The following is a 144179-nucleotide window of genomic DNA, read 5'->3' as shown; positions in this document are numbered from 1 at the left end:
ATGTAAAAAAAAATTATTTTTTTTAAAAAAGTAATGATAGAAGACAATAGAACAGTAGGACAGGGATGGTAGGCACAATGGTGCGCCTATACTTGTTTTACAATATTTAGTAGAAAACAATACAGACAAATTTAATTCAGCTTTTATCAATCTTAAATCTGCATTCAGCTCAATTTCTAGAGTTAGACCAGTAGAACAAACTCAGTAAATTGACAAGAGATAAATGGCTACTACTATTGTTGTATAAATTGCATGAAAACTTCTGAGTAAAAATTTGATTTACTTCACAAGGCCACCTCATGAAAACAATTCACTCAGCAAAGCAGCTCCATTCTGGTTCCATTATCAGTCAATCTTTATATAAATTCCCAGGCAACCTGTCCGAACATTTTTTTCCGGCCAAAGCACATAAACATATCCCAATGCTACCCTATGCGAACCATACAATCCTTCTGTCCCACAATCTAATTGGCTTATAATATGCACTAATATCATGTACCACTCTTTGTGCAGATGATGAATTAACACTAAATTATGAAATGACAAAAATATTAGCATTTTCTAAGATCTTGAATCCAAATTTGGCAACCAGAGCACACACAAACACATACATACACTCATTTTCAAGTATGCTTATAACCCCCCCCCCCTTTGTCCCTCTTTGGTAGGTTTAAACAACAAAGGATTGAAATTACCCTTTATGCTTAATTATATAAGGGTAAGCAGAAATTTAAATACATTTGAATAGTGAGCCACGACTCCTAATTTATCTGTGACCTCTGATCACATTACTCTTTCTAGATTACATTAAAGACTGCATTCTGGGAGAGAAACACCATATTTTATCATCAAAGGGCAGAATGAGCATATTATGTCAGGCCCAGAGTCTATGGAGAAGGGCGGCATACAAATTTAATAAGTGAGTGAGTGAGTGAGTGAGTGAGTGAGTGAGTGAGTGAGTGAGTGAGTGAATGAATAAATAAATAAATAAATAAATAAATAAATAAATAAATAAATAAATAAATAATGTGAAGTCCAAGGTGGGCCTGACACAGTTTGGGAGTGAGAGAGAGAGATATCCTACCACACATTCCTTTCTGCAGATGCCATAGTAACAAACACAGGAAGGAATCAGGAATCCTGCATAGGATTGGCCCTCGTGACTGCACTTGTAGGTGTGGGGATGTGAGATGAGGTTTTGACCCGGATGTAATCTAAGGCAGTGCTTCCCAACCTTGGGAACTTGAAGATATTTGGACTTCAACTCCTAGAATTCTCCAGCCAGCGAATGCTCGCTGGGGAATTCTGGGAGTTGAAGTCCAAATATCTTCAAGTTCCCAAGGTTGGGAAGCACTGATCTAAGAGACTCAGAGTTGGAATGCTTCCAGTCGAATCCAGACATGGCTGTTAATAAATCTTACCCAGCGAGAAGCACAGGTCTGGAATTGATTTATTGCTCAAACTATTTGGTTCTCTAACATTTCAATTTGATAGTCTGACCACAACACACAATCCTGTTTGGTAAAATTAACAAGGCAAATTAGCAGCAGATAGTTCAAGTCAGAAGAAAATAAGAAACAAGTGTGAATACATTTTAAAAATAAATACACCTTCTGTGGTATATTCCTGATTTTATAGGTGTTTTCTTTGTTAAAATTTTACAGGGAAAGTTGCACATATGCAGAGAGATATATGCTCTAGTCAAGCTAAACATATCTGAAATATGTTATAAGTGGTGTTTTATTATCTGCTGTTTTATTAGATAAATTATGAATGGCTCTGCACTTGCTACTGACACTTCCTATCAACCAGGGGAAACATCTTAATAGTCTACAGCCCATAAATATTGTGCCATTCAAATCCACAATGACAAAAAGTTTACTGCTAAATAACTTGCTTCTAAATTATAGCACCCCAGCTAATCAAATCAATTCAAAAAAATATGTCATTTATATCTATATATAATGGTAAGAAAACACACACATTCAGACTAATGTAAAATTGAGCTTATTTATACTTTTGATAACTTACTTTGCATGAATTGGCATTCAAGGATTGAGCTGGAAAATAAATGTACAAAGAAATGAACACATTGATAGATTGATGATTAGATATTTTTTACACAGTGCTCCTGCAACGAAGTATTTATGTTAATTCTGGAGAATTATTGAGTTGTTCATTTGTTTTATTTTACATTTCACCAGAGAAAGTGATTGGAGGCTACTTTATGATGATTGCTAATTGCAGAATGCAGACTATCTTAGAAATGCCCAAATAAAAATGATTTATATTTGGATCACTTAAATGTAAGGATCCTAACTAACAAACATAGACATCATGAATAATTAGTCCATGAAAAATATACTTTGTATATGTGCAATGAACATACGTTTTGCATGTACAAAAACCCACCTGTAATTTTGTACCTGTGCAAATTATATACCACACCACCACTACTACCACAAGCACAAAAATCTTCCAAAAAGAGCCAACAACAAAAGCCATATGAAATTCTTTACTGTGGAAAATGAATATATGGACAATGAAACATCTCATCTTGATTCAAATCATATTTAATCTCTTCTTTTGTCTACTTTCTCATGGTTTTGCTCTGTTCAGTTTTCATAGATTTTGGTGCTGATGGACAGAGTAATTTCTTTCCAATATTTTTTTCTTTTGGATTAGAAGAATTCAGATTGAAATGTTTCTTTCAGCCGCAGGCACTTTACCAAAAGTGAACCATAGAAATGAAAATGATTACAGCATAAACACAAAGTTATATTCCATCTGGCACATAGACCTGAACACTGACTTGGATGTCTTTGGGCCAGTCATTCTCTTTCAGCTTTCAAAGTCAAGGCGACAAGCCAATCAGTCAATTCCTGTCACAACCAATGAAGCTAACCAGAAAAAAAAGCGAGGGGAAAACAATAGGAAGAAAATAAAGTATAGATTATAAGAAAATAAAGATCACCAGAGAATCTCTTGTGTGAATCAAATCAGCATTTTAAGTAAGTATCCTGAAAATAGATTTTCTCACTGTCCAAGTCAGATGCACAAACTGTTGGGGGACCAGATTGGCTGGATGGGCATGGCTAGGTCATGTGACTAGGTGGGTGTGAATACATTCCAGTTTTACATACAGCACTGAAACAACATGGAAAGCATCAGTCACTGGTTAGAGGTCTTTGCTTGATTGGCATAGAGTGTGACACCAGGGAGTGCCTGGATCCAGCCTCGTGTCACCACCCTACTGGTTGAAACCACCAGGAGGGACATGGGTCTAATAAACAGGTGGAGGAGCTCACAGCTTCAATGGCTTTGTCCACTTCATCAGGTGTCACCAGTTCAAACTCTTCCCACACGACCGGACTAAGACAGGTTCCTGTCAGCTCAGTCACTACTTCCCAGTCAGAGTCCAAGTCTGTTCAGAAACGTGTGACCGCAAAAAAACCTCAGCTGTGTCCTGTAAGGGTTCTTCTACTCCTTCCTTGTTAAGGAGGGAGGGAGTCATCCTAAACAGGACATCTGGGCAGGATTCCATAGATGCAATCAAGGTGGCAACATGTGGACATTTTGCCACCTTGATCATGACTTGATAAGTCTTAGTAAAAGATCTTAACAGTGTTCGGTCAAATCTAGATTCAATGGCCCTCCAAGGCTCTTCTAGATGTCTCTTCTGGTGTTTCATCCCCTTGAGACTGGCTGGGTGGGCATCACTAGATCATGTGACTAGGTGGGCATGGACAACTTAACAGTCCATTAAACAATGTACACAAATTAAACTTTAATTTATTTTGCTCCTAGAGGTGTTTTATTTGTTTTTGTTTGCATGTTGCTCTTTTGGTTGACTTTTCTTTTTACTAGATCATTTTTTCAGTTGTTTAGAAGTCTAGCGGTCCACTTCAGAAAAATCAGTTTTGAAGCAATTCTTCTTGGCCCCAAGGAGCTTGAGCCTCTATCTCTTTCTGTCTCTGATTCTCTCCCTCTCTCTCTCCCTCTCTACATACATACATACATACATACATACATACATACATACATACATACATACATCAGAATTCTGCCGGCCACAAGGGCAAAAATGGCTCATTTTTTGGCCAAAAACAGGCCATTTTCACCTGTTACTTTGCTTCCTAGGGAATCTGTCCATGCCATTTTTCACCTCCATCACCTCCAGGACATCTCTGCGGGCCAAAATTGTTGGCCTTACCTTTCAGTTCCAGTCCTGCACTTGGCCAAAGGGTCAGCAGGGTTATGTGGACAGGGCAGCCTCATGGTCCTGCACAGGCTGGACGAATGGTTTTGGCAGGCCATGTTCTATAGCAATGGTGCAATGAATATAACGTTGGAGCTGATTAGGATTGCTGGGTAGAGAAAGACTATTCAGAAGCAATTATTTCTAGTACCCTGGTGACTTTTGAGCTAAGAATATTCAAAGAACTGTTTTCTATGCTGTCTATCTGAAAACCTTCCGTATTTGTCAGTAATTTTAATTGAGCCTTCAATCTTGCAGAATTTAGTGGTTCCAGTTATCTCATCATAAGGAAATATGTTCCTGATAAAAGACTGATAGAAATGTCATCCAAAATGAGAGCATATCTTATCTCTCTGAGGAAAATGCCAGAAGTCATGTGTGGCCAGTTTGCTAGCTGAGCTAGAAATGATTTGGGATAAAGCCATATCTATCACAGTGGCCAAGATTTACAAAACCATCTCTGGAACACAACATAGCAAAATCATCCAGCATTAAGAATCTGAATGAACTGATTGCCCCCTACCCCCAAAAAACCCCCTCTACCTCCACACCCCAATAGTAATACAAAAGCACAAGCAGAGACACTTCACAAATAGAATACCCTATGAGACTAGACTTTCAATCCTGGGCCTAGAAAGTTTAGAACTAAGACACCTTAAACAAGATCTAAGTATTGCCCACAAGATCATATGCTGCAACTTCCTGCCTGTCAGCGACTACTTCAGCTTCAACCACAACAACACAAGAGCACACAACAGATTTAAACTTAATATTAACTGCTCCAAACTTGACTGGAAAAAATATGACTTCAGTAACCGAGTTGTCGAAGAGTGGAACTCATTACCGGACTCCATAGTGTCATCCCCAAACCCCCAACACTTTACCCTTAGATTATCTACGGTTGACCTATCCAGATTCCTAAGAGATCAGTAAGGGACGAGTACAAGTGCACTAGAGTGCCTTCCGTCCCCTGTCCTATTGCTCTCCTATATCTCCTATACCTTTCTTCTATTCCTATATCTCTTCTTCTATTCTTTCATTGATATATTCTATTACTATACCTTCTTTTCTATTATTTCTTAGATATATTTTACTATGAGTATCTCCTCTATAACCTTCATCATGTATTTTACTATGTGTGTGTGTGTGTATATATATATATATATATGTTAAATGTTTATAGCTGGAATTTTAAAATTAAGGGAGACCAGGATAGATCTATTTCGGCCTTATTAGGTGTGTATATATATATATATATACACACCCACTAAAACCCTCATTGTTTATTGGACAAAATAAATTAATAAAATAATAAAATAAAAAATTCGAACTTGTACCTGGCCAGTTGAAAAACAATGCTATATATTATAAGGATGACATACCTGTTCCAGAGTCAGAACTGATACAAGACAAAAAACCACGTTTTCTTGCCAATCAGGTCTCAATGATACACGTTACATCTATCCTCCCCTGCACAAAGAAATCATAGACAAAGCTAATTTTATAATATCAAACCTAATGTTCGGAAGCACCAGCCTTAGTCCAGTGTGTCCGGGGATCTGAGTGAATTAAATTAGACACTGGATATACAGTACCATATTTGATATCAGAGTGGCAGTCTTTCTTGTTTTAGAGAACGAATAATCAACTTGCTGTACATTTTGTTTTGCTTTCTACTATAATTATTCTTCCCTCATCTCAAACCACACTTTAATTACCCAATCTCTGCCCTCTGATCACACTACCAAGATGCTATCTTGTTTTATAATATTCTTACATTGTGTTTTAAATTTTATTTTATTATCTGTATTTGTCTTTGACCATAATGAATTCAAATTGAACTGGTCAGAAAGCAATAAATCCACCGTTCCCCTTCAGTGAAGGACACTCTTTTTTCCACTTCTATGAAGTTTCATCACATATATACATAGTAATGTTGTGTCTGTCCCCTCTCCCCACCATACCTCTCTCTGGTTCCTCTGTTTAATTTTCTATTTCCACTACAATAAATAAAGACACTCTTTATTGGACCATTTCAATATACAGTGATCCCTCGATTATCGCGAGGGTTCCGTTCCAAGACCCCTCGCGATAATCGATTTTTCGCGATGTAGGGTTGCGGAAGTAAAAACACCATCTGTGCATGCGTGCCCTTTTTTCATGGCCGCGCATGCGCAGATGGTGGAGTTTGCGTGGGCGGCGGGGAAGACCCAGGGAAGGTTCCTTCGGCCGCCCAGCAGCTGATCTGCTCGGCAGCGCAGCAGCAGCGAGCAGACGAAGATCGGGGTTTCCCCTTTGCGTGGGCGGCGGGGAAACCCCGATCTTCATCTGCTCGCTGCTGCTGCAGCCGCCCAGCAGCTGATCTGCTCGGCAGCGCAGCAGCAGCGAGCAGACGAAGATCGGGGTTTCCCCGCCGCCCACGCAAAGGGGAAACCCCGATTCGGCTCCTTGCTGCTGCCGCGCTGCCGAGCAGATCAGCTGCTGGGTGGCCGAAGGAACCTTCCCTGGGTCTTCCTCGCTGATGCCCCCACTCGCCCGCCCGCCCGCCGCCCGCCGCCCGCCAGCAAGACGGGGAGAGATAGAGAAAGAGAGAGAAGGAAAGAAAGAGATGAGAGAGGGAGGAAGAGAGTGTGAGAGAGGAAGAAGCAAGATAGAGAAAGAGAGAGAGAAAGAAAGATGAGAAAGGAAGGAAGAGAGTGACGTCATCGGGTGGGAAAAATCGCGATATAGCGTTTCGCGAAGAACGAGATCGCGAAAATCGAGGGATCACTGTAATCAGTTTCGTTAGGCTGTTTGGTATGTACACAGGGGTGGGCTACCGCCCGGATGGGGGGGCGGGGAATACAGTGGGGTAGCGAAAATGGAGCTCCACCCCAAAGCACCCAATTTGTACTGAAAGATGTGGAAAAAAAATGCAGGGCATCCTGCATAAGCCACGCCCACAGTGTAGTAGTAAAAAATTTGGTAGCCCTTCACTGCCTGTACATCTAATTACTTCTTGGTTTTTGCACTCTTTCTTTGTTTTTCTTTTATCTTCCATTCTTTCCTCTCTCCATTCTTCTTCTTTATTCTGTTTTCCTTGTTTTTATCTTTGCCTCCCCTTTCCACCTGATATATCTGAATTAGACCCCAGGTTTTTGAACCATTTTATTTCCTTAACTTTGCCTGTTCTACTCTTCGTTGTGCGGCTTGACATATTTCTGGAAATAATCATCACCCCCACTTTTATCATCACGCACCCTTTTTCCAGAACAACATTTACAGCTTCCCGAGTTCAAAATTCCCAACTTATCCAGCTCCTTAAACTGTAATGCCTGAAATAATAACTGTAGCCTTTCCATCAAAATGAGATCTCGGGAATTGTTTTCTTGCTTATCCTTTCCATGATCTGTTTGTTTGTTTGTTTGTTTGTTTGTTTGTTTGTTTGTTTCATTCATTCATTCATTCATTCGTTTATTTATTTATTTATTGGATTTGTATGCCGCCCCTCTCCGGAGACAATTTAGTCTTTAACTACTTTAACTACAATTATAATTCCAATTTCTTTCACTTTCGAGATGATAAAAACTCATTACTCTGTTTTCCATTGTCTTTCTGATACCATCATTTGACAAAAGGTTGCCACATCTGTCTTATTCAATTAAAAGCAACTAATACCAATAATTATTATCAGTTGGCCTACATCTCTTACACATTCAGAATTATGATGTCCCTCTTAGCCTAATATTTCATGTTAATGTTAGAATTTAAAATATTATACAACTTTTCCCAGTTGCAAAAATTATATTTTGTGAATAGCTAGTACTATATAACTTTATATGGACATACAGTACAATTAAACCATTATGGGGTATGATATTTTCAAACAGAATCAATAAAACACATTAAATCATTATAAGTTGGCAACAGACCCACAGTGGAAACAGCCACTGTACATGTAAATGAAACAATATTTACATTAACTCCTATAACAGTATATAATACATTTTAATTAATCAGACTTTTGTTTATCCAGTGGTGGAATTCAATTTTTTTTTACTACTGGTTCTATGCACATGGCTTGGGGGTGGTGGTGTGGCTTGATGAGTGTAGCAGGGAAAGGATATTGCAAAATCTCCATTCCTACCCCACTCTGGGGTCAGCCAGAGGTGATATTTGTCACTTCTCTAAACTACTCAAAATTTCTGTTACTGGTTCTCCAGAACCTGTTAGAACTGCTGAATAGCACCCCTGGGTTTATCTAGGTCAGTGAAGGCTACATATTTTGGCTACAGTTCTCAACAGTTTAGAAAAGGCTTTATAGAACAATATGCAGGTAAATTAAACATGAATCCATGCATAAAACATAGGATCTACTAATGTTTCAGTCCATATTTGATATACTTACAAAAATCTCTAATTATAATTAAAACACGAACGCATGTTCAAAAAGTTTTGTCAATGTAGGCTTAGTGACAGTTTATGCGCTATTGTCCTTTACATAAGACAATATATCTTAAGACATTATCCCTGAATAGGACATATTAACATAGGAAGAGAGGGAGGGAGGGAGGGAGGGAGGAAGGAAGGGAGGCCACAATCTTTCTAGGTTAAACTTTTTTTAAAATGTTATTCTTAGCCTGTTGATTTGAGCACTGGACTTGGCAATTTGGTTGCTGGTAGCTGAAGCCAACAGCCTAACTACCAACCTGAGCTACTAATAGTCAAACATATTGCAGGGTTACTCTTAGCTTATCTGGTTGATAATGCTCAATTTTTGTCATCATAACCCCCTTTTTTCTAACATAGCATATAACAAGCCACATCTGTTTGGAGAAAAAATCTTTAGTAAAAACAGATAGATTCAAAGAATTCTGACATGCAACAATATACTTTAATAATCCAGTTTATTGCTACTTGAATAGACACAATCCCTTCATCTATCATTGCTCAGTCCCCATTTATTTCCATGGCACCTGCTTCTGGTTTCAATCAAGACTTATTCTAATCAACAGAGACTACTTGGCAACAGTCATGAAGTACTTAAAAAAAAATAACAGTCAAAAACAAATCTGAGTCCTTTCAGACTCCCTGACTAACCAGAAGGAAAAAGTAGCATTAAATGCCTGGCCGCATTTACTAATGCCAGACATATAAAAAAGGAATGCACTTTGGTGTATACCAAATGCCTTGGGACTCTCAATATGAAATTAAATAGTTTGAGATAATGTTTCCCTTTATACAAATAAAGCTGACTCTATCTAGTACTGTTCTAATAGCCATCACAAAGTTGTTCATCAAAAAAAAATATTTTATGATTTTAGCTAAGAAATATGTAATGTTGTCTTTAACCCCTGAATAAAAAATGAAAATTCTTGAAACAGTTAAAGCTGTTCCTTACTAAGTAGTATTATCATCTTATGATATACATTAAGGTCTTAAAAATAGGAAGCAAAATCCACCAGAACCCTTTCTAGTTTCTGTCAAATTTATATGCTGGGGAGCTAACCAGCAAAACTCCCCAAAGTAGTATGTCTTCTAAACAAGCATTAAACTATAATGTGTAAAGGAACGCGATCGCATGGGGGACAAAGGAAATGATACAAAAACACATTGAAAGCCTCCTTTAAGTCCCTTGATATCTACACCACCTCCTGGGAAACCCTGGCACAAGATCGATCAACATGGCAAACGCTGATCCACCAACACTGTCAGACATCTAAGGATAGAAGAACAATCATAGCAGAAGAGAAGCAAGCAATCTGCAAAGCCAAAGCTGCAAATGCTGAGATAATGGTGCCTGTATAGGCCTTACCAGCCACCTGCAGATACATTGCAGACAGCCTACAACCTGTTAGATGTCAAGGTCTTCTTTGAACATGATGGACGAACATCATCAAATTATAATGGTGTTTCCAAGAGAGGTTCCCGGTGAATTATGTTCACAGAGGAAACTTCAGGTCGTGCAGAATGCAGCTGCGAGAGCAATCATAGGCTTTCCCAAATATGCCCATGTTATACCAACACTCCACAGTCTGCATTGGTTGCCGATCAGTTTCCGGTCACAATTCAAAGTGTTGGTTATTACCTATAAAGCCCTTCATGGCACCGGACCAGACTATCTCAGGGACCGCCTTCTGCTGCACGAATCCCAGTGACCAGTTAGGTCCCACAGAGTAGGTCTTCTCCGGGTCCCGTCAACTAAACAATGTCACTTGGCGGGACCCAGGGGAAGAGCCTTCTCTGTGGCGGCCCTGGCCCTCTGGAACCAACTCCCCCCAGAGATTAGAATTGCTCACACCCTCCTTGCCTTTTGTAAGCTTCTTAAAACCCACCTCTGCCGCCAGGCATGAGGGAACTGAGATACTCTTTCCCCCTAGGCCTTTACAATTTTATGCGTGGTATGTCTGTATGTCTGTATGTTTGGTTTTACAATAAGGGTTTTTAACTGTTTTAATATTGGATTGTCATATGCTGTTTTACTACTGTTGCTAGTCGCCCCGAGTCTATGGAGAGGGGCGGCATACAAATCCAATCCAATCAAATCCAATCAAATCAATATTAAAAGAAATAGAGTTTTTTAAAAATAGATTACAATAAATTACCTTCCGAGGTGGGTAAAATGAGGACCCAGATTGTGGGGGCAATATGCTGGCTCTGTTAAAAATGCTATTGCTAACATGTTGTAAGCCGCCCTGAGTCTAAAGAGAAGGGCAGCATAAGAAACGAATAAATTAATAAATAAATCATACTACATAGTACAGTACTCAGAGGGATAAAGAGACAAAGTTACATGTTCCATCGCATGGCATTATTTATTACAAAAAGAATGTTGTTAATTTCAAGGGCACAACTTCAAGGTTGTTTTACACATCTAATGTCCCTGATTATTCCAACACATTAATTATGTAATCTACAAATCTGCAATTCTCAGAAAATTCATTTTTATTGTTAGAACGGATAAAAAGATCTCTGCTACTTGTAATCAAAAGTGAGAGCCCCGCTAATCCTGATGCTGGTAGGAAAAGTTAGAATTCTGTTTTTCTTGCGTTCCTTCCCCAAAATTAAGGTGTGTCTTATATTCCGGTGCATCTTATACTCCAAAAAAATTCAGGTATGTGATGAATATTCTACCATCACCATCAACCTTGGCTGATGACTGATATGAATATATCTTCTGACCTATACACAGTTCAGCTCAGCTTGTTAACCCCTGGTTTATTATATGTGTCAAATTGTACTCCTATTATTCTAAATATTAAGAGTGGCTAGTTGCTATTTTTGGACCTTCCCTTATGTATTTTTCACCTGCTAGCATGAACATAAGTTCTACTAGAAGCTGCATCAAAAGAAGGAAGAGGAGGTTTGGCTGGTGCGGTTTTCATTCATATGCAAAATTAAACAATCACTATATATGAAATTTAAAATAGAGGATGGGAGTAGTGAAAAATTTACCACATTAGTCTGGTATTCATAAGCAAGTAGATTAATTTCAATAAGTAAATTTCCCTAAAGGGTATATTTTACTTCCCAATACTGACACAAAGTTAGGCTGTCTGGAATAATTTCAGTATTTACAAAGGATTAATAACTCTCAGTTAAAAATATTAAAAAATATATTCATCCAAATCTTTGTCAACATTTATTACTGCAGTTGCGTTGGGGATAGAAAAGAATTGTCTCTCTAAATAAGAGAAAGAGTGAAAAATCATATGCTTTCCATCCCATTCTCACTCAAAACTTGCAGAACAGAGAGCTTTGTGGGGCTGTATCCAGGGGTGGGCAGCAGCGGACATGAAGATGTGTGCGCAGCTCCAGTTGATGGATGGCTGTCACTTCCTGGATTACTGGTCGTGGCTTGGCTCTCCTTTTTCCCCCTGCTGCTGCGTCTGTGCTCCTTGCTTTTTTCCTCTTTCCTCCTTCTTGACCTCGGACGAGCTTCCCTCTCTGCTGCCCGGCTCCCCTCCAGCCTCACGTGGCCACCTCTTCCCTGAGGTGCAAGAAGAAGGTGAGGGTGGAAGTGAGGCTGGCAGCATTTGTGCTTCTGGCAGCATCTGTTTGCTGGAGGGGAGCCGGGCAGGAGAGAGGGAAGCTCATCCGAGGTCAGGAAGGAGGAAAGAGGAAAAAAGCAAGGAGCACAGATGCAGCAGCAGCAGCACCAGAAAAAAGGAAAGCCAAGCCACGACCATGAATCCAGGAAGTGACAGCCTGAGGTGGGAGGGTGACCCAGGAAGGAGAGCACAGAAAACGCAAAGCAAATGATGATTGTTCAAGCCACTCCCACCTGGTCACAAGGCCGGCAAGCCACTTCTACCCAATCACATGACCATTAAGCCACACACACAAAATAATCCACACACACAATGTGGCCATAAAATTTTTGGCTGCCCATTACTGGCTGTATCTGCATTTTGCCTTTACTAAATGGAAATGCACCAATTGCCTAGGAAAACAATGTTTTCCAATATTAAGTATGAAAGTGACCTTATACAGGGCAGCATCATTTCATTTTTAATTTGTTCCTGACTAAATTTGCACACTTCCATTTGACTATAAGAATTGTGTAGTACAGCAACTGTTTGTGCTATTAAAAGTGCTACAGACTAATGAATTAATGGCCAGCTACTGGCTCTAGGCCACTGTTGAATCCTTTTTTATCCTGCCAGACCAAGAAATGGATGGATCATAGCAAACACATGACCTAAGTGCCAGAGCCCACTGTAACATCAGTGTCAAAAAGGCAGTAAAAGTTGTCAATCCAGTCTTGCATAACTTATTCTCTGGCAATGTTACACTACTAACCAGAGCACAAAAAACATTCGCTAGATCAATTCTTGAATACAGATCACCTGTCTGGAACCTGCACTGCATATTGGACATTAATACAATCAAGAGAGTCCAGAAATGTTTCATCAGAAGAGTCCTCCATCCCTCTATATCAGTTCAGCTGATTTTCGGCCTTCTTTTTGTCCATTTTCATAAAACCATTTGCCACAATGTCTTATCTGTCAGTGACTATTTCAGCTTCAACCGCAACAATACACATGTACACAATAGATACAAAACTTAATGTAAACCATTCCAAACTCAATTGCAGAAAATACAATTTCATCAGCAGAGTGATCAATGCTTGGAATGCACTGGAATGCACTACTGTGATTTCTTCCCCAAGCCCCCAAAACTTTAACCATATCCCATTTCTAAGAGGTCTATAAGCGGCGTAAATTAAGTGCACCATTGGGACTACCATCCCTGTCTTTCTGTCCTATTGTCCTTATTTATTTGTACTTACTTTGCTTAGGTTTATGTTTATGTTTATACCCAAAAGTGCTATTCTGTACATGTTTGACAAACAATTAAATAAAAATAAATAAATAAAATAAATTATTGCAATTATTTTCAAATTCACCAATACATAATACTTGATAGATAGATATTCCTTTTTGAGCATTTTCTCAAAGCAATATTGATCATTCTGAGAGAATTGTCTATAAAATGGTCTATATGTTGAATGACAAAGTGGCTAATGCCTTATGCCAAACATGTTCATTTAGACAAGGTCTGCCTCATTATTTTCATTTGTAATCTGGATGTGTTGAAAATTTGTTTTTGGGAACTAAGTAGCATCTTATCTCTATTCTATGACTGACCTCCAACTCAGCATCTGCCCTCAACAGATGACAATGAGCACAGCAGGTCACATATTCCATGTTAATCACCATCATATAACTGTCTTTTTAGAAAACAGTTGTGCCTTATGGTGTGATATTAGAATAAGTCCATGCATATAATGATTTCTGAAGTGGGTTCCATCCACCCACCCGGGATGCTTCTGCGCAGGTGCATAAAAATTGCGCTTGTGAGAGGTGCATTGTAACATTGTTAGATTCTAAAGATGATAATTTGAATACCACTGAAACATGAAATCAGAACAGCAATAATTTAGAAATCCATATAGCTTTCCTATTTTGTTGTAACCAGGGCTAAAAATAATAATAGAATAGAATAGAATAGGATAGGATAGGATAGGATAAGAGAGGAGAGGAGAGAAGAGAAGAGAAGAAAAGAGATTTTTGTATTGGCCAAGTGCAACTGGACACACATTGTCTTGGTGCATATGCTCTCACTGTACATAAAAGAAAAGTTTGTTAAGACTCATAAGGTGCAACACTTAATGATAGTCCCAGTACCATATTAGTAATGTGTGAAAGTTTTACTTGATTAACTCTGCTACTGATTTTTAGGATAAGTGTTTAATAAAAAAGCATATAAGTCCATAAAAAGAGCATCCTGGACAATGCAGATTGTCTCGCCTCTTCTCAAAGCAACAATTAATTTTCCATGCATATTGGGTTAAAAAAGGCCTTTCCGGTTATTCATCCTTGCTTTTTAAAATTGTACATTTTGCTTACATCCTTACAATTTATATTAATATTGATTGTTTCCTGATTGCTTATTTGTACCCTATGACAATAATTACCATATTTTTCAGAGTATAAAATGTACCTTAGTTTTTGGGGAGTAAAATGGGGGAGGGATCTGCTTATCAGATATTCATTTGGCTAGCGTCCTTAGGGCACCTGGTTAGGGCAGGAAATAAATATTTGGAGCAAGTAGAGCAATAAAAAAACCCCTGCAAACACTTAGGGCTTAGAAAACATTCTTCCCAGAGAGTAACAATGAAAGAGCTTGCAAACGGGTAAGAGCTGGGAACATCATTAGCACCTGGGTAGGGCTGGAAAGAAACTTATTTGGAGCAAGTTAGAGCAATGAAAAAAAAAACCTGCAAAGACTTAGAGCTTGGAAAACATTCTTTGCAGAGAGTAACAATGAAACAACCTGCAATGTAAGAGCTGGGAAGATTATTAGCACCTAGTTTAATACTTGTACCAAAGGAAGAAGGAAAATGAATTCAATCTATATAGTCTGGAGGACAGAAGGAAAAGGGGGGACATGATCAAAACATTTAAATATGTTAAAGGGCTAAATAAGGTTCAGGAGGGAAGTGTCTTTAATAGGAAAGTGAACACAAGAACAAGGGGACACAATCTGAAGTTAGTTGGAGGAAAGATCAAAAGCAATGTGAGAAAATATTATTTCACTGAAAGAGTAGTAGATCCTTGGAACAAACTTCCAGCAGACGTGGTTGGTAAATCCACAGTAACTGAATTTAAACATGCCTGGGATAAACATATATCCATTGTAAGATAAAATACAGGAAATAGTATAGGGGCAGACTAAATGAACCATGAGGTCTTTTTCTGCCGTCAGTCTTCTATGTTTCTAGTTAGGGTGGGGGGAAAAGCTTTAAAAAAACACCCTACATTCAGAGTATAAGAAGCACCCACATCTTGGGGAAAATTGACTATTTGCTTTTCTAGCGATAGGGATCATGTTCTTTGAAAGGATAGAGCAAGATGCCAAAGATTGAGAATTAACAGGATTAAATTATCTTTAAAAAGATTAAAACAAGACTAACAAATCTGAGTGAGAATTTCAGAAAATTATATATAAAATTCAACATTAAATATTATTTAGGATTATTATAATCAGGCTAATATTGACTTGAACCCTGTAATATCTGATTTTTATGACTTTGTTTAATACTGATTTTCAGCTCTCAAAATATTAGATACTACTAATACTAAGGAGTCTGTGGGATACTTTAAAAATGAATGAATTAGATGAAATAGAGTTATCTGTTTAACACATCTGTACGGTTTTAATTTGGCTATATTCATTTGCAAAGAAGCATAATTTTTTTTATTTTGGTACAAGTATTAAATTTAATAAGATCTGGAAGTGGTTTCCAATCAAATGAAATGTCCTTTTTTAAGCCTGTAGTTTATAAAACCTGTATCTGAGAATTTTATATTCCCCATTTTACTTTGGTGTCAATTAAAATCTAGGTTTAATATGTAGCATTGATGAAAATAAATTAGTGTCATTGTCTTTAAGATAGCAATTTGTGTTTTCAATTTGGTGTGAAAAGTTGAAAAAAAGAAAAGAAAGTTAGAACTGCAAATTATAATGCGAAACTCCTAATGTGTAAAATAAATAAATAAGAGTATTAAGTGACTTTAATAGTTGTCTGAAAGAAGCTCATTAACACATTTGTATTCTAGCATTGCCTGAACTGTAACTTCATTTACGGAAGACTTATGATAATATGAACAAATCTCTTGTGCATCTGAAAGCTCAAGACTCGGCAAATAATTTGACCTGAGGAAAGTTTGTATGACAATGAAGGGAATATAGAATACACACTAGCATAAGTGGAAGGTTTAACAGAACAATTTTATAACTAGATATAGGAGGTTTCTGAAATTATGGTACTCATATACATACCCAAGACTGCACATAATGGCTGTCTGTTGCTTTGAAACAACCCATCAGGCAGATTTTCAGTTCACAATGTGAACCTCCTGAAGTACTTGGAAAAATGAATGGTATTTTTGCTCCTACTGAAATTCTCATATAAAATATAAAATATGATACAATATTAGGGCCAGACAGAGGTGGTATTTACCGGTTCTCCAAACTACTCAAAATTTCCACTACCTATTCTCCAGAACTGTTCAGAACTAGTGACATTCTCATGGGTAGTCAATGTTAGTAATATTTCAGCTTTCTGCTCTAGGAACTTAACACAAGTTGAGTTCTGATGCATTTTTAAAATATTGAAATATGTACACTAATATGACCCTAAATAAAAACTTTATTAGCATATTTCATACTAAGGACTTTAATGAGTTCCTGAAAGAACCAAAACAAAATGTTTGCTAACCTTGGGAAAATAATTTCAAATGTAAAAGAACTATATTTTCTTTATGTTAATTATTTGCCGACTGTAATTCTTTGTGAAGGCTCAAAAGAAGTTTCAAAGCAACTATGGTTGCGAATATAAAACTTATCAGCAACTTCTTAATCCAAGCAAACCATTTCTCAGATTAGAGTGGTAAACATTAAGTATGGAAAGGTATAAGAATAACCTGCAAAGAGATACTGTTCTAAACCAGGGGTCACCAATCTTTTGGATGTCAGGGATCACTAAATTCATAATTTTAAATCCCATGGACAACTAATATGATCTGCTTAATGACTGGTTGGTTGGGCGTGACCAACTCAATATCACTCATGTGGAGGGGCGCCTTGCTGGCCTCTACTCATCCCTCCCTCCCAGCCACTCCTTGCCTGTCTGTCTGGAATCCTTAGGGCTCCAACAGGAAGAAGTTGTTGGAGTTAAGCCAGAACCATGATAAAGAGTTGGCAAAACAATTGGCTCAGTTCAAATTGAATCTGACCGAGAAGAAGGCTCAGCAGAAACACTTCGCTGAAGACTACGAGCATAGGTTTTCCAAGCAAAGGAAGAACCTGTAATGATAATAATTATTATAATAATAATTTATTAGATTTGTATGCCTCCCCTCTCCGAGGACTCGGAGCAGCTCACAACAATAAAACATCATATACAAATCCAATGTTAAAACAGTCTTTAAACTGTTTAAAGTTTAAACTATGGGAGCGCAACGCCAGGTACATTTATTTATTTATTTATTATTTATTTATTAGATCTGTATGCTGCCCCTCTCCGAAGACTCAGGGCGGCTCACAACAATAAAAACAATATTATAGCAAAACAAATCTAATATTAAAAGAAGCATATAAAACCCTATCATATATTTAAAAACCAAACAGCACATTCATACCAAACATGAAACAAAATATAAAGAAGCCTGGGGGAAAGGTGTCTCAACTTCCCCATGCCTGGTGGTATAAGTGAGTCTTGAGCAATTTACGAAAGACAAGGAAGGTGGGGGCAGTTCTAATCTCCGGGGGAAGTTGATTTCAGCGGGCCCGGACCACCACAGAAAAGGCTCTTCCCCTGGGGCCCGCCAAACGACATTGTTTAGTCGACGGGACCCGGAGAAGGCCAACTCTGTGGGACCTTATCAGCCGCTGGGATTCATGTGGTAGTAGGCAGTTCTGGAGGCACTCTGGTCCAATGCCATGTAGGGCTTTAAAGGTCATAACCAACACTTTGAATTGTGACCGGAAACTGATCGGCAGCCAATGCAGACCACGGAGTGTTGTAGAAACGTGGCGAATCTGGGAAGCCCCACGATGGCTCTCGCGGCTGCATTCATGCACCTGGACACTCAGCAGGCTGAAATAGGTCAACCAGTTCCAGGCCATGATGCATTACAACTGAAACAACCCTCCCCTGGCTCTTTACCCTCCTGGCTCTTCACCACTAGTGGCACTTCTCTCCAACCTTTACCCAAAGCCCCACATCAGGAGTCTGCAGTGGATGCCCCCATTCTGACCTGCATAAAAAGACCCTGGGGAAGCAGACTCTCTGCAACAAATCAAATGTTCATTGTATGTACCTACATTGCATGTAATTTGAGGATACCTGATTAAGTGCAATATTAAAAAATACAAATATTATTTTCTACGGACCACAAAATTTTTTTCATGGACCACCAGTTGGTGACCACTGCTTTATAATAAAGGTAAATTGAAGAATATGCTAACTACCCATAAGAATTTTACTGAGACATATTTTCTTTTTAAAAGAAAACTAGAAAGCAATTTTGTTAGCACAAAAGGAAAAGAGGAAAATTGAAACAAAATGCAGAAAACAATTTAGCACAGCACAGCACTTGTTTCTGAATTGGTGTTCATAGAATTTTGCTATGAAGAATAATGAGCTGTTAAGAAAAGTAGTTCAGCTTATTTATACAGTTTGGGGTTTTTGCACATGTCATTTGTAAGCTACTATTTTCATCTTTGTTTTTTAGTTTTCCAATTACTTCTCTAACGGTGGCTACTCCATACAAATGTAACAGTGAATCCTGCAGTATAATTTGGTGCTCTGGATTGTATTTTCTAGTGAGTCTCATTTGACAGCCTGAATGACAATATAGAGGAGGACTACTCTGTGCTGATATTTTTTTTGTCTCTTACGATTAAAGCTGACAGATTCAATAGACTGTCAAGTGGCTTTTAGCAATGCTTAAAATTTACAGTGGATCGGTGATAATTTGCACAGATGTCTGTGAGATCTATAGTCAGAGAGGTATCATCAATAAAACACAACATTATTTGGTTAGCTGGGGCAAGTATTTGCTTTTCCAAGACAGTGATGAATAGCTATGGTTCTCCAGAAGATTCAGCATGTGTAAGATTTAAGGTTCAGGCATTGATTTGGACATTATAACCAAAGCTCCTATGTGTACAAATATTTGGATCTATAATCATGTTTATGGTTTTCTCTGCCTTTCTCATATTTTCTAACTTATTCATGCCAGATTGATGGTTATTTCATACTTTTCTGTTCTGTAACATTTCTCTTAGATAAATTGAAATATACCAAAGTAGAAATAACAGATAACGGAACAGATATTGAAGGTGAAATTGGAATAAGATAAATCAATGATATACCATAATCTATATGAAATATTAATTTTGTGATTGAAATATTGCTTTCCAATTATTTTACATCATCTTTCTTAAAAAGATAATATATATTTCAATTGGAAAATTAAAATGCTGTCTTGCTAGCTGTGTCTGTAATCAAATATAATATAAAATGTATACTTAGTTCTATTTTATTCTTACTGGAATGAATTTTCTTATGAATTAAATCAATAGGTACATTTAAAAAAACTAAATACTTTTTGCAAATAGATTTATGAAAGATTTAGTAAGATTGTTGTAACAATGCAACACAAGAATATGTTGCTTTATTTTTGAACATATGTGTAACTTCCCTAACAAAAAGTATGAAAGCAGAAAGGAGACTGTTATGTAATATAATATGCTCAGGCACACATGCTGACTTAGTATTTTGAATGTATTTCTAATTTTAACCTTAAATCTGGAAAATAAAAAGAAAAGATAAGGTTACTGATTTAAATTTCTGTACTTCAGGATATTCCCACAGATAGAAATGCTGTTGAATTTTCCAATACTTATTCACATGAATATCAAGATTTAATTAGGAGATGTTCTACAGATCAGAACAAGAAATATGCAAAATAAGGCATTCATCTTTTTTTATTTAATATGTGAAAATCTCAAGTACACCAAGGAATATGTCAATTACAATACTTTGAAAATATTGACTGAAGTTCATGGCAATGATTAAAAATTCATACAAGATTTTAGCAGTCCAGTGGGAAATACACACAACTTTTTAAAAGTATATTCAGATAAATAAAAAGAAAAGAAAATGACAGTAAGACTGTGAATGTGTGTGTGTGTGTGTGTGTGTGTGCAATCTCCAGTGAGAAATATAGTTACTGTAGTTTATGAACTTCCAATGGTATATTCAAAACATCTTATTATATCACTTCTCTTTACAACTGGAGAAAAAAAATTCTAGTGTTTCACAATACCCAAGCAAAGATAACAGTTGATCAAACTTCATGAGTTTTGACCTATGAAAAAGAAAAATTATTGGAAAAGCATTAACCAGTCTTACAAATGTTTACATTCACTTGATTTAGTTCACTAAACACTATAGATGTTTAGATTGTCCTGCTTAGGTTCACAAAATGTAGCCTAACTTACTGATTTAAAAGATGTTCTAAACAAATTTAATGAAACAGATTGCTACATGCAATTAGTGAATTTTATGCACACAGAACATGTATACACTTGAAATTAAATAGAAATTATACCATTTTGCTATTTCAGAATGCATAATTTGAAAGTTCTGACTGTCCTGAACATAATAATTAGCTGCTACTTCATAGATGGTCTAGCTGCCCTTGTTTAACATTTTTTAGCCTAACCAGTTAAATATCAGGGATCAGTGTTGTGCTTTTTGCTATTGGTTCAGAGAAGTTTCAAGTTTCAAGTTTTATTAGATTTATATGCTGCCCCTCTCTGAAAACTTGGGGCGGCTAACAGCAATCATAGACAGTATACAATAATAATCCAATACTAAAAGCAAATTAAAACCCCTTAATATACAAAACCAAACACACATACAAACATACCATGCATACCATTGTAACAGCCTAGGGGGAGAAGAAATCTTAATTCCCCCATGCCTGGCGGCAGAGGTGGGTTTTAAGTAGCTTACGAAAGGCAAGGAGGGTGGGGGCAATTCTAATCTCTGGGGGGAGTTGGTTCCAGAGGGTCGGGGCCGCCAAAGAGAAGGCTCTTCCCCTGGGTCCCGCCAAGCGACATTGTTTAGTTGACGGGACCCGGAGAAGACCCACTCTGTGGGACCTAACTGGTCGCTGGGATTCGTGCAGCAGAAGGCAGTCCCTGAAGCTTCGAGTACTCCTATCTAATAATACAACATTGCCAAAAAGGCACTAAGAGTAATCAATGTAATCTTGTATAGCTTCTTCTCTGGCAATATTACACTGCTAATCAGAGCATTCAAAACATTTGCTAGATCAATTTTCAAATGCAGCTCACCTGTCTGAAACCTGCACTACACATTGGACATTAATACAATTGAGAGAGTCCTCCACTACTATGCTTGCAACAGAATACCTTATTCCACCAGACATGAAATCTTTGACTTAGACAATTTACAACTACATTGCCTTCAATCTTATCTAATTGTAGTTCATAAAATTATCTGCCACATTCCTACCTGTCAATTATTACTTCAGCATCAACCACAACAATACACATGCACACAATAGATACAAACTTAATATAAACCACTTCAAATTTGATTGCAGAAAATACGACTTCCACAACAGAGTGATCAATGCCTGGAATGCACTACCTTGTGGTTTTTTCCCCAAATCCCCAAAACTTTAATCTTAGACTGTCTACTGTTGACCTCACCCAGTGAAGGGCTACCAAATTTTTTACTACCACACTGTGGGCTTGGCTTACGCAGGATGCTCTGCATTTTCTTTCAAAATCTTTCAGTGCAAATTGGGTGCTCTGGGGTGGAGCTCCATTTTCGTTACCCCACTGCATTTCCCTTCATCTGGGCAGTAGCCCCCCTGACCTCACCCCATTTCTAGGAGGTCTGTGAGCAGTGTGCATAAATGCACCATTGGGACTGCCATCCCTGTCTTTCTGTCCTATTGTTCTTATTTATTTGTACTTACTTTGCTTAGGTTTATGTTTATGTTTTATACCTATATGTGCTATTTTGTACATGTCTGACAAACAAACAAATAAATATAAATAAATAAATTATTGCAATTATTGTCAAATTAACCAATACATAATTCTTCTAAGATTGATATTCCTTTTTGAGTATTTTCTCAAAGCAATTTTGAACATTTTAAAGAATTGTCTATAAAATGGTTTATATGTTGAATGACAAAATGGCTAATGCCTTATGCCAAACATGTTCATTTAGACAAGATCTGTTTTATTATTTTCATTTACAATCTGGATGTGTTGAAGATTTGCTATTGGGAACTAAGTAGCATCTTATCTCTATTCTATGCCTGACTTCCAACTTCAGCATCTGCCCCAACAGATTACAGTTAGCACAGTGTGTATTTACACCAGAGCATCAGGCCACACATTCCATGTTAATCACCATCATATAACTGTCTTTATAAAAAAAAACAGTTGTGACTTTGTGGTTTCTTCCCCAAACCCCCCAAACCCTTGGACTGTCTCCTCTCGACTTCACCATATTCCTAAGAGGTCTGTAAGGGGCATGCATAAATGCACCATTGTGCCTACTGTCCCTGTCTTACTGTCCTATTGTCCTCATTTATCTGTACTTACTTTATTTATGTTTATGTTTATACCAATAGCTGTTATCTTGTACATGTTTGTCAAATAAAAAATAAAATAAAATACAAAATGTAAACCAACATATGCAGAATATTTTTGGCTATAAAAGGGCCGTAGGTTTTTAAAAAATATATTTATTTTCAATAATTTATATCCTTATTGTTGTTGGATTAGAAGAGAATTGATAGATGAGACTTTTGAAAGATAACATTGTTCCTTTTTAATGCTCTTAAGGGAAAGGCATCTAGTTGTGCAAAATATATTTCCTTTGTTGTGTCAGTATAGAAATTTGGAATGAAGATTGCAGTTTCTTTTAATGTAGATTGTAAATAAACACTCATGTATTTGTATGAAGGACCTGCCCAATCCATACTTTATTAATTTCCCATGTACATGAATAATTAGAATGATGCCTTGTGGAATACCATCACCTTGATTTCTGAATATTTAATTACCCACATTTTAGTCGGGCAGAATAATGCCAGTGCTCATTAGATTTCATTTCAACTCCAATTGTTTGGAGCTTATAGTTTAGGGTAGGAGAAAACTACTGAAAATGCAACCAAGAAAACAAACTGATCATTTGTATTATTGAACAAATTAACTCAGTTTTCTCACTTGACAGACAAACGACCAGGCTTATATTATACCATTTTGGACAGGAAATGTTCAGCATGAAGACCTAGTTTCTGGAAAAGTTTATAATGCTGCAAAAGATTAAAGTAAAAAGAAGAAAATGATCAGCAGCAAAGGTGGATTCAGTTAAACGGGATAATTGCACCACTGCAAGACAAAGGACAAGGTTAGGGATAGATCGTGTTGGAGAAATTCTATGTCAGGGGTCTCCAAACTGGTCACTTTAAGACTTATTTATTTATTTATTCATTTGTCCAATATACAAATACATAGGAAGAAAAATAGACATGTAATAATATAAAAGAGGGTGAAAGTGAACTTAGAGGAGAGGATATATGAAAGGAAGAGAATATATAAGATAGGTGAAGGAAAGGAAAGATAATTGGACAGGAACTCCAGTGCACTTATTTACGCCCCTTACTGGCCTCTTAGGAACCTGGAGAGGTCAATCGTGGAGAGTCTAAGGGAGAAATGTTGGGGGTTAGGGGTTGACACAATTGAGTCCGGTAATGAGTTCCACGCTTCGATAACTCGATTGTTGAAATCATATTTTTTACAGTCAAGTTTGGCGCGGTTCGTATTAAGTTTGAATCTGTTGCGTGCTCTTGTGTTATTGCGGTTGAAGCTGAAGTAGTCATTGACTGGTAGGACGTTGCAGCATATGATCTTGTGGGTAATACTCAAATCGTGTTTTAGGCGCTGTAGTTCTAGGCTTTCAAGGCCCAGGATTGTTAGTCTATTTTCATAGGATATTCTGTTTTGAGTGGAGGAGTGAAGGGCTCTTCTGGTGAAATATCTTTGGACATTTTCAAGTTTTAAAGTGACCAAGTTTGGAGTCCCCTGATCTATGTAAACACCAGTAATGGAAAACTACTGGCTGGCACAGGATCAATTAAAAATAAATCTAAGTAGGTGATATTTAGGTTTAATAATGACCCATAGAAAGATCTTTTTACTACATAAAAATCAAATATGGAAAAAAAGATACTGGCAATTAATAGAGTTTCTAATCTTTGTCAATATCTTTCCTAGAGAAATCAGCTTGATATTTATAATGCAACATAGATATTCATGATAACAATTTGGTTTGAAACCTTGTAACCAAACTTTAGATCATGGAAATAAAAATGGAAATCATTAGGTGAAAATGCATCAACCATTAAGGCTAAACTATGATTATGAACCTTTGAGTTAAATTGCAAAATTTCATATCATATTCTGTAATCTAATCTATATATTGTTCTGTCTGGGTCACTCCAGAAGCCAATACCAACCCAAAAAGAGAAGCCAGACACACTGGTAAAAGGCAAAGGCAGTTTTATAAAATTCAAGAAAAACACAGGTAACAGAAACTGATCTTACAAACAGGAAAATGCTGTATCTTCAGATATATCCACGAAGGCAAAAGTCCATGCAGCAATACAGAATTCTTGCTGCCAAGCCGAGGCTGTAGATAGCAGACCTACACCTCCCACGGGTCTTCCAAAGCTGCTGGGCCACAAGCCAGGAACAGAGACGCCGAGAAACAAGACAGGATAACGCAACTCCAAACTGATAACACTCCACATGGCTTCAAGGGCTTGCCTGCCTTTTAAACCCTGCTAAGGAGGACCACACCCAAACCCAGCTGTTCCTAATTCAGTGCTGATAATACTTCTTTAATTGCTCCTTTCTTTGATCTGACCATCTCTGTCGCATGTCAATGATGGCTTGAGCTTCATCACCTAATGACTCCAAACTACTGGCTGGGGAGAGCCCCCCCCCCCGGGCTCTCATGCTGTTCTCCTTCATCCCATTCCTGATTTTCCTCTCCCCTGTCCGACTGTTCAGGCCCCTCCTCTTCGCTGTCATCCTCCTCTGGGCATGGAGCCAGCAGAGACACAGCCGGTCCCTGAGCAGCCTCAGGCTGAACCACAACATATATGTTCTAAATTATCTTCCCTAGGAAACTATTTTCCAAATTTCCTTAATTTAGTCTTCAGGCTGCTGCATCTGATTAAACTGATTAAAATCTCTGAAGATAAAATTTTCCTGTTTTCATTATTTCTGTATTTCTCTTTTACATAGTGAATATTTCCCACTTTTGTTTTTATTGTTTTGTCCATCTGCTTCCAATTTTTCCATGTCTACTTCTGATCATAAATATTTAGGGAGGATCATATTATGTTTTACTGAATGCAATTCAGTAAAATTTAATAGAATATGTAACTTAGTAATTATCATTATCTAAGGTCCAATCAATGGTTGATAAATTTCAAAGCTGCAAAAGATATTGAATTTTTTCTTAAATTACAGACTCTGCTGCAAACTACTTATGTAAAAGCATGCTATTAATTCTGAGTTGTCCAATGAATCTGTCACTTGTTTCAGAACAAATGGAAGAAAACATTTCCTAAAAACTCATGGAATAAATAATTGCAACATATATTTACTGATGTTAGCTTCAATAGATCTTTTTATTCTGTTACCATTATAGCAAAAACAGATAATGAAATGCACTTTTTCTGACTGCAGGACACATGGAATGAACAATATGACTACACTGTCAGCATTGTGTTTTTAACTGGTATATTTATAAAAATATTTGATAGTGTTTACATAGAAATATAATACAGATTTCTATGAAAGCATTTTGAGAAGATGTTCTCAATTGAGTCCACCATACATGGATAGTTGTAGTGAATTATCTCAGTTAGCATTTATCTTTCCCAATTCAAATACTGAACTTATTATGATGTATAATACCCTATGTAGGGGTGGGGGCAGGCTTGCTTAAAGGCCATGGTTTTATGCTTAAATTTATCTTTTATTTTTATTTTTCATTCATGTCTGCTAAAACAAGCCTGAGTATCACACAGACACCAGGAAGGTTAGTGTCTGATTAAAATACCTTGATGCAAAGTATAGCTAAAAATCAATGAAAGGAATTGCTGGAATTGTCTTGGAGATACAGTGTTCCCTCGATTTTTGCGGGTTCGAACTTCATGAAACGGCTATACCACGGTTTTTCAAAAATATTAATTAAAAAATACTTTGTGGTTTTCCCCCCTATACCACGGTTTTTCCTGCCCGATGACATCATATGTCATCGCCAAACTTTCATCCGCCTTTAATATATATATTTTTAAATAAACTTTAATAAATAAACATGGTGAGTAATAATCTAAATGGTTGCTAAGGGAATGGGAAATTGCAATTTAGGGGTTTAAAGTGTTAAGGGAAGGCTTGTGACACTGTTCATAGCAAAAAATAGTGTATTTACTTCCGCATCTCTACTTCGCGGAAATTCGATTTTCGCGGGCGGTCTCGGAAAGCATCCCCCGCGAAAATCGAGGGAACACTGTACAATGTTAATTATTAGGAATGGAGTTTGGTGGATGTGGAATTTGCATTTGAAGCAGCAAGGGAAAGCATTCTGATTGGTGGGAATATTTTGGGGGAGAATGTTGTCAAATATGATCTCAGAACGAAAATTCCTAAGAGTTCATGAGCCAGGAATGGAAAAGGCTGAAATTAATTCTAAAAAGCTCTGTTAAAATTGCCTTGTGGAGTTAAAATTGAATATACTTAATTTTTTAAGCCAAGGCCACTATCTATCCTAAATGGAAAGAAATTATATACTTAAAAGAACTATGAAATAAAGCATAGTATGCGGAGAGGGGCAGCATACAAATCCAATAAATAATAATAATAATAATAATAATAATAATAATAATAATAATAATAATAATAGTAATTTAGAAGAGACAGATGTGTGCATCTGTCTGGGAAATTTCTGCCTTTTTTCTAACTATCCATGATCTTTCAAATGACCAGAGAAAATTAATTACTAGTGGACAGATAGAACTTATAGTGGAAATTTTGATGGTTTAAACAAAAATAATGTTTGAGCTACCTGCATTACATGCATGTATCTGGAGAATTTATGCTGAAAATATACTAAGTATCTGTACCTATATGCATATTGGTATTTGTACATTATCTGTATGTGTATACATAAGTTGTAAATCAACCTTTACATTTTACTTTACATAGGTTGCAGGTGACAAAAATTGGTCTTTTATTATTTTCATTAAAAGTGGAAAAAATATCCTTAGAATTTAGTGAAAGAAAATGGTTAAGCACTGTAGCACAGTCTGCCAAGTTTGGTATGAATTAACAAAATTAACAACAATCACAATAAAGTTGAGTAATGGTTCTAACATTACTAAGTTGTCAATAGATGGTGGTACTAAGACCCAAGAAGCTCTGATGTGGTCTTGAGCATCAGATATTTCACTTCCATTAGTGGAAAACGTTTCTCTGTTGGGAAAGTAAGATGGTGGCAAGTTTATCGGTGCGTTAAAGTCGCCACCCAGGTGGTCCCCGCTGAGATAATTGCCACCATCTTACTTTCCTAACAGAGAAACACTCCCCACACACACCGCGCGCGCCCATCCTCCTTCCAACATCAAAGGGGAGGGGGCGGTGGCAGGCAGAGGGGAATCCCTCAGCCCCACTCCCCTAGCCTCCCCATGATGGGATTCCGGGGGCAGGGCTTTGACATCACGGAGACATCACTTCCTGGCCAGCCGAGGCGACCAAACGCCGAACGCAACCCCAAAATTTGCCCTAAGTTTTAAAAAATTTCAGGTTCGGGTTCGGCATGCCGAACATTGCAAAGTCCACACGGACCCAAATTGTGTGAGTTCGGTTTGCCCAACACCACTCTTAAAACATCATTTCAAGAGGAGCCCAGATCCATATTTTGACAAAAAACAAAAAAAAGCATGCCTAAGAGAAACCAATTGTGTTAATTACATGCATTTCCTTGAACCTAATGTCATTATTTATTTATACTATTATTCTTGAAATAAACCTGTTAGTATATGAAACAACGACTCTTCAACATAACAACGTAACAACACTAGCAACACTTCATAGACTACTCAAGGCAATTACATATTTGCATATCACCTTCTTACTTTATCTAACATGTAGTCCAGAATTGTCACCATCAACTTTCACTATTTTCCAAACTGTAAGAACTATCTTCATAAGGATTAATCAGTTCAAATTAAGAGGCAGAAAGAACTGTCAGGACCTCATTTCAATGTGTAAAATTGTGAAATTCTTTCATGATGGTTTTAAGAAGCTTATCTATCATTTTCAAAAGTGTAAACAAATTGTGGCAATTATAAAGTGAAATAAATAATAAAACAACTAAGTTCATTTTAAGCATTATTTTCCTGTTCCATTTATTAAAATATTACTATTTAGGCTAGACACATGGAAGTGGAAGCAGAAGTGGGTAGCTCCCACAAATAGGGTGAGGTTGACTGTAGACAGTCTAAGTTTTTGTGTGCAGTTTCGCTTTGCTAGGAAGCACTGTATTTATTTATTTATTTATTTTATTTATTGATTTTGTCCAATACACAATGAGGGTTTTAGTGGGTATACACATAGTAAAATACATGATGAAGGTTATAGAGGATATACTCATAGTAAAATATATCTAAGAAAGAATAGAAGAGAAGATATAGGAATATAAGAAAGGTATAGGATATATAGGAGAGCAATAGGACAGGAGACGGAAGGCACTCTAGTGCACTTGTACTCGCCCCTTACTGACCTCTTAGGAATCTGGATAGGTCAACAGTGGATAATCTAAGTGTAAAGCGTTGGGGGTTTGGGGATGACACTAGGGAGTCCAGTAATGACAACTCGGTTACTGAAGTCATATTTTTTACAGTCAAGTTTGGAGCGGTTAATATTAAGTTTAAATCTGTTGTGTGCTCTTGTGTTGTTGTCGTTGAAGCTGAAGTAGTCGCCGACAGGCAGGACGTTGCAGCATATGATCTTGTGGGCAATACTTAGATCTTGTTTAAGGCGTCTTAGTTCTAGGCTTTCTAGGCCCAGGATTGAAAGTCTAGTCTCGTAGGGTATTCTTTTTCGAGTGGAGGAGTGAAGGGCTCTTCTGGTGAAGTATCTTTGGACATTTTCAAGGGTGTTAATGTCTGAGATGCGATATGGGTTCCAAACGGATGAGCTGTATTCGAGGATAGGTCTGGCGAAAGTTTTGTAAACTCTGGTAAGTAGTGTGAGATTGCCAGAGCTGAATCTATGTAGGATTAGGTTTACAACTCTTGAAGCCTTCTTGGCTATGTTGTTGCAGTGGGCTTTGGCACTTAAATCTCTCCTTCCCCCTCCCCCTCCTCATCTACTTTTTCTGGTGCCAAGGGAGATACAAAGGTCTGGTTCTTGCTCTTCTGACAGTCTCAGCCATTATTAATTGATGGTGTTGCAATATATCTGTAATGTTTTCTCTTCCTCTGCGTCTGATTCACGTTCTTTAATCATCTCCTTTATTTATGCATGCCTTGCAAGCAGAGGTAAGCTACTGCCCGTATGGGGGGGAATGCAGTAGGGTAGCGAAAATGGAGCTCCACCCCAGATCACCAAATTTGTACTGAAAGATGTTGAAAGAAAATGCAGGGCATCCTGCATAAGCCACACCCACAGTGTGGTAGTAAAAGTTTTGGTACCCTTCACTGCTTCTCAAGCATGGAATGCCAAGATGCCTTCTCCAAGAGAGAAAACCACTTTATTTGCTATTTTTTATTTGTTCACAATTGGTTGTATGTCAGTGATGGCGAACCTATGGCACAGGTGCCACCGGTGGCACACGGAACCATATCTGCTGGCACGTGAGCTGTTGCCCCAGCTCAGTTCCAATATGCATGTGTGTGCCAGCCAGCTGATTTTTGGCTCGCACAGAGGCTCTGAGAGGGCATTTTTGGCTTCCAGAGAGCCTCCGGGGAGATGGGGAGGTGCGCTTTTACCCTTCCCTGTGTCCAGGGAAGCCTTTCAAGCCTGGGGAGGATCACAAGCCTACTGGGCCCACCAGAAATTGGGAAAGAGGCAATTTTTGGCCTCCGGAGGGCCTCCAGGGGACAGGGGAAGCTGTTTTTGCCCTTCCCAGGCATTGAATTATAGGTATGGGCACTCGCGCATGCACAATAGCATGCACGCATGCTATTTTGGCATCCAAAGAAAAAAAGGTTCGCCATCACTGTATGAGACCTTATGGTCTCATTTCTGATTGACTTGCCAGCATTTTCTTCCTCATACATAGATGTTTTTCATTATTTTCCAATTTATTTAAATAACAGAAAGTATCTTTGCCACTTTTAACAATTTGCTACATCGTATTAATATCTTGGGAAGAAAGAATGATTGGAAACTTTATCATTCTATTCTTCATATGAACATTTTACTTTATGGAACTGTTAAATAATGTAAATGATATCAGAGCATTAAATTGGATTTTAGATGTGCTAATTTCCTTTAGGCAAACTCAAAACAATGATTATTGCAGCCTGCATTTACATAGCCAGATGTCAGATTCTAAGTCAATAATACAAAATGCAAATCTAAAATATTTAAAATACAATGTATTTAATTTCTGAAAGTCTAAATAAGTTTATTCAAGCTGTAATGACAGGCTGTTTCTTGTCTTCTCTTTTCTTTTTAATTCTCAGAAATTGGTGTGCTAGGGCTATCGCCATGTGAATTCAGACAAAATGAAATTAAAGTCAGCAATGAAACATTTATGAAGAGAGCAAATTAAAAATCCTCTACTAATAACTCTGGAGTGATTATTCCTATTTTAGTCATTTTCATTGTCAAAAAGTCATACTTATTTACCCAAGTAGGCTTTTAAAAATGCAGAGCACAACAAACTTTTCTTTATCTTCTGAGATTAAAAGAAAATTAATTTATGCTGACTAGCCAGTTATAATAATAGGTATAGTTTGCCCTGATAAATAATTTAAAGAATACTTAAAATATGTTTATTTTGGTTTTTGCTTTTAAAGGTAGGAGTAGCCGATTCTATTTTGGCTTGCACATTTACTTCAACACATCTTTTGATTAATTTTACTTAAGGGAATCATAACTCTATTACCTTGGTTATGATTCTAATTCTCTGAGTTGCAACATATTACTTTGAAATGGGATTTTCTTTGTAAGATTTTTATGTAGTATTATTTTTTCTGTATCGAATGTGTTGTGGTTAGCTCTGGCCCTGCTCCTGCCCCAAGGACTGTGGATGTGGGGGAGACCTCCACATGCTGCAGGCCTGTTTTGCCCCCGGTGGAATCTGATGATGAAGGCTCCTCTGACCAAGAAGACATGAGTGACAGGGAGGAGGAGAGTGTGGCAGATAGTTCAGAAGGAGATCAATTATCTAGCTCCTCCTTGGATTCAGAACAAGAATTAATGATACAGCCACACATGCGGAGAGCGATGCATAGGCAACAACAACTGAGAGATTACTATCAAAGAAAATGAGGCCACCTGTGGTTGGGTGGGGCTGTGGTAATTAGTGAGGCTGCTATAAATAGCAGCCTGTGGGTTTGGCCATTGTGGAGGATTATCAGATCCTTGTGTTCGTGACTGCTTTACTGACTTTGACCTTTTGTGTGCTGATTTTTCCCCGCTTTGAAACTAAACCAGAGCAACTTTCCCCGCTTTGAAACTAAACCTGCCCCGGTTTAAGAGGCAGTGGTGCATCCCCTCCTCAAGAAGCTTTCCCTGGATCTGGCTATTCTGGTATATTTCAAGGAACGTCACAGCTCCTTTTTTGCCTCTAGGCCCAACCCAGGGCCTCTTCAAGGCAGTTAATTTTTATTTATAGCTGACCACTATATTCTGTATGTGTCTAAAAAAACATTTGACACACACACACACACACACACACACACACACACACACACACATATATATATATATATATATAATTTGTTTTCGTAGATTTTCAGAAACATATATATGTGTTATTTTGTTTTTGTTTTTTTGCTGAATTTGAAAATTAAGGGACACTGGGATAGATCTATTTCGGCATTATTTTGGCCTCATCAGCTAGCCATACCCTCACTGGGCTTGAACCTGCAACCTTTGCCTTGTAAGGCAGAGAATTAACCTCTAGACTACAGTATCCAATCCCTTCAGCTCTGCACCTAATTTATATATATATACAGAGAGAGAGAGAAGAAAGGAAGGGGAGGGGGAAAGGATAGAAGAGGAGATAACACACTGCTTCAGTGCTAGGTAGAAAATAAATGTTTTTCAACTTCCCAGTCTAGGATTGAGATAAAAGGACTGAGACAAAGTCATGTCCCTCAACTCTGCACCTAAAATCTTTGGCTAGTCCAATCTGTTCCTGTCTCATTCTCCACTATATTAGTCTATTTGTCTGTTGTTTACCCATCCACCAAAAACATACATACACAAGCACTTTCTGTTTATTTAGTCATTATTTTATAAAAAGGAAGGAAGGAAGGAAGGAAGGAAGGAAGGAAGGAAGGAAAGGCACTAGATTTAAAAAAAGAAAAAGTAGAATTATTTGTATTACAATTTCTAAACATGTACTTATGATAGAATAACTTCAAAACAAATTTCATAGCAATTAGAAGGGCTTTATCTTTGAAATTGGTTCTGCTTGTCTTTATCCAAGAAAATTTGCACAAATAACATTTTTTTCAGAAAAAATCTCAGGTCTTTTGTCAAAAGTAGAAGCATTAAAAACTTCCTTTTAAAAATGAACTAATGAGAAAAATATTTGCTACCATATAGTAATAACTTCTGCAGAATATATCTGAAGATCTTAGACACTTCTTTGAAATCTTTTTTTCTTTTGAATTCTAAAAGCCTTTTTTTTATAGAGTTCCAAAAATTGATTGAAAATTATATATTATTTTACTCAAAAGTGAATCACAACCTTGGAAAGGATGCATTTCATAGTATTGTAGGGAAAAAATTCTATGGATTGATCATCTAATAAACTCATATATATCTCCAGCAAATGTATTAAATTCAGACTGAATCAAACATAGAGGAAATCCATTCCTTATATGTCATCATTTATTAGAAACACCTCACAGCATTTTACATCCAGCTTCTAAACAAAGTAAAAAATGAAGCCAAATTTTATTATCATTCATTTTCATAATAAATGGAAGCGTGAGGCTTACAATGGAAGCCTGTTTTCCCCTTCAACTTTTGGTAATTAATAGCTTTTTGATATCATCTAGAAGTCTTCTGTTTCTTCTCTTGAAATTTGGTGCTGTGGATTTTGAGATCTTGTTCAAGGAATTATCAAAAGATTACTGGGGCAATAACCTGACTCTGTAATCTCTATAAACCACCTGGAGATTGCTGTAAACCACTATGAAATGTATAAGTGCCATTGCTAATGCTATTATAATATAAATGTGCATATAGAATCCTATAATTATAGGACTGAAAGGACTATGAAGTTCATTTTTTTGTAGTCCAACATCCTGTTCAGAGCAGAAATCCTCAGATCAACCCTGTTCTGCCGGCGTGTCTCAACCACCCGTAATTACAGGGTAATTAGTCCAGAAAGACACACACCACATGATAAAAGGAAAACCCAAAAGTTTTTATAAACAGAAAAACAGAAACAGCTCCCTTTTTAAATGTCAAAGGGATTTTCTGGTACACACAAGGCACAGGTTAAATGCAGTCCAATTGCTCACCTAATAACTGGGAAATTGAGTCCAATTCTAAAGTCCAGAGAGTCCACACATACAATCCTGAACAGCAAAAACCACGATCTTGATGAAACAATGAATCAGATAAACTGCCATGAGGCTAAAACACCAGGCTATACTTTTATCTGTAGCACTAATTACAGCAGCCCCACCCAACCACAGGTGGCCTCATTTTCTCTTGTAATAATCCTTCAGTTGTTGTCTCCCATGCATCACTCTACGCATGTGTGGATGTGTCATTAATTCTTGTTCAGAATCCAGGGATGATACAGATGATTGATCTCCTCCTGGGCTGTCAGACAAACTCCCCTCTTCCCTGTCACTCACGCTTCCTTGGTCAGAGGAGACTTCATCGGCAGATTCTACTGGGAGCAAAACAGGATTGTGTCATATGGATGTTTCCCCCACATCCACCTCCACATTCCTTGGGGCAGGAGCTGGCCCAGAGCTAACCACAACAAACCCAAACAAATAATTGTCTAAACTAAACTAGTCCCCTAAAAAGTCACCTGCTGTAATTGTAAAGCACTATTTTATTAGACACCAAAAACAATCTCTGTTCTTTGCAACAATATGACAATATAAGGAAATGTCATTATTCATACTTTTATGAGCAAGGCAGAAAATAAATCTTCAGTTTCTCTGGTAATAATAATTGAACTGTATTAGAACTGCTGGGAAGAAATTTCAATTCCTACATTAATATTTATTACATCATATAAAAGTTATCATGATTATGGTGGACTTGTGGTAAAGCTAAAACATACTGGAAGATGATAGAGAAAATAATAAAAGCAATAGTAAAGCAGGACATTGAAAACACCCCAGAATTCTATCTATTAGGAATTACCAATCAGGCTTATAAGAAAGAAATTTTATATCTAATTATACACATATTAACTGCAGCTAGAATTATATATGTGCAAAATTGGAAGGGGGAGGGAATCCCCACAGAAGAAGAAGTTATAGTAAAATTATTAGATTGCGCGGAAATGGATATGATGACAAGATGTTTAAATGATCAAGAAGACACTAAGTTTTATGAAGCATGGAACAATGTTTATAAATGGATAGATAAGAAAAAATAAGACATATAATCTATTTTTAGCTAACTTGTTATACTTGTTTTTACTTGGGTAATAATAATACTAATATTAGTTTAAATTTATTGTTTAATGATTAAGGTAGAATTAGTTTATATATAAGAATTAGTTTATATATAAGTAATCTAGTAAGAATTTTGGTTTTATATATATATTAGTAACAACGTGAAAAACCTTAACTTAAATTTAGTAAAATTTTTAACATTCAATATATATCTAATTATGTATTCTTTTTCTGTATTTGAACGTATACTTTCAAGATAAGCGGGGAAAATGTATCCCCATTTTGTGTTCAATGTTTGTTTGTGTGTCTGTCTATTTTAAAGAAAATTAATTAAAAAAATTTTTAAAAAAAAGTTATCATGATTAGCTCAAGTTTCCAACTCATGTTATTGTAAAAAATGAACAATAATTTGGATATATGCATATATAGCCATGATGGCAAACCTATGGCATGCATGCCTGAAGTGGCATGCAGAACATATCGCCTGGCGTGCATTGCATCGGCTGATCATCTTCAGGGTTTCTGGAGTGTATGCGCAAATGACGATCAGCTGGCCTTTATGCATGCAACCATGCCATAAACCAGAAGACTAGCTCTTCTGTTTTCTGGTGTGAGCCTGCATGTTGGTCAGCTGATTGGTGCATGCATAGCAGTAACTGAAAGACTTGCAGGCTAGAAGTTCATTTTCTGGCATGTATGTGTCCCATGGGTAGCTCCACTTCCTGGCCCAGATGAGCGTGGGCATGCATGTGAAATGTGTGTGTGCACGTGAAGTGCTCCCTTTTCAGCACCTAGCATCAAAAAAGTTCAGCATCACTTATAAATAATATTAAATAATTCTAAATATTAAAGACTATATAAGCAAATTGCAAGTTTTGTCTCAGTTTTTATTGGAAAAATACAGTGGTACCTCTACTTACGAAGTTAATCTGTTCAGTGACCAGGTTCTTAATAGAAAAGTTTATAAGAAGAAGCAATTTTCCCCACAGGAATCAATGTAAAAGCAAATAATGTGTGTTATTGGGGAAACCACAGGGAGGGTGGAAGCCCTGTTTCCTTGCAGGAGATTCCTAGAGAGGCCCCACGGAGTCTTCTCCCTGCCTTTTCTGGCCCTGTTTCCTCCCAGGAAATTCCTAGAAAGGCCTCACAGAGGTTTCTCCCTGCCTTTTCTGGCCCTGTTTCCTCACAGGAGATTCCTAGAGAGGCCCCACGGAGTCTTCTCCCTGCCTTTTCTGGCCCTGTTTCCTCCCAGGAAATTCCTAGAAAGGCCTCACAGAGGTTTCTCCTCACCTTTTCTGACCCTGTTTCCTCGCAGGAGATTCTTAGAGAGGCCCCATGGAGGCTTCTCCCTGCCTTTTCCGGTTACAGTTTTGGAGGCTCGGGTTTTTAAGTGGAAAATGGTTCTTGAGAAGAGGCAAAAAAATCTTGAACACCCGGTTCTTATCTAGAAAAGTGCGTAAGTATAGGCGTTTGTAGGTAGAGGTACCACTGTAGTTGTTAATAGATATTAGTTGCTAACACGTCTGTCAGAGATGCAACACATAACCAATGAGATTCCTATAGGAGGTCTTAGCCTCTTTGTTTGAAGTTTTTCAAACTGTACATTTTTAAAAGGTGGAGGGGGGCAGAGAGACAATTCTCCCAGGAAATAACCTACATCTCTCAAACTGTGACCAATAATTTGGCTGTTGGAATGAATGTTTCAACTCATTGTGAAAATGACAATCTCAGCTCCAGCAGTATAAATTGTTTATCAGCTATCTTGTTCATTTTTGACATACATGAAGAGGACGAAGAAGATGTGGAGGAAAATTCTTTCCAATTTTTATATTGTTTTATGGACAAAATTGCAGTTCTTTTATAAATATATTCCATTGTGTCCTGAGGCTATTTTTATTTGTACTGTTTACAGGTAGTAGTCATGAGACCACTAATAGAAACTGCACAATTTTATCCTGGATGAACAATGGATTGATATATTTGTATAATGAAAACAAAGGTCCCTGAAGGCACTAATGAATTGTGTGTGATATAAATAATAAATCATATATAGAGGTCTTTCAAATAGGGCTGAAATGGAGCTTTCCTTAGCTTTCTTTCATCCCAAAGCTGTTTCTCCTACTTCGTTGCAGTCATATTCATTTTCTAATGAAATGTTTATGTATTTCAATTTAGGTTATAAGATATAAGTTATAAGATTATTAAAATACAAACATGATAATATCTGAAGTGGGATTATTCTGATGCAGCTTATATTGGTGCCTTACCAAATCTTAATGATCTGTGCATAATTTTACTTATACATGCAAAAATATGAAAGACTCACAAAGCACTCATTCTAGGCCATTTGGTAGAACACTGCTACCTCAAAATGATTCAGAACACAAGAACAATTCCAGAACAAAGCAGCCTTATAGTTTCCATAAACTAATTGATAGAATTAATGTTAAATTATATTATTAGATAAAATAACTACAAGTATGATTCCAAATATTGGATAATTACATTTGAAAATTCAATGAAAGGAGAAACCAGAAGTGTTGTGGCAATACAGTCTGGAAATAGCTGGTTTTGATGAGCCCAGTGAAATTCCAGTTTGACAAGCCACTGTCGGGGGGGTCTTTGGACCAGATCTGTCCTGTAGGAATAGAGTAGAAGAGAGGCATCTCAGAAGAGGGGTACGCAAATCCCTCAGAGGTCAGAGATAAAGCTCTTTCAAATAGCAGTGGAGGTGGTGGCCATGACAGCCATCATGAACTGGGGCAACCAGAATAGGAATTGTGCAGGAGCAGTGAATTGAGTGGAGTATCAACATAGTGTGAGTGACTGGTCTATATATATTAAAGAAAAAAATTGTTTAAGAAACTTGAAAGTTATCCCATCAAAGAATTAGCAGCTGATTTGGTGGGGGGAAGAAGCAGTTTAAACACAAGTCCAAAAGGGAGACTGAGACTGTTAAAGTAGTTTGAGAAGAAACCCTAAAGAAAGCAGTTGTCTAAGAAGACTGGAAGTAATATTAAATTTGGAGTATTGAAAAAAGAACAAATAAAAGTGCAAAATAAGGTTTAAATTTTATATTTAAAGGTTTTTGTTTTTTTTTTGTTATTCTGTGGACTGGAGCTGCAGAGTGAGATATCTAGTGGCAGAAAAAAATTTGAATAACTTGGGAGCTGCAAGATCACTTTTGTTTAAATATATAGCATCCTTGGATTAAAAGTTATAGGAAGATTGTTTGCTTTTGAGAGGTTTAATCCAGGCAGCTGGATTTACAGATAGATTTACAGTACCTTAAACTGAAGTTAGAACACTATGGAAATAATATGTCCCAGGAAGTAATTAAAATGAGCAAGAAACTGAAAGAATAGGAATCAGGGAATCAACTAGGGAAAAGCAGAAAGATAAAGGGATGAGGTGTGTGTGTGTGTATGTGTGTGTTTTCCCAGCCCAAATGATTTGGGGCAACACTTATTCTCAGCAGAGCCAGGGTGGACAGATAGGCACAAAAATTAGTTTATTTATTTAGCTATGCTGGCTGGGGTTTCTGGGAGTTGAAGTCCACAAATCTTAAAGTTGCCATGGTTGGAGACCCTTGTTCTAGAGGTTTCTCGGTGGTAGTTTGTGCTGAAAGTAGCCCCAAGATGAAGTGAAGTGTTAAACAAAATCAGGTTGCTTTTAAGAATGTATTTTGTACAACTGTCTACATGCACCCATCTATTTTCTTCCCTCTCTTGTTTGCTGTTCAGCCTGAGGTGCCCCATTTCTAGCTCTTCAAACTTTGGAATGGGGAGGGGTACAAGAGAAAAGTAAAAGTCCTACTAGCCAGGGGTTAGTTGCATTTTTTTACTACCATTCTGTGGGCATGGCTTATTTTGTGGGTGTGACTTCATGGGCATGTGACTGGGTGGGAGTATTTTGGCAGTAATGTTACTGGGTGGGAGTGGCTTTGTGGCCATATGACTGGGTGGGGGTTGCTGAGTGGTCATGTGATGGGAGGCCATGTGACTGGGTGGGTATAGCCAACTTGACGTCATTCACGTCAAGGGTTAGGGTTAGGGTGCTTGGCTACTCTTCGCCTCAAAGGGATACAATTTCCCTACCTATTTACTATTACTGACAATCCAAAATATATTATTTAATCCTATGTATATATGCCATATGTGTACATACATTTTACACACAGGAACACAAAAATATACATTATCTACAAAATAAACTGTATGTTTATGTACACATACACATACAGAGAGAGAGAGGGAGAACTCTTCTAAAATTATACACATTCAAACTCACTTACTGCGATAGGAAAAACATACCAGAGTCCACTTTTTCTAATATCAAAATATTTATACTGTTTTGTGACATTTTAATAATCATACTGAAGATACTAATTTTAAGACTTCGTTACAAAGTAGCTAAAATGTGTCCAACTATTCAGCCTCTCTCTGTTCAGTTATCTTTCCAATGGACTATAGATTCCCTGATTTTTATTTAACTTCCAATGAAATATATCTTTATTGAACTTCACAGTTTTTCAAATTATGAAGCAAGATCAACCTGCAAGTCTGCAGCATACCTTATAAAGAATATTTGGGGGGGTGAGGGTTAATACTGTTGGTTCACCATATTTTTCAGGATCAGCTATAAATATTTATTTATTTAATTATATTTCTATGCCGCCCAATCCCTAGGGATTCAGGACAGCTCACAACAAATGTAAACATGGATCAATATATAAAAAACATTTTGATTTAAAATAATTGCAGCCATTCATACATTCTGACCTCACTAGTAACACCCCCACCCCAACCAAGGTCAATGGCCCCAGGCCTGTCTGAAAAGCCTGCTCTTTCTGGCTTTCCAGAAGGCCAATAAGGTGGGGGTTGGGATCTCAGGCAGTAGCTGCTTTATTAAAATAAAATTTAATTTTAAAAATAATTAGAAATAATTATTAGAAATCAGAAATAACTTCTGCTTTATCCATTCTCCAAGACAAATAATAGGCAAGAACAAAAAACTTAAAAGATAGCAGAGGCATATGCATACAGGGCATTGTATGAAATATGAACATTGTACATTTTTTTTCTTCCTTTTACAATAAAGAAGGAATAATGCAGTAAATATGAATTGATGAGGGTTCTTCTTAATTATAGGACCATATTTACCAAAATAAGCTCAGAAGTCAGTTAAAGTACAGTGATACCTCGTCTTACAAACGCCTCGTCATACAAACTTTTCATGATACAAACCCGGGGTTTAAGATTTTTTTGCCTCTTCTTACAAACTATTTTCACCTTACAAAACTACCGCCGCCGCTGGGATGCCCTGCCTCTAGACTTCTGTTGCCAGCAAAGCACCCATTTTTGTGCTGCTGGGATTTCCCTGAGGCTCCCCTCCATGGGAAACCCCACCTCTGGACTTCTATGTTTTTGTGATGCTGCAGGGGAATCCCAGCAGTGCAAAAACAGGTGCTTCGCTGGCAATGGAAGTCTGGAGGTGGGGTTTCCCAGTGAGGGGAGCCTCAGTGAAATCGCAGCATCACAAAAACACAGAGGTCTGGAAGTGGGGTTTCGAGGACTTTGGTGTTTTTGCAATGCTGCGATTTCACTGATGCTCCCTTCGCTAGGAAACCCCACCTCCGGACCTCCGTTGCCAGCGAAGCGCTCATTTTTGCGATGCTGGGATTCCCTTGCTGGGATTCCCCCGCAGCATCGCAAATACACAGAAATCTGGAGGTGGGGTTTCCCATGGAGGGGAGCCTCAGGGGAATCCCAGCAGCACAAAAACGGGCGCTTCGGCTGGCAAAAGGGGTGAATTTTGGGCTTGCACGCATTAATCGCTTTTCCATTGATTCCTATGGGAAACATTGTTTCGTCTTACAAACTTTTCACCTTAAGAACCTTGTCCCGGAACCAATTAAGTTTGTAAGATGAGGTATCGCTGTATATCTTTCTGAGAATTACATAGAAAACAAGAAGCACAAAGGAAAAGATAACTTTGGGCAAGTTGGACAAGATTTCAGTATACTATTATTCACATACATAGACTCACTTTCTGAAAATGCTTATCTTCATGGCAACTTTAATATTACCCTGCTCCACTACACTGGAAATGGCGCATTACAATCCATATCAGTATGAAGAATATCTGTATTAGCTAAGCTTTCAGCCCAAGTTACGTGCTTCTACTCTGTGGCATTTCGTTTCATTACTAAACACATGGGATGCTTGTAAATGCAACCACTTTACCACTTTTTTCTAGCTTAAACTCTTTAACTTTGAAAGGTTGTTCATTTATTTATGAACCTTTTGCAGCAATTTTATGTTAAAAAGCACTCTAGGTGTTCAAAATAAGGGGAAAAAACCATTATAACCAAGATATTTGACTTGAATTGTATTCTATTTAAATCATATGAGTTAAATTAGAAGTTTAAATTAGAAGTTTGTTCAAAAATAAACAAATTGAGGGAAAGTCATAGAAAAAGCCACATCTCTGTGTAACAGAAATCTAAAAGAGATGAAACCAGAAAGCCTGAAGCACTAAGGAATTCCTCAATAGGACTGAGTAACACTTCAAAAGGCTCTTTGATGAAATTCATATAAAGGGCTCTTTTGAAGTTTCTTCTGAAAGTGAAGTGAAGTGAAGTTGCCAGCCAAGCCATCAGGGTGACACAAAATGTACCAACAAAGAAAATCAAGTCAGTTCTAAACCTCAATAAGCAAAGTGCATTGCATCAATATAAAAATCACATCTCTTGTTCACTTTTGCTTACAACATGGGAATGCCACAAAAAGGTTCACTTTTGTCTGGAGAGCTTCCCCCCCCCCAACAGTGAGAGTAGGAAATCAGAATGAAACTTCTATGTATTTATAATTTATGCAAATATCTATAGGAACAGTTGGACTCTTAATCCCAAAGATTAGGATTTTAAAGGTTATAACTGTCGTGTTGACTTTATCTAAGAATCAAACGTCATGATATACCTGTTACAAATGGTTTTGAAAACATGTTTTTTTAAATTGAAACTACCAAATCAGATAGTTTGAGTGCTTTTGTTTAACGTTTGTTAGTCATAGCTAGAGGTTTACAGTATTCATTGGGCAAAGATATTTTGGATCCAGTATGGGTACCCTTATGGTACTTGCTGACAGATCCTCTCATGTCTTTCCTTGGGTTTATAGTACAGTGTTCCCTCGATTTTCGCGGGTTCAAACTTCGTGAATAGCCTATACCACGGTTTTTCAAAAAACATTAATTAAAAAATACTTCACGGTTTTTTTCCTATACCATGGTTTTTCCCACCCGATGACGTCATATGTCATCGCCAAACTAATAATTTTTGCAAATAAATAACAAAAAAAATAATTATTGTTAATAATAATAATAATAATAATAAATAAATAAATAAATTAATTAATTAATAATTTATTGGATTTGTATGCTGGCCCCCTCTGTAGACTTGGGGCGGCTAACAACAATAATAAATACAACATGTACAATCCAATAATAAAAAAACAACTAAAAACCCCTATTATAAAACCAAACATACACACAAACATACCATGCATAACTTGTAATGGCCTAGGGGGAAGAGCTATCTCAACTCCCCCATGCCTGGCAGTATAAATGAGTCTTGAGTAGTTTACGAAAGACAGGGAGGGTGGGGGCAGTTCTAATCTTCAGGGGGATTACTATATCAGGATTACTAAGTGTCTTATTCAATGGTGAGTACCAGTAATAATGGTGAGTAAATGGTTGTTAAGGGAATGGGAAATGGTAATTTAGAGGTTTAAAGTGTTAAGGGAAGGCTTGTGATTCTGTCCATAGCCAAAAATGGTGTATTTACTTCCTCATCTCTACTTCGTGGAAATTTGACTTTCGCGGGCGGTCTCACAATGCATCCCCTGCAGAAATCAAGAGAACACTGTATTAGGTCTCAGGAAAATTAGTCTCAATTCAGGAAGCAATACAACTGTAGTAACATGTATAAGAACATGTAATCAATTAGAATAGAATAGAATAGAATTTTATTGGCCAAGTGTGATTGGACACACAAGGAATTTGTCTTGGTGCATATGCTCTCAATGTACATAAAATAAAATATACATTTGTCAAGAATCATATGGTACAACACTTAATGATTGTCATGGGGGTCAAATAAGCAACGAAGAAGCAATATTAATAAAAATCTTAGGATATAAGCAACAAGTTACAGTCATACAGTCAACATGGGAGGAAATGGGTGATAGGAATGATGAAAAAAACTAGTAGAATAGAAGTGCAGATTTAGTAGAATGTCTGACAGTGTTGAGGGAATTATTTGTTTAGTAGAGTGATGGCGTTCGGGAAAAAACTGTTCTTGTGTCTAGTTGTCTTGGTGTGCAGTGCTCTGTAGCGACGTTTTGAGGGTAGGAGTTGAAACAATTTGTGTCCCGGATGTGAGGGGTCAGTAAATATTTTACCCGCCCTCTTTTTGACTCGTGCAGTATACAGGTCCTCAATGGGAGGCAGATTGGCAGCAATTGTTTTTTCTGCAATTTTGATTATCCTCTGAAGTCTGTGTCGGTCCTGTTGGGTTGCAGCACCAAACCAGACAGTTATAGAGGTGCAGATGACAGACTCAATGTATTAATGCTTTACTGCAAAAGCACATTTTTCTGAGCCTGCCCAGTGCTAACATGTGAGTCGAGGAAATGACGTGGCTCCTTGAAAGACTTGCCAACAAGTACAGAAAAATGTTTGTGCCAGACTCAGAGCAACTTTGCTCTCTTTGGATGCAAATGCTGTATAACTTTATTGCAATTTTTATAGGCAATGTTTTGCAAACAAAAATAATAATTTTCACAGTGATAGGACAACACGAGCATAACCACACTATCTGGGTCAAAAAGTCTCAATAATTATTATTGCATGAAAACTCATCAAATAAAATTATACTAGCTCAAACTTTCAAATCACCACAGTAAAATGTGTAAAATAGAATACGACTGTTGAACCTTGACCCTTAAACAGGACTGGATTGAATTATAAAATATTGATACTATAATCAGCTCAGCAAAAATATAGGGATTTTTTTTTACTACTGAGCTGTAGTGCTTTTATGCCTCTTTAAATAAGATGAATGTCACAACCAGAACATTTGTTGTCTCTGGCGTTGATTCCTATTGTGCCACGGTTGCTTCTATACTCAGTTACTCCCAGTAACCTGAATATTTTCCAAGGTAATAGAGGCCAAAGATTTTATACACCTAGAGAGTCTTGTCTCAGATGTTAATGGGGAAAAATACTACTGAAAAGCGGACAAGATTGGTTTAAGCCTAATGAATTGGCATCAAATGAAGAGAAAATTAGGGCACATGGAAGGAAAAAGCAAATGCAGCTGCAAGAGCAATCATGGGCTTTTCCAAATATGCCTATGTTACACCAACACTCCGCAGTCTGCACTGGTTGCCGATCACTTTCCGGTCACAATTCAAAGTGTTGGTTATTACCTATAAAGACCTTCATGACACCAGACCAGGATACCTGCGAGACCGCCTTCTGCCACACAAATCCCAGCAACCGGTCAGGTCCCACAAAGTTGGCCTTCTCCGGGTCCCATCGATTAAACAATGCCGTCTGGCGGGTCCCAGGGGAAGAGCCTTCTCTGTGGCGGCTCCGACCCTCTGGAATCAGCTCCCTCCAGAGATTAGAACTGCCCCTAACCTCCTTGCCTTTCGTAAACTCCTCAAAACCCACCTCTGTCATCAAGCGTGGGGGAACTGAGACATCTCCCCCTGCCTATGTAGTTTTAGTGCATGGTATGACTGTATGTATGTTTTTTATATTGGGGTCCCTTGTTTTTAGATTTTTTAAATGTACAATTGCTATTTTAGATTTTAAATTATTAGATTTGTCAATACATATTGTTCTTCATCACTGTTGTGAGCCGCCCCGAGTCTGCGGACAGGGGCGGCATACAAATCTAATAAATAATAATAATAATAATAATAATAATAATAATAATAATAATAATAATAATTGTCAAACATGTCAGCTATGATTATATTGTAGTCTTGTGAAAGTGGAAACATGTTTATTTATATGTGTGTAACAAATATGTTGTATTTCTTGCATAAAAGTAGTTGTTTGATTATAAAAACAAGGATGTAATTTGGAACTTTCAGCCTAGTCTATATATAAAGCAAACATAATAACAAACAACTGGGGGGAGGCTTTTCTGAGCAAAATAAATGAATAAACATTAATTTTTCATTTCATTTTTCATTTGTTTATGATCAAGCATGTTCACATTAGTATAGTAATGCAATAGGTACTCAGTACCTACTTACAGTAGCTAAAATCAACATTTTTTTAGTCCGGGTCAACAAAGATCTTGGAAAAGTACAAGAGTTTAGCAATTGTGCCCAGCAAAAACTAAACAACAACAAAAAAAACATTCATAGAAAGAACCCCTCAAATGAGACAAAGTCATGTAATGTCAAGTTTCAGATATGTCAAGTTTATCATTTAAAAAACATGTCTCTAGGTACAAAACAGTTACATAATGATAATTATCTTTTAAAATCTGTTTACTGTACACTCTTATATTTTTTATATTTTATTTTATACTGCATAATTCCCTATGCGGAGATGGGTAAGCTTAAAATGTGAAAAATAAAAATTAATTAATTAATGAGAGAGAGACAGAGAGAGAGAGAGAGAGAGACAGAGAGAGAAACATAAGCCCTTATTGTTATTTTATCCTTATCTACCTATACTTAGTTGCCTGAGCCAGATTAAAAGTATTTATATATATATATATATATATATATATATATATATATATATATATATATATATATATATATATATATATATATATATATATATATATATCTGCATATAAAAAAGAAAACAACCATCACATACTTCAAGAATCTTATGAGTATCAACATTCTGAGACTATACATAAAGTAAGAATAATTTTACAACTTTGATTTTATCCAACGACTAAATGTTTTGGATGGTTGTACATTAACAAATATATTGTGATTAAATAAACCAATCACATTCTTTCAAAGCTCTTTATGAAAGAAAAAAAATACCAGAATGTTGTAAGGATGGAAGGGAAGAATGAAAAAGATGGATGCTGCTTTTGAGTGATGGTTCTAATTTCTAACTGCACAAAAGTTTTGTCATCCTTATAAAATAAATCATCAGAGACTTTGCTCCCGTTTTCACAATGTTTTGAGGCTATAAATCTCTGGCAGTAGCATTCAGGATCATCTTTTGCACTGAATTCTCAAGCACATATGTGCAGATCCAGCATGTGTTCAATTTCATGTTCCCAGTAATGTACTTTCTCTGCATGCTTGAGTTAGCAGGAAATTATTTCTATGAAACTATGTACTTTTGCTATGCCTTGGCATTGGGTCCAGTGTTCATGCATTCACAAATGATAACGGGTATATATTTTCAGAATACTGAATTCCTGTACCCTTCCTACTATTTCATACTTTTCCTAAATTGGAAAATAACCTGGATTGGAAAATATTATCCCTGGAAGCTGTGATCTTTTTCTTTCCTTTTTCATTTTCTTTCTTTCTTTCTTTTTTCCCTCTGTACTTTATTGGAAAAACTGCTATCTCTCTGGAAGCACTTTGCAGTAAGTCTGATATTTCATGTTGTACTAGACACTAGGCATTCTTTATACAGATAGAGGTTCTAAATTATACAAAGTTCTAGCTATATGAACATCAACTTCCAATATTGTTTATAATTTTTTTAAGTACCATGATTTCAGTCTCTGGAAGATGAAAAACACCACAATGAAAGTCAGTCCTAACTCTAGATTATTCACACGTCTTCTGTATAATTCACTTGTTTGCTATCTGATTAAATAAACGGAAATGCAATGTAAGATATATCTCTATCACTATCATCTCTAGGTCTATGTCTATCTTTATTTCTATTATCATCTCTGCCTGCCTGCCTGCTTATATATATCTCTCTCTCTGTCTCTCTGTCTCTCTCTCTCTTTCTGTCTCTGTCTCTCTATCTGTCTATCTGTCTATCTGTCTATCTCTCTATCTCTCTATCTATCTATCTATCTATCTATCTATCTATCATCTATCTATCTATCTATCTATCTATCTATCTATCTATCTATCTATCTGTCTGTCTGTCTGTCTATTTAATCTATCTATTTATCAGATGAACAGTGTCTCTCTGTGTGTATTTGCCTACTTTCTGCTAAAATGTGCAAGTGAACTTGATTGACATACCACTACTTTGAAATGCCGATGGCAACCATGGTTGAAAGGACCCTTTGTACAGGAGTGAGATGCAGCAGGTTCTGACAGGTTCTGAAGTGGAAATTTTGAGTTGTCCAGATTTTGAGCGTTTTGGAGAACAAGCAAATACCATCTCTGACTTGCTCCAGTATTTAGTGGGAATGGAGATTTTGCAGGATCCTTATCCTGGAGCGGGGTGAGAATGGAAATTTTGCAATTGCCTTCATCTGCCATGCCCACCAAGCCATGCCCACCAAGCCACACCACACCCACCAAGCCATGCCCATAAAACGGGTAGTAAAAAAATGGATTTCACTATTGCTTTTCTACCTACTGAAGGATCAAAAGGCCCTATTCACGACCAATCACACCCTAGTCACTTCATATCTGGTTATTGCAACATAATGTATTTATGTAAGTCTTCTAGAAGACTACAGTGATACCTTGTCTTACGAACTTAATTGGTTCCAGGAAAAGGTTCGTAAGGTGAAAAGTTTGTAAGACAAAAAAATGTTTCCCATAGGAATCAATGTAAAAACAAATAATGAGTGCAAATCCTTCAGGAAAATCCCAAACTTTAGAAGGGAGGTGAACAGAGGGCAGGGAGGAGCAGCGAAAGGGGGCAGGTGGAAGAAGCAATGCTAGGCTAAAGGGTGAGTGGGAAGGAAGAAAGGCAAGGGGGTGCCCCTCCCTTTTCTTTCTTCAAAAGACACCCTTTCAGTGCCTCTGCAAGCACTCAGTTCTCCTAGCTTTGTTAATGCAAACTGTTTCCATCTCCAAGCCGCCCCCCCTTTTCTTTCTTCAAAAAAGAAAAAAAAAGAAACCCCTTCATCCCAGCAGCAGTGGCTTGCATTCGTAAGATGAAAATAGTTCAGAAGAAGAGGCAAAAAAATCTTAAACACCTGGTTCATATCTCGAAAGGTTCATTAGAAGAGGTGTTCATAAGATGAGGTACCACTGTACTTTAAAATGAGAGTGGATCTAAAATGCAGCATTGAAAATAATTACAGTGGTACCTTAAGATACGAACTTAATTGGTGCCGGGGGGAGGTTCGTAAGACGAAAGGTTCGTAAGACGAAACATTGTTTCCCATAGGAAACAATGTAAAGTCAATTAATCCGTGCAACCAAAAAACCCCCCGCAAAAAACCGGCTTTCCGCGACTGCTGGGAAGCGGCGCGGCTGTTTTAAAAGGTGACAGCCGGCCTGGGGGGCTTCCCAGCACAGGGTTCAGGGGTGCTGGGAAGCCCCCCAGGCCGGCTGTCATCTTTTAAAAGAGCCGCGCCGCTTCCCAGCTGTCTCCTGAAGTCGAACGCGGAAGTTCGGCTTTGGTGTTTGGCGTTCGGAGACAGCTGGGAACCCAGAGGTCTCCCGAACGCCGAAACCGGAAGGGGCAAGGTGGGGGGGGAGAACGGGAGGCTCAGCATTCCGTCAGTCGCAGCGCTGGCTGTCAACTTTTCTTTTTAGCACTGGGGAGGCAAGTCAGCTCCTGCCCAGTTTTAAAAAGAAAAGTTGACAGCCAGCGCTGCGGCTGACGGAATGCTGAGCTTCCCGTTCTCTCTCCGCCCCCTCGCCCCTTCGCCCCCCTGTGTTCCTAGGAGAAGTGCTGGTGAGGAGCAGAAGGTCTGTCTTGCCTCAATCCCCAGCACTTCTCCTAGGAACACAGGGAGGCGAAGGGGCGAGGGGGGGGAGAGAAAATGGGAGGCTCAGCATTCCGTCAGTCGCAGCGCTGGCTGTCAACTTTTCTTTTTAGCACTGGGGAGGCAAGTCAGCTCCTGCCCAGTTTTAAAAAGAAAAGTTGACAGCCAGCGCTGCGGCTGACGGAATGCTGAGCTTCCCGTTCTCTCTCCGCCCCCTCGCCCCTTCGCCCCCCTGTGCTCCTAGGAGAAGTGCTGGTGAGGAGCAGAAGGTCTGTCTTGCCTCAATCCCCAGCACTTCTCCTAGGAACACAGGGAGGCGAAGGGGCGAGGGGGGGGGAGAGAGAACGGGAGGCTCAGGAAGGGAGCTCGGGAAGGAGCCCATGGTCAGTCGGCTGCGGGCGGGAGGAAGGCGATTGTTCCGCTGCCGCCAGCATGGCCTGGCTGGCAGCGGAAGATGTAACGGAGCCCACGGGGGATTCGCCTTCCTCCCACCCGCAGCCGACTGATCGTGGGCTCCTTCGCAACCTCGGAGAGCTTCCAGGGCATGAAAGCTCACGAAAACCAGGAAGCTCTCCGAGGTTGCAAAGGAGCCCACGATCAGTCGGCTGCGGGCGGGAGGAAAGCGAATGTCACGGGGCTGGGCTCGGGAAGGGGCAGCGAAGTCGGTGCCGAGGCACCCTAAGCCCACCGGTGACCGCCAAAGGGTTGGCGAAGGGAGGGTGCTGCGGCGACCCGACCAAGCCTATGGACGCGCCTCCCGCCGCTCTGCCCAATCGCAAAGCCAAAGGAGGCACGGGAGGCGGTGAATGTCATGTCCTCTGGCCAGTCACGGGGGCTGGGCTGGGCGTTTTCCTGGAAGGAATCCCATCCACCACCGAGTTTTTCGTAATCTGTTTAAATTTCCTTCACTCCCCCAACATTCCCCGCCTTGCCTCGCTTGACTGGCCAGAGGACATGACATTCACCGCCTCCCGTGCCTCCTTTGGCTTTGCGATTGGGCAGAGCGGCGGGAGGCGCGTCCAATCGCAAAGCCAAAGGAGGCACGGGAGGCGGTGAATGTCATGTCCTCTGGCCAGTCAAGCGAGGCAAGGCGGGGAATGTTGGGGGAGTGAAGAAAATTTAAACAGATTACGAAAAGCTCGGTGGTGGATGGCATTCCTTCCAGGAAAATACCCAGCCGAGCCCCCGTGGAGGCGTTTTTCTAAAAGGAGTGCAATCACCACCACCGAGCTTTTCGTAATCTGTTTAAATTTCCTTCACTCCCCCAACATTCCCCGCCTTGCCTCGCTTGACTGGCCAGAGGACATGACATTCACCGCCTCCCGTGCCTCCTTCGGCTTTGCGATTGGGCAGAGCGGTGGGAGGCGCGTCCAATCGCAAAGCCAAAGGAGGCACGGGAGGCGGTGAATGTCATGTCCTCTGGCCAGTCAAGCGAGGCAAGGCGGGGAATGTTGGGGGAGTGAAGAAAATTTAAACAGATTACGAAAAGCTCGGTGGTGGATGGCATTCCTTCCAGGAAAATACCCAGCCCAGCCCCCGTGGAGGCGTTTTTCTAAAAGGAGTGCAATCACCACCACCGAGCTTTTCGTAATCTGTTTAAATTTCCTTCACTCCCCCAACATTCCCCGCCTTGCCTCGCTTGACTGGCCAGAGGACATGACATTCACCGCCTCCCATGCCTCCTTTGGCTTTGCGATTGGGCAGAGCGGCGGGAGGCACGTCCAATCGCAAAGCCAAAGGAGGCACGGGAGGCGGTGAATGTCATGTCCTCTGGCCAGTCAAGCGAGGCAAGGCGGGGAATGTGGGGGGAGTGAAGGAAATTTAAACAGATTACGAGAAGCTCGGTGGTGGATGGCATTCCTTCCAGGAAAACGCCTCCGGGGGGGGGGGGCTGGGCATTTTCCTTGGCGATCTTCCCTTGGCTTCCCTGGCCGCCTGGTGCTGCGATCTTCCGATGTTCCCTTGGCTTCCCTGGCCGCTTCCCTGGCCACTTCCCTGGCCACTTCCCTGGCCGCCTGGCGCTGCGATCTTCTGATCGCAGCACCAGGCGGCCAGGGAAGCCAGGGAAGATCAGAAGATCGCCAAGGGAAGATTGGAAGATCGCAGCGCCAGGCGGCCAGGGAAGCCAAGGCGGCCAGGGAAGCCAAGTCGGGAGCAGCGGCAACGCTGCTCCGGTTGCCTGGTCCTCTCCTGCCTCCCACGCTGTTGTTCCCCGCTGCGTCAGGCGCCGCAAGCCCCGAGTCAGACGCACCCTCGCTGCCGCGCCCAGCCGCTGCCCGCCCCGTCCTAGCCAGAGCCATAGCCTGAGCCGGCCCGCTCGGTCGCGCCTCCTTGCCCGCAGCCCGCCCACCCGCCCAGGATGCAGACCTTCTGCCTCTCCCGTGCCCGCCGCCGGCCTGATCCTGCGCCTGCTGCTTTCCTCCCCAGCCAAAAATACAAAGGCGGTCTGCCGCCGCCCGCGGAGCAATGGGAAACTGAAGCTGCTGGCGGTTTCAGACTCCCTTTGCTCCACGCTGCTCCGCCCTGCCTGTCATGCGATGGCAGACCGTCTTTGTGTTTTTCGCTGAGGGGGGGAGCAGGAGGACCTTCCTGACTCCCTCCCCCAGCGTCGGACCTCCTGCCCTCCCTCCCAGCCAAAAACCCAAAGCGGCCTCCTGAACGTTTTCCGTCTTACGTACCTGCCGCTGCCGCCGAGAAGCCCCGTAGCCCGGCTGTCACATTTTAAAACAGCCGGGTGGCTTCCCAGCAGCCTCTCCAAGCCGAACGCCAAACCCGAACTTCCGGGTTTGGCTCCGGGAGGCAACTGGGAAGCCCCCTGGCTGTTTTAAAAGGTGACAGCCGGGCTGCGGGGCTTCCCAGCAGCCTCCGGAATGCCAAACCCGGAAGTTCGGGTTTGCCGTTCGTAACACGAAAAAAGTTCGTAAGAAGAGGCAAAATTTTTCTGAACCCCGGGTTCGTATCTCGGGTTGTTCGTAAGACGAGGGGTTCGTATCTTGAGGTACCACTGTATATGCATACCTCACTACACCCATGTAAAATCACCACCAAATGAGCTGAATTAATGGAGTTGGTCATCATTTCTAAACACCTTCATGGCACAGAGTTTTGCTATTTATTAGACTGTGTATTTGCAATTACTTCTGCCATTGAAAAATATATTTTAGGGTTGGTATGCACTAGGACCCATCATTCAAGCATTTCCATTCTGAGTTATTCTGTTCCATTTTCTATATTTATTAACCATTCTAAATCTTATGTTAAACAGTGAAGTATATAAAATGAGTAAGTAAATGACTAAGTAAACAAGTAAACATAGAATTGGGTAAGAGGAACCAAAAAATAAATGATAGACACAAGACAAACTATATTGATAAATGTGAACTTCCTGAATGGCAGAGACAATTTCTGTATTAAAAAATACATACACCGTATAAGATCTATGCTTATTTGCTGTTTTCATTAATAAGCTTGAAGGAATAACCAGCAGGCTAATAGTATTTGCATGTCATAATGATTTATGAAGCTAGATAAATCATCTGAGAAGATCCACAGAGATTAGAAAGCAAGACACAAAATCAGAGCATGGGGTTATAGCTGTAAAACTGCAGATAACATGATGGCAAATAGGCTTTGTCTTGACCTTCTACACAGGGATAATTTTGCCTACTATGCACAGCTTGGTGTCCTGATTTATAGCAGCAAGCGCAGTAATGCAGAAAACTGACTAGAAATGTTTGGAATATAAGGTTAAATAGCTTCTTGCTACTGTATATAACTTATAATGTTTTAACCATTCTATGTCTTTTTTAACTCTTTAAATTACTGGTGTGTTCCTTACTCTCTTTCTTAATTTAAAACACTTCAATAACTTACTTTCTTAAACCAATACATGGTAACTTTAAATCTTTATTGTATAAACTCAATAATTATTTCCATTTTATTATTATTATTATTATTATTATTATTATTATTATTATTATTATTATTAATTAGATTTGTATGCTGCCCCTCTCCATAGACTCGGGGTGGCTCACAGCAATAGTAAAAACAATGTACAATAACAAATCTAATATTTAAAAATATCTTTAAAAACCCATTATCTAAAAAAGACATACACACAAACATACCATACATAAACTATATAGGCCAGGGGGAGATGTCTCAATTCTCCCATGTCTGATGGCAGAGGTGGGTTTTAACGAGTTTATGAAAGGCAAGGAGGGTGGGAGCAATCCTAATCTCCGGGGGGAGCTGGTTCCAGAGGGTTGGGGCCGCCACAGAGAAGGCTCTTCCCCTGGGTACCACCAAACGACATTGTTTAGTTGACGGGACCCAGAGAAGGCCAACTCTGTGGAATCTAACTGGTTGCTGAGATTCATGCGGCAGAAGGCGGTCCCAGAGATATTCGGGTCCAATGCCATGAAGGGCTTTATAGGTCATAACCATTACTTTGAATTGTGACTGGAAACTGATCAGCAACCAATGCAGACTGCGGAGTGTTGGTGTAACATGGGCATACCAAGGGAAGCCCATGATTGCTCTTGCAGCTGCATTCTGCACAATCTGAAGTTTCCGAACACTCTTCAAAGATAGCCCCATGTAGAGAGCATTACAGTAGTCGAACCTCGAGGTGATGAGGGCAAGAGTTACTGTGAGCAGTGACTTCTGGTCCAGGTAGGGCCACAACTGGTGCACCCGGGGAACCTGGGCAAACGCCCCCCTCGCCACAGCTGAAAGATGGTTCTCTAATGTAAACTTGGGAGGACGCCCAAGTTGCGGGCCCTCTCTAAGGGGGTCAATAATTCCCCCCCCCCCCAGGGTAATGGATGGACAGATGGTATTGTCCTTGGGAGGCAAAACCCAGAGCCACTCCGTCTTATCATTTAGTTCATTTGCTATTTAGGAAAGAAAGAAATTTTTAAAAATGTAAATAAATTATTATTAACAGCAACATAAAAATACCACGGCATAACCTGCAGTCAACCTTAGACAAGCAGACGTTAACACCTTAAGCAATGAATCAAGGGAAAAAAATCAATACCCTAATCAAGAAACTATCGAGGAGGAAAACAGAGAGAACAGGCCAAGATACTATATGTAAACAGGGAAAAAACCAGGAACGGATTTCGCTTACCTGCTGCTACAGGTGCATGGCGCACACAGTATGAGGATTCTCATGTGCACACGTATGCTATGCATGTGCGTATGCATGCATGCCAGCATGATTTTTCTTCTATGCATGCACGGAAGCAAAAAACTGCCAAAATCTTGTGCACACAAGCATTCATTCATGACATTTTGCTTCTGCTCATGCATAGGAAGCAAAAAATACCAAAAAAATAAAGAAAAAAAGATGGCAATGCCCAAAGGACTGGCACCAGAGCAATCGCATGCAAATTGAGCAATCTGGTGGATGCTACCAGTGCACAGTTGCCTACTGCACCAGTAGCAACCCACCACTGGAGCAAACTCAATAGTCAATTGCACTGATGATGTTACTTAGTTGGGAAATTAAATATCTGCAAGGAAACGAAAAAGCTCAAAGAGCACCAGAGGACTCTGTAGGTAAACAAACAAGAACTTCTCATGTTGGATAGATTTTTCGCTATATAATTCTTTCAAAATTGTGGCATATTTGAATTAAAGACTCATCGATCAAAATCAAACTAAATAACTAAAATCTAGGAACTCAAGCCAAAGGTCTATTTATGTATACAAATGACTAAAATGACAAATCCAATTTAGTGGGATAGAATATAACAATTATAGTTTATACAACTTTATAGTTCAAAATTTATATCTGTACATATTTTGGATTTGTTTACCTTTGTTTAATTGTTTTTATTTTCTTTGACTTTTCAGTTTCTATATTTGTATTTTCTTTTTAAAAAATGAAAAATTAATAAATAATATATTTTTAAAAAAAATATGGCATATTTAAAAACATTCAAGAATTTCATTCTTTGATTTAATAGAATTTATACACCCTCACAACTCTGTTCAACTGTACAACTCTGTACAATCTTATATTAAAACCAAAGTTTTGATAGGAGATTGCTGAAGAACACATCTTGGTACCTAGTTATGCAATAATTATATAATAATGTATTTTAAATATAACAAAGCTTAAAACAATTTTTATTTATTGGATTTGTATGCTGTCCATCTTGAGTAGAAATAATATTCTTGTCTACCACTTTATGATTTCATACTCAGTTTATAAGGATATTTATGTAACAACAATGTACATATAGCTGTACTGGTAAACCCAAAACTGCTTTTTCAAGATGCAACTGGACTTTCTCGTTTTTCTTTCTTTCTTTCTTTCTTTCTTTCTTTCTTTCTCTGCCGCCCCTCTCCGAAGACTTGGGGCGGCTAACAGCAATCATAAAACAGTGTACAATAATAATCCAATACTAAAAACGAATTAAAAACCCCTTAATATAAAAAGCCAAACATACATACAAACATACCATGCATAAAATTGTAAAGGCCTAGGGGGGAAAGGAATCTTAATTCCCCCATGCCTGGCGGCAGAGGTGGGTTTTAAGTAGCTTACGAAAGGCAAGGAGGGTGGGGGCAATTCTAATCTCTGGGGGGAGTTGGTTCCAGAGGGCCGGGGCCGCCACAGAAAAGGCTCTTCCCCAGGGTCCCGCCAAGCGGCATTGTTTAGTTGACGGGATGTTTCATTTCTTATCCATGGTGGGGAGTGGATTTATATTCCTTACAGATAGCTGGTCATTCACATCTTTTTAGATGGACATTGAGACCACTTGGAGGTTTATCTGTGTTCTCAGTGTTACCTGAGTGGTACAAATGGTGTGGAGTCTTCTTGGAACTTCTGAAAGGTTTGTGTTGTGGGAAGAAGATAGTTGATGTTGTATCCCTGCCTGATGAGAAGTGAAGTATCTTCAAAGGGAAAAAAGAAAGTCCAATTGCCTCTTGAAAAAATATCTTGACTTGGTGGACTGAAAATCTCCATAGACACTGTACTGATAAACTGTAAACATTACTTGTTATATCACAACCATTTTTGGTTTTGATAGGTTTGAGGTGATAGTGTTGGATAAATTACCTGTATTGAATAACACAAAGAAACTGGAAAAAATCTTGAGTTTTGCAGAATCTTAAAGACTAACCAATTTATTAACATTTAACATCTAATATATCTTGATTTTCCTCACCTGAAGTAGCTGACACAAGGAAACAAATTTTAGCAATGTGTTTGATAATTATTATTACTTCATTTATAGGCCCTCAAATCACTTTAAAACCAAAAATGTTTTCAGCAGTATCTGTAATAATGTGTTTCCTCATTTTCTACAATTCAGCTCTTTTAAACTTCAGCCCTTCATAACACAGACACTCAGTTAAATGAGTAAATGGTCATTAAAATAAAACATTTATATCAAGCAATTAGAGAAAGTAATATTGCCCTCAGCGAAGGCACTATTTACTGTTATAGGAAAGAGTTGACATGTCAGCCAGTATAATTTTAACGGTAATAAAGCATTATTTCTGTAGTACTTTCATCTACTAATTATTATACAGTTATGCAAATTCTTCTTGATTTAAAATTTCTCAGCAATTTTACACTTTTGGATTAAATGAGATTAGTAGATTATTACATAGGGAAATGTATGCAGTGGTGGCAAGGGACCTATGAAATTTAATGAAATATTATTTGTTACAGTGGAAGTTTTGTTATATTATCAATGTATACATTTTTAGAAACTACTAAAAAAGTTTGTGTGTTATGAATGAGATAAGATTGGTGTTATTCAGGAAACACTGATATTTAAAAGAACAGCGGACAATATGTAGGAAGATATTAATTCTGATCTGAGTATGGCTGAATCAAAAGTTAAAAAACCAGAAAGTGTTGTTATAGCCTGTAATCTGAGATCAGTTAATCACAGCTAACTGACTTCTATCTGGCATGTAGGTAAAAGAATCAGAAAAAGTCTATGAAAGATTTTGCTTGTTGACATAAAAAATAAAACCCTAAGCCTTTTCCCACAGCTGCACTAATGTGCTACGTTTTAGACATGAAATAAAATGTGCAGTGGTATCTCTACCTAAGAATGCCTCTACTTACAAACTTTTCTAGATAAAAACCAGGCGTTCAAATTTTTTTTGCCTCTTCTCAAGAATTGGAATCTGGATGGGTGGGCATTGGATTTGGTATTGTGTACTGTACTGTTTTTTATTATTGTTGTGAGCCGCCCCGAGTTTGCGGAGAGGGGCGGCATATAAATCCAATAAACCTAAACCTAAACCTAACCATTTTCTAGTTACAAACCCAAGCCTCCAAAACTGTAACCGGATAAGACAGCGAGAAGCCTAAATGGGGCCTCTCTAGGAATCTCCTGGGAGGAAACAGGGCCGGAAAAGTTGGGGAGAAGCTTCCATAGAGCCTCTCTAGGAATCTCCTGGGAGGAAACAGGGCCTCCATCCTCCCTGTGGTTTCCCCAATCGCACACATTATTTGCTTTTATATTGATTCCTATGGGAAAAATTGCTTTTTCTTACAAACCTTTCTATTTAAGAACCTGGTCACGGAACAAATTAAGTTTGTAAGCAGAGGTACCACTGTACTTCTCTTTTTTGTTTGTTTTGTTTATTCCAAATGGAAAAAATGCCATTCATTCTTGATTGAATCTCAGCAACTGTCTGGACAAGTCACTCCAGTTTCTTGGCAAAGTCGCCCCACCCCCCACCCCCGGGAAAGAATTTGCCATTGTCTTTTCCTAGGGCTGAGAAAAGTTGCCTTGTCTAAGGTACACAGTCTGGCTAAAGTGACACTAGAACTCTTAGCCTTCTGTTTTTACTTGATGCCTTAGCTACACAAAACTGGTTGTTAACATGGCCTGGTAACTGATCTCTATTTTGATTCAGCAACACCTGCAAGCAGAAAAAGCAACCATCAATCATTTTCCTTAATATTTGATGTAGTTGTAGTTACATCATCAAAACATGATTAAATGTAATTGATTGTATGAAGATACTTTGTTGGCCTTCTCCAGGTCCCGTCGACTAAACAATGTCAGCTGGCAGGACCCAGGGGAATAGCCTTCTCTGTGGCAGCCCCGACCCTCTGGAGATTAGGATTGCCCCCACCCTCCTTACCTTTCGTAAACTTCTTAAGACCCAGCTCTGCCGTCAGGCATGGAGGAATTGAGACATCTTCCCCAGGCCTATATAATTTGTGTATGGTATGTTGTATGTATGTTTTTTAATTATGTGTTTTTTAGTTTTTTAAATATTAGATTTGTATTTTACATTGTGTTCTACTATTGCTGTGAGCTGCCCCGAGTCTACGGAGAGGGGCGGCATACAAATTTAATAAGTAAGTAAGTAAGTAAGTAAGTAAGTAAGTAAGTACATAAGTAAATAAATAAATAAACAAATGAACGAACGAATGAACGAACGAATGAATGAATAAATAAATAAATAAATACTTGAGATAGTACATTTAGCTATATATTCCAAGCTGCCCAAACGACCAGTTGGCGATCCAGAGGTTATTTTTGAAAATAAGTCTAGTAGTCTTTTGAAAGTCATGTCCCACAAAGGCCAGATTCATCCCATGTGTCTAAGACAAATTATATGGGTTATTTTGGAAACATTTAGCTATATATTCCAAGCTGCCCAAATGACCAGTTGGCGATCCAGAGGTTATTTTTGAAAATAAGTCTAGTAGTCTTTTGAAAGTCATGTCCCACAAAGGCCAGATTCATTCTGTGTCTAAGACAAATTATATGGGTTATTTTGGAAACATTCTGAAAGATCATTTGATTAAAGATTCCCAGCAAACAGATTTCAGACACAGAAGGCGATCTGCATGAACCAAAACAATTGGGAGATATCTTCTTTCCTCATCAACAAGTCTGATCACACTCTGTCTACCAGACAGACTATCAGTCTGTTGTTGTTGTCGATGATGATGATGATGATGATATCGTTTATTTGCAATTTTTACAGCAATTTATCCTCCATTGCTAATATGGACACTATGAAATGGTGCAGGTAGGTTCTCACTACTATAATCCATTTTATTTTATTACATCCTGTAGGCTGCCAGTGTCTCCCCACTTTCCACATTCTTTTACCAAGATTTGTGTGGCCAAATACAACTGATTAACAAAGGGAATAAAGATTTATATATAATCATTATACTAACTATTAGGATTTGAGATAAATATTCTGATGACCACACATTTGCCATTAATTCAGACAATTAAAACCAATATTTACAGAATTTGTAATGCTCTCAGATGCCTTACCTCGTGTATGACCCGATTGTTGAGGAGGGATGTACTTGAAACACATTTTTGGAATACAGAATGTATAGTTCTACAATCAGAACACACATACTCACTCATACTTCAAGTCTGAGTAACACAAAAAGAAGGGGGCGGGTAAGCCTTACATACTCAAATTACAGAAAGACCTAGACAGACTAACACACAGGGCCCACACCAACAAAATGATGTTTAACATCGACAAGAGCAAAGTCCTTCACCTAGGCAGAAAAAAACCTGGACACACATACAACCTGGGAGAAACCCCTCTTAGCAGTAGCAACTGCGAAAGAGACCTCGGAGTCTTGGTGGACAATCAACTAAACATGAGCCAACAATGTGCAGTACTATAGGGTTCCTGCTTGGGCAGGGGGTTGAACTTGATGGCCATCATGGTCCCTTTCAACTCTAACAATAAATAAACAAACAAACAGACAGGCAGACAGACAGACAAACAAACAAACAAACAAACAAACAAATAAATAAATACCTCAAACTCCTAAACTGTCTCAATTTCCCATATCAAGGATCCCTACATGTTCATTTCCAAAGTGCAGTAAGAATCATGGAGCCCAAGCATCAGAATGGGTTCAGTATCACTACTTGAGGCAATCCAGGAGCAATGACATCAACCTGAGGTAATATATAGTGGCTTATCTCTACAAAAGAATATACATGCATGTCAAACAACCAATCAGCAGCTTCAGCAAGGAAAAAATACAGGGAGACAGAGAGGAAGACCCTCCCAGGGCCTCTCTTATAATACAGACTTTTAAAGTGGTAACTGTCAAATAACACTGATGACTCATTCCTCATCATTGCATCATTTCAGTATTACAACATTACAGCAGCTGGTCAACTATTAAATGACCATTTATTTATTTATTTATTAGATTTGTATGCCGCCCATCTCCGAAGACTCGGGGTGGCTAACAACAATAAAGAAGACAATGTAACAAATCTAATATTAAAAACAATATAAAAAACCCCAATTTAAGAGACCAATCATACAAACAAGCATACCATGTATAAATTCTATAAGCCTAGGGAGAAGGGAAAAATTTCAATTCCCCCATGCCTGACGACAGAGGTGGGTTTTAAGGAGCTTGCGAAAGGCAAAGAGGGTGGGGGCAACTCTGATATCTGGAGGGAGCTGGTTCCAGAGGGTCGGGGCCGCCACAGAGAAGGCTCTTCTCCTGGGTCCCGCCAAATGACATTGTTTAGTCGACGGGATCCGGAGAAGGCCAACTCTGTGGGACCTAACCGGTCGCTGGGATTCGTGCGGCAGAAGGCGGTCATTACCCTGACCCATATAATTTTTTGCCCTACTACCCTCTGGATTCACTCAGTAAGGGTAAATCCTAAGAATCCAGTTTAAGAGAAGAATACAGAGAATCACACATTAGAAAAATAACTCAAAAACAGAATAAAATCAGATGGAAGAGAGATCAAAGTGTAGTTAATACCTCAAGACTCAGTTGCCTTGCTAGGTTTTACTAATCATATCTTGTTGATCCTGATGATCCTGTTATTTTAATATACATCTTGGTCTTCTTTTTAAAATAATTCCAATTTACATACTATTTTCTATGCACTCACTCTTTCATGTGATCAGCTTATTCACTGATTACTATGAGCTCCTTCTGACAGGGAAAAAAAACTTGTGATGGGAGCAATCAGCATTTCTGTTATGCATCAAAGAACAAAACCATGGTAATTTGCATTTTTTTTCCTAAAAGGAAGGTTCAAAGGCAATTTATATTTACAAAGAAGAAAAGAAAGATTGATTCAAAACTGTGGGTTACCAGACCCTATGAATGTAAGTGGCAACAGATTTTGTATGGAGTTCCACATCAGGTTTATCACACTAACATAGTGATGTGGTTGGCTCTGGCCCAGCTCCTGCCCCAGGGAATGGGGAGGTGGATGCAGGGGAAAATTCAACAAGTCACAGGCCTGTGTTATTGCCAACAGAATCAGTTCAGAGTTTAGTTTCCTCGGACGAAGAAGAAGGTGGGAGTGACTTGGCAGAGGGGGACTTGGCACACAGCCCAGGCAGTCAATCTCCCTTGTCTTCCATTGATTCAGATGATGACGTTTTGGACCCACGCAAGCGCAGAATTATGCGTAGAAGAGACCAAGTAAGAACATATTACAGGAGATAAGTGAGGCCACCTGTGTTTGGGTGGGGCTCCAGTAATAAATAGCAGCATGTGGGTTTGGCCGTTGTGGAAAAGTATCTGATCGCAGTTCATCAGGAATCTTGTGTTGCTGGACTTTGTTGCTTTTTCACGCCTTTGAAAACAGAGCAGAGCAACGTGTGTGTGTGTGTGTGTGAGTCTCACTTCGTTGGAAGAAGAAGGGGTGTGAAGTTTCTTCACAGCTGCTAGCTAAGTACTTAATGACTGCTTAAGGGAAATTGTACAGACTATCCGGTTGTTTTGGGACGAGTGCTCTTTGCAATACAAAAAGAGTGCTTTATTTATTTTGAATTTTGTGATAAAGAACATTGTTTTGAATTTTCAAACGTATGTGTGTCTGAAATTTGTACCCTTGAATTTTCGGGAGACTCCTATCAGAGAGCCTGGCAGAACACATAGAATGTAAAATGGACCCTTTTTTCCTAATAAGGGCTTGCTTCAATACAGCAGATATATAAAATGGATTTAAATTATTATATCTAGATGTAATCCCATTTCCATATATTAGAAATAATGAAGTAATAATATTGTACTTATTTATAATTTTAAGGACAATAGTTCAGAAGTTCTGAGAGTCTATGCAATAAAGTAGCCATAGGGAACAAAGAGAATCCCATGTTAGGTTGCACAAATTGAGGAAGCAGAAAATGATTAATTGTTCCTTATATTATTTCTGGGTCCCTCTCCATTTGGTTTAACAAATTACCTAATGCTAAATCCATTATTTTCAAATAGGCTAAAGTGTGATTATTTTAATTTAAACAGAATCCATACATCTTTCTGCTGCCTGGAAGGTTTATGATAAATCTATGATTTTTTTTTAAATGTTTCAATGTGTGAGCATATGTTTATTTGGAAATCTATGAACATATGTATGCATGCAAATGCCACCACTGAGGACTTGTTTAAGACAAAATTTTACCAACTTTTCTGCTTTGATATAAACATATGATAAGATTTTTTAAAATAAAAAAAATAAAAAATACAGTGATAGTTCGGTACTCGGAATTAATTTATTCTGGGAGATGTGATGAGTACTAAAAATGATAATTCCCAAACAAACCATGTGATTTACCATGTAACTTTTTGTTTCGGCTGAGAAAAACTTTCTATCTGTCCTTTTTCCTATATCAGAGAACTTCCAAGCATGGCCAACTTCAACTTCTTGTCTGCCCTATGTGGCTGTTTCCCTTCTTTTGCAGCGACCGTGCCAGCGGGACTGACTATATTTCCATTTTTTTTCTCCTCTTACTATATCAGTGCATCAAGTAGTAAACAAAGGCTGAGTATTGGGACAATTTCATACCAAATGCACCAAGAATCAAATTTGATGAGTTTTGAAGCAGTCAAATACTGAGATACTATTATAATAATTGATTTGTTGTGGCTATTGTTATCAGAGTTGGCAGCAGTCTAACCAGCACACAAGTGATTCAGCACAATTCATTTATAGAAGAAACTTCTTTATATCAACAATATAAAACATGATGCATGTATACAATAGCCGTGCAGCTCTTGCAACATGATAGAAGAAGAAGTAGAATCAGAAGGGGTAGAAGTCAGAACCAGTTATCGCACAAGCTCAAAATCACAGAATCAATATTGCAAGGAATATATCAGTGGTGCAGTGATGGGCTCCTGCTGGAATGGCTAATTGCGCATAGATTCAGGGCTCTGGCCGTGAATGTGGGATCGAGTGCAATTTTGCTTCACGCACTTGTGCATGTGTGTGCATTTCAATGAGGGGGGGGGTTGCTTCCCCACATGCGTGGAAGCAAAAAGCCTCACCGAAACGTGCTTCCCGCAAAGGTGTGGGAAGCAAAATTGTGCTTGATTCCACATTCGAGCACCAGAGCCAGTGTTCCCTCTAATTGTTTTGGGGGGTGGGCGGAAAAGTATAGTGTCTGAGCGGCAGTCCCTTCAGAACTGGGCAGCACAGAAATAATAAACAAACAAACAAACAAACAAACAAACAAACAAACAACCCACCCTGTTTTGCCTCAGAGAATTTCACAAAAAAAACCTGTACTGTGTGTCTATAACAGTGAGCTCATCTTAGGGCAACTCTATCAATATCAAAATGCCACTTAAATAGTTGAGCTAGTTTCAAACTAGATTTTGATTTTCTTTCTCTCTTCCTTACTCCCATTCTTTTTCTTTTTCTTTTCCTTCCTCTCTTTTTTCTATCTGTTTCTTTCTCTTCCTCTCTTCCTCTCTCTCTCCTTCCCTCTCACTCTTTCCCTCTCGGCTTCTGGGCAGGTTTGGAAAACTCTGAGTTGATGATGATTTTTAAGCGAGCAATTGCTCACTGCTCAGCTTAGAGGGAACTATGACCAGAGCCATGGAGCTGGTCATAGAACTATGACCAGAGCCATGGAGCCCACCACTGCAGAGGTGTAATGATTTGGCCCAGTGTAGGAATACTGGTGGCAGCAGCTGCCTGTGGTTTGAAGAAACAGTAGTGGTGGCGACACAAAGCTCTGCCCACCCACCCAGATGTCACCATTTCCTTTTTTAAAAACTTCTGCGCATGTGCAGAAAGTGAAAAATCCCATGAAACAGTGGTGTGAGTGCAAAGGGTGCATTTCCGAACCAGTATTGAAGGTAAGTAGATTTCACCACTGTCCTATATACGTGCAACTCAGTTGAACAAAGCCACACCCAGGCTCTGAGCTATCTGACATGGCTCTCAGTCACCAAACAGTCCCCATTGTCTGACTTGTTGTTATGTTATTCCAGTTTATAATTTTTTATGTATTGAGACTCCTATCTTTATGACTAAATTAGACAGAAAACCAAATAATTTAATATTCTTCCCATGGTGCACTTCCACTCAATGGCTTGGTCATTATATATGACAGATTGTCTTATGAAGAACAGGGAAGCAAGCTAATTGGTTTACATTTGATGGCTTCTCTTACATTGCAACATCTAATATCCACCTGCTTTCTTCTTTGCATTGGTCAAAACAAATCTGCTTGTACTACCTCTGAAGCTTTTGTTGTCTGCCTTTATTACTTTTTCTTGCTTACTGGAAAAGCCTTGGACTTTATGATTTGTATACTGCACAGTCCAAATATGCCTTACACCCTTTTAAGTTTAACCCTTCTCTAAACTGTTGCATCTTTTGCAAAACTCTGAAGCTGGCATGGCCAAGCTTTCTATGCAAGAGATGAACACATGAATCATTTTTGTCACATTTCCAAATGTTTGGGCATATTGAACCTTTTGTTCCTGCAATACAGGGCTATCCCGTTTTATGCCCTGTGCATGTACACTTCCATTTATTTTGATGAGACACTTTCCATTTACAAATGTGGTCTCAAATTCTTGTTTGTCTAGACTAGAGACACAGTAAATTATGCTCCATTTCAGGCACACATAATATGTTACTAAACGTTTCCTCCAGACTTGGAATCAGCACACTGCCTTTTCCTGTGACTTTAGCCTTCTGGTCATTTGCTAAGGCTACTGCATCTCCTCCAGCTGGATCCATTTTGAAAAACAATTTAGAATTATTAACAATTGTTTGACTAGCCCCACTATCTATTAATCTGCGATTGTAATAGCTAGCTTCTGTAACAGCAGTCTGTCCATCTGTTGCTTTTGTTCCTTGCAAACAGTCTTTCTTTAAATAGAAACATAGAAACATAGAAGACTGACGGCAGAAAAAGACCTCATGATCCATCAAGTCTGCCCTTATACTATTTTGGATGGATATATGTTTATCCCAGGCATGTTTAAATTCAGTTACTGTGGATTTACCAACCATGTCTGCTGGAAGTTTGTTCCAAGTCTTATCATCACAGATGAAACACCGCCATTGCTTCTGTTCTGTTTCTTTCTTTGTAGAAAATCTTAGATGGACTGTAACTCGGTCTCTTCTATTACTTTGGTCTTTTCAGACTTCCTGTCTGTTGCGTTTCTCTCTCTGCTCCTTGGGCCTCCACTACAGGAATGTCTCCTCATGGCTTTTTCTAAAATGGTGTTTGTTTTCTTCAGAAATCTAACAGGTTTTAAGGGCTTCCATTTATAATTCCTGTTTTGGTTTACATTCAAAAATAGCTGAAACAATGTCCCATGTTTCATCGAGACTATTTAACACTGAGATGAGAAGAAAAATATTACATAAATGGTATTATACACCAGTACAATTAGCACATTTTCAAACAACAAAGAAAGGAAATTGTTGGCATGGGTGTACGGAAAAAGGAGTATTTATGAATATGTTTTGGAAATGTAATAAAGTTCAAAAATTTTGGAAACAAATACAAATGGAAGTGAATAAAATTACGAATGGTAATTGGAAAATAACTAAGGAAGCAGCATTATTGATAAAAAATAGTGAGGTAAAAGAATATGAAGAAATCAAAATTGCAGCGATAGAAAGTGCCCAGGCAACTATAGTGCTTGGGTGGAAAGATGACAATAAATGGACGATAAAAAATTGGTGCAAATACATGGCGGATCACATTCACTATGAAATTATGGAAATTAGACTACATAATTATAATGAAGAGAAATTAGCAGCAACAATGACGCGGTGGGAGAAGGTTAAAAATTATATATTAACAACATCAGTAAGCGATGCAAATGTAAGAAATAAAATTCAATCACTCTATAAAGAATGAACAATGTAACCCAGAGACAAAGCAAATGAAGGATACAAAATTTAATCTCCCCTGGTGAAGGGATTTTTTTTCTGTTTGGTGATGGTACACTTTATGCTTTTTGTTTTGTTTTTTGTAAAAAAAATTTAAAAAATCAATAAAATTATATTTTTTTTAAAAGAGACTATTTAACACCAAGAGCACCTTTTGAGATTCAATAATCTGCATTCCACGCTGTTCCAATTCAATAAACAGAGTCTGCGTGTGCAGAAATGCTGCTCTACATTCACTTGTGGTAGCAGCTGGCCTCGGTACATTTGTCTTGATAATTGTACAATATTGCATGCTGACACACTCACTTGCACACTTCTCAATTTCAGCCAAACTTCCTTTGCAGTTTTAAAAACAGCTACATTCAATAATTATTCACCTTCTAAACTGAATATGATGTAAGCCAGTGCCTTATTATGCTGCCTTTGATCTGCAGCTGCTAATGGTGCCTGGGGTGGATTAATAATAATACCCCAGAGGTTCTTAGCCTTCAGAAATAATTCCATTTTTGCAGCCCAAATAATATACTTCTTCTGTCCTAATGGAGGCAAAGAGCTCTCCTTGAACTCAACAGCCATCCTGCAAGCCTCTTCAGCCTTTTTCTCTTTTCCTTGTAACACAGGCTGTCTCTTAGCTTGATTACAGTCCAGTCTTGCTGTGGATGGGTGTGCTCTGGGCCCATAACCTGTCAGAGTTTGCAGCAATTCAACCAGCACACAAGTAAATAATTCAGCAGGATTCATTTATATCATAAAATTCTTTATGTACAACAATATAAAACATGTATACTATGCATATGCAGCTCTTGCAACATGGTAGAAGAAGGAGAAATAGAAGCAGAAGGAGTACAAGTCAGAACCAGAAATAACATAAGCTCAGAATCACGGAATCAATTTTGCAAGAACAAACCAACTCTCATATAAATATACAGATCAGTCAAACTAAGCCACTCCCAGGCTTCAAGTTGTCTGACATTGCTCTCAGTCATCAAACAATTCCCATTGGCTGACTTGTTATGGCTATTCAAGTTTATAAATTCTTGTATACTTATAATTGTCTTTATTGTAATCCTTTTATTTACTATCCTGATAGCATATGTGAGAATGGAAGCTATAATGTGTTCCTAAAAATGTCAACACTAAGATGACAAAAGGATTATTGAGATGGAAATGAGAAATTATGAAAGATGAAAAAAGATTTTGAAGGAAATTTGGCCATTTGCCTTGCAGAATAAAACATTTCATAGAATGTGATGGAGGTGGCAACAATTGTTGAAAAAGATTAATAATTGCAATCTTCTGTTCTTTCTGTGAATATTCCCTCAGTCATATTGTAGTCACTTTTCAAGGACCTTTTTAAATTTCTATTTTATTTTATTATTTTATTTTTTATTATTACAGTATTTTATTTACTTTATTATTTTATCCTTATATCCACAAAAATCCTATTTTTATTTTAACTTCTTATTTTCTTGCCCCCTTTAACAATTCTTAAATGCATTCTGTCTTGACTATTTATAAACCCAAATAAAAAGGCGTTTTATCAGAAACTAATATAGAAATTTTATATTGTTTGCTAAATTTGTGAACTGTGCCCATATGCAGAAATATTATTTTTAAAGTGTTGCTTAAGCAATAAAATAGCATCTTCTGCTCCTACTCTTCTCAGTTTCTAAGGCCATTTGCATTCCTTAAACAGAAACTGTGATTTTTCATTTCTCTTTTTGTGTTAGAAAACAGATTTCTGAAAAAAAAAGTGCATCACGAACAAATTCACATGTTTCAGGATCTGAATGTTATCTAAGACATAATGCAAAAATTAGACCTTTTTTGGTCAATGGCTGTAGTTAAAAGTTTTTCCAAAGTTTCTTCATATTTTGGAGAGAATTATTTATTGATCATGAAAAAGGATATTCAGATGCTTTTCTGGAGAAAGCAAAAATATTCTAACACACTAGAGAGTATTGAGGTTTGGTTGCCATTATGTCAAAGAGATGTTGAGCATATTTTAAAATTATATTTATAAAACAACGCTAAGTTGTTATAATAACTTTTACAGTTATAACAACTCTAAGTCATTGCTTAGAGTTGTTATAACTTGTGAGATATGTACTGCAGCTGAAAAGGTGCCAGACACTTTGGGAGAGGGATCGGAGATAAATGATGGTGCAACATCCTGATGCAACTTGCTGAGCATATTCTTCCCTGCCTCTTTCTGATCCATCCATGCCCTGACCTGAATTTTAGCTGTCCGGAGCTCTGTGGAGGTAGCCATCCAAAGCTCAAAAACCATGTATAGTGGTATCTCTATTTAAGAACTTAATTCGTTCCGTGACCAGGTTCTTACGTAGAAAAGTTCTTAAGTAGAAGCAATTCTTCCCATAGGAATCAATGTAAAAGAAAATAATGCATGCAAAACCATTAGGAAAGAAATAAAAGCTTGGAATTTGGGTGGGATGAGAAGGAGGAAGAAGAGGAGGAGGACAGTCGCTGCTGAAGGAAGAAAGTGAGGTGAGGGGGAATCAAAAAAATCCAAAGCTTTAAGGCTTTTGGTTTTTTTAAAAAAAGAGAGACTCTGAGGTGGCGAGGAGGAGCACACGCCTCCCATACAGTCGGCGCAAGGCAGCCTTCCATACAGTGCGGCAGAGAGAGAAACCCAGGCAGGCAGGGGGGAGACTGAAAGGCGGCAGCGGCTGCTGCTGCTACCTGCTGCCTCTTCCTTCCCATGCTGAAGGACTCCCCTCTCCTCTCACTCGTTCACTTTATTTAATTATTCATTCATTCATTCATTTATTTGTTTATTTATTTATTTATTTATTTATTAGATTTGTATGCCGCCCCTCTCCGTAGACTCGGGGTGGCACTTTGAAACCGGTGCCTTTCCTTCACCATACTGACTTCTTGTTTTGGCTGAAGCCAAGTTGATCTGGCTGGGGCAAAGCGCCCCCTTTTGCCTTTCTGTGACCAGATGCTCTGGAAGGCAACCTCGCGCCAGGTGTATGGGAGGCAGTGCGAGGGAGTCACCACAGCAAAGTGGTTTATTTCCTTCTCCAAGTGCCCAGAGAAAGGAAAACACCTTGTTTGCTCTTGGCTGCCAGACACACCACCAAAAGGCTCCTCTGGCAGCCCTGAAAAGCCCGAGATGGCAGGGATTAAAGGTGGAATGGCAGGAAACTGGCCAGGCCTTTGCTCTCAAATTTCCTGGGAATTTTTTCTGGGCTCAGGTTCTTAAGTAGAAAATGGTTCTTAAGTAGAGGCAAAAAAATCCTGAACACCCGGTTCTTATCTAGAAAAGTTCTTAACTAGAGGCATTCTTAAGTAGAGGTACCACTGTATATGATTTGAAATCTTGGGTGTGAAAAGGGGGAGAGCATGACTGCTGAGGTGGGGAGAAGACTTTGGAAGATGAGCCACAGACCGAGATATCTGTCTGCTGTCCCGGAGCACTGCCACTGCCCCCTCTGCCCCAGAGCAACAGAAGGTAGCCCTTGGTGGAGACACAGCTGCTGCTATAGGGCTGAGAGGGGTGGTGGCAATGGCACTCCAGGGCAGCAAGCAGATGCCCTGGGACTGCTGCACATGTGCATCACATATGCAGCCTCTGGGCATCCACTTGCTGTCCCAGAGCACTGCCTCCACCACTGCCACCTCTCTCTGCTCCATAGCAGCAGCTGCTGAATCTCCACCAAGGGCCGCCTGCACACCCACTGGCTGGGCCACGTTGGACACTGACCTTGGAAGACAAGTGGGCATGGGGAACTGCTGGGAAGGCTGCTAGCTCCCTTCCACATGGCCAGCTGGCCCTGACATGCTTGCATGCCTTCCACACAGCCTTCTGCTTACCAGCCTTCGCAAGCTCGCCACGGGGACACCTGGAAGGCTGAATGGAAGGCAGGCAAGCTTGTTGGGGCTGCAAGCCACATGGAACGGAGTAGGAAGGCAGGCTGGGATGGTGGGAGGGGCAGGAGCAACTAGGTAGGCTGTGACTTTTCAGGCTTGCCTGGCAGGCAGATCAGTGGTGCAGAACTTCAGGCAGGCAAGCTGCAGACCAGGGACTGGGCAGGCAGGGTGAGCAACTGGTGACAGAGGGGGACCATTTCAGGGCTGTGTCCAGCCAGCCTTCACTACCAGTTCAGTGAATTGGGTCACTTGTCCACTATTCCTACTACAGACATAGTAGAGAGAATTTCTCTGAAGTTGGGCTCCAGCATGAGTCCAAAAGCTCAGAAGACAAAACCTCTGCTCCTGATGACTGACCCAGATTGGATCCTGCAATATTATCCTAGGACAGGTATATTCACCTTCATTGGTGAGAATTGCTGAAGAGCAGTTATTTCCTCTAAAACTTTGTGGTACAATGACTTTGCAATTAATATAGAAAATATTAAGGGGTTGTTTTTTCGCCAAATTCATTAACTTTTAAAATCCTTCCTCCTGACTCTTGTTTGCAAAACATCTTAAAATACGTCTTCTCTGATATTTCTTAAAATTAGAGGGCAGTAGAACTATTAGCTATATAATGATAATATATATGATAATTCATAAGTTATTTTAAAAATATTATCCTTCCTATCATTTAGAAAAAGATTGATGAAAGTTTAAAATGTAATAAATTGATGGATATTAAGCTTGATTTAATTAAACTGATACAAGAAATGTTATCAGACAGCATTACTTCCAGGAATATTGCAAAGATGAATTTGCAAAACCTAACTTCTGATTGGCTTCATTCTTAAAATAAAATAAAATTCAGTTTTCTCAATGCAAACAGTTTGTGGAGCTTTGATACATTTTTGTTCATAATTACTATAAACACATGCATTTAGTTAAGTTTGACTAAATCAATTTTAAGAATCCTACAGAAAATATCCTTTATGTGTTGAAATTGGCCAATAAACAGGCACATTCATCATTTAACTAAGCTTTTCATGATAATATTAAACTTAAATCAGACAATATAGTTTGGTTCTAAAGTAATTGAAATTCAAATATTTATCTTGCCATTCCAGTCCATGAACTTTAGGGCTAAATACTACCAGATTATTGGTAATACTTAGATTTTCATGTCTGCTCATGCACCAGAGCATCTATCTAGATTCATTATATTTTAATCTCTATAAAACCATACATAAATATATTTTCTGACATGTATTTGAAATGAACTTTAACAGCACATGCTGAGAGCTTTGCAAAAAAAAGGTGGGGATTGTAGTGTGCAGAAAGAGAGATCTTAAAATATGAAAATATGTGTATGGTTTCGAGAATGGGAGCCAGAATAAATTTGATTCTTCCCTTGAGGTTACCATAAAGTGGAGGATCAGTGATAGAGTTATGAGTTATTGTTGGATGAGCTAGCACTGACAGTACTTCTGGCTTGAATTGAAAATAATGTCAAACAAACTCAGCTCAGGTAATTTAATGTTGGTGCCTCCAGCTTTATTGAGAGCATCCTTCATCAATATAGCATTTCCAGATAAAAGTGCTTTAGTGTAAATCATTATCATAATTTCTGAACCTGTCTGTATTCTGAATGGACTTTAGTAAGTGAAATATTTTCCATTAACTAAATATTTTTAAAAAAATAGAAAAAAGGCAGTCAAAGTTAGATATTTTTAAAAAAATATGCTTTCTACAAGAAAAATACATGCTGCAAAAACAGCTATTCATATCATAAAATTCTATATTGAAATGTCCCGCAATTCATTCTGAAATAAAACCATAGTTAATTAAACTTGGAATAACAATGAACAATGGAGTTCTTTTGTTCCTATGATTGCTGCAACTTATTTTTATTTCAGACATTTCTTATTTGATGTCAGATCTGAAAATATGTATGTATGCACCTTTCTAAGTCAACATGCACTTTTCTGAATCAACACGAAACAATACAATCCCAATATTGTTCAACATTTAGCCATTAAAACAAAAGCTCACAATTCACACACACACTGCTTATGATCATCCAATACAGTTGAGAGACCTTTGTGGAAAGGGCAATGCAGATGTTCAAGCCACAAACTGTCTTTTAAAAAGAACAAGGAACATGGCACATTATTGCTTGTGCATGCTGCATAATCAAGACTGTCAAAAAATACGAAAAATAGGCCAATTTGTACCTCATTGATTATAGAAAGATCTTTGGTTGTATTGAATGTGTATCAAGCTGTAGATTGTGCATAGAAAAAATATCTCAGAACAGCTCGTTGTCCTCATGCAAAACCCTACACAGGTCAAGAAACAGAGCATGGATAGCATCTTATGAAACAGACTAGTTTCAGGCTTACAAATAAATGAGACAAGACTGTATGCATGGCAGTACACTAACAGTAAGGATATTGAAGTAATGGATACTTTCCATCTTATTAGACTCATCTACCAAGAAAGGAAGTTGTAGGCAAGAAATAACCACAGATTGTAGCAATTTAATTGTAGCAACGAAGCCATTTTGATTTGGAAAAAAATACATTCAATGCCTATACCTATTAAGGTTGGAATAATGCAGATTGATAGGAAGACATTAACATTTTTAAACTTTGGTGTTGAAAAGATCACTTATATTGATCAAACAAATAAACCCAAAATTCTTACCTGAGGCATAAATCACCAGCCTCAAATTATCTTAATTCATATACATTATGCATAAATCTAAATCTCTTTAAAAAAATCTATCTTTAATCCTGGGAGGGAGGGAGGAAGACAGTTAAAGAAAGAGAAAGAGAGATGGACAGATGGTAGACAGGAAGGATGGTAGACAGGGAGGGAGGGAGGAAGAGAGGGAGGGAGGAAGAGAGGGAGGGAGGGAGGTTGACCAAAACCAAGCCAGTTAGATTCAATTAGAGTGTAACATAGAAAGACTTGTAAAACCAGATTAGGAGCAGTATAATTTATGGTATCTCTCAATATGGTTGTAAAAGTTGGCACTGATTGATTGATATTTAAATGCTATTAAAAATATGAAACTCTTAGGGAAGAACAACAACAAGCAATTATTTGTCCTTTTTTCCTGGTTTCATGCTTTTAAAAAAATTATTGCACATAAATGGAGAACTGAGATTTGGTGCCTTTAATTTTCACATTAATCATTTATTGATGGAAATGGGAGGTCTATCCAGTTTCTTCACCCCTACAACTGAATTACATCATTACAAATGACTATCCTTGTACTAGTAGCTACTGTGTTGAACTTTTGGAAAAGGTTCTCTGTGTCTTTCAAATATTTTATTTTTATATTAAATAAAAATTATACTTAAAAAGAAAATTAGCTTCCTCTTCATGCTTCTCTCTGTCTCGCTCTCTCTCCTTCTCTCCCTCCCGCTACCTCCCTCCCTCCCTCTCTCTCTCTCTCTCCAGCATAACTGTGTACATATTTTAAATTCTACTGCAATTTAATTCTTATATCTGCATGAGTGAATGAGCGAGTGAATAAATAAGCTTGCTTGTGCTTATACAATATGCCTTTTCAACCATGTATGACTCTTAATGTTATGTAAACCTAAATAAACAAAGAAGGACATAACCTACAACAGTCTTTCAATATTACATAGAGGATATATCTACAGAGGGATTTATTTTCCTGTTTATTTAATTCAATTTAGATCCTATAGAGATACATAGATATAGAATGCAATAATCTAACATTAAAGGCTAGGAATTTGGAATATGCCTTGCAAATCAGTTGTCAAGCAATTCCGAGTGGGAAGACAAATCCCAAGCATATGCTCAGGCTCTTGACCTGTCTTGACTGACACAGCTATGCATGAACAACCCAGTGACAGGCTCAACAAAGCAGGCGGCACCAGGGAATTGCTATTGTCTGAGAGCGAAACTCAGGAACAGTCTGAAGTAGATATAAACATAACTGTGATTTATTTGCAAATGAACTGAGTTAGGATCACAAAACATGGCCATATTTAGAAAATGGCTTCAGACAATATGCGTTATTGTCAATTTATGTGTTCTTCCTAACTACTGTAGAGATCTATAGCATCTTCATAGTAATAACCATGGTTTTGTATTTTTAATGTCACATAAAGGGTATCCTTACTGCCATTTAGTAGATGGTTAAATGATGCTCAAAGGTATTGTAAAATACAAAGAAATGGTCTATATTCCCATTATAGCCTAAAATTTAGAAAAAAACAGTGTTATTATTATTATTATTATTATTATTATTATTATTTATTATTATTTATTAGATTTGTATGCCGCCCCTCTCCGAAGACTCAGGGCGGCTCACAACAGTAATACAAAAACAATATAACAGTGAGACAAATCTAATATTAAAATAAAACATATCTAAAACCCCAACAATTTAAAAACCATACGACACATACATACCAAACATAAAATATAAAAGCCTGGGGGAGGATGTCTCAGTTCCCCATGCCTGGCGATAAAGGTGGGTCTTGAGTAATTTGTGAAAGACAAGGAGGATGGGGGCCGTTCTAATCTCTGGGGTGAGTTGATTCCAGAGGGCCGGGGCCGCCACAGAGAAGGCTCTTCCCCTGGGGCCCGCCAAATGACATTGTTTGGTCGACAGGACCTGGAAAAGGCCAACTCTGTGGGACCTTATCGGCCGCTGGGATTCATGCGGTAGAAGGCGGTTCCAGATGTATTCTGGTCCAATGTCATGTAGGGCTTTAAAGGTCATTACCAACACTTTGAATTGTGACTGGAAACTGATCGGCAGCCAGTGCAGGCCACGGAGTGTTGCAGAAACGTGGGCGAATCTAGGGAGCCCCACAATGGCTCTCGCGCCCACATTCTGCACTATCTGAAGTTTCCGAACACTTTTCAAGGGTAGCCCCATGTAGAGAGCATTGCAGTAATTGAACCTCTAGGTGATGAGGGCATGAGTGACTGTGGGCAATGACTCCCGGTCCAGGTAGGGCCGCAACTGGTGCACCAGGCAAACCTGGGCAAATGCCCTCCAAGCCAAGTAAGTGGAGTTTCACTTATAAAAGATCCCCTAAAAATATCATCCCCTAAGTTGTAATTAATAATAGGAATTTGTATTGCATCTGTCCACTGAATAGAATACCTAGTTCAAACTAAAATGAATCAAGGTATTTATTATTCAATGTTCCTATATAGATATGAATTTCAGTACTGTAAGACTGATACTTTTTTTAAATTCAAGCAAAACTCATTTGTGGCAAAACACACTGTTTGAAAAACTTAAAAACAAAACCCTTCCCAGATTTTCCCCAAATTAAGTTATAAGTATCCACTTGTAATTGGCTTTCTAGATATTACCACTTATCTTAGTATTTATGAAGGAAGCTTTCAAACCCCCATTTTAAAATGGTGTTTAATGTCACTGAATTTTCAATGAAATCCCACAGTGTCTCATTTCTTGGCTAGTGGATGATATAGATTTTATGTCCTAGTTATTCCAGATATGTTTTGTTTTGTTATCTTGATCTGTTATGTATATTCCTTCATGTTTCTTCATGTTATAAGGCAGTGATGGCAAACCTTTTTTGCCTCAGGTGCCAAAAGAGCAAACATGCGTGTTATCTCGCATGTGTGAGTGCCCACACCCATAATTCAATGCCTGCGGGGGTGAAAACAGCTTCCCCTGTCCTCCAGAGGTCTCCCGGAGGCCGGAATTGGCCTGTTTCCCAACTTCTAGTGAGTCCAACAGTGTTTTGGTCTCCACAAGCACCAAAGGCTTCCCTGGAGTCAGGGAAGGTAAAAATGCTCTCCCCCATCCCCTAAAAATGCCCTCCCAGAGTCTGTGCAAGCCAAAAATCAGCTGGCCAGCACACACGCACATTGGAGATGAGCTGGGGCAACAGCTCACGTGCCAGCAGATATGGCTCTGTGTGCCATAGATTCGCCATCACTGTTATAAGGCATGAACAACTGTTCAGGATAAAATAGAAAGAAAATACATTCTTATTTGTTTTATTTATCTGCTTTCAGACTTAAGCTAATAAAACACAAATAATGATTTTTAAATGCAGAACCACCAATAAAACAAAAATATAACATTAAATTACAAGATTAAGACAAAACAAAAAATCCTGAAACAATTAATAACAAGAAAAGTATATCATTTGAACATTTTAAAATCTGGTGCTAAAGAAAATGTTTATTTCCAACATATTTAGCATGGGAAATAAGGCCCATGGTAAAGTATTCAATGTAGTCATGGCTGTCTATGTCTGTATTATATAACAGATAAATATGAATATATTAATTTGCTTACATTCCACTGTGTATTTCAACCTTGAAAGATGCAAAACATGCAAGGGAGGTCTCTATTTTTTTCCTTCCTGTAAAAATCAACACTGTAAATCAACATATGATTTCTAGACAGAAGTAAATATGAAAAATGTAGAGCCTGAAGAATAAATTTCTGAAGAATATAGATAGCCCATGGGCTTCCCTATGTTATTACATTAGATATGAATATTCTGAAAGGTAAAGGGCACAGTATAATAAATGTATTCTTGGCCTTGTGTAAGAAATTGGGTACTTTTTTAAGCTCTGTAATCACTGTTTTGTCTGTATCTTCAGAATGAAAATAATCATAGAAACATAGAAACATAGAAATCTGACGGCAGAAAAAGACCTCATGGTCCATCTAGTCTGCCCTTATACTATTTTCTGTATTTTATCTTAGGATGGATATATGTTTATCCCAGGCATGTTTAAATTCAGTTACTGTGGATTTATCTACCACGTCTGCTGGAAGTTTATTCCAAGGATCTACTACTCTTTCAGTAAAATAATATTTTCTCATGTTGCTTTTGATTTTCCCCCCAAATAACTTCAGATTGTGTCCCCTTGTTCTTGTGTTCATGATCATTATTTCCAGACTGATATTAGCCTGTGGGAAGTTATGAACCAATGTCCATGTTTTACTTATTAACTTTTTAAATATCACTAATTGTGATAAATATGTATATAAACACACACACACACATACCCCACACACATACATGCACATACACAAGCAATATACAAGGTCATTGGATTTTGAAAAGAAAAAATGATTCTTTTAACCCTGCTGTTCTGTTCGGGTCGTATGCGACCCGAAGCCAAGTTTGAGTCCCTGTAAAAAATTTTCCCTGCATATCTGAAACTTGAAATTTCATGCTGGTTCATCATTTCAGGGGTTCTCTCTATGAGAATTTTTTTTGGGGGGTGGGGGGCTTAGTTTTTGCTGGGCAAAAAAAGTTACAAATCTTATGTTCGGGTCACATACGACCCGGACCGAAAACACTTCATTTGAAGTGCTTATGTTTGGTCAATTTGAAAACTTTTTTCACTTGGAAAGTAGTCTGAACATTTCTGCACACAATGATATGAAAATTGAAATGAAAAAATTAATCCTTATTGGTTTATTTTGCACATAAATGTGCCCCCCCCGTTTTTGTGATTTTTTTTCAATTTATGGATAGTTTTGCTTGCAAAATCCATTCTATTTTACTGGAGTTGGTGTGGGATTGGTAGCTTGAACATTTCTGAATATAAGAAAAATATAAAGGAACTGAACAAAATGATTCTTACTGGTTTTTTAACATCAGAAATAAGGCCTCCCCTCCCCCCTCAGCTGCTTGCAACCATTTTCACTTTTTATTTTTTTATGCTCCAAATCCGAAATATTCTTTAAAATCTTAGGCATTCATTTACTCAATTTAACAATGCTGACCATCAAAAAAATATTTGTGGGGGTGGGGGAAAATTTTTTTTTCTGGGCAAAAAAAAAGTCACACTTAGTCTGTTCGGGTCATATAGACCCGGACCAAAATGATTTTTTTTAGGCACTTGAATTTGGTCTTTTTGAAAACCTTTTCAACTGGAAAACTAGTTTGAACATTTATGAACATAATGATATGAAAATTGAACTGGAAAAATTGAGACTTATATTTTTATTTTGATCAAAAAGCCCCTCCCCCCATCCTTTTTTAATTTTGTGTCAATTTCTATTTTTTAAGGCTACAAATCCCTAAGGAATTTTCCCCAAAAAGGTTTGATATACTAAATTGAACATTTCTGAATATAAGAAAAATATAAATGAACTGAACAAAATGGTTCTTATTGGTTTATTTTTGCCACAAAAGGGCCACCCCCCCTCGGCCTTGCTGTGTGCCATTATTGTCACTGTTTATACATATTTGTCTAGAAATATTTGGAATATCCTTTTGAAAATCAACCACATTGTAGCCAGAGAACTAATTTTATGAAACAAATCCATTTTACTAAAAAAAAGTATGTAAGTTTGAAATTAACAGCATAATTTTTATATAAATTGAAATAATTGAGGCATACTTTATGTGCAAAATAAACCAATATGCATCAATTTTTCCAGTTCAATTTTCATATCATTGTGTGCAGAAATGTTCAGACTACTTTCCAAGTGAAAAAAGCTTTCAAAAAGACCAAACATAAGCACTGCAAATGAAGAGTTTTCGGTCCGGGTCAGGGTGACCCGGGAACATAAGATTTGTTACTTTTCTTAAACAGAACAGCAGGGTTAAGCCAAATGGGTGATTACAAACAATAGCACATATAATATAGCCTAAAGTCAGACATGCTGAATATACTTTATTTTAAAATTTTCTCTTTCTACCCTAATAAAGAGAATTCTTTATTGACTCATTATTAAGAAATTATCATTACGAAAAATGTGAGGATATTAAGCTGATTCTAAATAAGAATATTCAGCAGAAAATGAATGCAAACAGATTAAACCCATTTAAAATGGTTAAATAAAACAGAAGCTCTAATAGTCTGAGGCTTAAGTAAAAAAAATGGATAAAGTAGTTTCTAATGATTAATTTTTTTAAAAAAAACCACATAAAAACTTATAAACATGTTTAAGATAGAGTTATCAATTTTGAATCGATATGACATTAGTAAAGTCTAATCGTTTTAGGAAAATGTAAATCTGAAGATTTTTAAGTAAGCTGTCATGCTATGACAAAGGCTTTGCCACTGGTCCTGATTAGGATTATACTCATTGCCATCAGTATGCCTTACCACTCACCTCTTTTCAGACAAGAACTTTAGAGAAGAGTGTGGGAATTGTTGGGCAGCTAAGAACAGGAGGTTCTTAGGATAAACAAGAATATGTAAGACAAGTCCAATAAAATATAGACCATAAAACATAGGATAATAGTGTTGGATAGGATCTCAAAAGTCTTCTAGTCCAATCTCCTGCAGCAGACCCATACAATTTCAGTCTCTTTTTGAAAGCCTACAAGGGATAGACCACCCACAGCTTCTGAAGGCAATTCCATTCCATTCTTTTACCATTAAGAAATATCTCTTTAGTTTGAGGTTGCTTCTCTCCTTGATTATTTTCCACCATTGTTTATTGTTTGTTTGTTTGTTTGTCCAATACACAATACATATAGAAGAGAATAGACATGAGGTAATACATATAAAGAAAAATATAAAATAGAGGAGAAGATATATGAAAGGAAGAAAATATATATGATATATGAGATAAAGGAAAGACAATTGGACAAAGGACGAAAGGCACACTGCTGCACTTATGTACGCCCCTTACTGACCTCTTAGGAACCTGGAGAGGTCAATCGTGGATAGTCTAAGGGAGAAATGTTGGGGGTTAGGGGTTGACACTATTGAGTCTGGTAATGAGTTCCACGCTTCGACAACTTGTTTGCTGAAGTCATATTTTTTACAGTCAAGTTTGTAGCGGTTAATATTAAGTTTGAATCTGTTGTGTGCTCTTGTGCTGTTGCGGTTGAAGCTGAAGTAGTCATTGACAGGTAGGATGTTGCAGCATATGATCTTGTGGGCAATACTTAAATCGTGTGTTAGGCAGCGTAGTTCTAAGCTTTCTAGACCCAGGATTGTTAGTCTATTTTCGTAGAGTATTCTGTTTCGAGTGGAGTGAAGAGCTCTTCTGGTGAAATATTTTTGGATGTTTTCAAGGGTGTTGATGTCCGAGATGTGGTATGGGTTCCAGACAGATGAGCTGTATTCTAGGATGGGTCTTGCAAAAGTTTTGAATGCTCTTGTGAGTAGTGTGAGATTGCTGGAGCAGAAGCTACGTAGGATCAGGTTAACAACTCTAGAACCCTTTTTGGCGATATTGTTGCAGTGGGCTTCAGCACTTAGGTCATTTGATACTAGTATTCCAAGGTCTTTTACTGAGTGTGGTTTGGCTGTGAGAATTTGTTTATTGTCTTACCTTAAACCAGTCCTTTTCAAATAGTGGGGCGTGCCCCCTTGGGGGAGCACAGAGTGATGCCAGTGGACATGTATGACCCTGGGGAACATGTGTGGTTCCTCTTGATCGATTCCTCTGGATGGGGAGTGTTTCCCCTGTTGCACACTTCTCCGAGCCTGGAAGAGAAGGCAGCTGGGTGAGTTCTTGTTGCTCTCAGTGGGTGCCACTGTCGCCATGAATGATGTGGTGAACCTGCTGCTGGACAAGGAGCATCATCTGCAGCTGGGTGAAAGCTTCAAATGCCACCCTAAAGCCTCCTTCCACACCATTCGCTAGGAGTACCTGGCAGAGGCGGCACTTATGGGCCAGGACGGTGGTCCCAAAGCATCAGCTTGATTAACCACAGTATGCCAGCCTTACCGAAAACAGGCTCCACTGAGTTTAGTGTGACTTACTCCTGGGTAAGTGGGTAGTGCAGTCTTCCCCAGCCGATAGTTTGCTTGAAGCTTATAATAAGTAAAATAATAAATATTAAGGCTAAAATTCCATAGGGGCCCAGATCAGAGAATTGGGGAGCGCGAAATATTTACTTCTTCCTGGGAAGCACTGCTTTAAACTAAGCATAAACAATTCTTGTAACTGTTCTTTGTGTATTGTGTTTTACTCTTTACACAGAATTTCCTTTTCTTTGTAAGCATATTTGTTCCCATTTAGGAATGGGAATTATAAGAGAATAAGAAAGGGCAAATTGATCTCAGAAAATGTATTTTTTTGTCTATGATTATGTTTTCTTGTTGGTTTGTTTTTATAAAAAAATGCAGTTTACATTTTATCTTAAAGTCATATCACTAAATTATTCCTCTGAGATTGGCCAGGAACTTTAAAATTGCGGTAAGATCTTATATTATAAAGCTGGATGTTTTTGAGAGTTTTTATTATTCACTTGGTAATCATACTGACAAATATGATTGGAAATAAATGAAAATGTACAGAAAAGTAAGACAAAATTTAATTAGAAATGAAACAAATCATTCAGTGGTATAAATTCAGTCTTGTTCAATAATGTTTTGTAAACCCAGATGTATCAGATTATTACAAGCGAGAGAAGGAAGCTTTGTATATAAAGCTGTTTATGTTTTAAAACTCACAGTTATTTTAAAAATATGTATGTTTAAAGAAACTCTATTGTTGATAAATTTGTGCTGGTGGGAACAGAGAAGAAGAAATGACTTTGGTAAATTGATTCTAGGGAATATTTCTGTCTTATTCTTTTAAAATGACTCCTTTTTCCTGATGGCATTTCTTTTATAGTTTTCATCAAATTGTTATTTCCTCACAATCAGTTATAGCAGACAGTGCATTATTAAACTCTTATAATGTGCCTTGGGTGGAGTTTAAGGTATGAATTTTATCATAATATTCATTTTGAAATGCCATTTCCAAGGAGGTATAACTTATTATTTTAATACACTGCATTCTTATTTAAAAATAAGAGAAAAGTTTTAGAAAAAGTACTTCTATATGGCTTAATCACTGGAAGTGAGATATTTTACATAAAATTCCACTCATCTCCAGCAATGATTTTATGTAAAACATATAATGCAATATTTCTCTCCTCCCAGGGGTGGGCTACTAGCCGGAATGCCTAATTGGGCTCGCCTCCATGGCACTGGAGATCCAGTGAGTTTCAGAAGAGTTATGCTGTTGCGCCCATGCAGATAGCGAAACTGTGCAAGGAGACGCAGGTGCGCCTATGTTCCTGCAAGGTTTTTTGCTTACTCACATGCACTGTCTCCTTCCCTTCCTTCCCCTCCTTGAAATTTTCAGTTCTGTAGTCAGTGGGAAAAAAACAAGTTACAGACGACATGGGGGGAGAAATCTGTCCCCATTTCTCATTGGCTATAAATTAGTAATTAAACTGACGGATAAAATCATTTACTCCACTAGTGTTTCAGCAATATACAGGCCTGGGTAGCTTAAGATTAGTGATGGGTGAACCCAACGGTGTTCGGGTTCGGCAAGTTCAGATGAACTTTACGCAAAATTTCACTGAACCTGAACCGAACCCGAACCCGAACCCAAACGGGGAATCCCACCAAGAGATTCTGGGGGCGGAGCTTTGATGTCATGTATACTGGCAGGTTGCTAAGGACGCCAAGGTGATCACTTCCTTGCAGTGTTTATTTTTACGTGAAAGGACACCGCAGTAGCACTGCAAACATGTTTGTTTTTATGTGAAAGGACCGCCCTTTGCTTGCAGTGCCACTGCGGTGTCCTTTCATGTAAAAATAACAATATTTATTTTTACATGAAGACCTGCCTTTGAAGGAGCTGGGGAATCCCTCCCACGAAGAGATTCCGGGGGCAGAGCTTTGATGTCATGTATACTGGCAGGTTGCTAAGGATGCCAAGGTGATCACTTCCTGGATTCCATGGAATCCAGGAAGTGATCACCTTGGCGTCCTTGGCAACCTGCCAGTGACGTCAAAGCTCCGAACGTCGAATGCGACCCCGAACTTTGCCTGAAGTTTCAAAAAAAATTGTGTTCGTGTTCGGCATACCAAACAGCGCAAAATTCGGTACGGACCCGAATTGTGCGGGTTCGGTTCGCCCATCACTACTTAAGACATGAAACTGCTTGAGCCAAAATCTAAAACAAAACCTCAATAACCATGGCAAAGTGTGTAGACTATGGAATAATTTGCAGTTGAGACTGCTCTTCTCTTATTACTATTTAGGAAGTGCACATCTTCCTTAAACCGCTCAGGTTGCCATATACAAATTTAGAAGCTTTTATGTTTTAATAATGGCAATTACATTATAGTGGATCTATATTTTTAAGAATGCGTAGAGACTTGGGTGCTGTATATATGTTTAAAAGCAAAAAGAAAAAAAGAAAATTCCACACAATAATCTCCTAATCATGCATTTACAGATTAACTAATGCAGGCTATTTGCCAGTTGTACAAACAGCCGTTTGACATGTGCATCATAAATCTGGGGCGCAGCAAATAGAACATCATCAATGTCTATGTGTTTCTTGGCTCAGTTCCAAGGATAACACAAGATGACAAGGTTATTAACCCTGTTGACACATTCTGAACAATAATAATTTTCATACGGATGCCACCATAAAATTTTTCCAGAACAGCTATGATGATAATATTTGTTAATTGCTCATTCTTGCCTGACCTGAATGAATCATTTCTTGCTGACAGGAATAAATGGAAACATGACAAAATATCTCATTAACTAACTACCGAGAGTAAGATTTCTTCTGCTCTTTAACATACTTCAGAAGCCCTTGTCAACCTTTGGTCATTATTTTTATTCATACTTTTGTGAGCAAGACATTGATTTATAATATAAAATGCCCAATAATGTTTTGACAATATCTTTATAACATTTTATAGAGAATTGGAAGGATTCCAGCAGTTCTTGTTTCTTTGTCATTGGCAAACAACACCAGATGTCGAACTCATTTGGGAATTGGTAAATTAATAGATTTTGAGACTTGTTTCTATAAAGTATGCTCTGACCTATGTTGTTCTTGAATCTTGACTATTTCGACATTATCTCCAGGGGGGGGAAACCATTGTCAGCAATCTCAGAACAGACTTACAGGTTATTTGATTGTATTAAAAGGTTGATCCATCCTATAAATCTCAAAAGAAACTTACTGAAGTTTTAGACCATAATAAAAAGTCATTCAGTCAGCTTAAAAAAGTGATGAAGAACTAGTCTTTATACATACATAGTCTTTATATATACAGAGTCACATATTTTACTGTATACAGTGTTCCCTCGATTTCCGCGGGGGATGCGTTCCGAGACCGCCCGCAAAAGTCGAATTTCCGCGAAGTAGAGATGCAGAAGTAAATACACCATTTTTGGCTATGGACAGTATCACAAGCCATCCCTTAACACTTTAAACCCCTAAATTACCATTTCCCATTCCCTTAACAACCATTTACTCACCAATATTACTGGTACTCACCATTGAATAAGACACTTAGTGATCCTGATATTTATAAACATAATTATTTATTAACAATAATTAATTTTTTTGTTATTTATTTGCAAAAATTATTAGTTTGGCGATGACGTATGACGTCATTGGGCGGGAAAAACCGTGGTATAGAAAAAAACCCGCGATATATTTTTTAATTCATATTTTAAAAAAAACTGGTATAGGCTATCCGCGAAGTTCGAACCCGTGAAAATCGAGGAAACACTGTATTGTGTAATTAACTCAAAATGTGTTCAACCTGTCTATTCCATAAGAGTTCAGACATATAGAAAATAATATAAAATAATTTCAGATAATAAAGCTTCACTTGTGGATCGATCATCCATCCATCCAGCCACCCAGCATCGTCTGTCTGTCTGTCTGTCTGTCTGTCTGTCTGTCTGTCTGTCTGTCACTTTCCCTCCCTCTCTACACATCTCCCTCCCTCCCTCTATCTCTATCGCAATGGTGTTAGGAACTAAAGGCTCTATTCTGGCACTTTGGAACATCCTTTTACAATCCGACCAAAAAGGCGTTTACAGTGGAGGTGTATCTCTGATCTTCCTGTCAATCAGCTAAAAACTCTGTTGGGAGCATTGGTGCTAGACTTATGGTTGGGGATCACCACAACATGAGGAAATGTATTAAGATTAGTATCTTTCTTCTTTCTTTCTATCTTTCTATCTTTCTATCTTTCTTTCTTTCTAAGTCTCACAAACACCCCCTGCTTTCTTCAAACTCATGAGAATCCTATACTGGCACTCACAATGACCCCTGTATTTCCCAGCTCCTTGACCCTACTATGGTGAAACACTTAGAATTTGCAATTTTGTAATTGAAATTTTGAGGATTAGACACTAGAAAAATATTTATAATTAAATAAAGTTTATCACACATATCACAGTTACTTATAATAAATGTCAGAATTTCTGAGAGTTGTTTAGTGTTGGTTTAAAAAAGAGATAGGCATGCTGTATAAATATAATATAAAATATAAATGTGAGCACACTGATACATAAACATACCATTACTATTTATCCCCCCTGCAAAAAACAAAACAAAACCCAAACCTTATTTGTACAGTCAACCCAAAAAGTGTCTTTGTGTCTTTGTGTGTAGCACAAAGTGGGATTCAGCTGGTTCAGACCAGTTCGAGGTATGTATGTATGTATGTATGTATGTATGTATATATGTTTGTTTATTTGTTTATTTGTTTATTTGTTTATTTGTTTATTTGTTTATTTGTTTATTTGTTTATTTATTTATTTATTTATTTACTTACTTACTTACTTACTTACTTACTTACTTACTTACTTACTTACTTACTTATTTATTTGATTTGATTTGATTTGATTTGATTTGTATGCCGCCCCTCTCCGTAGACTCGGGGCGGCTAACAACAGTAATAAAAAACATCATGCAAATCCAATACTAAAAACAACTAAAAAACCCTTATTATAAAAACTAAACATCCATACAAACAAACATACCATGCATAATTATAAAGGCTTAGGGGGAAAGAATGTCTCAATTCCGCCATGCCTGATGACAGAGGTGGGTTTTCAGGAGCTTAGGAAAGGCAAGGAGGGTGGGGGCAATTCTAATCTCTGGGGGAGTTGATTCCAGAGGGTCGGGGCTGCCACAGAGAAGGCTTTTCCTCTGGGCCCCGCCAAGCGACATTGTTTTGTTGACGGGACCCAGAGAAGGCCCACTCTGTGGCACCTAACTGGTCACTGGGATTCGTGCGGCAGAAGGCGGTCTCGTAGATACCCTGGTCCGGTGCCATGAAGGGCTTTATAGGTAATGACCAACACTTTGAATTGTGACCGGAAACTGATCGGCAACCAATGCAGACTGTGGAGTGTTGGTGTTATATGAGCATTTTTATGCCAGGTAAGTGCAGGGCCCATGTGGAGGCTCTGGAAGGGTGAAAAATGGGCCTATAGGAAATACTGCAAGCCCAGAAATTGGCCCGTTTCGGGAGCCCAGGGGAGACCATTTTCGCCATCTCAGAGATTCAAGGAAAACCTTAGAGACGGCGAAAAATCTGCTTCACCGTGGTGCAAGAGGCCAAGTAGGCTGCACACTCACTGAACAATCAGTCTGAGAACCTGTTGCTAAAAATGTTCATCCCTCTCCTGCATTTACATCTGCATTTATAATAACAGCTATACTTTCCAAAGTTTTTTATGTCATATACACTATACACCCACCCACAAAAAGCCTTTTAAAGTATAGCTTGCTATTATAAATGCAGATGTAAATGTCAACATATGACATGTAATGTAGCATTATATTCCTTTCCTGATGGGTCTCATAGCATTTATTTTTCATAATTCTATTTTGTCAGAACAATTTTGAAAAAGCAAGCATGCTGTCTGAAAATTGAAACAAAAATAATATCAAAGGCATTTATCAGAAGCATTTAAACCCCCTTTTGTTCTCTATGTGAAACATCTCATTTTCTTAGAACAAAACATTAAAAATGTATTTATGTAATTACTAAAACTTTTAATGTCTTCAAAGAATGACAATGGGGTGACATGATTGCAGTTTCCAATATTTGAGGGGCTGCCACAAGATGGGAGTTGATGTATTCTCCAAAACATCTAAAGCCTTCTGCTGCACGAATCCCAGTGACCAGTTAGGTCCCACAGAGTGGGTCTTCTCCGGGTCCCATCACCTTATTAATGCCGCTTGGCGGGACCCAGGGGAAGAGCCTTCTCTGTGGCAGCCCCGGCCCTTTGGAACCAACTCCCCGCAGAGATTAGAATTGCCCCCACCCTCCTTGCCTTTCGTAAGCTACTTAAAACCCACCTCTGCCGCCAGGCATGGGGGAATTGAGATACTCTTTCCCCCTAGGCCTTTACAATTTTATGCATGGTATGTCTGTATGTATGTTTGGTTTTGATAATAATGGGTTTTTAATTGTTTTTAGTATTGGATTATTATTGTATGCTGTCTAGTTATTGCTGTTAGCCACCCTGAGTCTCCAGAGAGGGGCGGCATACAAATCCTATTAAAATAAAATAAAATAAAATAAAATAAAATAAAATAAAATAAAATAAAATAAAATAAAATAAAATGAAATGAAATGAAATGAAATGAAATGAAATGAAATGAAATGAAATGAAATAATGAAATAAAATAAAATAAAATAAAATAAAATAAAATAAAATAAAATAAAATAAATAAAATAAAATAAAATAAAATAAAATAAAATAAAATAAAATAAAATAAAATAAAATAAAATAAAATAAAATAAAATAAAATAAAATAAAATAAAATAAAATAAAATAAAATAAAATAAAATAAAATAAAATAAAATAAAATAAAATAAAATAAAATAAAATAAAATAAAATAAAATAAAAATAATAATCATCATCATTTAAGGCAGGGGTGAAATGCTCCCGTTTTGGGTGTGCCTGCCAGTGGTGGGAGAACCGGTAGTGACAGCAGAGTGAGGCTTTATCCACCTGCCAGGATGCTACCATTTGGGTTCTTTTAACCTCTGGGCATGCACAAAGTGTTCTGTGCATGCACAGAGGGTAAAAGAACCCAAATGGCAGTCTCTGGGTGGGAGGGTGAAAGCCTTGTTCTCCCATCGCTACTGGCTCTCTAACCACCGGCAGGCACGCGCAAACCAGGAGTATTTCACCCTTGATCTGAGGGCAAGACAACTACTTACAGGTGGAAGACTATCAAAGAGAGGTCCAATGTAGAATTAAGGAAAGAATTCCTGACAATCAGTACAATTTCCTTCTCTGTGGCGGCCCCGACTCTCTGGATCCAGCTCCCCCCAGAGATTAGAACTGCCCCTACCCTCCTTGCCTTTCGTAAACTCCTCAAACCCCACCTTTGTCGTCAGGCATGGGGGAATTGAGATATTTCCCCCGGGCCTATACAATTTATGTATGGTATGTTTGTATGTATGTCTGCTTAATAATGGTTTTTTTAAAATATTTTAAATTGTAAATTATTAGATTTGTTATGAACTGTTTTATCATGTTGTGAGCCACCCCGAGTCTATGAGAGGGGCGGCATACAAATCTAATAAATAAATAAATAAATAAATTTATCAAAAGAACAGCTGAAGTTGTGGATACTCCATTACTGGAGGTTTTTAAAGAGAAACTGTACAACTATTTGTCCAGAATGGTATAGGCTTCCTGCTTGAGTAGGGGGTTGGATTAGAGGACCTCTAATCCTGTTATTCTTTATTCTGTTGTCCATGAATCGCTTTAATATATATATTAAGGAAATTGGACAAATAAAAAATTACCTATTCCTTAACTACAATAAAATTGAGAAATCAAAGAGCTATTTGTATTCATCTACAAAAGCCAGGAATACTCTTTATAACTGCAGTTATACAAGAAGTCATGCAGACTTTTGTAACAATAAAATATGGGAACAGTAATGAAGTCCTTTTCAGATTTTGGCAGAAATCTAATTTTAAAGAAAAGGTGAAATTACTAAAAGGGCTTATAAGGCATTATCCTTTCCTTACACCCTGCACATATAAACTGTTCTCCTTAGAACTACAAATTTTGCTAAGAGTTAATAGCAATGCTGGCTTTAGTGATAAAATAAAAATTGTGAAGAGGTGAAGTAAGCATATTTAAAATATCAAAATTAAAATCTCATCAATGTTGATCACATTAATGCAACCAGAATTGAAAATCTTTTTGTGAACTTGGCTAGACAATGACTCTGCAGTCATAGGTTCCTTATACTGTACTTATATTGGCAAGATACGAGTCTATGGAGAGGGGCGGCATTCAAATCAAATCAAATCAAATCAAATCAAATCAAATCAAATCAAATCAAATCAAATCAAATCAAATCAAATCAAATCAAATCAAATCAAATCAAATCAAATCAAATCAAATCAATACATTGTAAACATCCTCATTCTGATGTTTTATTTCTATTTCTAGCTGATATTCAATGAGAATGTGAGCTGGATAGCCAATTTTTAGATCAGTCTCTTTACACGCCTTTGCTTTTTCTTCTTTGAACTTATTAAGGTCTTTTTATCAGCCTGGATTTGAGCCCAGTCAATTTAATCACAAAACAGTCAGAGGCAGATCCTCCACTGAGTTATTAAGGGTGACATTGGGCCTCCCAGAAACCAAATCTAGGCCTTGTAGCCAGTGTTCCCTCTAATTTTTTTTTTTTTTGGGGGGGGGGGGAAAGTATAGTGCCTGAGTGGCAGTCCCTTTGGGACTGGGCGGCACAGAAATAATAAACAAACAAACAAACAAACAAACAAATAAAAAACCCACCCTGTTTTGCCTCAGAGAATTTCAAAATAAAATACTGTACTGTGTGTCTATAACAGTGAGCTCATAATAGGGCAACTCTATCAATATCAAAATGCCACTTAAATAGTTGATCTACTTTCAAACTAGATTTTGATTTTCTTTCTCTCTTCCTTACTCCCATTCTTTTTCTTTCTCTTTTCCTTCCTCTCTTTTTTCTATCTGTTTCTCTTTCTTCCTCTCTTCCTCTCTCTCTCTCCTTTCCTCTCACTCTTTCCCTCTCGGCTTCTGGGCAGGTTTGGAAAACTCTGAGTTGATGATGATTTTTAAGTGAGCGATTGCTCACTGCTCAGCTTAGAGGGAACTATGCTTGTAGCATAGTAGTTCCTTAGGCCTATCAGAAGCACAGACAAACTTTAGTGACTCATGTTTCATAGGCTGGATTTGACTGATCACTAGTGGCCAGAACAGACAAATGAGAACGGGAACATGGTTGAACAAATGACAAAGGAACATTCTGAACTCTTTATGTGCCTAATGTCCCTGTCCTACTGTCTTATTATCCTTTATATTACTACGTTCTACTTATGTTATGTTATGTTATATTGTGTTATGTTAATATGTACTATAATTACCTAAGTGCTAAAGCCCACTGCAACAATATCGCCAAAAAAGCTTCTAGAGTTGTTAACCTGATCCTACGCAGCTTCTGCTCAGGCAATCTCGCACTACTCACAAGAGCCATCCTAGACTACTGCTCATCTGTCTGGGACCCATACCACATCTCAGACATCAACACCCTTGAAAATGTCCAAAGATATTTCAGCAGAAGAGTCCTTCACTCCTCCACTCGAAACAGAATATCCTACAAAAATAGACTAACAATCCTGGGCCTAGAAAGCCTAGAACTACGGCGCCTAAAACACGATTTGAGTATTGCCCACAAGATCATATGCTGCAACGTCCTACCAGTCAATGACTACTTCAGCTTCAACCACAACAACACAAGAGCACGCAACAGATTCAAACTTAATACGAACAGCTCCAAACTTGACTGTAAAAAATATGATTTCAACAATCGAGTTATTGAAGCATGGAACTCATTACCGGACTCAATTGTGTCAACCCCTAACCCCCAACATTTCTCCCTTAGACTCTCCACGATTGACCTCTCCAGGTTTCTAAGAGGCCAGTAAGGGGCGTACATAAGTGCACTGGTGTGCCTTTCGTCCCCTGTCCAATTGTCTTTCCTTTCTCTCACTTATCATATATATTCTCTTTCTTTCATATAGACTCTCCTCTAAGTTCACTTTTACCCTTGTATACATTACTACATGTCTATTTTTCTTCCTATGTATTTGTGTATTGGACAAATGAATAAATAAAATAAATAAATAATACTATACTTGTTTGACAAATAAATAAATAATAATAAAAAATAATAAAGCAGTTATTGACAGGGACAAAATGCATTCTTTTCATTATCCTTTAAAGATCTGTAAACCCATTTTTAATTATTTCAATTTTACTTCTCCAACAGATCACATCAATTCTTGGTCTAGAGAAAAACTGTTCCTATCTAGAATATCTAAAGCATGAGAGCTAAATTAAGATAATTCATCTCAGACTCTTCATAATTTTAGAGAAAGTTTGTAGATTTATACAACAATTTGACAGTAAGTTTTATCAAGTGCTAAGCTGGTGTCTGGAATAATGGGGGAAAAACAGACTTGACTCGGATAGATTTCCAACATTCTCACAAAGGAGCAATTTCACATCTGGAAGTTTAGGTACACAGTTACTTCTATGTATGTGCAGGTAGAGTCAATGAACAAAGAGGTTTTCAAACAGATTCAACATTTATAGCCCTGTTTAGTTCTTGTAAAAAAGATTTATCACTACCACAATGAACTATTGCAGTGCACTTTATAGAGTGAACGTCTGGAGACCAACTGTAAGCTACAATTTTTGTAGAATATAGCAGCACCAATATGAGCAGAAAAAAAATCTTGTACTGAAGCTAGTTTACAATATCATTGCTTTTTCTTAGACATATTTTTTCTACAATTTTCAGAATTTTTTTTTGTTTAGTTTCAATGTTTTCTTTGGATGGTTTCCAAACATGCAGATATCAGATTCATAACCAGTTAATTAGAGAAGAAAAAAATAACCATGTTTTCAGTAATTCAGGCATATGGAATACAATATTTACAAATCACTTTCATAGCCTTGCTTTTATTTATGTTTCATGTATTTATAACTATATTGGCACTTTTTTGCTTAAATACTTCTAAATAAAATCAAATAAATATGATTTATTCTATATTTTGTACTTGTGCCAAGAATATGATTTGATAGAAAGTAAACCATTAGTAAAATAAAATCGGTGTGTCAGGTTTCTCCACAATTTTCCAGGTATCATTTCACAGTGCCTTGAGACATGTATAGAAGAGTAGAATAAATGACAATTATTTAATTATTCATTCTGCCAGGAAAGTCAAGCAGTTTATATAAACTTTTATTGCCCCTGAAATCACATTTATTTCTCATAATATTTACCTATTTTGTAAAAAATAAAGTTTGTAACTAGTGATGGGCGAACCGAACCCGCACAATTTGGGTCCATACCGAATTTTGCGGTGTTCGGTATGCTGAACACAAACCCAAACTTTTTTTAAACTTTGGGCAAAGTTCGGGGTTGTTTTCGGTGTTTGGAGCCTTGACGTCATCGGCAGGTTGCTAAGGACGCCAAGGTGATCACTTCCAAGATTCCATGAAATGCAGGAAGTGATTACCTTGACGTCCTTAGCAACCTGCCGGTGACGTCAAAGCTCCGCCACTGGAATCTCTTCATGGGAGGGATTCCCCATTCGGGTTCAGGTTCGGTTTGGGTTTGGCCGAATTTTGCATAAAGTTCGTCTGAACTTGCTGAACCCGAACACCGTCGGGTTTGCTCATCACTAATTGTAAATAATTAAATAATTGTAATAATTGTAAATAATTGAAATAATAATGTTTTAGCAATATCAATTCAGCAGTGAATAAAGGAAATAGGAATTGTGAGGTGAGCTATAAAGCACAATTGTTTAGAATTTGAATGACAAGGATAAGGATAAATAAATATAAATGATTAGAACAGGGATAAAAGAATACCATCTAAAAGTATATCTTTTATAGGCTTTAAATTAGAAAAATGTGCTGATGGGGTAATTCTATATGAAACACATCTAGCATTGTTAATCAACCATAATATGAAAATATTTATTTCTTTTCTATGGGGTGCAGGGACCACTTTTTGTGATTGATCGTGGTCCAACTGAGCCAGTCCACCTTCACATTGGACTCTCTGGATGTGTGAACCACCAAGATGGACAGGAGGTTCTGCCCAAAGACCCAGTCTCTTGGTCTCCTGCATGAGGGACTGAGATTGGGTTTCCTCCTGTCTGTTTATGTGGGCCTTTGTGGTCATGTTGTCCGTGAACACCAAGACATGGTTGCTGGATGTTAGATAGCGGCACTGCCATAGAGCCAGGTAGACTGCTCGTAACTCCAGTTGGTTGATGTTGTATTTTGATTTTGCATTGGTCCATCGGCCTTTAATCATGTCCGACTGAGAATGGGCTCTCCAACCTGAGAGGCTGGCATCCATTGTGGCCACAAGTCTCTTGGGTTCCTGGAAGAGACACCCCTTTGAGATGGCTGATGATGTCCACCAGAGAAGGGAGCAACAAACTTCCAATGGTACTGGGACTCTGAGTGCTGAGGTGCTGCATCCTGATCTCTAAAATTGTAAGAGGAAACCATTGTAGATCTCTTGAGTGAAGGTATGCCCAAGATGTGTTGGCTTGCCCAGGAATGTCATTTTGCCCAGGAACGTCAAAAGCAACTTCAGCAGGACTATGTGCTGATGCCAGACCAAGGATGCCATGTTTCTAATTCTGGCGTTCCTGGGAAAGGTACACCCTACACTCCAGAGAGTCCACAGTGGCTTCTTCTGAGTCAGGCAAGTACAGGGCAGAAGTTGGCTCTTCTCCATATTAATAGAGAACCCATTGTATCTGAGGGTGTTTATCTCTGTGACACTTGTCACATTCCGCTGTCCTGGAGCATTGGGTCTTACTAAGACAACTCTTGGAGTCTTTATTGGTACTGCTTGGAAGTACCTGGAATAGGATCCATCTCTGGGGTGAGCAGTGATTCTTCTGTGCTTCTTTCCGCCTTTAGCCTTGGCAGTTTTGACTTCCCCAGGTCATTACCCCTTTAAGGGGAAAGCTGCCAAATGTGGTCATTAAATTAGCACCCTATGATAGTTATTAAAATGGTGTCCCAATGCACTTATTAAAATGGTGCCTTATTTGTGGGAACTCCCAGAGGGGTCTCAACCGCAGGGGTTCTGCAGCTGGCAATAAAAGGTCAGGTACGAGACGTCCACTAGGTTGTCTTTCTGTCCTGATTATCCTCAATCAGCTTTAGCATGCCATGCATGTACAGCCTGAATGTGGTTTGGTGGGACAATGACCATTAAAATGGGCTTCTACCCAATAGGAACAGAGCAGCAAATCACTTGAATGTGAGGCTCCTGCAACTAAGTCAGTTCCACGCTGCCTGTCCTCTAGCCAATTCAGTGACAATTGGAGCACTAGACTCCTGTGGCCAATTGTCACTCCTGCGACAGTAGTTTGGCTCTCTGGACAATAGAACGCCTTTTAGGCAGAAGCCCCTAGCAGTTGGAATGTGGTGCCACTTAATAATGCTGGCTAGCACAATGTGAAAGCATGATAGCTCCTCTGGCCACCATTGCTTCCATAGGAGGCTCACAGCCCCGTCACACTAGCTTGACATAAAGAGGTTGGATTGGAGCATGAGAGCTCTGGTGGCAATTTTGGAAGTCAAAGCCCCCTCAATGTAATTAGGCCACCAATCAGGCTTTGAGACAATGGCTTGGATGGCTAGAGTCAAAGCTCTGTGCCTATCCACTCAGCGACCAATTGGAGTGGGAGTCAGCTGGGGAAGCTCACAATTAGGGAAAAGTTCAATGAAGTTCAGATTCTCCTGAGACTGAAAAAGTAACAGGCTAGAAATTACACATCTGTCCAGTCTGAGGACAGAGCCAAAGCTAGCAACAGAGGCGAGCTTCACAACTTTGAAAAACTCAGTCCTATAGGTTGAATGGACAAGGTCAACCCATGCCTGGATGCTAGCACAACCCACTATGGAGGTTCACTGTCTGAACTATATTGCTTAATAACAGTTTTGACATTACTAAAATCTAATGACCACAGTCTCTTCAACAGGTGTCCCAGGGAATGAGACTTGCCAATAATGTTAAACACAGAACACACACAACAACAAAAACAACAACAACAACAACAAAACCCCAAATAGCCTTGGTGGCTTTCCAGACAAATTTGGAGGATTGTTAACTTTAGTTAAAGCTTAAAAATAAAGTATCTACTTCTAGCTTCCACGGAGACCAAGTCAATTTCCAAACATAAGGCAACATTTTTCATGCATCTTGGAACTGCAAGAAGCTCTAACGATTTAGATTGAATGACTTCAAGGATAGCAAACTCTCTAAAGTACAGATCTGAATATTGTAGAGAAGCTCAGAAATTACTTTGGTTACAAAGACTTTGAAAGATGCAGAAGTGAAGTAAGTTTACTTTCAATGGAAACATCTTAGGATACCTGAATTCAGAACAACTCTTTACACATACACAATATTGTAACAAGCAATATTTTTTACCAGACATCTTGATATTATTAATAATTTATCAGTTACAAATTTTATGTTAGTTTTTTATACAAATGCAAAGTCATTAGTTTACTCATAGTTTATTACTGGGTTTTTTTTTCTCTGAGCAAAAAGAGGCTCAATACTTGAGAATCTATTTCATTTATCCTGGGAATAGACATGATTACATTCAGTTTAACATTCTGGTGCTTATTCTTGCCTATGATGCATCAAGAAGATGTGCCTTGTTTTTTATTCTTTAATTACTCCTCTATTGATATGCTATTTCCTTGTTTTTTATGCTTCATTAAAAGTCCAAGGTAAGGTAGACTGAAGTAATTACTCCCCTTTCTCCAGAGGTCCCACCTTCCTAAAAAATATCAAGATGCATGGAAAGCCAAAGATATTGCTCTGAGATAGTAATATAATATAAATATCAATGCTACCATCTGTCACATCTCAGCAATAAAGACCCAAAACAGAATTTAAAAATTAAAAGCTTCCTTTTCTATTCTGGAAAAGAAAAACACTTTTGGCACTATATTAATTACTCAGTTACTATGTTCTGGCATTACAAAGAATAAATCAGGAATCACAAACTACAACGCAAAGGTCCATAAGTACTCTATTTGTGTTAATTAGACTTTTAGACCTCTTTGTACATGCCCTTTGAAACAGAATTCTATTCATACAGAGAAAATAGCCCTTTTCTTGACAGGCATATAAAGATATTTAAGTACTGTAAGTACATGGTTTCTTTCGTCAGCCATCAAGTAATAAATTGACGTTTCTCTAAATGGGTAGACAAAATAAAGTTAATACATGTGTTGTGGTTGGCTCTGGCCCAGTTCCTGCCCCAAGGAATGTGGAGGTGGAGGTGGGGGAAACATCCACATGCCACAGGCCTGTTTTGCTCCCGATAGAATCTCCCGATGAAGGCTCCTCTGACAAAGGAAGCGTGAGTAGATGGGAAGAAGGGAGTTTGGCAGACAGCCCAGGAGGAGATCAATCATCCTTATCATCCCTGGATTCTGAACAAGAACTTATGACAGACCCATGTATGCGTAGAGTGATGCATAGGAGAGAACAACTGAAGGATTATTACAGGAGATAAGTGAGGCCACCTGTGGTTGGGTGGGGCTGCTGTAATTAGTGCTACAGATAAAAAGAGCAGCGTGCTCGTTTAGCCTCGTGGAAGTTTATCTGATTCATATTTTCGTCAAGATCGTGGTTTTGCTGTTTCCCTGTTCAAGACTGTGTGTGGATTTTCTGGACTTTGGAATTGGACTCAATTTCCCAGTTACTGGGTGAGAAATTGGATTGCATTTAACCTGTGCCTTGTATGTACCAGAAAATCCCTTTGACATTTAAAAAGGGAGTTTTTTCTGCTTTTCTGTTGATAAAGACTTGGTTTTCCTTCTATTGTGTGGTATGTTTCCTTTTGGACTAATTACCCTGTAATTACAGACAGTTGGGACATGTTGGCAGAACAACCTGAATACAATTAACCTATATATTTTTTTACACAAAGAAACAATATACAGTATACATAATTTCAACCAAAAGGTTAAATCTGGATACTGCTTTTCTGTGAGCTGAACAGAAATATTTTCTTCTCCCAAATTTGGGCAAAATATTAAATTCATTCTAAAGATCTAATTAATTAAACTGCATGACAATTTTACCTTTTCCCTGTTAAAACATCTGTATCCACATATACAAATCTGTCTGTTTTGGAGTATTTGACTTATATAATGAATTCACCAAAATATTGATAATATCTTGAGATATTGTATTTTTAAAAAAAAAAAAAACATGCAAATACCTCATAGATAAAATAATCTGGAGGTTCACAATGATAGATAATCTGATTTTTAGAAATGATGTGGAGGACACCCATAAATTCCTTTAAAAGTGAAATATAAAGTAGCTGATGCTTCTGCCATTAAATATTCATTCTTATCGGCTATTTCAATGATGAACTGTACGAAAACAAATTTAAGGCATAGTTTAAACCCTCCACAGCATTACCAAGCTATTTTGTTTGACTTGTATTACAATATGTCTATGCCAACAGTTGAACTGCTTTGGCTTATCAAAATTACTGTCTTCTCCAGATAGTTCTCTCATATGCAGTAACAGCTAGAAGGTGAAACATAGCAGTGACCACTGTCAGGCTTAGCAATTTTCTGTGTTATAGAAATGTCTATCATGGGAATTCCCCCCCCCCTTCTATCTCCCCCCCCCACTCCCTCAGTGATGTCCTGTCTCCTCTCTGACAGTTCCGTTTTCATACATGCTGTGGGAATATTACCATTTTCGGCGGCTTCTTTTTTTTATCACTGTCAGTGTTGTCATATTTGGAGCTGGTGGTTTCTATTGTGGTTTTACTTAGGTGAGTTTCTTTTTGACAGATGTGAGAGAATTTATATCAATTATTCCTTTTTATAATGTTTTTAAGAATGGGAATGCTTTTTTTTTTGAAAAAGACTTTATTAAATATATACATTAAAACATATAACGAAAGACAACAGAATAACAATATATACACCACATACACATAAAAAATAAAAATAAAGCATCTTGCTTTATACATGGAATATTTGGTATCATTGCTTAGTATCTACACCATCTAAGAAGTGGTGTGATTGGCTTGCAGCTTATACATAATACAAAAAGGAATATCTTCCTTTTAATAATTATTACATATATATTACATATATACAACCCTTTGGTTTTCTTGTTATTGTATTAATTTTATATCATTTTCCCAATGGTATAGTAATGCTTTGATTTGTTAATATTTTTTCTTAATCAATTTAGTTCTTCTCTCTGAATTTAGTTTTAGGGTTCCCAATTTTCTTTCATTTTAGTTTGTTTTTTGCAATCCAAATATACCATCTGTCCCAAGTTTTATGAAAATCCTCCATGTCCTTGTCCTGTAATTCATATGTTAATTTGGTCATTTCTACTACCTCATACATTTTATCTATCACGTTATACATCGTTAGGGTGGATTCCTGCTTCCAAGATTGTGAGTATATTATTCTTGCCGCTGTCGTATGCAATATTACATGTCTATCGTTCTTGGAAAATTTTTGTCTAATTATTCCGAGAAGAAATAGTTCTGGTTTCATAGATATTTCCCCTCCTATAATTTCTTCTATCATGTTCTTAGTTTTTTTCCAATTTTTTTTAGCTAATGGGCATGTCCACCACATGTGGTAGTAAGTACCTGTTTTTTTCTGGCTTTTCCAACAAATGGGAGAAAGTTTGGGATACATTTTCGATAGTCGTGCTGGAGGGAGGTGCCATCTATAAAACATTTTATAGATATTTTCTCTATATGGGACTGAGAGCATTGTTTTATAGTTGGATGTCCATAATTTTTCCCATTCCCATTGCTTTTTTATGAACCGATATATTCGTTTCTTCAAATGTGAATATATGGTATATACTTCAGTTGTTGATAGGGTTTATATGACTTTTTCATAGTTCTGATTTCTTAATTTGATTTGATACACACACAAACACACACACACAATACCACAAGTAATTTTTTTCTTCAAGTAAACACAAGCAGGAGAGTTAGTTTCATTTTAGCAGAGCAGACAAGCACAAAGTGGGCTGAGAGTACAAAGGATTTTTAAAGATATTGAAATAAAATATCAGATTGTTAAACATATTAGGTTGAATATACTATATAGTGATATTTGATAGACTAGTTTCGCTAATTGATTTTAATTATTTTAATTATAACTATATAAGTGTTAGAAAGTATTGAAAAGTCAAGATTTTTATATTATTATTGATTTATAAAGATACAGTATTTCATTGCTAAGTTTACCTTTCTGTATTGATCTAAACTAGAATTAGGTTTTTTTTTCTGTATTAAGATTTCTATACTTAGCGGAGCAATTGTAGCTCCTTTACATGTTAAATGTTGTCTGTCTTGTTTTGTCCTACATTTTAAAAAATTAATAAAAATATTTTTTTTAAAAGAAAGAAATGCACCTCTGGAGAAATTTGTAACTGGGCATCGACAGAATTTGTGACCGGTTAGGTCCCACAGAGTCGGCTTTCTACAGGTCCCGTCAACTAGAAAATGTCACTTGGTGGGACCTAGGGGAAACGCCTTTTCTGTGGGGGGGGGCAGCCCTCTGAAATCAACTCCCTCCAGAGATTGTTGTTGCCCCCACCCCCCTCACCTTCTATAAGAGTCTAAAGACTCATCTATGCTGCCAAGCTTGGGGTCCTTAGATTCTACCCCCTGTTTTTTTATAGGCTGTAAGCCATCCCCGAGTCTTCGGAGAGGGGTGGCATATAAATTTATATGTTATAAATAATAATAATAACAACAACAATAATATGGCACTGTAAACTTCATCCTATGACCTTTGTCTGTGAGCAAACAACCAAGCTCCAAGAGCATCAAGGACTCTACAGTTATTATGTGTTCCATTGTTTAATGCAAATTATTAATAAAGTAAGCTCAGTCATTCTGTGCTATCCAACTGGTTGACAGCAGATTAAAGCCAGGTGACTTTTTCTTTATTTGAATGTTTGAACATTTTATTTACAGATTTTCTGATTTTCTGTAGGACTTTGAAAGAGAAGCTATTTGATAAGAATATAATTCGCTCTGAGATGGTATATTAGCATGATATATTTGATTGTGTGCCTTACAGCTTTATATTTTACTCTAACTAGCCGCTGGATTGCTTCCTCCTGTGCCATAGTCTTGGGGAAACCTCAACACACCATCACTTGGAGAATCATCTGGGCTGGCTCAGGAGTTCATGGTTTTAATGGTAACCATGGACCTGATTCAGGTAATTCAAGGTCCGACTAATGAGGGGGCACACTCCCAATGTGTATTCCTTTCAGGGCAGTTGAGTAATGATCTTAATTTATGGAGCATAGCATATAATGATCTGACCATGACAAAGGCAAGATGTCTATCTTGCCTTTGTCATGGTCAGATCATTATATGCTATGGCTTGATTTTAGAGCCCAAATTTCCCTCCGCAGGGAGGCAGAATTGATTAGGTGGTTACGCCCCAGATGCCTAATCGACCAAATGGGTTTTCAGAGGGTGTTTGGAGAAATTCTGGACTCACTTATACACAATTCAGATGAGTCCCTGGTAACGATATTGAATATGGCTTCTAGACCAAATTGCCTCTTTGCGACCTCTCTGTAACAGCAAACCCAAGATATCTCCTTGATTTACCAAGGAACTCAGTGGGATGAAGCACCAGCAGAGACATCTAGAGGGATAGTGGAGGGCTAGTAAATCCGGATCTGACTGAACATGATTACGTTCTTATATTAAGACTTACTTAGTGGTGCTCAGGGCAGCAAGAGGTATGTATCATTCCACCTTGATTGCATCAACGGAATCACACCCAGCCACCCTGTTTTGGGTGACTCGTTACCTCCTTAACATGCGGTGTGTCTCTGTGTGAAAACCCTTGTAGGATAGTAATGAGGATTTCAATGAGTTTTTCACAGATAAAGTCACTCAGATCTGGACGGACCAGACTTCAATTGAAATGCAGTGTTGACTTTCAAAGAGCTAATCAAGGTGACAGGTCCTGTCTTAGTCCAGTTGTGTGGGAAGAGTTTGACCTAGTGACACCTGATAAAGTAGATGAGGCCATGGAGCTGTGAGTTCCACCCCCTGCTTATTGGATCCATGTCCCTCCTGGCTAACTTCGGGAGGACATGAAGCTCAATCCAGGCAGTCTGCAATGCTTCTTTCAGGGAGGGGTCCTTTCCAGCTTCCTAAAAGGAAGCAATTGTGTGCCCCCTCCTCAAGGAGCTTTCCCTGGATCCAGCTGTTTTAAACAAGTATTGTCCAGTCTTCAACCTTCCCTTTTTAGGGAAGGTTGTTGAGAAAGTGGTGGCACTCCAGATTCAGCAGTCCTTGGATGAAGCTCTGCAGTCTGATTTCATATTATTAATTAATCATGAGTCTGGCTAGCTTACAAATTATAAAAAACAAGTGAAAACAGATACAGAAAGAAAACATAAAATAAAGATCATTTAAATTTCCTGACTATTAATATAAACCTCTGTTAGAGTAATGAGTCTTCGGAGAGGGGTGGCATACAAATCTAAGTAATAAATAAATAAATAAATAAATAAATGATGATGATGGTCTTATTGTAATATAAAATCCATTTTGATTTTACAATCAGAACAAAATGCAATGTAAATTGTTCTACAATCAGAACAAAATGCAATGTAAATAAACTCAGCTCACACCATAGTTCCCTCTAAGCTGAGCAGGTGAGCAATTGCTCACTTAAAAATCATCATCAACTCAGAGTTTTCCAAACCTGCCCAGAAGCCGAGAGGGAAATTTTATTATTATTTCTGTGTCGCCCAGTCCCGAAGGGACTGCCGCTCAGACACTATACTTTTCCGCCCACCCCAAAAAAAATTTAGAGAGAACACTGGCTCACACCATATTTTGAAGTCCCAGCATGAGTCCTAACTTTGCGATAAAATTTACAAATGATTGTTCCAAATTTCAAGTATGAATGCAGCAATCACTTTTAAAGATACACCTTCAATTTTCAATGTTACCTGTTCATTGTAAACTTATTGTTTGAAAGGAATCCCTTCCAATCACTGGAGTAAAGAGATATGACTAAATAACAAATAGCAAGATTGCACTAGAGAGAGAAAAAAAATCCTCTCAAACTGTCTGGGTTCTCTGTGTTGTGCTAAATGGAGCAGAAACATTGTATTGCAAACACACAACATTAATGATGCAGTCTTTTTTATTATTTTTTCTCCTAATTTATGCAGCATTCCATTCCATTCCATTTAATTTCTTTCTAGCAGCAGATGTTTTTACAGTTTTATGAGCCTTGACTTCAATAAGACAACAAAAATTTACCCTAGGCCTATTTCATTTGATATGACATTTATTTATCTGTCTTAATGACGGCTTTGAATTTAATTGATAATAATCAAGAAACATAGTTTAATAATTGTCGAATCCAGTGCAATTACATTTTCAATTGCTACAGTTGTGGATTTAAGACATATTAAAATTTTAAGTTAATGGTATTAGAGTGGACCTGATAAACATTTCCTTCCTTCCTTCCTTCCTTCCTTCCTTCCTTCCTTCCTTCCCTCCCTCCCTCCCTCCCTCCCTCATTCATTCATTCATTCATTCATTCATTCATTCATTCATTCATTCATTCACTCATTCATTCTAACGACACATTTTGAACCAGAATTGGGAAAAGAAAATCAACCAATGGAGAATGTACGACGTGAGAAATATTCCCATCACCACTCCTAGAAACTAATCTAAAGGCACCAATTTGAAGTGTTAAATACATGGGCGAAAGTTTTATTTTTTAGATCAGAAATAACCATATTTCCACTTGCACTTTGCTAAATTTCAGTCCTGCTCATATTTGTTAAAATATTAAAATGTAGCATGATGATTAGCAAATAATTATCAATTGTTTATTTCTAATAAATTGATTTTTTTTTTTGGTAGAAAGTTAATGGCTGGGCAAATGTAGCGATAGTTACAATTCACAGAAATGCTAGTTCACACAGCCTTCTAGTTCATTTGCACGAAACATTCTGCTTATCCTTCTTGATCGAGTAGCTTGTACGAACATAGAACGTAATGCTGCAGAAAATAAGACAAAATTGTAATTTATCAGAGTACACGAAGATTTAGTTGAAAGCAATATACTTGCATTAGGCTAGCTCTTGGTACATTATCCCAAGATGCCTTAACTTGCATCATTTTCTAAGCCTCTATAGTGTTGTTAGGAAACTTATTCTTGACAGATTCCTTTGATTTGTGAACACACTTTATATTGGTAATGCTCAGATTATTGGAGAAGCAAAACAGTAAGGAGACAAATCCACAAAGGTAGCATTCATAAAGCCTAACAAGTTAAGTGCCCATATGGATGAATAATTCAGTCAGACTCCAATGTTTCCATGAGTTTCTTCAGAACTACGGTATGTTCTGCCTCTTTATATATTTATTTATAAAGGTTTTTTTTAAAGAAATACCCACAAAAATATCCCATTCTGACATTTTTAAAATATGTGTATTCTAAAATGCTGATTTTTAGGTATGAATGTTTTATTAATGAAATGTATACTTATTTTATTATTTTAAATATTTTTATTTTAAAAGTTGGATCTTTAAAGAATTTCAATGGGTGATGAACAAGGGCATTGGAATTGGGCAGTATATAAATTTAATAAATAATAAAAATAATGTAGTTTATTAATGAAATAGTTGGTAATATTTTTTCTAAAAAATAACATTTTAAAAAGTTTTTTTCTTTCTAAATTGCTTAAAGCCAAATGCCTTAAAACAGAATTATTTATCAACAATGAGAACCCTTTTTATTATAACTTAGTGCATTAATTAATTTACAATATTCTGTAATACAGATTGTCTTTTAAATGAAAGCCAATTTTCTAGAGAAGCAGTACCAAAAATGGCCAAATATAGCAAAACAATGAAACAAAACAATTATTAAAGCAAAAAATTCTTGACACACATGACAGCAAAATATTGGTGTTGCATCAAGGCAGCATAAACTTTGGATAATGACTATTACTACTGACCAGGCTGATTATCGCCCATCCTTATATTCGTAAGTGCTATAGAGTATTCTGTTTAGTTTATTCTAACCCATCTATGAAGTTAAGATTTATTTTTGTATGAATTGAGTAAATATGCACTTAGTTTTTAGTTTTGCATGCCAATACTTTTTTTTCTTGCATTTTAATACAAAGTGGATAATTTTATGATATTATTTGAACAAATTCCACATATAGTAGCATTCCAAAAATTCCAAAAAAGAACTAAATGTGTTTTATGTATTCATCATTCTTCACTGTTTTAATAGCAATAGCACTTAGACTTTTATTGCTTAGTGCTTTTTATTTATTTATATTTATATTTTTATTTATTTATTTGATTTGTATGCCGCCTCTCTCCGAGAACTCGGGGCGGCTCACAACAATAATAACAAAGTACAAATTCAATATCTAAAAACACAATTTAAAAACCCTTATTAATAAAATAATCACACAACCCAGTCAAACCGTTCATAAAGCCGTAGTTAGGGGATGTGTCAATTTCCCCACACCTGGCAGCAAAGGTGAGTTTTCAACAACTTACGAAAGGCAAGGTGGGGGTGGTTCTGATCTCTGGGGGGAGTTGGTTCCAGAGGGCCGGGGCCACCATAGAGAAGGCTCTTCTCCTGGGCCCCACCAGACGACATTGCTTAGTCGATGGGACCTGGAGAAAGGCAACTCTGTGGGACATAATCGGTCGCTGGGATTCATGCGGTAGAAGACAGTCCTGGAGGTATTCAGGTCCGACGCTCTCTCTAAGCGGCTCTCTCTAAGCGGTTTACAGAGTCAGCCTATTGCTCCCAACAATCTGGCTCTTCGTTTTACCCACCTCAGAAGGATGGGAGGCTGAGTCAACCTTGAGCCGGTGAAATTTGAACTGCCAAACTGCAGATAGCATTCAGATGAAGTAACCTGCAGTATTGCATTCTAACCACTGTGCCACCTTGGGGCATACATGTATTTTTATATGAATCTTTATTTTTCTTATGAAAAATAATTTCAGAATGCTTCTGCTAGCTCTATGGCTATAGCTAATAGCGTTTTACAAAATTCTGTTGTATGTCATATTTTACAACAGAAATTGATGGAAGAGATCATCATTACAAAGTTTGAAGAGATGTGTCACGAATAAATTGATGATATTCAGTTCTGTTGCCTTTTGTCATTCTAAAGGAATAATGCCTAGTCTCGGGTTTCACCCAATCTATTAACTGAATTCAAAGGTTAGTGGGTAATTGAAAGGCGAGGTTCTTGGAAAGTTTTATTACAGGTACTAGAAAAGCATAAATCAGAGGAGAAAACTAGCAACTGGCAGTTATATATTTGCAGTTCTGTCTCATTTACACTTACCTCTATGTCCTAATGACATATTGTAAGCCACCTAGAATCATTGAACATGAGATAGATGGCAAATAATTTAAACAAACGAACAAACAAATAGTTGAGAACTTTCTTATGGAGGTTAGGGATGGAACTTGATTTCTCTGCACAGTTATTATAATGAATTTGTGTTGTCAGAAGTTTATTTGTTTCTAACCATGACCCTTCTACCCTCATTTTTAAAATGCCATAAGTGATTAACATGTGTGGGTTGTATTGTAAGGAGCAGGAGATTTTTAAGGAAATTTTATCTGAACATATTATTTGATCTTACTTAGACCTGATAATTATAAAGAGTGTTTACAGATTAATATTTAGGATAATCTTTTCTAATCTGGCAATAGCTGTATATTTCCTGGTTGTTTGAAAACCAGATACAGTACTTGCAAGACACCTGCATACCTGTAAAATTATTCAAAATGGTCGAAAGACGGACTACAGGAATGATGGAAGGTCTTAAGCATAAAACCTATCAGGAAAGACTTAATGAACTCAATCTGTATAGTCTGGAGGACAGAAGGAAAAGGGGGGACATGATCGAAACATTTAAATATGTTAAAGGGTTAAATAAGTTTCAGGAGGGAAGTGTTTGTAATAGGAAAGTGAACACAAGAACAAGGGGACACAATCTGAAGTTAGTTGAGGGAAAGATCAAAAGCAATGTGAGAAAATATCATTTTACTGAAAGAGTAGTAGATCCTTGGAACAAACTTCCAGCAGACGTGGTAGATAAATCCACAGTAACTGAATTTAAACATGCCTGGGATAAACGTATATCCATCCTAAGATAAAATACAGAAAATAGTATAAGGGCAGACTAGATGGATCATGAGGTCTTTTTCTGCCGTCAGTCTTCTATGTTTCTATTCTAAAATTATCCAGCATTTTTAATTGACACAGATTATAGAGCCATGATTTTATTCAAAAAACATGACAAAAATGTACCATGTAATGGATGAAGCTGTGCTTATAGTACATTCTTGGAAAAACAAGATACAAAATACATGAAAATCATCTGTGGGTTCTCCATTCCTTTTCAGTGGTAAAGAAAAATCCTGCAACATTTTCTGAGGTACAGATAACCACTAGAATTGAGTGTACCAACTCATTATCTTTTCTGCTGCTTCAGATGAAAACAGAATCTTCTATATTGCTAATCTGGGCATCATTTTGCCCTTTCCATAAGTCCCAGAATTAGTATCATTCCATGGCATTTGTATGTATGTGTGACACTAATAATAAGAACAATAAGAATGGTAGAATATTTTCAGAAAATGTGTTGAGTAATCTTCCTTCTTTAGTGGATGACAAAATAAATTAAGATGTCAGAAAAAATACTTTGCTATATAAGTTTTAATGTTTTTTCAAGAAACAAGAAGTTTAAACTAAGAAGTGGCCATTATTTGCTTTCTCTTTTTGGGTCCATGTAAAATAAGTATGAAGATGGTTCGTTAAATTGAATTTAGTTAATTTCCATGGTATACTTATTGCAAGTAATCTATTATCTATGACAAAACTCAAGAGGCTCCTTAACAAGACCCCAAACTGATAAGAAAAGGAGCCTGGCTAAACAGCAGTAATAAAAACCTATAATTTGCACTATGATAGCAATTATAAAGCATTTAAAAATTGCATTAACACAATATTAACTTTTTATCACTTGCAAAATTTTGAAACCAATACATTTGACAGCAGCATGATATTGTGGTGGGGCAGTGAGGGACATTAGTTGTTTGTCTTCTTTTTTGATTCCTCTTTTAATTTTGTTCAGAGAATACTTTCTTTCTAAATTGGGCAGCTTACATTAACAAAGTAATATCTTCTCAGTATGGTGGAAATTGAGTGAAAATTAATGAAGGTAATATGCTTTTACATATTGTTTCTTTACTGTCATAACTATATCAGTTGATTATATCTGGATTATCCATTCTAGGACACTGGATTACTATTCTTGAATCCTGATCCAGAAAATTGTCACTGAGAGGAACATTTTAAGATGACTTCAGAAGCAAAAAGCCAGTCTTATCAAATATTTGCCAATTTGTTTGTCAGTTTATATGGCACACGATCCAATTCATTTGCTTTACCTTGTTCAGCATTGTTTAATGTGACTAATAATTAATTTATTTTTTAATACATTTTTCCATTTTGTTAATTAGTCAGAAACGTTTTCTTATGAGTATGAGCAATGCACTCCTTGTAGTAAGGCTGATGCAAGCTTAATCCAATGGACAATATAATAAAGCAGCTAATTCTTCTTGAGAAATAACTGAAGAACTCTCAATACTAGAATTTGGTTATAGCAGGCGTTACACACATTTTCTGCCATGCTTGAACTCTGTTGATATGTCTCGGTATAGCTAGGCTATGAGACCTTTGACATACACTGAGCAGAGAATTTTAACAGAGTGTGGATGTGTGGTAAAGACAAAGAAAAAGACACAGACCTAGTTATGCTTAATAAGTACTATTTACATATATACAAAATAGAAACAATCCATAACAAGCACTAAGCAAATACACTATAATAAGTACTAAGCAAATACACTCCCCCCTCAAGGCAAAGCAAAAGCGAATGAGCGATAAAGCATCATTGAGGGAAGGCACACTGGCACCCTCTTATGGCAAACCAACCCAAAATATTTAAAGTTATAGTACAAGAGACTACAATAGGTAGTTTACAATGGCAAACCCTAACAACCATGTACCTTGTACTAACAAACTCCTTCAATGAAAAATTATTCCTTTTCTTTGATACAGGTTCTGGTATAGAAATCCATAATCCATAAATCCATACATTTAATTCAACTAATTTCTTTACTTCATTTTGCCCCCAGAATATTTATATACAGATCTTCTCTCCTTCTCTCCCTCCTCCACCCCCACCCCCACCCCCACCCCGTTTCTCAAAAAAGATGCACACATCTTGACTTAAATAGAATTCAAACTTTAATTTGTCATCTAAATATATTATTTCAAAGAGTTCAGGATATGGCTTTTATTGTAAAGTCATTCTGCTTCATTCAGAGGATTTGAAAGGTAGTTAAAACATTGTTTTTCAGCTGTTTTCCACTTTTTCATGTGTTTCCCACTTTTTCTATTACAAGAAAGAAAAGCAATTAAGAAAAATAGCTGCAATAATTATAATTATATTTATATTTTTTAAAAAGTATTGTTGGAAGACTTTCATGTGGCTAAACCTTTGAAAATAGATCCAAGGGAAGGGTGATGCTCCAGAGTGGGGCACCATGGTTGAATAGCCTTTCCTTCCAGGTCTTGTCAGATGGCTTTCTTTTTGTAGATGTAATTGATAACTTTCTTGTTCTGCCGGGCTCTCTGATAGGAGCCTCCCGAAAATTCAAGGGTACAAATTTCAGACACACACCCATTTGAAAATTAAAAACAATGTTCTTTATCACAAAAGTCAAAATAAACTAAGCACTCTTTTTGTATTGCAAAGAGCACTCGTCCCAAAACAACCAGATAGTCTGTACAATTTCCCTTAAGCAGTCATTAAGTACTTAGCCAGCAGTTGTGGAGAAACTTCACACCCCTTCTTCTTCCAACAAAGTGACACACACACACACACACACACACGTTGCTCTGCTTTGGTTTCAAAGGTGTGAAAAAGCAACAAAGTCCAGCACAAAAGATTCCTGACAACTGTGAACAGATATTCTTCCACAATGGCCAAACCCACATGCTGCTATTTATAGCAGCAGCCCTAATTACTGGAGCCCCACCCAAACACAGGTGGCCTCCCTTATTTCCTGTAATATGTTTTTACTTGGTCTCTTCTACGCATAATTCTGCGCTTGTGTGGGTCCAAAATGTCATCATCTGAAGCAATAGAAGATAAGGAAGATTGACTGCCTTGGCTGTGTGCCAAGCCCTCCTCTGCCGAGTCACTCCCACCTTCTTCGTACGAGGAACTAAACTCTGAACTGATTCTGTCACCAATAACACAGGCCTGTGACATGTTGAAGTTTCCCCTGCATCCACCTCCCCATTCCCAGGGGCAGGAGCTGGGCCAGAGCCAACCACAACACTTTCCTATTCTAGTGGACCTGATAGATTGGGGTAATGTAACTAGGGAAAGAGGTAGCTCAAATGACCCAGTTTCTTCTACATTTAGAAATGTGCATTTCATTTGTTTCCAAAGTAGCTTTAAAACATGGTATATAGAAAAGAAAGACTTCCATTTCAGTTTTTCTACCTTTGTCTCAGTCATCCCATAATAAAGGGAACCAACAATCTTTTTTTTACTTAAACAAAGGTATCATATTCTCCAAAAATAAGTATTATTGTGTATTGTGGCTGACTGCATAAAATGTACTATCTCATGTGGTTATAAAAGTCTTAGCTTTTGCCCTCAACAAAGGGAATGTAATGACCATGAGGTCAAGGTGAAAGAATATGTGCACATCCTTATATTTTGTTAAAAATCACCAAATAAACAAGTGATATAATCTATTGCTAGACTAGACTAGCAATATAAATGGTATAAACTAAGATGGCCACAGTTTTAGATTAGGGATTAGGTATCATAATGTTTGAACCTTGATATCATTATATAACTTGTAATTCCAACCACATAATCATAATATTATGGTTTATATTTTTGTACAAATGATAGTTGGAAATCTGGAATTGCATGACAAAGTGGAATTTGAAGGTTTGGTATTCTTATATGAAATGTAATCAAGGATGTTAAAATTTTATAAAGTCCTGATATATGTAAAATTCACACGCACACACAACTACACACAAATGTCATGAACAACTAGTGTGTAACTCAGTACCATGGGCTTTGTGTTTCTCATTTACATTCAAGATTGCATGGTAGCTTCATCGTGTCTGAATCTACTAGCAGATTTTCTAGAAGATAATATACATGGCCTTAAATTATTTTATTCAATCAGTCAATCATTACAGGATTTCTATCCTGCTGACTTCACATGGCCCACTGGCAATTTACAAGTAGCTTATAAACAAGATTATATTAAGAGCAGAAAATAACTGTACCACTAAATATTCATCAGTTAAAAGCACTGCAATTATTCTTAATGACATCTCACAAATTATTATTTGGTGAGCCATTCATGTATAATATCTGCCTTTGTTATGAATGTACACTACCAAATGAGGCTGACAAATCAAGAAAAGTGCAAAGCACTACAAATATGAAGGTTCACTCATATTAAAACCAGTTTTGAAAGTTTTTTCAGTCTTACATTTATTATTTTTATAAATAACTCAAAGTAGTGAACATTATCTAATATTCCTCCCAGTTCTTATATTTTCTCCAACAGCAACTCCCCACAAAAACAAGGTAGTTTTTGGCTATCTTGTAACTAAATGAAGATGTTTTTGTGATGCTGTGATTTCACGGATGCTTCCTTCGCTGGGAAACCCCACCTCCGGACTTCCGTTGCCAGCAAAGCACTCATTTTTGCAATGCTGGGATGCCCCTGCTGGGATTCCCCTGCAGCATCGCAAAAACACAGAAGTCCGGAGGTGGGGTTTCCCATGGAGGGGAGCATCAGGGGAATCCCAGCAGTGCAAAAACGGGCGCTTCGGCTGGCAAAAGGGGTGAATTTCGGGCTTGCATGCGTTAATCGTTTTTCCATTGATTCCTATGGGAAACATTGTTTCATCTTACAAACTTTTCACCTTAAGAACCTCGTCCCGGAACCAATTAAGTTTGTAAGACAAGGTATCACTGTAGTTATAAAAAATTATTTATTTGTTAAATTTATTATTTGTTTTGTGAAGATATGATAATATCAAGATATATGATACTAGTAAAAGTCAAAATTTTTAAAAAGAGTATTAGAAATAATATTCAAATACATGCAACTAGTAAAAAAGAAGAACATTAAGGACAGGGGACAGAAGGCACGCTGATGCACTAATGCATGCCCCTTACAGACCTCTTAGGAATTGGGAGAGGTCAATAGTGGATAGTCTAAGGGTAAAGTTTTGGGGTTAGGAGATGATAATACAGAGTCTGGTAGTGAGTTCCATGCATCAACTACTCGGTTACTGAAGTTGTATTTCCTGCAGTCGAATTTGAAGCAGTTTACATTAAGTTTGTATCTGTTGTGTGCTAGTGTTGTTTTGATTGAAGCTGAAATAGTCATTGACAGGAAGGACATGGAAGCATATGCTTAGATTGTGTTTAAGGCGACATAGTTCTAAGCTTTCTAAACCAAAGATTGTAATTTATTTTTGTATTTCTGTTACGAATGGAAGAGTGAAGAGGTCTTCTGGTAAAGTATCTCTGGACATTTTCTAGAGTATTTATGTCCAAAATGCAGTGTGGGTTCCAGACTGATGAGCTGTATTCAAGGATTGGTCTGGCAAAAGTTTTGTATGTTCTAGTTAGTGTGAGATTGCCGGAGCAGAAGCTTCATAGGATTAGATTAACAACTCTTGAAGCCTTTTTGGCGATGTTGTTGCAGTGGGCTTTGGCTCTTAGATCTTTTGATATGAGAATTCCAAGGTCTTTTACAGAGTAAGTGTTGTCTGTAAGATCTCATTTATTCAGCTTGTATTTGGTGTTCTGATTTTTTTTGCCAATGTGTAGGACTGAGCATTTGCTGATTGAGATATATTTGTAATATATCACAAGAGATATATTTGTAATATATCACAAGAGATATATTTGTAATATATCACAAGAGATATATTTGTAATATTATTATTAAGATTTATTGTGGCATCACATCCATATGCAAATAAGACGTTCTTTTTTTACCTGTCAAATATTATATCCATTATTGTGTTTCCTTCCTTGAAAATGTTTATTTTCAATAGTTCATTGTCTTAGGCCCATGATTACGAACCTATGGCACTTGTGCCACAAGTGGCACATGGAAACATATCAGTGAGCATGCAAGCTAAGGTCAGTCTCCTAGAAAGGCTCTGGAGGAGCTTGGGGAGAGCAAAAAAAATTGGCCTTCTGGTTCAACCAAAACCTGACAAATGTGCCATTTTCTGCTTCCAGCGGCCCTCCAGGAGGGTGGGGAAGGCCATTTTCACTCTCCCCAGGTTCTTAGAAAGGCTTTGAAGGTAGAGAGAAAAATGGACATGTCATTCATACCGTGGGGGTGTAATGCATGCACGCATAAGAGCCCGCCTGGAATTATGGGTGTGGGCCCACGCAAACTCCCGTGCTCCCCCCCTTTTTGGCACACAAAAGCTTCACCATCACAGTCCTAGGCAAGACAAAGAAACTAAGCCTTAGTACAGCATAAATGTGCTTCAGTGTCAAAAACACTTTTCTAGTTAACTTCCTAACATCCTGCTTTAGAAGTACTATTTATTTACAATGGACTAGTTCTTTAGGGTAACATCTATTAATATGCCCATAATGCATTTTCAGTCATGAGACATTTTAACTTGTAGAGAAGAATTTGACATAACCTGGTGGAATCCTCCAGTTCTTTCATTTGGATTTAGATTTAGTAGGCAATATGTCTATCAGTTGCCAAATGCAATAGGGAATCAGGAGACAATTGCTTAAGAGGAAAAGAACATATAAAGGTTATTAGGGAAGTTCCCTGTGCTAGTGTATAAAAGATGCAGAATAGTCTATTTTTCCAAGAGAAGCAGACTGAAGAGTGGAGCTTAAAATTTTTCTCATCGGGAAATAGTAGATCTGAGAGAAAGAGATGAGAAAAAAACTTTGTTTATCGCTAAAGCCACTAGTGGACAATGAAATAAATCATTGGGCAGACAGGTGCAGACTGTATATATAATTATCTCTGGGTTTGTTTGTTTTTAAATAAAGGCACTTCAGTGAGACAAATCATAAATATTGCTTATAGTTGGTACAATGAGTAGCATTAGAACCATAGCGGTGCAGTGGTTAGAATGTAGTACTGCAGGCTACTTCTGCTCACTGCTGGCTGCCTGAAATTTGGCAGTACAAATCTCAGTACTGTATTCAGTTCTGGTCACCACACTTCAAAAGAGACATTGAAACTCTGGAGAAGGTGCAAAAAAGAGCAACCAAGATGATTAAGGGACTGGAAACCAAGACTTACGAAGAGAGAGGGAACTGGGCATGGATAGCCTAGAGAAAAGGAGGGCCAGAGCGGACATGATAGCAGTCTTCAAGTATACAAGGGGATGTCACAGAGAGGAGGGGATCACTTTATTCTCCAGGGCACCAGAGGGCCGGATGAGGAACAATGGCTGGAAGCTGACCAAGGAGAGATTCAACATGGAGATAAGGAGGAACTTCCTGACGGTCAGACCGATCAACCAATGGAACAATCTACCAGCGGACGTTGTGAACTCCAACATTCTGGACATTTTTAAGAGAAGATTGAGCTGCCACTTGACTGGTGTGCTATAGGGTTCCTGCTTGGGCAGAGGGTTGATGACCTCCACGGTCCCTTTCAACTCTAACAATAAATTAAATTAAATAAATCAACAGACTCAAGGTTTACTCAACCTTCTATCCATTTGAGGTCAATACAATGAGGACTCAGTTTGTTGAGGGCAAATGCTGATTTTGTAAACTGTTTAGAGAGGTCTGTAAAAACACTATGAAAGGGTATGTAAGTCTAAGCTCTATTGCTATTGCAATCAGGAAAGTTTTAGAACCATAGAATAAGCTCATCTGTTGTTTTCTATGGTTCTTTGCTTAGGGCTGATTCTGAAATATATATGCTAGTTATATATGTATAAACTCACATATACACATAAATACACATACAAACAGTGCTTATAGAGTTCCATCCAAAGTATTTTGTGATACCTGTACATTTATACTACATAAGTAACTTAAAATATACAGTACTTCTATACATTTTATTGAACTCTGATTTTTTATAATGTCTAAAATCGACTAGAGTAGCTTTAAAAAAACACTACATAATTCAGATCTTGCTTGTATTTTTGTAATGGGGAGAATTTATATGAAACAATCCTGTCTTGTTCTCAGAGCAAGACACAAAGAACTCTAAGACAAGACAATTTAAAACCTTTATCTTATTATGCAAATTATTTTTTGTAACTGGAATAATTTTAATACCACTAAACACTAAACTCAAAGGCTTTAAAGGTACAGAACTGAGCTGTTACAATCTAACATAAGTTAGAAAAATATATGAAAACTTGTTCAGAGCATTAGAATATTAGTTCATAATTAGAATAAGCATAAGATTGTTCTGAATAATACTTTGTTTATGCTGTGATTTTCAGTTCAGTAAGTTTTTGCATTCTACAGATAGTTTCAGTTGGATTCAGTTTTGGCTGTTTAAAGAACGTTTAAAGAATTTTCTTCTCCAGCCATCAATTCCTTGGATGGAAAAGAGATAATATTATCCAAAACTTGACTGGACCATTAGGCAAAATCAAATAACAATATGCATTTGGACTTAATCAGAAACCAAGCAGTTAAAATATTGTTTTATTTCAACAGCTTGTCCCGTATCCAGAAATATTCCATATCCATAAATATATTCAACACATATTTTTACATGCTTTCTTCTTAATGGAAGTTGGACATTTTAGAAACAGTATATCATTTTTTTAATGAATATTAAACTAATATGTTCCAATTCACCTATAAGCAGAGAATAAATTCCTTTCTTCATACTGTAAACCAAGCAACAGTCGTATACTGTATACTGCATATTGTCAATTACTTTTCTAGGGGGAAAAAATCAGAAATGACCACCTCGCTATATTACTGAAATTGAAAGCATCATTAATGTGTGTCATGAAGTTCAGTATAAAAGGTAGCAAAAGTTGTATAATGGAATAAATAGTGTCATTACAAAATTAAATGTAAGCAAAATATTTTAACTTTGCATACAATTCTGTTAAATGGACTGTCAGGGATTAAGGTAAATTTATTTCTCAGTTTTTCTAAAAACAGTAATCATAATTAGAAGCTAGGGAGCTTTCTTTGTATCCAAAATCTAGAGGCACATGGATCTCATTTTCCTGTATTTTTATGTGCAGATATGTACCACTAGAGGCCATCCTACTCCTCTTTAAATTGGTAAATATGCTAATAGCAAGTGTTATAGCTGATGTGATTATCATATAAATGTGAAACATAAAAACGCTGCCTAGACTTACTGCCAAAGTGCATAATCTGTGTCTTTTATCAAAATCTGTTTCTTGAAAAAAATAATACATCAGCTTCACACTATACACATTGCTTTAAGGATTATTGTTTTTAGAAAATTCTGTCTCAGGAGGCATTTGTCTGCATTCCAACTATTCTTGGAGATGAAGACTGATTGTTGAGGATGAATTGCATCTATCCTTCTAATCAACCAAAACATAAATATCCAATTTTATACTCTACAAATACATTCAAGAAAACAAAAGTGAATCTTATTTTGTTTAAGAATTATCCATAAAGCTGAGACTTTCAGATCAAAGCTTTCTGCTTTTTGTTTTCAATTTATTCTGCTAACTTTGTTTATCCAAAATGATTCATTATATTTCTGTTTGTCAATATTTCTTCCTAAAACTGCATTACCCATCGCTAATAAAAATAAACTCTAAGGAAGGTTGCAAGTAAACATGTATGTGGCTATGCAAATGTTTTCCTCAGCCTATTCTTCTTGAGAGCACAAATCAAAATCAAGGTAATTTAATAACTACCCTGTTTCCCCGATAGTAAGACACCCCCGATTGTAAGACATATCGGGGGTTTCAGGGGGGTCGGCTAATATAAGCCGTACCCCGAAAGTAAGACATATGTCTTACTTTCGGGGAAACACGGGGGTATTGCCGGGGGGGGAGCCCGATGATGTCACTTCCAAGCTCCCTGCGCGCCCCTCGCCTTCACCTCACCGCGGCGCCACCGCCTCTTCCCCGGCTTGGCAAAGCAAAGGACGGCGCTGGTCCGAAGCGAGCCGAGCGGGCGGCGGCTTGCAGCGAAGGCACTCGTCCCAGCAACCGAGTCCTGCCGAGGCTCGGCTGCAAGCAGCCACCGAGGCCGACCGGCTCCGAGGCGAGTGGCCGGAGCTGCGCCCTCCTTCGCCCGCCTCCTTTCCGGCAGGCAGGTGGGGCTGCCCAACTGCGCAGAGCGGCTCCTCCCCTCCAGACACACGCTTCCCCGACACGCGTCTGCGGCTCCACGCGTGCACACCGCTTGGAGCCCTGAGGTTGAACTTGGAAAAGGGCTCACGAGGCTCCTGTCCCGCGGCTGCCCTTCTGGACTCTGGGGAGATGCCTTCGGGAACGCGACCCTTTCAATTTTTTTCCAATGTAAGACATACCCCGAAAGTAAGACGTAGTGGGGCTTTTGGGGGTAAAAAGAAAGTAAGACACTGTCTTACTTTCAGGGAAACACGGTATGTACCAAAGCAGCCCTTGTAGTTCCAAAACTTCGTGCCCAACATATCTCTTAATTGCTTCTTCTTGTATTTTTTCTTGTATTCTGACATCTTGAAAAACTGTGACCTGTAAACTATAATATATCCAACAGCCCTGGAACCCGACAGAACAGTCACATATGAAGAATTGATCTCAAAACAAATACTCGTGGAAAAAAGGAATTAATTTAGACTGAATGCATTACCTACAAATTCGACCAAAATTTAATGAAAATAGAAATAGATTTGGCTTTCAAAAAAGTAAGGACTTAGCTAAGATCCTATTAGGTTCAGATGAAAAATTGATTTCCAAAATATATAATTTTCTACTCAAATATGACACAATATGAAGAAGTAAAGAGAACAATGATAGCCAGGACTCAAAATTTCAGATATACTGTAAATTTAACGGAATGGGGAAAAAAATGGAATATAAATTATAAATTAACAATGGCAATGTCCTACAAAGAAAATTTATATAAAATGTATTATCATTGGCATCTCCCACCAGCACGCCTTGCAAAAATGTTTTCAAATCTCTTCCAGATGTGTTGAAATGTAAAAAAAGAAATAGGGACTTATTACCATTACTTATTCCTGGCAAAAAAAATAAAAATTATCTAGAATAAATTATAAGACAAACCATCCATTCAAAATCTGAACCTGAACTATTTCTCCTGGGAATTATCAGACAAAAACTTTAAAAAAAGACAAATATCTAATAGTTGATATTATAACTACTGCTAGAATACTCTATGCACAGCATTGGAAAAAAGAAACAATTCCTACCACCTTAAATTTTGTAATTAAAATACTTGAATGCACAGAGCTGTCAAGAATGACCTATGAATTTTAAGATAGAGATAAATCAGAATTTCACAGAACTTGGGATAGATGGTACAAATAGCTCAAACCATGTAAATATTTAAAAAATCTTTAAAAAGAAGAACTTAAAACAAATCTTCCTCCTTCCAACAAGAAATGAAAATAAATTATAATTTGAACTGCAAAAAACAAATAAACAAGAGACCAACACACAAGTTATCGATTAATAGTGAAACAATGAAAATAAAATCAAATACTTCTCTACAATTGGACTAAACAATTTGCTAAATACACAAAATAAAACAGAACAAACAAATTCAAAGCACAGGATATACTCAACATAGACGCCGTACCTATGTCAACAGAACAGTTGACAGTTATGTCTTCTACATAAAAGATAAATACGTACATAGAGAAAGAGAAATACAAATAAATTCAAATAAGCCATTAGTAGAAAAACAAAGTACAAATTATAACTATGTATACATTCAGAAGGCTATAAATGTTATATAGTATTGCAGATCTTTTGTTCTTTCCCTTTCTGTCTTATATGTGTATATGTATGTTTTTGTCTTTTTTGATGTATATAGTTAATAAAGACTATTTTTTTAAAAAAAGAAAAAGCTGTGATCTAGCCATTACTTAAACCGCAGTATCAATTCTAATACAGTGATCCCCCGCTCGTTGCGAGGGTTTCGTTCCAGGACCCCCCGCAACGAGCGGGTTTTCGCAAAGTAGCGCTGCGGAAGTAAAAACACCATCTGCGCATGTGCAGATGGTGTTTTTACTTCCGCAGCGCTAGCGAGGAGCCGAAGATTGGGGGCGGCGCGGCTGTTTTAAAACGTCGCCGGCTCCATGCTCAGAGGGGGAGGACGAGGAACAGGAGGAGGAGGAGGACCAGGCAGACGGGGAGGAGGAATGTCAGGCCGAGGAAGAGGGAGAACAGCCTGAGACCCCCGGGGGGGAGCTCTCCCCAGTGAGTAGCCTGGAGTCCTTAGAAGAGAATGCACAAGCCATCATCGATATGAGGCAGAGAAGAGCAGCACAACGAAGGGGACAATTAGCCAGGTATTTCCATCCCTAATAGGCAACAGCTGGGTTTGGGTGTGGTTATCCCCAGAAAGGTTGAAAAGGCAGGCCCGCCCTTCCTGTATTGTGGAGAGTTATCTTTTGGGAGTTCTGTGACCTTGCTTCGATCCTTGGCGTCTCTGATTCTGGTTTGTGGCTTCGAAGGCTGAAAACTTGGGGGAGGCATGGGTTTTATTATCTACAGTGGTGTGTGTGCCAGCAAGAAGCCTGTTGTATTGTCTGGCCATCGTGACTCTTCTGTGAAGCCTCATAGCATTCCAGTTTGTAAGAACAGTTTTTGTTCTCTGTGTTTGTTTTCAAAGAGATAAAGTGACTTTGCTTTTTACCAGCGTGTCTGGATGCTTTTCTCAGTTGGTGTTGAAGTCTGGGGGCACCTAGACAGAACACATTTTTCTTGTTGTTTTTCATCAATTCAACTGTCATCTGGTATGGCAACATCAGTGATCCACACCCTTCTTTTCCACAGCCAAAAGGTCTGGTGTACTGTGTTCCAAAACCCTGTCAGCTTGAATTTGAAAGTCGCTAATATTTGGGCATGTTGACCCAATTGAACCCGAGTCCAACTTCAGGAGGAGAGACTCACATCCAACAATCTCCGGGCAGCGATCCTGTGAAGAAGAAGACTCTTGCATGCTACAATTACCACTCCTCCACTCCTTCCATGGGTCAATGGCTGATGTCCTACTTGAAACCCATTTGGGCACATCTCTGAGAGGACACATCCCCTCCTGGCCAAGCCAGGTCTCAGTTACACATGCCAGGTCGGCTCGTTCCTTCATGATTAAATCACAAACGAAGGGAGCTTTGTTTACAATAGACCAGTCAACAATCTGGGTCTTCATTTTACTCACCTCCAGCAGGTATCAACCAAGTATCTTCTTAAGATGTATAATGTTCCAAGTAGCACAGGGGTTGGTGCGGGGTTTTTTGTAGTTCTGCTGGTGTTATTGCAGAAAGTACAATTTATTGAAGTGTTTTGTAAAATTCTTGGACATGGTACAAAGTACCATATCAATGAGTATCGCTGTTACATGTTTCATCCATAGCCATATAGTTTCAATGGCCAGGTCGCAATATTTCATAATTTTTTTCCCAGTTCTTTTTCTTTAACTTTGGCATCTCCTGGTACAGTAATATCAATAAACTGTACTCTTTGGTCTTCAACAGCTGTGATATCTGGCATGTTGTACTCCAAATGATGATCTATTTGGGCAGTTTCAGCACATTAGTTCTCTGGTTTTGAGCACATCCGCACACTTTTTATCCCGATTGGTGATAAAAAAAATAGCTTCTAAAGCACAGCTGATTATCAAAGAGCGAAGCTATGAGAAAAGCAGGTGAAGCATGGAAGATCGCTTCACTCACTAGCGCCTCATTAGGGCTGAAAAAAATCTACATCTGGAATATAAGACCTACCCAAATTTTCAGCCTCTTTTAGGGGGGAATGCATCTTAGATGCTGAAAAATAAAGTAATAAATAAATAAGAAAGCTATTTAATATTAAGTTTTGTTTAAAAGGTTTTTTTCAAATGAATGCATAACGGTTTTCCATTCTCTTAAACAGAAACACTCTACAAAGCATCTGTCTAGTTGATTAGATAATACCATGAAAAATAAGGACATCAAGATTAGACGGTCTTGCAATCTACAAAAGAAGCATTAATCTGTATAGAACATAATGTCAATGCTTCTTAGGAACTAATGTAGCCAGATTCTATTTAAGTTAATGGAACAAGGCAATTGATAGATTGCAAATATCTAAGAACCAGTTTAATGCATGCTATTTCTTCAGCATATACCTGAAATGGAATATAATACTGTATGTTAATAGTATTATACTTTTTTAGATGTCAGGTCAATAAATCTATATTTAATAATAGGAATCTTTATTGACCACACAAAATTAAACTCAATGATATAAAGCATAAATATAGAAAGATACAAATCATAAAATTATCTAATGTACCAGCTAATTAACTTCACATATGACACATTTTACATATGACATAACGGAAATTGACTATTCTTAGAATTACGAGGGGGTGGTGATAAGTCTTTGGCTTTGTGATCTTTTTTTTTGTTTCTATTGTAACGAATGTTACATCACACGAAAGCTTTATGTGTCTAATGCATGTTTTCAAAATTTTGTGTTTGCAGCTTATGGCAACAGTGTTCTGCGCATGCAGGAAAACAAAATGGCGGAGTCTAAGACGATATTCACAATAAATGAGAGCAGAGGACTGATAAAATTCATGTTTCTGCAAGGAAGGCCCACGAAGGATATTCATGGTACTATGTCACAGGCATTAGGGGATCAATGTCCTTCATATTAAGAACTGGGTTGCCAAATTTAAAATGGGCCACTCCAGCACCAATGATTAGGAACATCCTGGATGAACAATAGTGGTGGTTGTTCCAGCAATCATCAATGCTGTGCACAACCTCATATGGAGAATCATCAAATTTAGCTACAGCAATAGCAGACATCATGGGGATTTCCCATGAACGTGGTTGTGTCATTACCCATGAACATTTGGACATGAAGAAGCTATCTGCAAAGTGGGTCCAAATGTTTCACAACAGATCAGAAAAGCATGTGAGTGAAAACTCCCTGGTCCATTTGTCAACGTTTCCGAACTAATGAGAACTTCCTGGATCAACTGGTCACTATGGATGAGACCTGGATTGATTTGTATGATTCTGAGACCATAGAGCAATCAAAAGAGTGGAGGCACAGTGATTCTCCTTATCCAAAGAAGTTCAGGGTGTAAAAATCAACCACTAAGGTGATGGTGTCTGTGTTCTAGGATAGGGAAGGTGTGCAGCTAGTGAACTACCTTCAAAAGTGTTCCACCATCAATCCAAGGTATTACATTGAACTTTTGGACCAATTGAAAGCAGCTCTGAAGGCGAAAAGGTCCCCAAGCTGTCCAAAGGAATCTTGTTCCTGCAAGACAACACCTCCTCTTACAGTGCACAAGAGACCATGGCAAAACTGGTGGAGCTGGGCTTCCAGCGGGTTGACCACCCACCTTATTCACCAGATCTAGCTCCCTTCGACTACCATCTGTTTCCAAACCTGAAGAAAGGCCTCAAGGGTACCAAATTTCAAACCATTTCTGATGCCATGGCTGTTACAGATGCCTGGTTTGAGGCACAACCAAAATCCTTCTTTTTGCAAGGCTTACAGAACTTGGAACATTGAAGTAAGAAGTGTGTGGACATAAGTGAAAAGTATGTGGAATAATATAAAGGATTACATTGTGACATTTTTGCTTCTGCTCGATGGTGTCTTTGAGTATAATTGAGATGTCAGTGGTTGAGTTGGTAGATCCCTGTGGTTGTTGTTGAGATAGTATCTGAAGTAGTGGTTGCTGAGTGGTGCTAGGTATTTGGTTTGTTGGGATTGCATTTTTCTGTGCTTATATTTTTTAATCCAAAGATGTAAAACATGGTTCTAGGTATGCCAATAGTCATGATTCTGGGCATGCCAGTAGTCATGTTCCTAGAATGCTGAGTGAAAACACTTCTTTAAAGTCTGCAGATCTTCTATGTAGAGTGCATCAAATTGATTGCACAGCTCCATTAACTGGAATTGGATCCTGCTGTCTTAGCCCTCTAAATCAGTGTTTCCCAACCTTGGCAACTTGAAGATATCTGGACTTCAACTTCCAGAATTCCCCAGCCAGCATTCGCTGGCTGTGGAATTCTGGGAGTTGAAGTCCAAATATCTTCAAGTTGCCAAGGTTGGGAAACACTGCTCTAAATCATATGCTGCTTCTTCAAAACTGCCAGTTTCAATGGATGTTTTATCTGGTTCAGCTATTCTTAATTTAAGCATAACCAATGGGAACAATTAGACAAATTTGAAAGTAGAAATAGCAATATCACTTAGATTTATATACCACTTTACAGTGTTTTATAGCCGCCACTAAGCAGTTCACAGAATCCGCATATTGCCCCCAACAATTTGGATCCTCATTTTACTAACCTCAGAAGGATAGAAGGTTGAATCAACCTTGAACCTGGTGAGATTTGATTTACTGCCAAATGCTGAAAAATCTTGAGAGTATGACGATGCAATGCTGGAAGTGAAAGCAATTTGATGTGGTGGTTAAGGTATCAGACTAGCCATCCAGAAACCGTGAGTCTTAGTCCTATATTAGGCATTATGCAATTGTGTTGTTATGGACAATCGTTAGCTTTCCAATTGTAGCAGACAGGAAGCAGACTAGGTAAGCTATTTCTATTTACTGTAAGGCAACATTAATAGAATTTTTCAAAACTGAAAGTACAAATCTCTCTCCATTTCCTTAACAGTTGAAAAGTTGTAAACGATGAAACAGAAGCTCACAAAAGAAAAAGATCTTACCTCTTGCTGCACTGGTGGGGTTAGGATGCCCCACCTCCTGTCGGCCAGCTGGCCTTCAGGTCTCTGCTGTACATATGCGCATAAGACAGAGTGGCTGTGGGTTTTGCCTCCCAAGGACAATTCCATCTGTCCGTCCATTACCCTGGGGGGGGGGAATTACTGACCCCCTCAGAGAGGGTCCGCAACTTGGGCATCCTCCTCGGTCCACAGCTCACATTAGAGAAACATCTTTCGGCTGTGGCGAGGGGGGCATTTGCCCAGGTTCACCTGGTGCACCAGTTGCGGCCCTATTTGGACAGGGAGTCACTGCTCAATCACTCATGCCCTCATCACCTCGAGGCTCGACTACTGTAACACTCTCTACATGGGGCTACCTCTGAAAGGTGTTTGGAAACTTCAAATCATGCAGAATGCAGCTGCGAGAGCAATCATGGGCTTTCCTAAGTATGCCCATGTTACACCAACACTCCGCAGTCTGCATTGGTTGCCGATCAGTTTCTGTGGTTATGACCTATAAAGCCATTCATGATATCGGACCAGAATATCTCCGGGACCGCCTTCTGCCGCACAAATCCCAGCGGCCAGTTAGGTCCCACAGAGTTGGCCTTCTCCGGGTCCTGTCGACTAAACAATGTCATTTGGCAGGACCCAGGGGAAGAGCCTTCTCTGTGGCAGCCCCGACCCTCTGGAACCAACTCCCCCCAGGGATCAGAACTGCCCCCACCCTCCTCGCCTTTCGTAAGCTCCTTAAAACCCACCTCTGTCATCAGGCATGGGGGAACTGAGATATGCCCTTCCCCCTAGGCCTATACAATTTATGCATGTATGTCTGTGTGTATGTTTGGTTTTTTAAAATTAGGGTTTTTAAAATTATTTTAAATATTAGATTTGCTATATGTTGTTTCACTATTGTTAGCCGCCCTGAGTCTACGGAGAGGGGCGGCATACAAATCTAATAAATAAAATAAATAGGTAAATAAATAAATGTGCATGCCAATACATGTGCATGTTTATCTGTGCCTGCACATGCAAGTGCACATGTGGATGCATGTTCATGTTCATGTGCACACACGTCTTTCAGTTTGGGCATGCATGCACACATAGTTTGGGCACTTGGTGTCTAAAGGTTTCACCATCACTGAGGCAGTCTATGTCTACAGTAACAATTTTAATTAACAAAGTGAAAACCAAGAATGAGGGATTAGTGATAAATGCTAAGAACAATATAGAAGGCTTGCTCAGCTCTGTTTAAATAAATAAAAGTGTGACAAAGGAAATAATACACCAGATGCTTACAAAAGATGGTAAATAGCAAGAGGTACTAAAAAAAGACGCAAATAATTCTAAATTATTTTGTTTCACTCTTCTTTGAGGATATGTGTTCCTCTAGACAACTGCAGGGCATGTTCAAAAGGTACAGAATTTCAGCTGGAGATGAATAGTAAGAAAGCTTGGGATAATCACTGGGCTTGAATTTCCAAATGTAAAATAATGCACTTGGGGAAAAGGAATCCTCAATCTGAGTATTGCATTGGCAGTTCTGTGTTAGCAAAAACTTCAGAAGAGAAGGATTTAGGGATAGTGATTTCTGACAGTCTCAAAATGGGTGAGCAGTGTGGTCGGGCGGTAGGGAAAGCAAGTAGGATGCTTGGCTGCATAGCTAGAGGTATAACAAGCAGGAAGAGGGAGATTGTGATCCCCTTATATAGAGCGCTGGTGAGACCACATTTGGAATACTATGTTCAGTTCTGGAGACCTCACCTACAAAAAGATATTGACAAAATTGAACGGGTCCAAAGACGGGCTACAAGAATGGTGGAAGGTCTTAAGCATAAAACGTATCGGGAAAGACTTAATGAACTCCATCTGTATAGTCTGGAGGACAGAAGGAAAAGGGGGGACATGATCGAAACATTTAAATATGTTAAAGGGTTAAATAAGGTTCAGGAGGGAAGTGTTTTTAATAGGAAAGTGAACACAAGAACAAGGGGACACAATCTGAAGTTAGTTGGGGGAAAGATCAAAAGCAACATGAGAAAATATTATTTTACGGAAAGAATAGTAGATGCTTGGAACAAACTTCCAGCAGACGTGGTTGGTAAATCCACAGTAACTGAATTTAAACATGCCTGGGATAAACATATATCCATTGTAAGATAAAATACAGGAAATAGTATAAGGGCAGACTAGATGGACCATGAGGTCTTTTTCTGCCGTCAGTCTTCTATGTTTCTATGTTGAATTAATTCATAATTGCAACTGTAACTGGATTTGAAAGGAAAAGAGACAAGGGGAGTGGGAAACGGGGCGGAGAGAGACAGGAGAAATAAAATGGATAACCAGAAGAAAATAAATGACTATATGATCAAAATAAACAAAAAGGAGGATATAGAAAAATCCAGAACAATTAATCTGGAATATTCTGCAGCAGATCATAAATGATTGATATTTAACTACCATAGAAACAATGCAGTGATTACTGTAAGTCACGATGGATTTGTCAAAAAACACATTTTGACAGTATAATCTTTTTTTCTCATGGAAAAGCTGTGGGCATAATATATTTTGACTTCAGCAAAACATTTGATAAAGTATTCCATCATATGCTGGTTAGCAAACTTGTGATGCATGGACAACATGGCATGTATATTAGTTGAATTCATAGCTAACTTGAAAACCATATTTAATGCATTTTCAGGGTAATGTGGTTTTTTTCCCCCCTCTAGCTGAAACTTGTTCTATTAACATCTTTTAAAAGGCACAGCGTGTCATGTCTGCATTGTTTCATGATATTCTGCAAAATAAAACAATGTTAGTAATTTGATAGTTACTTTTCTAAATCTACTGTTTCATTTGTCAGATCTTGAAAAAGCTCAAGTTAAATTGCTTTTGCAGCCTTAAAGTCATCCTGTATTTTTAGTGTGAAATTTTAAATTCAAATTGAACCAGACCCGATTTAGATCGATCTGTTAGCTGTTACCCAGAATGCACATGTTAAGGATGTAGGGAAAGCAAGTAGGATGCTTGGCTGCATAGCTAGAGGTATAACAAGCAGGAAGAGGGAGATTATGATCCCGCTATATAGAATGCTGGTGAGACCACATTTGGAATACTGTGTTCAGTTCTGGAGACCTCACCTACAAAAAGATATTGACAAAATTGAACGGGTCCAAAGACGGGCTACAAGAATGGTGGAAGGTCTTAAGTATAAAGCGTATCAGGAAAGACTTAATGAACTCAATCTGTATAGTCTGGAGGACAGAAGGAAAAGGGGGGACATGATCGAAACATTTAAATATATTAAAGGGTTAAATAAGGTCCAGGAGGGAAGTGTTTTTAATAGGAAAGTGAACACAAGAACAAGGGGACACAATCTGAGGTTAGTTGGGGGAAAGATCAAAAGCAACATGAGAAAATATTATTTTACTGAAAGAGTAGTAGATCCTTGGAACAAACTTCCAGCAGACGTGGTAGATAAATCCACAGTAACTGAATTTAAACATGCCTGGGATAAACATATATCCATCCTAAGATAAAATACAGAAAATAGTATAAGGGCAGACTAGATGGACCATGGGGTCTTTTTCTGCCGTCAGACTTCTATGTTTCTATGTTTCTATGCTAGGTACTTGGGAAGGCAATTGAAGAAGTGAAGAGCATCTTGGAATTATAATTAGCAACAGATTGGAGCATGATTTAAATGTACCTATGAAAATTACAGCTTTAAGTTGTGATTTCCAAATCACAAGAAAATAATATTTTCATTTTGTCATGTGCTGGTCAGGCCCACCCAAATGTAATATCCAATACAGTGATACCTCGTCTTACGAACCCCTCATAATACGAACTTTTTGAGATACGAACCCGGTGTTTAAGATTTTTTTGCCTCTTCTTCCGAACTATTTTCACCTTATGAACCCACCACCACTGCTGGGATGCCCTGCCTCCAGACTTCTGTTGCCAGGCGAAGGCTCCCCTCATTGGGAAACCCCACCTCCGGACCTTCCGTTGCCAGCGAAGTGCCCATTTTTGTGCTGCTGGGATTCCCCTGAGGCTTCCCTCCATGGGAAACCCCACTTCCTGACTTCCACATTTTTGTGATGCTGCAGGGGAATCCCAGCAGTGCAAAAATGGGCGCTTCGGCTGGCAAAAGGGGTGAATTTTGGGCTTGTACGCGTTAATCGCTTTTCCATTGATTCCTATGGGAAACATTGTTTCATCTTATGAACTTTTCACCTTACAAACCTTGTCCTGGAACCAATTAAGTTTGTAAGACAAGGTCTCACTGTACTTAGCATTACATTTCAACACAATATTTCAGTATTAAGTGTGAATGGCTAAGCCAACTAAACTTTTTTTTACTTTGTTATTATTCTGTTTTTGATTAATACTAGAGTTATTAAACTCCATACTAGATCATATTGAAAGGAAAACAAAGAAAGTTATGATCTTATTTTGACTTCCCAAGAGATAAGTGTTGAGACCTTCTTGTAGAAGAATTATTATTAGGGACCTGAAGATTTACAGTGAGGAACTGCATGAGTTGGGTATACCTAGCTATGAGAAATACCTGAAGGTCAACATTTTATCTGTCACCTCAGGGGTCAGAATACAGAATAATGTGCTATTTCTGATGAATATTGGGGCAAGATACTAAATTGGTTTGAGTATTGGTATTTCAAACTGTTGATTATCACCTGTAGAATTCTTTAATGCATGGGGACAGGTTATCATGGGCTTTCTCAGATATGCCCATGTTTCATCAACACTCCATGGCTTGCACTGGTTGCCGATCAGTTTCCGGTCACAATTCAAAGTGTTGGTTATGACCTAAAAAGCTCTACATGGCATTGGACCAGAATATCTTTGGGACCACCTTCTGCCACATGAATCCCAGTAACCGATTAGGTCCAACAGAGTTGGCCTTCTCCTGGTCCCGTTGACGAATCCTTCTCTGTGGCAGCCCCAGCTCTCTGGAATCAACTCCCCCCAGAGATTAAACTGCCCCCACCCTCCTTGCCTTTCGAAAGCTCCTGAAGACCCACCTATGTCGCCAGGCATGGGGGAATTAATATACCCCTAGTTACTATGGTTTTATGTATGGTCTGTTAGATTGTGTGATTGTTTTTCTTTTTTATAATAATGTTTCTAACATTAGATTTTATAATAAACAATGTTTTTTTGTTTATTATTATTATTATTATTATTATTATTATTATTATTATTACTTTCTCTCTCTAATGTTTTATAATCATCTCAGCATCCTTGAGCAGGAGATTGGACTAGAAGACTTTCAAGGTCCTTTCCAAGTCTATTATTCTGTATTCATCAGTTCCACTGGAAGGGTCATGTCATGAGTCCCATGACATGAGAGAACTTAGTAAGGAAACAACTACACTCTGAGATTGAACTGGCTACAACCAGTGGTGGATTAAGGCTCACTATTGCCCCAAGCACTGACAAATCTTGGTGCCCCCCTCCTAGTTTTATCATTTTTTTTCTAAATCTTCATTGGTGTTCTTTTCTTTCTTAATTTTCTGGTTCCTCCTTTGTGCCTGGTGCTCTAAACACATGCTTAGTCTGCTTAATGGTTAATACACCACTGACTACATTTTTTCCGGGATTTTGAAAAGCCTTGAAACCTTGGCTATTTCTAGGCATGGAAATTGGGAGATGAATAGATCCCATGATTCAGTTGCTATACTGTATACTGATTATTGTTGCCTTCAGCTGTCACCATATGAATATTTAATTATTTAGATCAATAGAACACTTATTATTGTGTTTTAATTTCATGTTAACCACCCAAAGTTGCTGTTCCAAGCTGGGAATCTGAACAAATTGATTGAAATAAACAAATAAACAAATGAATGCATATACGCCACACATTGCATTGTATTTTTTTTTTAAGTAACATGGAAATGTATTTGTTTGTTTGAAAATCATCAATATTTTATAGGCATCATAATTTATTACTTGCCCATCAACCTTGATTATAGTTGGGATTCTATGTTTCATATTTTGGGCATAGATTTTTATATATTGCAAATTTGAATGCAAAATGCAGTACATACTGTAGTTATTTTTAACTGCTGCCTTGAAAATCTTAGAGAAATATGGCATTATTGCTACTGGAACTCTGGCAAGTACATTATTATTTCATAAATGCACTCTTTATTGTCCTGCAATTACATATTTACTCTGCAGAAATATTTAATTTATTAACAGATATTATGTAGCAGTGGTTTAATGGATACCTTCAGACCTTCTGTAAGATGCTGTTTTGGTCCTTGATTTCATCACCCCCACCCCCAAATAGATCTATAGATTTCAGATGCAGCCTTTCTCAATAAGATCACTCTTTGATGTGGTCCTTAAGCAGAGGTCAGAAAATTGTGTCATAAATTTTTAAAGTATTGTCTTATTTAAGGTTACAATGGCTCTGAACAAGTGGTGATTATACCAGTCCTTGGAGTACCGGCTAGTCCAACATCCCCATAATCATATGATTTTGGTCTGGGCACTTGGCAATCAGTTCATACTTATGACCTTTTGCAGTGTCCAAAATTATGTGATCACCATTTGCATACTTTCCTATCAGCTTCCCCAGAAAGCAAGTATCCTTATCCCTAGGGTAAGTATCCTTCACTTGGACACCCTCTTTCAACCCCTCTGCCTGACCACTGTCACACCTCTGCCAACCTCCTTGACCCATGTCATGGTTGCTTCATACCACTGTAAAGCCTTGGGCACCTTCCCTGACCTGTGCCATCTATCCCATCTTGTCATAACCTCACATATCCTCCCTCACCCAGACCATGCCACTAGCATGATTCCTTGCACTCATGTACACATGAAATGAGTTCTTATCTGAGTGAGGGTCCTCTGCGAGTTCAGTTTGTCCAAATATGTATTTAGTATTCAGATTCTTTTTACCAATGTGTAGGACAGAGCATTTGTTGGATGAGATTTGGAGTTGCCAGTTGTTAGACTATTCAACTACATGGTCAAGATCCTTTTGAAGTGTAGAAGTATTATCGGACATATTAAATAGTTTAACATCATAAGCAAAGAGAACACAATTACTTGTAATATTGTCACAGAGATTGTTTATGTAGAGTATAAAGAGAGTCCTAGGACAGTGCCTTGGGGAACGCCACTGTTAACTGGAGCAGGATTAGATATGGCATTCCCCAGACTGTCTCATTATTTTGCTCTACAGGCAAAAGCTAATTACCTGCCTGCTGATCTGGGATTTAGAGCTTCCTGCCAGCTTCCCCACTGACTTTGGTTGTGGAAAGGTGGCAGGAAGTTGCCTATTCTAACAACTAAGAAAATCAATTAAGAATGCAATTACAGAGATTGTCATTATTAAGAAATTCAATTGCACTTTATGACCACATGGTTTAACAATGGAATTCCTACTCTCAGTTGCTGTCATAATTTGAATATACTAATATGCTATAGTACTTTTAATGTAGTATAGTACATTGGTATATACAATATTATGTTGCGGAAAACTATAATTATTTTTCCATTTGTCTTAAAATCAGTGTCACTGAAGATTAAAGTCTAAGGACTTTAAATAATAATAATAATAATAATTTATTAGATTTGCATGCCGCCCCTCTCTGGAGACTCGGATTTGATTTCAGCTTACAGGGCTCTTTCAGAAATTGTATTTACACTGTCCCTAGGAAAAGAAGGAAAAAAATTAAAATATCCATATTACCGTATTTTTTGGAGTATAAGACACACTTCCTCCCCCCAAAAGAGGCTGATAGTCTGAAGGAAGTCCTGCCCACCTGCTGGCCTCCACCTTTTGGACATTTTAAGCCTCGAGGCATCACATTTTGGAGTGGTTACAGGCAGCCTGGATGTTCACTCCCACTTGGATTTTGATAACAAGCAGCACAATCATTTTATCAATTTAAAAGAAACCCTATCACCCTATGTGAATTTAACTGGAGTGAGTGGGGTTGAGACGGATGATTTTCATGGGGACAGAAGAGGGACATGGCACCAAAGACTCCACTCCTGAGATGCCCCTGTCTTCATACCTAGAGCCATAGGTGTTGAAAGCCTGGCTTTATCTCAGCAAGGGCTGATAGAGACGCAGCACTTCTGTCCTCCTGGATGCTGCCCCCTTGTAAACTAAACACATTACCGGGCTTCCCGGCAAGCCCTCTGTGACTTTGCTGCTTTGGTTGGAGCCTGATTCCTGAAGCAGCCCTAGGAAGCACAGAGGTCAGGGCTTGGTGAGCAAAGCAGGCACTGCAGAGGAGGCATAAGGCAAGGTGCTCTACCTGCCCCTTCTCCAGATGACTCAGGCATAGGGTGGTTGGCTTCTGATCCTGACCTAGGAGACAGATCTGGCCATGAAGAAAAAGAAGGTGAGTTTGTGGAGGAGGACGAGCAGGGTGCATGATTCTGTGATATGAATTGGGGACTGGGGAGGAAAGCATTGTTGGGTGGCAGCGCTGGCTGGAACCGCACACCGCCTGAAATGCAATGTACTTTTTTAGCCTCCCCATACCCTGTGTTTGGAATTGGTGAGGAAAGCATTTTTGGGCGGCACCACCATGATCCCCTCCCTGATTCTAAAAATGGGGCATCTGGCTGGTACTGCCACCTGAAAATGTTTTCTCCCCTGATTCAAAAAAATGTGGTGTGTAGCTACCACTGCCTCCCAAAACTGCTTTCCTCCCCAGTTTCCCGATGTGCATTGCAAAGTCGCACACACTCCTCCTCCTTCTCCGCAGACTCACTTCTCATTCCTCCTGACCAGTTCTATCTCCTGGGCCAGGAGCAGAAACCAACCACCCTTTACCTGGTCTTCTGGAGAAGGGGCTGGGAGAGTGGATGACAACTGGCCTTAGGCCTCCTCTGCAGTGCTGCTTCACCAACCAAGTCCCAACAAACGCCAATGCTTCCCAGGGCCACTTCAGGAATCAGGCTCTGAACAAGGCACCATAGGCAGCAGTGTGTTTATAAAATGGCAGAATCCAGGAGGACTGAAGTGCTACATCTCTACTGGTCCTTGCTGCAATAAATCCAGATTTTCAACACTTATGACTATTATTATTATTATTATTAATTATTATTATTATTATTATTATTATTATTATTATTATTATTATTTAGATTTGTATGCCGCCCCTCTCCGTAGACTTGGGGCGGCTCACAACAGTGATAAAAACAATACATGGTAACAAATCTAATAATTAAAATCTAAAATAACAGTTTTACATTACAAAGTCTAAAAAACCCCACACACAAATAGATAAAATACATACACACAGTCATATCATGCACAAAATTGCATAGGCAAGGGGGGGGGATATAGGTTGGAAGAGGGGGCATCTCGGGAATGGAGCCTTTGGTGCCAAGTCCCTCTTCTGCCTTCACAAAAATCATCCCTTCCCACTCACTCCAGTTAAATGCACATAAGGTGATAGGGTTTATTTTAAATGGATAAATAGATCTGTGCTGCTCGTTATCAAAATCCAAATGGAAGTGAGGATGCCCGCCACCTAGAACCACCCAAAAATGCAAGACACAGAGAGGGTGATGGTCTGTGGCAAACCCTGCAGCCTGGAACAGCTGACTGGGAATATTCCACCCACCAATCAGTTGCTCTTGCTGCATCAGGCTGCAATAACATGCTGAAGCTGACCAGGCTGTTTGCTGTTTTCTGCAAGGACGCTAGTCAAATCCCGTCCGATGGATGGTGGTAGGCAGAGGCAGAATTTTTTTTCTTGTTTTCCTCCCCCAAAATTAAGGTGTGTCTTATGCTTGGGTGCATCTTATACTCCGAAAGATACAGTAATTGTATTTAATAAATTTAAATTAAATTCAGTTTTTGTTTTTATCCTGAACCTGCTCAGTTTGTTTTCCTAGTTGTGTTTATCTTTTGATGTATGTTGCCTGATGAATCTCCAATTTCCAAATGCTGCCCTTAAGGTAACAATAGAGCACTATCTTTAATGTCCTTTTGATACCAGCATTTCATGCAGTTAAAAGATACCAAGAATTGAAGAAACGTTATACCAGTGAATTTCAGTCCTGCATTCCAACAGCATTTTTCAAATTCTAATTAATAAGCATGAGTATTTTATTAGATAAGAAAAATCCTTGCTAAATTTTATCTTTTTCTTATAAGGCCCTTAAAAAAGAATTCAAGCAACTTCAAAGCATCTGCAACAAGCAAACACATTACTCATAGTTTGATAGCTAGACATACTTCTAAGGGAGTCCAAGAAGTAGAAATGACATGTTGATTTTCTCTGCTCACAAAGTACATGTCACAGACAAAGCTGACACAGAACAGAGAAGGCTATCACAGTGATGTGGAACCACATGCTCCTTGGGGGCATTATTTGAAACTCAAATGCATTGCCTAAAGATTGTCTGCTGAGCCAATTCACTGACATGGTATCTGTATTTAGCTTTAACAGTCAGTAATTGCTCTTTTAAAACAGATGTTCTTATTTTAAAGTATATTTTATTCAATTTTATTCCATTCTCTATTTCAGGCAAGCTAGCAGGCAGGAAGGGAGGAAGAGAGAAGGAGAGACGAGTGGATGAAGAGGAAATATCTTTGTTCTTTTTACATAGTCTTTTTGACCAAAAGAATTCAGGGAGTAACTGATGTTATTAAACCTCTGCTAGAAGCCTAATAAGTCATGAACCAGAAGGCTTATCTTTCTCCCTTTTAAGTAAATGCCAACATTTATTGCCATGTATGAAAACAGGAGTGCAAGCAAGAGGCAATTTTTAATATTCCCTGTGCATTTTTTTTCTTTCCAGTCTGTAATCAGATTGACAGAATATTTGATTTTGTTGCCTGCATACACTATGAATAGATTTATGCATCCAGCATATATTTTCAAAGGATTCATTTTATTCCGTTTCAGAGTCAGGGTCAAACAAACTGACAGATATAGTAAAAAAAAAAAAAGAATGATATCAGATCCCTTCTTCACTCCTCTACAAAATACTTGTGCTTTTAAATCTTTTTAAAATCCAATGTATAGAGGGATGGGGAGAAAGAAGCTTGCTTGCTTCCTTAGAAAGATACCCACTAAATTTCTAGTTTGATTTTAAAATGCAGAGATATAACTGAGAATAGGCATTCATTTAGCCATATCTTCTTGAAATCAACAAAATGTCAGTATTTCATTCTGGTGGGAATAAACATCAACTAGTAGAGTTACGCTTGTTTTTCATGCTTATAAATAAATCCTACTGAACACAAAATAAATTGTTCCCAATTTATTTTAAATTACAGTGTTCCCTCGATTTTTGCGGGGGATGCGTTCCGAGACCGCCCGCGAAAGTCGAATTTCCGCGAAGTACACATGCGGAAGTAAATACACTATTTTTGGCTATGAACAGTATCACAAGCCTTCCCTTAACACTTTAAACGCCTAAATTGCAATTTCCCATTCCCTTAGCAACCATTTAGATTATTATTCACCAGGGTTATTTATTAAAGTTTATTTAAAAAAATATTTATTAAAAGTGGACAAAAGTTTGGCGATGACATATGATGTCATCGGGCGGGAAAAACCGTGGTATAGGGGGGGGAAACACAAAGTATTTTTAATTAATATTTTTGAAAAACCGTGGTATAGACTTTTCGCAAAATTTGAACCCGCGAAAATCGAGGGAACACTGTGTAGTAATCAAATCAAATTAACTATGAAATAAGATTTTGAAAGAAGGAATACAATGTTTGTATGAAACAATGTTTCTTTGGAGAGGGGTGGCATACAAATCTAATAAATTATTATTATTATTATTATTATCATCATTGTTATTGTTATTATTATTGTTGTTGTTATTATTTTAAAATATAAATAAAATATTAAAAATGACAACTTGATTTTTAATTATAAATGAAAGAATGGATACATTTTTAATATTGATTGTTTCCTGCAATAATTATTACAGCCCACAGTGCAGAAAATCAGGTGATATGCTTTTTGGCCAGTTAGTAAATACAAGTGAGCTCAGCCATTGGCTAAAATCCCACAATTTCAGTTTCATTTTGAAAAACAAATCCCTTAATGATTCTGCCTCTCCACCAAAGTCAGCCCTAATAAAAACAACCTGCAAGATTCCCCTTGGCTATTTCGATTGGGTCCTCTTGTTCATGTATTTCCAGATTACAACTGCTAGGAGTGTGGATGTTGGAAGGCAAGACATAATCCTAATGATAATCAAATAATCCTAACGATCACATAAATCACCAGTGAAATACAATATTGATGCTGCTGCTTCAGTGACACTTTGTGTTTGCACATTCATTTGCATTTCAATAAGAAAAAACCAGATCCAAGTGCAATGGTGAATAGTCAATAATAACATTGACTAATTGATTCACTTTGCTATATATGGGGATAAGTACAAAAATTCCGAAGTAAACAATGATATGGTCTTGAAGTTCACAATCTGCTTATTGTCAACTGGTTTTTTTTTTAAAAAAAAATTAAATGAAGACAAGAAGAAAAAATGAGAAATATGTTAATTTGTCCAAGACCTTATTTGTCTAATAAATAAATGAACAATAACTGCATGCGTGTTTAACAAATCCACACACCCACTGTCTTATCTATATAGGTTCCTACTTGTTGTAGACTATGCTTTTAATGACTAAAAATCTTGTCTAAATATTCAAAACCTTTATATCACGATGCCTTTATATTACATGTACACAACATACAAAAATCCACACTGTGGCTTCATAGAATGCATGAACTAAACTTATATCCACATATATAGGTGCCTGAATATTGCATTATGCTGCACAACTCTTTATAAACTACTTGATTGTTTTTATTAATGGACTAAAGGATGAAATTTTCAACTCTCTGCACAATCTCTCTGGAAAGTTTTGTATGGACTATGACATGGGGTCTAAATGAACAGGAAAAAAATCAGGCAGAAAGGGGTTCTTAGAAAGGAGCTTGTTCCTGTATATAATATTTCTTCTCTCGAACCTCAAGGTTTTGAAAGTAACAACTCAACTCAGCAGGATTCTTCAGCCTTCATAAAAATATGCATAGATGCTAAAAATGAAGAATGTAACCATCAAACATATAATTCATAGGATTTAATAGGCCATATTTCAATACTTTTCATCTCGAATAAATGTGTGTTTTGCTAAAACAAAACATGGCAGTTGGAATGTATTTAGGTATATTAACATTATATAATATATTAAGATTTGTTTATAGGGAAGAATGTGATGAAAACTAGCTATGGTTTGTATTTATGCATTCGTAATAATTAGCACAACTCTAAATGAAGGCTGTATTGATACTGGTTATGTTTAGAACGGGTGAAATCCTCTGAAGTCTGCTACTGGTTTGCGTGCGCATGACTGCCGCAGGCACTACCATGCAGCACTGAAAAAAGGAGCATTTTGAGGCTGCAAAGGTAAGTAGAACAGTGAGCGGGAGGAATCAGCTGTAGGGCAAAATTTATATTAGCTGGAAAGCAAGAAATCCTTCTTTCTAACTAATTTAGATCAAGCAGCACAGCTGATCATTGCACAGCTGATCGTCGGATATACTGGTTCACTGGAACCAGTAGCATTTTTTACTACCAGTTCATGCGAACTGGTTCAAACTGGTAACATTTCATCTCTGGTTTAGAAGTATGTGGACAACCTCATTAACAAAACTAAAAACAAAAATCCTTTCCCATCAAATAGAAGATGCCTATAGAAGAATGTAAAGATTTGTAGTCATGAATAGATTACCATTTAATTTAGTGTGAGGGTTTTTTTACACAATGGTAGCTTTTGACTGCTCCAGGTAAAAAAAGTCTATGCTCTTATTGGACCATTGTCTACTTATTGAACAAGTACAAAACGTTCTATAGCAACTACTAACGTTAAGCAGCTGATAGTTTTTTTATGCTCAAAAAATGTAGGTCAATCTCTTTTCTATCCTGCATCTATCCTATTTTTTATTCATATATTCAGTGACCAAAGGGAAGATGAGATATTCTAAAGGTTAAGGAAAGAGGTCTCAGAGCATCAGCTGATTGCATTATGTATCACATACTTCTCTAAAAATAATGTTGATGCTTCAAGAGCATTAAATAAAATGTGAGCTTTTTTTTTTACTTTATATCCCCTAGGATTCTGAATGGTCACATGTATATCATGCTTTAACATGCAGCAGGTTACACACTGGATATAATATTTTTTTGGTGATGCTGATCATCTGAAAGCAGCAAGGGTTATGTAGCTCTGTAATCATAGGAAGATAATTCAACCTTCAGTTTTAAGATTATTATTGTCTCCACTCTTCAAGGATGGAAGGATCTCCAACCTTTCTGGCTTTCCAGGCTGGTGGGGAGATGTTCTCACCCAGATCCCCAAACAAACCCACTGAAATTAATCCAAAGATTCCTTTATTAGGAGTGTCAGCAGTCCCAGCAAAAAGTTTCAGTCTCACTGCAGGCTAACAAGTCCAGTTGTCTGCTATTCTAGTCATCTCCGTCCCCTGTGTTATATCCCCAGAACTAGGGTAGGGCTTCATTATCAGTGGTGGCTCTTCCTTCCCAAGGATTAGTGGACGGATTTCTACTGCTGTCCTCTCTTCTGCCTTATGTGCATCCGATACTCAGACACTGGACCTACCTGTTCCTCCTTTTGTCATCAGCCACCTCCAGATGTGGGGGTTGTTGGCTCTCCATCTGAGGGCTGATGGATGGCCCAGGCTCCAACATTCTCCCTCGCCCTGTCTCTATGCCAGATCCATTCCCTCTTCATTCTTGGAGCTTTCTGGTTACTTTGATGCTGACCCTGACTTCCCCACCTCCTCCTCCTCTGATTTGACTGCTGAAGGGACCAGGGGCTGGCCGTTGACAGGCCACAACAGGAAAAGAGAGGTTGGTTCAGTATGCAGTGGGTGCTCATGTTTGCAGCTCCATTTATTCAAGCAATGGGTGCACTTGTTTGCTGGGCCATGGGCTGCCTTGGGGTTGAGGACCCGTGTATTAAAGGACTTCTTTTAAAGTTAAAAGTCATATTAATAGAAGCATGAGATGTAAAATAAATATAAATAAACCTAATCATATGAAATTTGGAGGCACCATCAGCTCAGAAGACTAGACATTTCATCTGATCTATAAAGAATTAAATTTATTTTTGTATTTTAAAAGGCTTATACTTTCTTCATGTAATTCAAACACAAGTGAAGGAAAAATATAGCCATCTGCTGCTTTGCAATGATCGTTGGGAGTATGAAGATTTAGATTTATGAACTGAGAGTTGAATTCTGGCTTCAGATTGAACTGAGAAATCAGAATTAGCTTAAATGTATTGGTTTAAAGCTCAAAATATGGTAGGATTATAAAATTTACAGGAAAAGCAGTTAAAGGATGCAAAGCAGCTGTCATAAACAGTCAGCATAGCTTTTGTTTGTGTTTGTTTTTAGCTTATAAAAACCCCCAGAAAAGATCTGCTATAGGCACTAAAAATTATGCAGATATAGAACTCAGGAAACTTAAGGCAAGGCAAGTGTAATTAACTAAGCCAATTATTAAATTATAAAATTCGTTCCTATAAGGATTTTTTTAAAAGGACAATAACGAAACTGAGTACAGTGATACCTTGTCTTACAAACTTAATTGGTTCCGGGATGAGGTTCTTAAGGTAAAAAGTTTGTAAGACGAAACAATGTTTCCCATAGGAATCAATGGAAAAGCGATTAATGCGTGCAAGCCCAAAATTCACCCCTTTTGCCAGCCGAAGCGCCCGTTTGTGCACTGCTGGGATTCCCCTGAGGTTCCCCTCTATAGGAAACCCCACCTTCAGACTTCTGTGGTTTTGTGATGCTGCAGGGGAATCCCAGCAGGGGAACCCCACCATCGTAAAAATGAGCGCTTCTCTGCCAACGGAAGTCCGGAGGTGGGGTTTCCCAGCGAAGAGAGCATCAGTGAAATCGCAGCATCGCAAAAACACTGAAGTCCTTGAAACCCCATCTCTGGACCTCTGTGTTTTTGCGATGCTGCGATTTCACTGATGCTCTCTTCGCTGGGAACCCCCACGTCCGGACTTCCGTTGCCAGCGAAGCACCCATTTTTGCACTGCTGGGATTCCCCTGCAGCATCACAAAAACACGGAAGTCCAGAGGTGGGGTTTCCCATGGAAGAGAGCCTCAGAGGAATCCCAGCAGTGCAAAAACGGGTACTTCGCTGGCAACAGAAGTCCGGAGGCGGAGCATCGCAGCGGCAGTGGTGGGTTTGTAAGGTGAAAATAGTTTGTAAGAAGAGGCAAAAAAATCTTAAACCCCAGGTTTGTATCTCGAAAAGTTTTTATGACGAGGCGTTTGTAAGACGAGGTATCACTGTAGTTAGTCTTAGTTGCTGTGTACTATGTTCTGAAATAAAAGAAATGTTCCTTAAATAACAGCTCCTGGAAAGCAACTGGAAGAGAACTACATGCTTATGAGCTTCCTGAATATCTCCGGTTATAAACTGTGTGACATAGAATGTTAGACCTGATGAGTCCTTGGCCTAAATTAATAAGGATTTTGTAATGTGAAATTTTCTAATATGAATCACTAAATCAAGGTTCGATGCATGTATTTGCACACATCTAATAAATAAATAGCATTTAACGAACCACTGAATACTCAGTTCAGGAATTTATATATCCTTAATTCCTCAAAGCTTTTAGATTTGCCTTAGGAGACCTTTTGCAACTGTTATCCAGAACAAATCCTGTGTGTGTATCTAGTTAGCATACAGGCTAGAACATCTATTGCAGTTTTTCTCTCTGGCTGGCCATGTAATTACAAGACTTTCCAGTTCAGTGATACAACTGAGTCTCATGTTATGCTGCTGACATAATCCTCCAAATGTTGCTGCTGCTGTGACAGGAGAGTAGTCTTGACAAATATTAGATGTGGGAGTCGTGTATATTCTTATGCCATGTGGGGAAAGCATAGTATTTCTCTGGATGGACAGTTTATAGAATACACAAACTAGCTTAATTGACTATGATTTTTCCAAAGGAATTAAAGAACTGAAAATCATGTTATTTCAGAGACTTAAGAGCTTAATCACATTGATTCAGAGGCCACCAAAAAAAAAAAAAGAATATTGGTTTAATTTATTAAAGATTAAAGGGGATGATCAAATAGAAGACAGTATAGCCGCAGGTGGATAGTGGATGGAACAAGAGATTCAGAAGGGACCCTTCCTAGTTTCCCAGTCTGTAGTACAAACTATTATTATTTATTATTATTTATTAGATTTGTATGCCGCTCCTCTCCGTAGACTCAGGGCGGCTCACAACAATAACAAGAACAATGTAAAAAACAAATCTAATAATTTAAAAAACACTAAAAACCCATTATTAAAAGCAAACACACACACAAACATTCCATGTATAAACTGTATAGGCCCGGGGGAGATGTGTCAATTCCCCCATGCCTGACAGCAGAGATGGGTCTTAAGAACTTTACGAAAGGCAAGGAGGGTGGGGGCAGTTCTAATCTCCGGGGGGAGCTGATTACAGAGAATCGGGGCCGCCACAGAGAAGGCTCTTCTCCTGGGTCCCGCTAAACGACATTGTTTAGTCGATGGGACCCGGAGAAGGCCAACTCTGTGGGACCTAACCGGTTGCTGGGATTCGTGCAGGAGAAGGCGGTCCCGGAGGTATTCTGGTCCGATGCCATGAAGGGCTTTATAGGTCATAACCAACACTTTGAATTGTGCCCGGAAATTGATCGGCAATCAATGCAGACTGCAGAGTGTTGGTGTGACATGGGCATATCTTGGAAAGCCCATGATTGCTCTCGCAGCTGCATTCTGCACGATCTGAAGTTTCCGAACACTTTTCAAAGGTAGCCCCATGTAGAGAGCATTACAGTAGTCGAACCTCGAGGGGATGAGGGCATGAGTGACTGTGAGCAGTGAGTCCCGGTCCAGATAGGGCCGCAACTGGTGCATCAGGCGAACCTGGGCAAACGCCCCCCTCGCCACAGCTGAAAGATGTTTGTCTAATGTGAGCTGTGGATCGAGGAGGACGCCCAAGTTGCGGACCCTCTCTGAGGGGGTCAATAATTCCCCCCCCCCAGGGTTATGGACAGACAGATGGAATTGTCCCTGGGAGGCAGGACCCACAGCCACTCCGTCTTATCTGGGTTGAGTTTGAGTCTGTTGACACCCATCCAGACCCCAACAGCCTCCAGGCACCGGCACATCACTTCCACTGCTTCGTTGTACTGGGACAGAATTGTACTTACAGACTTACAACAATGATGTCAGCCTCACCCGATAGATCAGAGAGGAAACACAGCCAAATTGGGCTAATTCTATTGCATTGTAAAGCTACATTGACAAAAATGTGAACATTTCCCCCTCGTTTGCTTTATAGCCCAAAATACTAGGAAAATTCCTTTCTGAACCTCTTGCACCACCCCCTAGTCAGTTGTGGGGCTATGATGTTTCTTCTCTGACTATTCCCTCGGCAATTTCTTTTTGCCCACTCTTCCAAAGTCTTCTCCACATATTGTCACACATTGTGATTTCCATGCATGATTAACGGTTATTCTTTCATTTTGGTAGATAACATCCTAATTGTGGTTACACAGCTGTGAACAATAACTGTCTTTAACAGCTAATAAAACTCTAAAGTGCAATTGCCTTCTTTGATTTCTTATGCCCTATTTAATTCTGTACAGGTTTCAGCCCTGGGTCAGAAAAATTTCACTTGACATGAAATCTTCTGAGAATGAGAAATTTTTTTCCAACTGACTGGTAGTTTTCCTGGTCACTGAAAAGGATTGTGAAAGAATAAAAGGAGAAAGAGGAGAAAATTGGAAACAGGGAACAGTATAAAATTCTACAGAGCCTTTGCCTAGGAAGTCAGGAAATGACACCGCAAATAAGAGCAAGGTAGAATAAGCTTAGGAGACACAGAAAAGGAAAAATATGTTTTTTTAGGTTTTCAAAAAGTTCCCTCAAAACAGAATAAAACTAAACTAAATTAAGCAAAAATTGCTTTAAAATTCTTTAAATTAACATCTATATCAGTGGTTCACAACCTTTCTAATGCTGTGACCCCTTAATACAGTTCCTCATGTTGTGCTGATCCCCAACCATAAGTCTAGTGCCAATTCTCCCAACAGAGCTTTAAGCTGATTGGCAGAAGGTCAGAGGATACCCCCAACGTAAACAGCTGATTGGTCGGATTATAAAAATATGTTCCAAGGCGCCAGAATAGAAGCTTTAGTTCCTAACCCCTGTGAAACAGTCATTCAACCTCCAAAGTTCTGACCCCCAGGTTGAATACTACTGTTTTATATCATCTACAGGTTCAAAACAGATGGCATTATACAGCTAGACGTATGATCACAATTGAGACCAAAATTTAGGTTGTAAAGTGAGACATTGTTAAGTGACTTTTGCCCCATGTTAAGACCTTTCTTTCCACAGTTAATTGAATTCCTGGCAGTTGATAAATTAGTAACACAGTTAAGTGAATTTGGCTTCACCTTTGATTTTGCTTGTCAAAATCTTGCAAAAGATGATCACAAGACCTCGGCAGTAGGCATAAGTATGAACCAGTAGCCAAACATTTGAATTTTGCACACATGATCATGGGGCTGCTACAAAGGTTGTAAAAATGGTCAAGTCACTTTTTTCAGTGTCTCTGCAACTTTGAACAGTCATTAAATGAATTGTTCTAAGTCGAGGACTACCTATATTAAAAGAACATTAAAATGGGTTCATTTATCTAATAGTACATATGCTAATACCAAAACAAGGCCATCACTGTCTTAATCATTTCCCATGCTTCCAAAGTAATTTAATTTAAATATCTTATTATAGAATAGAATAGAATTTTTATTAGCCAAGTGTGATTGGACACACAAGGAATTTGTCTTGGTGCATACGCTCTCAGCGTACATAAAATAAAATATACATTTGTCAAGAATCATGTGGTACAACACTTAATGATTGTCATAGGGGTCAAATAAGCAATGAAGAAGCAATGCATTCTCCAATGCCTTCTCTCCAGGTTGGCATTGATGTACCTCCTCAGGTTCCCCAGTTCCTTTGGCAAATGGAATATATTTTTGGTTTTGGGAGCGTGGCTTCTGGTTCAAACTCTATTGCACAGTCTGTAGGCCAGTGAGGGGGGAGATTGTTGCATTATTTCTTGCTAAACACCTTCTCTAGGTCTCGGTATTGTCTCGGCATCCTCTGAGAACCTGGAGGGGTAGTCTCCCTTGTAGGGCCCACCAGTTGAGGATTGGCAACCTCCTAGGCTTCAACTCCTCCTGGGGCTTCTGGTTCCCCAGGGGGGCTGTCGGCCCAATATGTACGGTTAGCTTCCGATACCCATCTTATGGTGGATGTCCACTTATCTAGCCACACCAACCTCAGGATGATGAGGGCAACTATCAAGTGAATACATTCACCATGCTGGTCCACCTGCAATTCCACCAATTCAGTGAGGAGCATGGCAGGCCCCTCACATCAGCAATCCATCTATGTGTTGGAAGTGGATAGGGTTTATGAGGGGCCAAATGGAAATCTCCAGTCTCTCTACTACTAACTTGCTGATAAGATACCTTGAACAGCTCGTGTCTATCATAGCATCAATTTCTCTGTCCTTCCTTATCTCTGGCACCACAAATTTGGCTTTTATTAGGAAGGGGGATCTTCGCTGCTATCCACCTTGTCCCATCTTGGAGTCAATCCCTCCATCAGTGACGCTTCAGCATCCTTGGAGAGGGCAGTTCAGACAGTTGCAGGGCCAAACATCCCAGTTTGGGTGACTTTGCTGGCCTTTTTTGGAGCCCTGGAGGTGGGTGAGCTCTCAGCAGGGTTGATGCCAGCTGCTGTTGTGGGCCTCTGCCCAGCATGGTACCAAATGGGGAGAAAGAGCCCGGTGCTTCCAGGAGGGAAGTGCAACTTGATATGGTATCCAGGCATGGCAGTTGTGATGCCCCAAACCAGGACCTCATCTGGGGTTG

Source organism: Erythrolamprus reginae, chromosome 7 (assembly GCF_031021105.1).
Source record: "Erythrolamprus reginae isolate rEryReg1 chromosome 7, rEryReg1.hap1, whole genome shotgun sequence".
Lineage (NCBI taxonomy): Eukaryota > Metazoa > Chordata > Lepidosauria > Squamata > Dipsadidae > Erythrolamprus > Erythrolamprus reginae.
The sequence above is the reverse complement of the archived record's forward strand: the minus strand, read 5'-3'. Positions refer to the sequence as shown.